Consider the following 144,179-nt stretch of genomic DNA (forward strand, 5'->3'; position numbering starts at 1 on the left):
CAGCCATGAAGGCCCAACGCAGCCAAAAATTAAAAAATAAATAAATAAATTTATTTTTAAAAAAGAATATAAATGTGATTTTTTAAAAAGCTCTTTATGATTAGATGGTAAAAGGAAATGCTCTGAATCCATCTTTTCATGTTTTCTTAGAAGGACCACAGTATTATGAATGGGTCAACTGACATCTTATACGTTGATAGGGTGAGTACTAATCTTGTCTTTATTGACAAACCAGTTTGACTGATAAACATTTTTAATTCTAAGAGTCTCAGTCTCCAAGTATGACAATTTTATTAACCAGTGTACAAGGCTGTTGGGAAAAAAAGACATTTAAAAGACTGTAACGTGTCCAGTTAAAATGAAGACTGAAAATTGGGTACAATTTCTAGATTGATCTTTCTGGCCAGTGTCAAATTAATTATGTCTGTACCTGTTGTAAAAAGTAGCAACCTTAGGTTAATAAACTGCTTTCTTTAAATGTATAGTGTGGATGAGGTATTACAGTATTATGTATTCTTAGGGGAGCAAGATGTGTTGCTTTCAGCATTACTCAAAAAGATAAAAATCATCCTAAGTTATATTCATAGGCAACTCCATTTATTCTTTTCTGTCCAGTGATAAAAGGAGCAAGTTTATTTTTATCTCAGAGCGCTGATTATGTAAAGAGAAAACTTTAGGACAAAATACCTGATCATATGGTCTGTTCAGCCAACATTAACCCATCCTAAGGAAACCAAATGGAAGTTCTCTTAAGGGCTGCACAGTGGAAAGGAGGTGATCAGACAGACTTGAAAATGAGCTTCAAAATGCTTTTCAATATTCTAGCTTAGGTTCTGGACATTTTTCAGTCTTAATACAATCATGTACCTTTGCTGTTTGCCATTATCTATAGTCATCTTTTATTAGCAAATGCAGAAACTGATATCTAAAAGTGTATTTGCTAGCTTAGTTCAAATAATACCTTAGCTGCCAAAGCAGTTACCTAAGACTTTAAAATACTTCAGTAACATTCACTGATTAATTCCCCCAAAGAAAATAGTCACAAGGCACCCACTCTGAAGTTCATCTTTAGCATCCCATTGAGCCCCCTAACCCTTTCAATGTTCTGTACTTCCAGGGCATTCAGTGATCTCACAAGGACCCAGGCAGCCAGGGACAAGGATCTTATAACCTAACTATTGTTCCCAGGGACTCTCCCATTTTAAAAGGCACCCAAGAGAAGGCAAAGTCTAATGAAATTAGACTGAATTACCACTGACAGTATAATCTTAAACCCTGTAGCACCTGGCTGGTAAAAAATGTTTCAAGAATGAAAACTTTTAAGCATCAATTCACTCAAGAGAAATGATAATCCACTCCTCATAATGCAAGTATTATCATACTGGTGATTATAGCCATGTAACATAAAATGACTATGTATTTAAGAATATTTAATATAGGAAAGTGGAACGCATCAACAAGGGAGAGGGGAGTGTTTAGAGGAACATGTATGATAAGTGCGGCGATTCTCAAACTTGAGCTGACAAACAATAACGGGATAATTGTTAAAAATGGAGATTTCCTGACTGTAACCTCAAAGATCCCCATTCAACAGGGGTGGGTTTGGGAATCTGCATCTAAACAAGCTCCCCAGGTGATTCTGATGGAGGTGGTTCAAGGCTCTCAAATTAAGAAACAGGTCTACTGTATTCTCCAGTCCCCAAATGAAAAGGTTCTGCCATGTCCTGGAATTCTAAAGATTAATTGCTATCAATTAATTAATTGATTGATATCAATCGATATCTATTGAATTCATCTGGTGTTATTTAGCTCTTAAAAAGGCTGTATATAATCCTCAATAATTAGGCCTAAGAGGAGGAAATGAACAATCATTTATAACAAATTCTGAAAAAAAAAAAAACGCAAACAGCTCTACTTAAGTAATTGCAGGTTTGGTGATAAAGTATAGGCAGGAGTTCAATGTACTAATATTCTGATAACTGATGACCGTTATTAGTGAGGATTCACACAGGTTTTTAGAGCAAGGGCCTAAGGTATGAATTCAGATATGTTTAGGAAATTCTGGAAGGCCAGTAAGGTAGATCTTTGATGTTAGGATACATCAGGCCAACTCCTGTGCGACGTTTATGACTTGACCAAGAGCCACTCTCCTCTGGGAGGCTCCTTTTACCTTCTAAAACCGGGTTAATTGCAGTTACATGGGCTTCCTAGTATCTGCTGGCACAGGGACCAACCCTACGCGTATCTCTCACTGTCCACCGCCCACACTGGTGCGATTCTTCAAACACCAAAGAACGAATGCTTCAGGGTTTTTGCATACGTGGTCTGTAAGCACCTTTTGGCAGGAAAGGGCTGGTTGCAGGAAAGGGGGCTCTGCAGGAGGCCCCTTTTGTCTTATCACTTACCTTAAACCTGGCAGCCCCATGCTCTACTCAACTCGGGTCCCAGCACACCTTTCAATTTTTTGATCACACAATACCTTGCCTAACCTGTTCTTTCCATGGATCAAAGTAGAAATGAAGAAAACATATATAACAGATGATCAGATCTCTTCCCTAGCTTCCCCTTCAGTAATCTCACGAACAAACCGTGTGAAGCCAACTGTGTGAACAAGACAGCATCTATAAGCCTGCACGACGAGCCTGCACAGAGCGGGATGGGGATGACTCTGATCCCCCCATCTCAATGATTGAGGTTACTTCCCTTTTTCCGTTTAAAAACTTTCCTGACTGAGCAGAATCTTTGGAGGTGGTTTTAGGGGGACACTGAGTCCACAATCTCCCCAGATCGCCAGCGTTCTGATTAAAAAAGCAGCTTTCCTTTCTCGCGACATTTGCCTCTCTCTTGAGTTATTGACTGAGCAGCGAGCAGCCAGACCTGATTTGGTAACAAGTCATTTTTCAAACTGCTAGTTTGTCATTTTTTTAGGTTTCAGCTTAAATAACATCTCTTCAGATAGATTTTCCTTATCACCTTACTCAGGTAGGATTTCCATCCTCAATTACCTGTTGGATTGTCCCATTACCCTGTTTTCTTTATAACACTAACCACAGTTTGTGGCGCCCCCCCCCAGTTTTACGGAGAATTGACATACATCACTTATGAGTTTACGGTGGACAGCACAACGGTTTGATTTACATATTGTTAAATGATACAACAGGTTGCGCTAACATCCATCTTCTCATATAGACACAATAAAAAGAAAAAAAAATTTCTCCTTGTGACGCGCATTCTTAGGATTTACTCTCTTAACTTCCCTATACACCATACAGCAGTATTAGCTATAGTCATCATGATATACACTTACTTGGTCTTTTTAACTGAGATCTTCTGCTCTCCCACGTCTCACGAGGCAGGGAATCTGCGTTACTTACCTGTGAACACTCTGTAGTGACTAGCACAGAACCTCCTCTCATGGACGAGGGCTACGAATGTCTGGTTCACCACTGTGTTCTTAGCACCTAGGACACACCCGGGTATTTAACAAATGTTTACTGAATGAACAAACACATTATCTCCTTAAGAAATACTTATTATAGGGAACTGATCTGAAAACTCAAGGGCTTTCTTTCCTTGGATCCTGTATGTCCAGATTCCTATCATTCAATGCTTAGCTTTTGTATTGCAAAGTATCTCTTTGGTCACTTCCCCAGTTAAGGAAGAGAGAAATTTCTGTAATAACCTAAATGGGAAAAGAATTTGAGAAAGAATAGATATATGTATATGTATCACTGAATCACTTTGCTGTACACGTGAAACTAACACAACATTGTTATTCAACTATACTCCAATATAAAATAAAAATTTTTAAAAAATAAAGAGAGAAATCCCAAGTCCTGTCTCCTTAGTAATTCGGTTTCTAACTCTGATCCTATATAACACAAAATTGGGACTTAAAAAAAAAAGAGGTTCATTTCCCCTGGAATTATAAAAGAATACATGCTTCCTGAAAGAATTCGAGAAGTAGAAAAACGGAAAAAAAACAAACCCAAAACAAAAAACCGTAAAATCTCATAATCAACCAATCCAGAAAAAACCCACCAACTGTCAAATAAAAATGGAATATTGGTTACAAACCCAGTGCCAGCCCCTCTTGTGCCATGGTGCTCTTAAGAGCATTTCCAATTTGTCTGTCTTGTGTTTCTAAATAGTTTATATTTGTAGTTATACTGGGGTAATGAAAATCTGGCAGGTGAGTTGGAGTGAAAGACTTTTTTTTTTAACCCACAACAGCCCACAATGATCTGGTTGGTTAGAATAAATCTTTACAGGATATTCTCTTTATGCACATTGCCTGCTTCAGATAAGCTAATAATATTAAAAGAAACAAAACAAAAATAAAAGACGACAACTTCTCAGATACAGATGCAACTTTATTCATACATAAAAAAAATCACACCTCAGGAATTCTTCTTTTCTAAAAACAGTCTTTTAATTATAAAGTTCAAGATGAAAAGATTGAAAGGGGCAGTGTATAACTTTTTAATTTTGTACATACTCTAGTCACGGTTAAATATTTAAGCTGCAAAAAAATATACCTCTCCTATAATAGGAAATGCACGACCTTTTGTAACTGCAGACTAAAATGACATGATGGTGTCAAAAGCCAAAGTAAAAAAATTTAACAGTCTGAAGTAGAAGACTTGGTACTGATGTTACATGGGTACTATCCTAGCTACTTCCCCCATGTTGGCTATTCCTCTTAGGTATACAACTCAACAGAGACTTTTTTGTGAACAATACTTGTCATTGCCATGGAAAAAGTGAAGAGAAGTGATAAGGGCTCCTGTAAATAGTCTAAAAACTATCTCCCACGATCATACGTTTCTAAGTAATATATAATGTTAACATTATCCACCCTATATAAGAAACAAAAAGTGCCAAGATGTTTCAGGATCAAATAATTTATATGATAACTGTTAATCTATTCTGGAGCATGTAGGCCTCAGTACCATCTAAAGCCCAACCTTACTTCCAAAAAAAATCATTAATTCAAAGAACCATAAAATGTTCAAGTGATAAATGTCAAGTAGCTGTTACATCTCAACAAGATAAAAAATTCTTCGAAAACTGTAGCTTTTCTTTTCTTTCTCTGTTTGGCATAGGGCTTAATTTATGATATTTTTCCCAATACAAAAAAATTTATTGGATGAGACAGCCTTATTATGGGTGTAGCTACCACCGCTCACCTTTTGTCTCCCCTCCCAATTCCCCCACTTGCTAAAGCCATTTATTTACCAGTAACGATGTTATTATTTGAAGGATCAAAATCTACCTGAGATGACAATTTAGACAGCTGAACAAAATCATATAATTTCAGGGACAATGAACTTAAATGTCACCTTCACCAAACAGTAAAGAATGTTAAAATGTCTGCTCCCCTCTTTGAACTTAGTGTTGTTCTTTTTTCTTCTTCATTTTTAAGTTTCAAAAGAGGTCACAGCTCTACAAAATTTGGCCAAGAAGTACAGAAAATTAAAAAGTTCTTAGCAGAAAATGTCAACAATCCCAATTTTCTGCCAAATGGAGAGGAGAATTGATTTACCAGGCCTTTTGCGGCTTTGGAAGAGGGAAGGGAATAAGATGAACACCACCTGTCTATCCTGTTCAGATAGCTACTTCCTTCTTTTATTGTCAATGTTGTTATATTGGGTTTGGTCTCTCCATGGGGCAAAAACCTCTGGCTTGGCCTCACATTTCGTTAAAACTGTCCTCAGGGTGGCATGAGAGAGCATTAGACCTGAGGTACCATGTAAGGTGGTCACTCATGGAAACTATTAATATTTTCTCCCTTTTGTTAAGGTCACAGACATTCCAAGGGTGATGGAAGAAATAGTAAGTACATACTAGAGAAATATCCCTATCTACCTTCAGGTAAGGAAAGCAAAGCAAAAGTAAGTATCCAAAGATGACACTTTTACATTAAAAATACCAAAACTTCTCAAAAATATATATTAGGAATTTACATAAGGATGAGGAATTAGAAAACATTTATTCCTTTCGTCAGGGAAAAAAATCATAACAAAATTAATGAAAGTAATAGATGCTCCTGTACAAAGTTTTCTGTTCAGAAAATATCATCCACTAAAAATGACATCTTTGGTCAAAAGGTAGCTCTGTTCAATCTGCTTAGACTAGACTTTTTCAATTTGCTTAGGAGAAAAATTCATCTTACAAATAGTAACACTCTGAGTAGGTTACGGTTATGGAAGATCATTGTACTTCTATGATCAGGAGAAAAATCTGTCACATAATTTGATTGAACAGTTTATTCAGTTTTCATGAAGCCTACATGAGTCAGGACTCAGAATCCTTTTTCATTAAAACCGTGTGCTTCATCAAAACTAGAGCACAGAACTAGCAGAACAATCGGGATTAATCTGTAAGAAAATATAACTTCCAGAATTTGAATTTAAGCTTTAACTATTAAGAGTTTTGTTTAATATCTTAAGGGGCAGTGCTTAAAGCATCACAAACTTACAATACTACAATACTCCATCTGTGTTTTTTTTTTTAACATCTTTATTGGAGTATAATTGCTTTATGTCGTGTCAGTTTCTGCTGTATAACAAAGTGAATCACCTATACATATACATATATCCCCATATCTCCTCCCTCTTGCGTCTCCCTCCCACCTTCCCTATCCCACCCCTCTGGGTGGCACAAAGCATCGAGCTGATCTCCCTGTGCTATGCAGCTGCTTCCCACTAGCCATCTATTTTACATTTGGTAGTGTATATATGTCAATGCTACTCTCTCACTTTGTCCCAGCTTACATCAGGATGGTTTTGATTACAGTTTCCATTTCCATTTTTGTATTCAGGGATTATGAGTTTGATTTTTTTTAAAAGTTACTTATGACTGATATAAAAGATCTGTCCCCAGTAAATTAGCTAAAGCATGTTAAATATAAATGAATCAAGTCAGATCATCCCAAAGCAGGTTAAAGACTTAGAAAGCTTTGGTGGAGATCACAGAGACCAGGTCTCAGACTTCACACTGGGAACGGTTAATGGTGTTCTCTTGTCCCTCAGATTGCCTTCCCTAGAAATACTTACTGAAGTTGGAAAAATCAAAATAGTTTTTCCTTAGCACATGAAATAATGCAGAGGTCCCTCCTTCCCGAACAGACCAAAAAATCCAAACCACAAATAAAAAGCCCTGATTGCCACAACAAGCAAATTGATAACGAAATGGACAAAACCTCCATACCCTCTATTTTCAAGTAAATGTTGTGTATTCACTGGCTGCAGTTTAGAGGGAAACCCAAACAATTTCAAATTCATGGATTCACTGTGAGGACCCGACACACCACCCAGGGCAAGTTCATAATATCTGATGAGGGGGTCTGAGCTGTGGGAGAGACTCAGTGGATGGTCCTGACCAGATCTTAACTGGGCACTTGTGAGACAGCACAAAAATTAGGGAGTGGCGGGGAGGGGGGGAATCCTCAAAAAAATTATTTGAAGAAAAGCCGACATTTCCTCAGAAGCCAAAGACACATAAAATTCTACTCTATGTAAGACACACTGATTTCATGTTTCCACGTGACTTTAAAGGACGCGTGGTTTGTAAGACTAAAGCAATCCTCTAATCTTAAGAAACTCAAAATAAAGGAAGAAAGATGGACAGACAGAAAAAAAGAGTATTCTTCAACTCTTCTTCATTGCACAGGGAAATCCCCCTGAAGTAAGAATAAGAAAATTCAGTAAGTTGGAAAATATTTCTCACTTTAACCGTATTTTCCCTGAAAGTCACATTTTAATATTGATGTAGGTTTCATACAATTAAAAATCACAAAGATTTTAAGAAGCAACCTTAGCTTTTATGTAATCACCATTACGAACCCTTGTCAGTTCGGGCTATGTATGAGTGATGTAACGGTTTTGAACCTTAACTTACAGAGAACATTTCAAAAGCAATGAACATCTTTTGTGATCTTGTTTAACATAAAAAGACTGCTAGCAAACCTCATTCCTTAATAAAGCATGCATATTTACCCAAGCTTCAAACCACACTTTCCTTTGCCATGTCTCACAAATGAAAAGCTTTTATTTCAGCATTTTGAATAGTAATGCCCTGTTAGGTTATTACGAGGACAAGTCTACTTTCCCAGTATACAACATTTTTTATTCCACAAGGCTGAATTTTCAAACCTCACAGTTTACTTAGAAAATAAAGATCTGCAGGTTTATAATCTACTTTATTATAAAAGGAAATAAATTTTTACACAGTTATATATAACAGTATTTAGAAAAGTTCAAATTTATCAGTATGAAAATATACCTCACTGAAATATACTTACTTATAAAAACATATTGCCTTTGCCATGTGAAAACCTGGTGTTTAGTTCCCTAGATTTCTTTATCAGGGCTTTTTTCTGAGCTTCATCAAACCGATGAACTTTGAGATCCGTATCACGGTTAAATGGTATTCTTTCTTGGGGCTTATTTTTATCTTCAGCAGCCTTATTCTTTAGTTTTTTCTGATGAATGTCCATAAGAGATTCTGGCCTTTTTGATTCCTGGGGAGAGCAAGACAGTAGAAAGAAAAATCTTATATAGATCATTGACAGAATATAATCATGAAACAAAAGAATGAAGTAGTAATGGTAAACATGAAGGAGGGCGATTTACAAACCCAATAGGTTTTTCCAAACCTAAGACAGCATCTCTGAAGAAAATGTGTTATCAGAGGCAAATTCAATTATACCAACTATATGCCACACAATAAAAAAAGAGCAAGACGGAGAGTAAACTAATGTTTAAATAACCCTCATGAAAATCATTGTGTGATTAGTCAGCATTAGAGGCTGAACCAAGAACACAGGTGAGAAAGAAGAGCAATTACTTTCTCACTTGGGAGCCTGGTTAAAGCTTCATGGATGGGCTGGTCCGTGAACCCTGAACGGGTGGAACTGAAGAGACGGGCACTGCCAGGCGGAGGCTAAAGCAAGTGCAAAGCAGAACAACCGCGGCGCAGAGATGACAAGATCCAAGGCCAGTGCAGGAAAAGCTGGCATAGTCTGTGTGCCAAGAGAATTTTTGTCCTTTCAGCTTTATCTCCTTCATTTTCTTTCTTTTTAGCTGGGGTAGGTGCTCACATTTTCTTTTTCTTTTCCTTTTTCTTAAATTGAAGTATAGCTGATTTACAACACATTAGTTTCACATTTTCAAATATATCTAGTAGGATGAGGTTTGAACAAAGTCAACTGGTTTCATAAATTGGAGTCTTTACAGACCTTTTGGTATTGGTTAAACTAAAAGACAGAACAGCCCTGGATTGGAGAAGCAGGGAGTGGGACGCAGGAGTAGATGCAGGTAGTACAGACCAGCAGCCATCAAACTGCGATATATGTATCCCTGGGGGCCACACGGAGTGGATTCCATGGGGTATGAAGGCATGGAGAATTTCAACGTTACCTACTCATCATTCTCAACTTCTTAGCCTCACTTAAAGCTGACTTGCCTGGTAATGCATCTCGTGAGGATGTCTCCCCTCTCCTATTTAACAAAGGAGAGGCCTTTCAGAATCTTATTACAGAATGTTGTCTTGGACAGAAAGTCTCCAGAGCATCAAATAAAAAACCTGAAATACTGTATGAATGAAACTTCTTCTAATCAAGGAACTGTAAACCCAGGAGGCTTTGTGTCCTTTTGTGTCTCAAACATATTTCTCATAAGAGCATAATGTCCTTTCGGAATGGGTAGTTTGGCTCTTGTTGGAATGTTCTGAATTCAGATATACTGCAGAATGGGGCAATGAAAGAAAAGACAATTTTTGCTTAACAACCACATCTCTTCCAGGCCCTGCCTCCTGTCAGAGAATATATTTGAGAGCAAAGACATGAGGAGAGCTCAGTAAAAGCAAAATAACTGGTAAGAAACGATGAAGGTGGCAGCATTTTATTTTATCAGAAGACAAACTCATGGCACCTACCCACCTACGTTACAATTCAGAAGTGTCATAGGAATGATCATAATCACATCTATTTGAACAGAGAAATGGAGTCAGACTGTCTCACAGAAAGTCAGTCTCAATCACCCGTATGATTTGACAATGAGATCTGACTTTATCAATTAAGTTATGTGGTTGCTATTTCCTATACATTGAGCTCTATCTGGATGCTGAATTAGTAAATATTTATTTGAATTAGCATTATTTCCATGTTCTCAATCCCTCTCATTTCATAAATTGGTCATTTCATAAATCTTGGTGAAGTCTTTAGGAAACAAATTGATTTGCAAGTTAAGTGCTTTCGAATTCTTTATTTTTAATGAAAACTGGAGGTGAAAAAAAATCAAATGTTGCTAAGAAAAAATAACCTATCAATACACATAGCAGGGAGAAACAGTTTAGACCTAAAGTTCTGCATTTGGAAAAATCTGGTTAGCAACGATGGTGCTGACATTTTCAACACTGGTGACCTTAGGCAAGTTATTTAAGCCTCAATTTTTCAGCTGTAAGATAATAAATCATAATAGTAATAATGTCTAAATATTTGGATGAGGTAGGAGTTAAGTAATCTAATTAATACAAAGGATTTAGTAATGTGGCGGGGTTCATAAGAATCAGTCAAGGGACTTCCCTGGTGGCGCAGTGGTTAAGAATCCGCCTGCCAATGCAGGGGACATGGGTTCGAGCCCTGGGCCGGGAAGATCCCACATGCCGTGGAGCAACTAAGCACGTGAGCCACAACTATTGAGCCTGTGCTCCAGAGCCCGCGAGCCACAACTACTAAGCCTGTGCGCCTAGAGCCCGTGCTCCGCAACAAGAGAAGCCACCGCAATGAGAAGCCTGCGCACCGCTTTGAAGAGTAGCCCCCGCTCACTGCAACTAGAGGAAGCCTGCGTGCAGCAACAAAGACCCAACGCAGCCACAAAAAAAAAAAAAAAAAAAAAAGAATCATTCAATACATGTTAAGTATTCAATTTACTTAGCATATACTATATTGTAATCCTCACAACATCTCTATAAATTAACTGTTATTATTCCCATTATACAGATTTGGAAAGTGAGAATGAGAAAATAAGCCCTGTTCAGGAGGGCTGGAGAGTCAGGGCACTATAGCCCTTCCTCACTCTCTTTACCCTGTCCCTCAGTATCCAGTAGGGTGGCAATGCTGCCAGCTTGTGACCTTTGGAGAAAAGATGGAAAATGGTCCTCAGCTGAGAAGTTATTAAATGTCTAGCCGTTCTGAATGCAAAAAAAAAGACCAATGTGAAAAAAATCAAAGTTGAGAGAGAGTTGACAGTTGAGAGATCATTAATAATAATTTTTTGTTAATAGATTATAAGGTTTAAGTAAGTAACAAAAATCACACCAAAAGCCAATTCATGTAGAGATCAATTTGCTAAATGACTGGTTTGCTGATTTACCAAATTTAATCGTTTAACAAAAATGTGTAGGTTTTATATTAATTTGCAAAAAGCCAGGGCAATTTATTTTGAATGGGCGAGTTTTTCAGCAGTTTTTGAAAATTCATGCTAAGATTCTAGTTGTTTGGTTTTTATTTTGCCTTCATGGTAATATTTTAAAGAGTGTTCAATTTATCAATACTAAGAGTTATAAGGTGGTTTAGTCTTAAGACTATATTAATATTTTGAAAACTGTATCTCATAAGTAACCAAAATTTCAGCATAAGATTAGAACGCTAATTTTTTGGATGTGTTTTAAAATAAATTGCAGACACTGTTACATGTATCCCTAGTATTTCAGCATGATTTCACTAACCAGAGTTCAATACTTGTTTACAATTTTTTCTTTTAAAGTAAATTTACATACAATGAAATGCGCAAACCTTAATACTACATTCATTGAGTTTTACAATTCAAACTCCTAGCAATTTCTGGAACATATTTCCATCACCTCAGAAAGCTCTGTATGCCCCTTCCTAGTCCATCTCCACAATCCCACTCCAACAACTATTCTGTTTTTTTCCCCACCATAGATTCATTTTGCTTATTGTAGAGCTTCATGTAAATGGAATCATACAGTAGTACTTGGGTAGGAAGTCCTGTGTAAGACTCCCTTCGCTCAGCATAATGACTTTGAGATTAATCCACGTTGTTGCATTTATTTGTAATTTGTTCCTTTTTATTGCCAGGTAGTATTTTATCATGAACACAGTTTGGCTTTTTCTTTCTCTTACTGATGGACAGCTGGGTTGCTTGAAGTATTTAGCTGTTATGAATAAAGCTTCTATGAACATTCCTGTATAAGTCTTTTAGAAGCTATTATGAGTGAAGCACGCTCGAGTCTACAAAAACATGTTTTCATCTGTCTTACATAAACACCCAGGGGTGGAGTTGCAGGGTCATAGGGTAGGTGTTCGTTTAGTTTTATAAGAAATGCCTGTTTGGAAAAAGGCCCAGCTTGTTAATTTTCAGCTATTCTTCCTTTCTAACATAACTCATTACAGCTATAAATTTTGCCTCTAAGTGCCACTTTATATTACACCTCACACATTTTGATATGTTGTATTGAATATTATTTTATCATTCAGTTTAGGTATTCCATTATTATGTCTTCTTTGATGTAAAGCTTAAATTTTGAATTATCTAATTTCCAGTTGTGTAGGGCTTTTAAGTTATTCTGAAGTTTAATTTAAATTCTTCGTGGTGCCTGAATGATGGTGATTCTTTCAATTTTGTTGAGACTTGACTTTGAGCTGGTCAGTTTTCAAAGATGTTCCATTTGGGTTGGGTTTCTGGTCAGTTTCCAACTATGTTTCATGTATGCTTCACTGTTTGTGGTACTGGTCTATATATGCCCAATAAATCATGCTAACTGTGTTTTTAATGCTTATGGAAATTCTCATGAACTAATACGCTAGGAACAGAAGGTAATTTTCCTGAATACCTTTCAGGAACCAAAGGGTTCAATGGTTTACATTTATTCTTTGAGCTGGAACACTAGTGGTTTTTTTTGGTTTTTTTTGTTTTTGTTTTTTTTATGAGTAAGAGACTATTACAAAATAATAATATGCCCAGTGAATACTGACTGTTTAGTTTATAAATTTAAATTGAACCATATTTTAATTTTTATATTTATATAGATTTATATTTTTCTCCCATATTTAAATCATTACATCAAACATTCCAAATCAGCTTACAATTTAAAATGTAAGAATTGGGCTCTCTAGGAGTTAGTAGGGCTCTTACTTTATAATCATGTGCTACCCATCTCTAGGAATTGAATTTCTGATATATGACTTAAGTAAAAAGTGAACTGAAAATGTTATGAGATGCATTAAAAAAGCCTACACTAAAGGACTACACACACACACACACACATATACACATACACACAAGAGTATTTTTCAGAACAGATGTATAGAAAAAGACTGAGATGAAAAGGAAGACTAAGAAAGAGAAACAAGAAAAAGAGAAAAAATGAGAAGAGCATTAAAAGATGGGAAAAAATGAAAGGCCATATATTTTATCCCCTGACTTACATTGTATGCGGATACCTGCTCGGCCAATCTCTTTTCCATTCCTGTCAATATATGTTCTTCATCCTTCTTATTGAATGACTTTCTTGCTTCTGGTGTCTCCTGAGGAACGAACACAGAAAACACATTACTAAACCATATAATTAAGAGAAAATAAAAAAAATACTATTATGTTAACTCAGATTGAGTAATAGGAGACTAAATGAAGCCAGGCCCGTTGAATCTCTTCCCACTAGAAATGTTAATATACTTGATACGGGATCTGTTAGTGTCCTACTCTAACATTTACCTGAAAACAAGAAAAAACCCCAAAACAACTCTAACCAATCAACTAACTGGATTTTATCAAACTCAGAGATGAGAATGACAAACAATAATGAAATGTAGAAGAGAAAATAAGGCTTAAAAAGAAATCTTATATTATCTGTTTTCAAAGCTAGGAAAAGCACTCTTGAGGGAAAAAAAATTAAAAGAAATAAATGGGGTACAGAAAAAGTAAAAATAAAACTATCTTTATTCACAGAGGACATGACTGGCAATGTAGAAAATGCCAACGAATCTATTAAAAAACTCTTGGCATTAGTAAGCATAAGTGTAGCAAAGCTGCAGGATGCTAGGTCAACATACAAAATATACCAGCAATGAACAACTGGAATTTGAAATTTAAAAAGAAATACCATTTACCATAGCACACACACACACGCAAATGAAATACTTAGGTAAATTTCCAATAAATTTTAGTTAGGGAAAAAAAGTATTCTGGAGAATATAGTCCCAGCCAGGAAAGAAGAAGGCCCATATAAAATCAACTGAAAACCACTTTCCACAAAGCATGTTTTTATACTGTTGCTGTTTGCTTAAGAAAGCCAAGGAGGTCCCCACACCATTTTTACCTTAATGATGGACTAAAACAACATTGTACTTAATAAATAAAGTATGTTAAAAAACATACGAGTAGCTCATCTCTTCTTTTTCCATAAAAATTTCCCCAGAAAGATTCTTTTACTTGTAAATATTAAGAGAAAAAATGATGTTCTGATAAGATGGAGGTGAAAACCTGACCAGTTAAGAGTTAGTAAATCTAGTCAAGACTGGGAAAAGAGAACATAACAGATCTTATTCAATTAATTTATGCATAACACTGCCATTTCTTTCTAAAAAGAAATCTTACTTCATTTGGGCATGTTGGTTAAGTGAATGTGCGAACATTAGCGGTATGAGAGATGAATGCTGGGGAATCAAATATAAAAAAGTAAGATGAAGTGGTGGAGAAAATCTACAAAAAGGTAATTTGGAGAGAGATAAAAAAGGAAACTTGACTAAGATCTGTTACAAAAATCAAAAATTAGTCATGACCTTTATATAGGACAGCTCTGTGACACTATATAATTTGTACCACAAATATAAGTATGTGGTATTATATGCTGTAATACAGTGTCACATAAAATTTAAGGGGTATTAGTCATCCCTTTGGGAGTCTGTTGTAAACACAGAACAAAACACTTTCAGCCCTGAAAAGAATGACCAGATCTAAAGAACTCAGTCATAGGGCCTAAAATCACCTGAGTTCAAATTATACTGGCTAGTTTCTGTTTGTTCCGTTTTTCTGTGGTATTTTTCTTTGAGGAAGACTCCCTGCATATCTGGCTGTAGGCTAGACATCTACTCACTTACAATGAGGAACACAAGGACTGAAAAAAGCACAAATAAAAAGTCCACGTAAGCAAGGGGATTAAATGTCTTTTTGGAGACAATCTTAAAGGCTAAATTATAAAAAGCGTCAGTATGTTATTTTTATAGAAGACCAGTTAAGAAAGAGCAGACAGGCCTTCCAACACTAGTCATTCACGGTGTGTGGCTCGCTTCTATACCGTATCTTCTGTTGTCTCTTCTGCCCTCAGGTGTGTTGGTTCACCTCACCTTTCTGTTACAACTCTCAGATTTCCTTGAATCCTCTGGGCAAAGGAGAACTTATGATTTTGCCACATATTCTGCTAAAATGTGGAGATTGCCACATATCATCCACATGTTAAGAATGACACTATTTCACAACCAATTCTCCACTAAAATGAAAGTGCCATACGGAGCTTTTTCTATTACCCGTGACCAAACAGAATACCTGGCAGAGGAGATATTCAATTTACAGTTATAGAATGAAGATGGAAATCCTCATAATTCTAGGTACTGATGAACAAGATAAACAGAGTTAGGGGAGTGAATTTAAGTCAGAACTGATAAAGCTATAATCATAAGATGCCAATTAGTCAAGCATTTAAGATTGGAATGGGACATCTCAAGGAAACTGAAACTTTGGGATGGAGTGAATTTAAGGAGTTAGTGCTGAGGACACTGGTTGGACCCCTAACTTACAATGGAATATTTCATAATAAATGGAGAGATCCAAGAAAAGAAAATCTAACAATAATATTTTATGCATACTTTTGTGGGTATTTTTAAATTATTCAATATATTAATGAAAGGGCTTTTTGCCTATCTTGACAGTAATATGAAGTTTACTGCACTTGAGCTACTGTTATTTTCAGAGAGTCCCTGTGTATCACTTAACTTGCTAGGTTAATCTGTGCCTTGGCTTGTTCAAGGTATTTTAAAAGAAATTTTCATGGATAGTATGATGTATAAAGACCAGGGGATTTGGAGTCAGAAAGGTCTAGAAGGGAATTACTGTTCATGACTTACCAGCATTTAATTCCAGAAAAGGTGACCTCATAGAGGATAGTGTCTCCCTTCATAAAATGAGGTCAGTAAACCTATGTCTCCAGGTTCTCTTGAGATTTAGATGAGACAATTTATTGGGAAATAGTAAGTAAATACACAGGAAGCAACTGGCATCACTTTCTTTTAACTTTCCTTCAGGGGAAATCTTTTCCCTTTGGAATCATAATTTTAAAAACAGTACTCTTAAATAATTCTGCCTCCTATTTTTTCAACATAGAGTCAACATGGACAAAAATACAGGAACAAACAAACCCTCTTACCTTAGCTTTCCTTTCCCTGTCAGCTGGCATATCTGTCCAGACTGATCGATCTCCAGATTTGTCATCAGCTCTTCTCTTGAAAGTTCTAGGCCCAAGACCAAAGTTTTTCAGCTCCGGAGGAAGCTCAGTCATCCAAGAGTCTCTTGTAATTGTTTTAGATGAATCCTTTAAGAGAAATAAAAAGTAAAAAAAAAAAAAAAGTAGCCTTGGAAAATGTGTATATGTGTGCGTGTGTGCACATGTGTGTGTATATGTGTAGAATACTGTATAAGTGACTATGCTTCTCAACTGAGGCTTGAAAGTTATTTAACAGACTTTAAGAGAAAGGATTTAATAGACTATTTTTTTTGGTCATATATGTTATGAATACTTTTATTTAATTTATTGTTCCTTTGACTTAATGTTATCTTTTGCCATACAGAAATTTTTAAGTAGGCAAAATTTCTACCCTTTTCCTTTTATAGCTTCTGAATTACCTAGAGCCTAAATTTTTATACACTTACACATGTACATATACATTTTTTTAATGTCCGTTTTTAAAATTGAGATTTTTTAATATATTTGGTCAATTTCTCAGAGAAAAGTGTACTATGTATTTAAAACTTACATCGTCTCCTTTAGTCAGTTTTTCTTTCATTCTCTGGGCCCTTTTTTCAAACTCTGTCGTAACACTAGAGTTAACTGGTCCTTTGGCAGGCATCGGCCCAATAATGTCCTCCTCTTCACTGCTACCTGTTTCCTTCTGAAATAAGAAAATGATCCTAAATTACTTAAAATTTAACTGTGACTGATAACCTAGAAACAGAACAAAAAGCAAACACTGTGTTGCTGGCTAATCACTGAGCACCTTTCCTGAGCCTTTCTTAAGTGCACCATACAAAAATGACAAATCCAGGGGCTGTGGACTGTCTCACCTCTTCCCTATGTCCACGGCAGAGCTCATTAACTCATCTCAGTCCTCTTCCTGATGGACATAGATGTGGTCTCACAATTTCTCTGTAATATTCCAGAGAATTATTAATGATTCATCAGAGATGACACAAGTTGAAACCATTTTCTTTCCTGGTACAGAAAGAGCTCTTTGGAATAAGATGCACACAAATAAGACATTCTTGGAAGCTGTATCAGCCTTCATGATTTAGGACAGTCCACTGAAACAGAAATGCTGTGCAAAGCCTTACAAAATACTGGCCCGAACGAGTTAATTTGGTTCCCAAAGTATTTCTCTCATTACCCCAAAGACACAATAGTATTGCAATAATTGAATTCAAGTAGTTCTTAGTAAATCATTTTTTTAAGTTAATTTTTTTAAAGAACAGTGATTTTAATTTTTTTTTTTTTTTTGGCTGTGTTGGGTCTTCAATGCTGTGTGTGGGCTTTCTCTAGTTGTAGCTAGCGGGGGGGCTACTCCTCGTTGCGGTGCGTGGGCTTCTCATTGAGGTGGCTTCTCCTGTTGCGGAGCACGGGATCTAGGCATGCGGGCTTCAGTAGTTGCAGCACATGGGCTCAGTAGTTGCGGTGCACACGGGTTCTAGAATGCAGGCGCAGTAGTTGTGGCATATGGGCTTAGTTGCTCTGTGGCATGTGGGATCTTCCTGGACCAGGGCTCGAACCCATGTCCCCTGCATTGGCAGGTGGATTCTTAACCACTGAGCCACCAGGGAAGTCCTATTAGTAAATCATTTTATTAAAGGGTTTTCATGTAAGACTGTGTTAGATGCTATATGCACTTGGGTTTAAAACAGTCCTTGTCAGACACAAAAGACCCCTAATAGCCAAAGCAGTCTTGAGGGAAAAAAACGGAGCTGGAGGAATCAGACTCCCTGACTTCAGACTATAATACAAAGCTACAGTAATCAAGACAATATGGTACTGGCACAAAAACAGAAACATAGAACAAGATAGAAAGCCCAGAGATAAACCCACGCACCTATGGTCAACTAATCTATGACAAAGGAGGCAAGGATATACAATGGAGAAAAGACAGTCTCTTCAATAAATGGTGCTGGGAAAACTGGACAGCTACATGTAAAAGAATGAAATTAGAACACTCTCTAACACCATACACAAAAATAAACTCAAAATGGATTAGAGACCTAAATGTAAGACTGGACACTATAAAACTCATAGAGGAAAACACAGGAAGAACACTCTTTGACATAAATCACAGCAAGATCTTTTTTGAGCCACCTCCTAGAGTCATGGAAATAAAAACAAAAATAAACAAATGGGACCTAATGAAACTTCAAAGCTTTTGCACAGCAAAGGAAACCATAAACAAGACGAAAAGACAACCCTCAGAATGGGGGAAAATATTGGCAAACGAATCAACAGACAAAGGATTAATCTCCAAAATATATAAACAGCTCATGCAGCTCATATTAAAAAAACAAACAACCCAATCCAAAAATGGGGAGAAGACCTAAATAGAAGAAGACCTAAATAGCCTCTTCTTTCTCCAAAGAAGACATACAGATGGCCAAGAAGCACATGAAAAGCTACTCAGCATCACTAATTATTAGAGAAATGCAAATCAAAACTACAATGAAGTATCACCTCACACCAGCTAGAATGGGCATCATCAGAAAATCTACAAACAACAAATGCTGGAGAGGGTGTGGAGAAAAGGGAACCCTCTTGCACTGTTGGTGGGAATGGAAATTGATACAGCCACTATGGAGAACAGTATGGAGGTTCCTTAAAAAACTAAAAATAGAATTACCATATGACCCAGCAATCCCACTACTGGGCATATACCCTGAGAAAACCATAATTCAAAAAGACACATGCACCCCAATGTTCATTGCAGCACTATTTACAATAGCCAGGTCATGGAAGCAACCTAAATGCCCATCGACAGACGAATGGATAAAGAAGACGTGGTACACGTATACAATGGAATATTACTCAGCCATAAAAAGGAACACAATTGGGTCATTTGTAGAGACGTGGCTGGATCTAAAGACTGTCATACAGAGTGAAGTAAGTCAGAAAGAGAAAAACAAATACCGTATGCTAACACATATATATGGAATCTTAAAAAAAAAAAAAAAAAAAGGTCCTGAAGAACCTAGGGGCAGGACAGGAATAAAGACGCAGACGTAGAGAATGGACTTGAGGACACGGGGACGGGGAAGGGTAAGCTGGGACGAAGTGAGAGAGTGGCATGGACATATACACACTACCAACTGTAAAACAGATGGTGGGAAGCAGCGGCATAGCACAGGGAGATGAGCTCGGTGCTTTGTGACCACCTAGAGGGGTGGGATAGAGAGGGTGGGAGGGAGACGCAAGAGGGAGGAGATATGTGGATATGTGTATATGTATAGCTGATTCATTTTGTTATAAAGGAGAAACTAACACACCATTGTAAAGCAATTATACTCCAATAAAGATGTTAAAAATACAAATAACTCAATTTCATTTCCTCACTACAAATAACTCAATTTCATTTCTTTTTATGGCTGAGTAATATTCCATTGTATATATGTGCCACACTCACTACAAATAACTCACTACACCTCACTACAAATAACTCAAATTCATTTCTTTTTATGGCTGAGTAATATTCCATTGTATATATGTGCCACATCTTCTTTATCCATTCATCTGTTGATGGACACTTAGGTTGCTTCCATGTCCTGGCTATTGTAAATAGAGCTGCAGTGAACATTGTGGTATGTGACTCTTTCTGAATTATGGTTTTCTCAGGGTATATGCCCAGTAGTGGGATTGCTGGGTCATATGGTAGTTCCATTTTTAGTTTTTTAAGGAACCTCCATACTGTTCTCCATAATGGCTGTATCAATTTACATTCCCCCCAGCAGTGCAAGAAGGTTCCCTTTTCTCCACACCCTCTCCAGCATTTATTGTTTGTAGATTTTTTGATGATGGCCATTCTGACTGTTGTGAGGTAATACCTCATTGCAGTTTTGATTTGCATTTCTCAAATGATTAGTGATGTTGAACATTCTTTCATGTGTTTGCTGGCAATCTGTATATCTTCTTTGGAGAAATGTCTATTTAGGTCTCCTGCTCATTTTTGGATTGGGTTGTTTGTTTTTTTGATACTGAGCTGCATGAGCTGCTTGTAAATTTTGGAGATTAATCCTTTGTCTGTTGCTTCGTTTGCAAATATTTTCTCCCATTCTGAGGGTTGTCTTTGTCTTCTTTATGGTTTCCTTTGCTGTGCAAAAGCTTTGAAGTTTCATTAGGTCCCATTTGTTTATTTTTGTCTTCATTTCCATTTCTCTAAGAGGTGGGTCAAAAAGGATCTTGCTGTGATTTATATCATAGAGTGTTCTGCCTATGTTTTCCTCTAAGAATTTTATACTGTCTGGCCTTACATTTAGGTCTTTAACTCATTTTGAGTTTGTTTTTGTGTATGGTGTTAGTGAGTGTTCTAATTTCATTCTTTTACATGTAGCTGTCCAGTTTTGCCAACAGCACTTATTGAAGAGGGTGTCTTTTCTCCACTGTATATCCTTGCCACCTGTATCAGAAATAAGGTGACCATATGTGTGTGGGTTTATCTCTGGGTTTTCTCTCCTGTTCCATTGATCTATATTTCTGTTTTTGTGCCAGTACCATACTGTCTTGATTACTGTAGCTTTGTAGTATAGTCTGAAGTCTGGAGCCTGATTCCTCCAGCTCTGTTTTTCTTTCTCAAGATTGTCAAGCATATTATTTAATCTTTCTAGGCCTTGGTTTGTCTTTCAGATAGGGATTGTAACAGCTCCAACCAGTAACTACTCTATTGCTAAGAGAACCCTGTGTTTTATTTGTTTTGTTCATTTTCTTTGGAACCACATGCTTCTCAGGAAACTGGGACCTTCTCTAATTCCTGGGTAAAAATGCTGATAATTCTAAGCCAATCACTTTGGTCTCATTTCTCTTGGCCAACTGATTGGCTTGAGCATGGCATATGATTCAATTTTGGCCAAAGAAATGTGAGGAGAGGTCTACAGGAAACCTGGAAAGGTTTTCCTCTCTCTAAAAAGGGGGCACAGGTTAGGGACACTATGTCTGGACACTGTCATCTGCATGTTAATCTCAGCACTTGGTCAGCCTAAGAGGAATTAACATACTGTAAATGATAGAGAAGACATAAAAAACTGGGCCCTGGATGATCTCATTAGTCTGTTGAATTTACCAACCCTGGAATGACCCTTCCTCTAGACCTCTTCTTAGGTATGAAACACATTTTTCTTATTTGGGGAATACAGATTACAGACCACCCAGGAAATTATATAAACAACCAATTTGTTAACTAACAAGGTTAAGACTACATTTCATTGTGAGTTGGATTTTTTGTTATTAGCAGCTAAAAGCACTCTAGCTGATGGTAAGCAAGCCAACATAAGTATCTAGGGGAAAACCATTTTGGAGAGACTTGGCTAGCAAGTATCAAGGCTCAGGAGTAGGAGCCTGTCATATTTAAGGAGAAAGGAGCTCAGTGTGGTCAGATCAAAATTAGAGAGAAATCAGGGAGCTAATGGAGGACAGATTATAGAGGGCCCTGTAAGGACTTTGGCTTGTATGCAGACAGAGGAGGAGCAAATTGATGGTTCTGAGCATCAATGACATGATCTGACTTTATTTTATCTGGGCCACTCTAGCTGCTGTGTTGAGAAGAGGTAGTGGAGGAACAAAGGCTAAGACATGAAGACCAATGAAAGAGGTGAAATATGATGTTGACTGGGATCAGGGTAGCAGCAGAAGTGGCTGGATTCTGGATGTTTTTGAAGGCGAGAACAACAGAATTTGTTGTCAGACTGATTTCTCTAAGGGCCTGACACACTGTAGGTGTGAGAATGAGTAAATGACTCTGGAGTTCATGAGCTTAACCACTGCATTATATATTTCCTTTAGTAACAACTTCAGTGGAATTGCTGAATTCTCAGTGGAGATGCACAGGAGTATTTGAATTTATTACCACCTGTTCAGTCTGCTAATCTTCAGCATGAATTAATCACTGCAGATTAGCAGACTGAACAGGTGATATAAAATCCTAAGAACTGGGTTTGAGCTTTGACTTTTGATAAGTAGAAATTGTGATTTGGAGTTAAGTTACCCAATTTCTCTGGCTTTTAGCATCTCTAAGATACAGATCATGACTATTTCATAAGGTTTTGGAGAAGCTGAAAATGCATATATGGGAAAAATGCATTACAAATTATAAAGTATTCTGCAAATCTCAGCTTTTGTTAAGGACTGGCCCTCTGTAAGAATATAGGCTTCCTCCTTGACTCCAAAATTACTTGTTCTTTCTTTTCAAAACATCATGTATCCACTAGTTCCCTTGTTATACAATGGTATGAGAGCTGGGTAGGAGAAAGTTAATTTCAATATTTTATAATAATTATTTCACTATTAAAAATTTTCTTAGCTTGTTCTCTTCTGGATCAAATCACAGTGATTCTTTAAACTTTGCATCATGTTCTAGTTTCTAGTACTTTAAAGCTTCCCTTCAAGGATGAGAAGCATGAATAGGTAACACCCTGTCACATGTAATTTGCCTTGTTATTTTTCTAACAGAATCTCAGGTCTATGACAGCTTTTGATTTCATCTACCTAGATACAATCCTAAATTAGTTTGAATATGATTGAGTCAAATGATTGTAGTTATTCCTATGTAAAGTCTTGAGTTTCTTACATCTTATTCTTTAATAGAAAAAGTTCCAAACCTCAGAGTTGAAATACGATGATACTTGTCTTGGATCATCTCTGCCTTTGTCACTTTTCTGTGCAGATTTAAGAAAACCAGGTGGTAATGCAGGACCTATTATAGGCCTGAAAAATAAAATGTACCTTTATCATTCTCCCTGACTTTAAAAAGTCAGCTTTCAGAATAAAAGCTCACACAAATAATAAAAAGCCAGATAATAACAAATGTTGAAAATGAGAATCTTATTCAACATATTATTTTTACTCTATAACCTAGTATTTTTTCACTGAGTATCATATAAATAAAAATCTAATTTTTTGTATTTTAACTTTCTATTTGTTAGTCAACGATTAGATGCGAAACCAGTAATTCTCAATCTTTGTGCCAATGGTGTATACCCACTTCCTAAAAGAACTATGTTAAATAAAAATAATAACTTAAAAAAAAAGTCCTTATTATGTGGACTTTTATGTGGACTAAAGCCTGTGAAGATCTTTTTCATTTTGTGCCTTGGCTTTCAGTTTTGATATTCACCGTCCACTGAAAAATACCTTAGTGGCATTATATTTATAGTCAGAACTACTTAAGTATAAATTGGGTTCTAAGGACATACGTAGCAAATGCATACAACAGATGTTGGTAATTTATGGTTATGTGTGCCAAGGCAGTATAAAAACCTAAACACCGTCCTAACAATCCAATAATGATGTGGAAGCATATAAGAAGGAAAATTGTTCATTTAAGACCTGTATATAAAGGAAAAGGTAGTATGCTAACCACGTTTCAACCAGTGGACTTTTCTGTTTCCTTCAAAAAACCCTGGTTGGTATAAGTCACTCCATTTTCTATCTGAGCAAAATAACACCCAAGGACAACATGAACTAGTAGGTGGCAGAGCTGGAGTTTGAACCCTGGTCTATCTGATGCCAAAGTTCATCTTCTTTCTAGCTGCCCTACTGCCACATTCTGAGAGAACAGACATCCATTCAAAAGAGAAAGCTGCCTAAATTCTAGGCCTTAAAAAGAAAAAGTTTTTTAAAGAAAAGTCTAGAGATTGGTTACTTCTTTACAGCAGTAAGAATATCAGCAGTAATAATATCAGCAGTATTATATCAATTTTCTGCTTTCAATATTTTTCTGCTTTCTGCTTTTCTGCTTTCTGCTTTTCTGCTTTCAATATTTTTCTGCTTTTTTTCTGCTTTCAATATTTTTTTCTGCTTTTTTTCTGCTTTCAATATTTTTTTTCTGCTTTCAATATTTTTTTCTGCTTTTTTTCTGCTTTCAATATTTTTTTCTGCTTTCAATATTTTATTACTGCTTTCAATATCAGCAGTAATAATATCAATTTTCTATATTTTCTGTGTTGTTTAAGAGTCCATTCAATGAAGTTTCAAATACTCTACTTGCTAGATATTTTTGAGCAAAAAGTTTATGGCACTGGTTTTTAAATTCACTTAAGTAAAGGCTTTAAAAAGTCCTACTTTATGTATGGAAAAAACAAAAGAAGAACGATATTTTCTACTCTCTTTCATACTGTTAAGTTTCTCCATTCTTTGTTTTTTTCCAGAGATGTCCCTGTGCAAGTGTTACCAACCAAGATGGCACTGATGCCCTAAGCTGAATTTTCCAGATTGCACTATGTTCAATTAGAGTCTTACAGACAGGTTTCCCGGTAGGACAAAAATAGTACTAGAGTCACAAGGTTTGGGGTCTGATCCTGGCCACTTAATTACCTCTTGCCTTGGTTCATAAAACTGCTATGAACCAAAACAATTTTGCAAATGAAAAATGCGGAAGTGTGGCATTGTTAGATCAAATTAGTTATCGTTTATAAAGTATAAGGAAGTGCTGTATGGGTTTTTTTCTGAGTACAGTTTTTAGCAGATCTACAAATGTAATTACAGCTCAATTCTCTGGCCTCAGGGAATTTGTAAGGATAAAACCATTAACACATAAAATCTTAAAATATAGTAAAGGAACATAACCACAGCACATGCTGTGGACGTGTATGAGGTTTTGCCTCCAATATATGCTTCCACCTGTTTATTTCAAACATACATTTTACTATTGTCAAAATAGAAAGAAATCGCTATGTATCTAATAATCTATTTTCTTGAAAGGAATGTTATTTCCCAGCAGTCAGCAAATTTCCCATAAAAACCCAGACAGGAAATTTTAGGCTCTGAGGGCCACATTTGGTCTTTGTTGCATATTCATCTTTATAGTTTAATGACCCCCTAAAGATCATTCTTAGCTCGGGGCCATACAAAAACAAGCAGTGGACTGCCTATTCCTCTTATTTCTCCTTTCTTTTCTTCAATAAGCATCCCTTTACTTGCTGACGCCATTACAGAAACTGACTACATTCGCAACAAAAAGTGTTTTTTGAGTTGAAGTCAGAGGCAGTTACTCCCCAAAAGTTATATGAAAATTAGAAGCTGACAAGTATGATTATAATTCTGAATATAAAATGTACAACAGCCTTTTCTACTTGTTCTTGCATACTGGGATACAATGTTATGAATCATAAACAATATGGTGTGCAATTTCATATTCAGCAGTTAAATATTTTATAATTCCGAGAAGATAGGAATCAGTATTTACTATATGTTTATTCTGTGCCAGGCACTATATAAGAATCACACATGTATATATATGCATATAAATATGAAATCTCAATCACCACGACAATTCTGTAAGGTACGTGTTGCTATCTTATTCCACAGATGACAAATTTGAGGTTCGGTGAAGTTAACTGTGTAACTTGGTACATAGGGATTTGTCTATTCTTTCAATAAATAATTAAGAAGATGTCTGAATCAGAAGTCAAACACCAGGATTCCAGCCCCAGGTGTACCACTAACTATGTGTGCAACCTTACTTGTTTAAAAAAAAAATGGGGAAGAAGGGTCATGTTTCACCCAGCCTGCCACAGAACGCTCTTGCGAGTATCAAATAAGAGATGTGGAAGTTTTTTATGAATTATAAAAGTGTCATAAACGTGTAAATAATTATTTTCCTTATATGAATTTTAAAATTAGTTATTTTTACTTCAAATTTATTTCAAATGTTATATAAACACATAAGTTAAAAAACAATTTCAGACAACTCTTTAATGAATTAATGGACACTTGAAAAGACTGGCAGGAAGTAGTACACATTACCACCTTGGAGGAGAATCATCCTGCTTTTTAAATCCAGGAGGAAGGGCTGGTCCAAAAAACCCTTCATCATCATCATCATCGTCATCCTGATTTCTCCTCTGTTTTCTGAAAACACAGTAGTGTAATTTTATGCATGTATGTCAAAATTTTCTTCATAGAGAAATTTCCATTTTTAAAAGAACATTAACTTCAACTAGTTGTACAAACACTGAAACAATAAAATAATCTTGTCAAATAAGAAAAAAAATCTACCACAGATCTTATACTAATCTTTTCTTGAAATTCACTTATGGTCTAAAAATAGAGATTGGTTACTTCTTTACAGCAGTAATAATATCAATTTTCTATATTTTCTGTGTTGTTTAGGAGTCCATTCAATGAAGTTTCAAATACTCTACTTGCTAGATATTTTTGAGCAAAAAGTTTATGGCACTGGTTTTTAAATTCACTTAAGTAAAGGCTTTAAGTTGCTACTTCTGTCTCTTACTCATTAAAATGCTTTAAAAAAGACCTTGCTATCCAATAATAAACAAAGATTTGACTTATTTACATCGACCTGTGGTGAGTAAGGCTAGGTCAGAGGGAATCATTCATTTACTTAAACAAAAAGCACATACTGCATACATAATTTTTTTTTAAAGCATATTCTTTTTTTTTGGTTGTGTGGCTTGTGGGATCTTAGTTGCCCAACCAGGATCGAACCTGTGCCCCCTGCATTGGAAGCATGGAGTCCTAAGTACTGGACCACCAGGGAGTTCCCTGCATACATAATTTTAAAAAGAAGATGTATGGTTTATTTAGAATATTTAATCACTTCAATAATACCTTAAGGAAAATTCCTTTATATAAGACTTTTATTGAAATTCTAGATATCTCCAGAGCTATATACTACTACAATAAATTTCTTTCTGAAAGGTAGTTCATGAGGAAATGCCATATGAAGTAATTTCTTCCTGTGCTATATAAATGCAGGTTATGATATCCCCTTACTAGCTCTCTGTTCTAGCCAGCGTACACCAGATTGGAAGATTGGTTTACCATTTAATGTAATAAGTGACTCACCTTGCAGTTGGACCAGTGTCATCTTCTTCAGATTCCTGATTTCCTTCTTCAGACAAAGAACTACTGTCCTCGTCGCTGTCTGATGACTTTGAACTACTGCTTTTATAATTAGGGGGCAGAGCTGGTCCTGCAACTAAAGAAGATGTCTTGTGTATGTCATAAGTAGCCACAACTGTTTCAATGAACTCCCTAGCTGACATTTCACACCTTCTTTTCTGAAATCCTCAGCACTGGCTGGCTATCATTTATTAGGGACTTTAATCTCATTTGTTCCTGTTGTGTACAGTGGGCTTGTCTTTCCAACTCCAGGAAGGCAGAAATCATGTCTTACACAGTGTTAACTACGAGATCCACAAAAGCTTTAACACCCAAACTTATAAATATAGCAATAGCACATAATTTGCCTGTCATCTTGCAATTTTTGCATTGGTTGCAATTTTGCTTGGTGCAACTGCCAAAATGGTTTCATGATTTTGTTTTTTCCTTATGGACAGCGTATGGTAGACAATATTTCTATCACGGAGCTAACCAAACAACAAATTTGCCATTCCACAGTCTAACATGGTAAAAATCAAAATTATCCATTCTGGTTTCTGACTAAGAATCACCACTTAAAAATACCTTTATTGGTATTACCATACTTCTCAGTTAGCTTTCTGTTTGAGATGATTTTCCAAGCAGAAACAAAAGTAGAGGCACTCTAAATTCTCCTGCTTACTAGTAGAGATTCAGAGGAGAATGAGGTCACATTGGGATGCAGATGCCAAGGAAGAGGTAAGGGTGTTCTGTGCCCACTCACCATAGTGAACTGCTTTCACTTCATGACTTAGCAAAATTATAAATTATTGCATGATGTCATTGTATGATGTCACACAGACCCAACTGTCTATGGCGATCCTCAGCAGTGATGCTAAAACTCTACTGACATAGTTCTCAAGCCTGGGTGTTTATCAGACTTGCCAAAATATTTTTAAAAAAGAGATTCCTGGGCCCTTGCCCCAGAGATTCTGACTTAGTTGGCCTGGAGTAGGGCCTGGAAATATGATTTTCCAAAGAGCTTCCCAGGTATGCTATTCCTTCAGTATTAATAACAACAAAAACGTAAAAGAGATTTACATGCATTTCCCTATTTAATTCTGACAACAACCTTATTAGGAAAGCAGTATTACTTCTAGCTTACAGATGAGGAAACTGAGGCAGAGAGACAGTAACTTGCCCAATTTTACACAACTAAATAGTGGAGCTAGGATATGAACCTCTTAACCGTTATATTAAACAACATTCAACAAAGTCAACATCCATCCATTCAACAAATATTTATTGAGTAAGTACTTCTAGAGAAACAACTTAAAAAAGAAACAAATAAAAAAAGGTGACTGTGAATACGTGGGAGGGTAATTTTAAAGACAGAGGTCAGGGAAGGTTCCCCTGAGAAGACATTTGTAGGGAGACTTAAATGATGACAGTGGTCATGCAACAATCTAAGGGAAGAACATTCTAGATAGAGGAATCACTAGTGTGAAAGTCCTATGGAGAGAACAAGCTTGATGTGCTTGAGGGACAAAAAGGCCTGTGTGGCTAGAGCAAAGTAAGCAAAGTGACAAGACAAAATTGGATGGTTCAAAGGGGCCACACTCTATGCTTTGGGGCCAGACTCCAGCTGTGAATTCCAGCTCAGCCACTTCCTAGCTGTGTGATCTGGATATCATTTAACCTTCCTGTGTTACTCTCTTAATCTGTAAAGTGAGGTTAACAGTAGATCCAATCTCATAGGGCTGTTGTGAAGAATACATATTATACCTGAAAAGCATATAACACTATATCTGGCATACAGCAGGCACTCCACAGCATAGGCTGTGGTAATTGAGTTTGGATTTTAGTTATAACACGCAGTCCCTGCAAGGTTTTGAGTCTGGAGAGATATAATCTGAATTAGCTTTCTTATTAAAACAAAAACGAAAACAAAAAACTCAGCTTGTGGTCAATAGGGAATCAGGAGTAGGGGAGATGAGTTAGAAAGCTGATATGAAATGGTTTGATTTGCACCTGCTTTGAAGAAGCAGGATTTGCTAATGGTTTGGATGTGAGAAGTGAGAGCCAAAAAGGAACTGAGGATGTCGTAGGTTTCTGGCCTGATAAGCTAGCCAGGAGGATGGTAATGCTATTCTCTAATATGGAGAAGACTAGGAGGGAAGCATGTTTGGGGGAAGAGCTAAGAGCTTGTTTTTCACACCTTCAGTTTAACATGCCCATTAGAAATTTCAGTGGTATGATCAGTGGTACTTGAGTATATTAATATAAAACTCAGGGGAGAAAGCAGGCTCAGTGTTGGAACCACTGGTCTATTTCTGAAATTTTTTTCCTATTGCTCCTTGTATTACCATAGAACAACTTAAAAAACTGGATGCATTTTTTCTACATTCTCCCATGTATCATTAAATAAAGGAAGGAATTATAGAAAATAAATGCTAAACTGGGGCTTCCCTGGTGGCGCAGTGGTTAAGAATCTGCCTGCCAATGCAGGGGACACGGGTTCGAGTCCTCGTCCGGGAAGATCCCACATGCCACGGAGCAACTAAGCCCGTGCACCACAACTACTGAACCTGCGCTCTAGGTCCCGTGCGTCACAACTGCTGAGCCCGTGCTCTGGAGCCCACATGCCTAGAGCCCGTGCTCCTCAACAAGAGAGGCCACAGCAATGAGAGGCCTGCGCACCGCAATGAAGAGCAGCCCCCACTCGCTGCACTAGAGAAAGCCCACGCCCAGCGACGAAGACCCGAAGCAGACAAAAATAAATAAATTTATATATTTTAAAAAAAGCTAAACTGGTAATACGGCATGCCTAAAAAGAACAATCAGTGAGCAAAAAGAGGAAAACAATAAGAATTAAAAGATAAAATTCATATCTCCAACTGCTGTTTAAGACTGAAGAACAGTTATGTCTTCGTTTGTAAATGTTCCCCAACTATAAGTGGAGATTATACCTGACTTCTGACCGTAATGAATAATGCCTTTACTGATTTCTGGTTTATCTTTGTATGTACTACTAATTCCTAGAGAAAGCACCTTTTAGAATATAGCAAGGGAGCATACAACCTTCCATAAATATCCCTTTCTTCAAAATTCTAGGCAGTTATAGTTTAACATGAAAGTGCCTAGGGGATTACATTTCACTCTTGGCTCTCTCCATCTTCCTCTTGCTCCTAAGTATTAAAGAGAGAAGTTTTTTTTGCTTTTTAGCTCCTTTTTTTTCTTTCTTTTTTTTTTTTGCTGCGCTGGGTCTTTGTTGCTGTGCGCGGGCTTTTCTCTAGTTGTGGCGAGCGGGGGCTACTCCTCGTTGCAGTGGCTTCTCTTGTTGCAGAGTATGGGCTCTAGGCGTGTGGGCTTAAGCAGTTGTGGCACGTGGGCTCAGTAGCTGTGGCTCACGGGCTCTAGAGCGCAGGCTCAGTCGTTGTGGCACACGGGCTTAGTTGCTCTGCGGCACGTGGGATCTTCCCGGACCAGGGCTTGAACCCGTGTCCCCTGCATTGGCAGGTGGACCCTCAACCACTGCACCAACAGGGAAGCCCCCTAGCTTCACTTTTTTTTTAATAGGTATCACTTCGAAACTATATAAAATGTCTCAAAAAATTGTTTTAGGCATTTGTAATGAACTATTCCATCTCTTTCCTAAAGCAGTGATGCGCGTCATTAAGGTAGCTCTTCTACTGCAATGGTAATTTTACAAGTAGATTACAACTTCCATGAAAATAGATTATGTCATATATTCCATATGTTTCCCTTGTAATATCTATCACACAGAATTATGCATACAAAAAGAAGTACTAAGTATAAAGCACATTAAATCTCATTATAGATCAGCGATCGATTATAATAGGAAACACTGACTCTGAACCCCAATTAAACAAACGTTATTCCCTCCAAAGCAGTTCCATTCTTCTCATTAGCAGACTTAAACTGCAAAAAAATTATACTGTTATACTTTGAATTTCAACAATAAAGATTTGTGGAAATTTATTTTGCTCTCTTGTTATATACATATTTTTAAAATAATCTTGATTTTGCCTGTTGACTGGCAAAGTCTAAAATATTTACTATCTGGTTCAGGAAAAGCTTGCTGATCCTGTGACCGGATTAAGTCATGGAAATGTCAATAAGGAGCATCCAACTGTCTTTTTTTTTTTTTTTTTTTTTGCGGTACGTGGGCCTCTCACTGTTGTGGCCTCTCCCGTTGCGGAGCACAGGCTCCAGCCGCGCAGGCTCAGCGGCCATGGCTCACGGGCCCAGCTACTCCGTGGCATGTGGGATCTTCCCGGACCGGGGCACGAACCCGTGTTCCCTGCATCGGCAGGCGGACTCTCAACCACTGCACCACCAGGGAAGCCCCAACTGTCTTTTGATGGGAGTAGGTAGTGACGTCAGTGGTGCAGTGGTTAAGAATCTGCCTGCCAATGCAGGGGACAAGGGTTCAAGCCCTGGTCCGGGAAGATCCCACATGCCGTGGAGCAACTAAGCCCGTGCGCCACAACTACTGAGCCTGCGCTCTAGAGCCTGTGCGCCACAACTACTGAGCCTGTGCTCTAGAGCCCGTGTGCCGCAAATACTAAACCCACGTGCCACAACTACTGAAACCCGTGCGCCTAGAGACCATGCTCCGCAACAAGAGAAGCCACTGCAATGAGAAGCCCGCGCACCGCAATGAAGAGTAGCCCCCCCGGCTCAGCAATGAGGACCCAACACAGCCAAAAATAAATAAATAAATTAATTTTAAAAAACCCCAAACAAACGTGATGGTTGGGCTGAGGCTAAAAGATGAGATTGAGTTAGCAGGGCAAAGGGAGTGTGGATTGGAGGAAGAGTGGCCCAGGCAGAGGGAAAAGCATCTGCAAAGAATTAAAGCCTAAGGGCCTGGCACATCTAGAAATGTGTTCAGAGTGGCTGGAACCAAGAGAAGAGAGGAGGGATCACCAGGAGGAAATGTGGCTGTGAGGTCAAACGAGGTCAGGACTGAAAAGGGTGCCTTGAATTTAGCAAAAGGGTGCTGAGACGATTGGTGGGTGGTCTTCATTTACTTCCACAGTGAAATTGGTGAGAGTGGTCTCCGTGGATTGGCAAGAACAGAAGCCAGAATGCAGTGGGTTAAGGAGAAAATGGGGAGGATCCAGAGTTGGTCAGAGAGAAAGAGGAGTAGCTACTGGGGGATGTGGAGTAGTCTTCATGAAGATGGGAACGATTTGAATGTTCTGGTTAAATGCTAAGGGCAAGGAGTGCCCAGGACTAGTGAGGGAAGGGGTTCCGAGTAAAAATGGAAGGATTAGCCTTGGAAGGAGGTAGTTCCCCTCTTGCATTATAATCAAAGGGAAGACGAAAGAGTTGGGCAGAGGTTTGGGAAAGTTTTTAGGTACTGTGCCAAGAAAAGTGAGCAAGTTCTCTTAAGATGGCATCTACTTTTTCTGTGAAGTAGATGGAGAGAGAGTGTAAAGAAGAAAGAGAAGGTTTTAAAAAGCCATGGTTGATCATGGGGGAGGAGACCTGCGTGGGGAAACGTCTGAGGATGGCTGGGCAGAACTGTGGACCCAGCCAGGGAGAAGACTATAGTTTTTAGCAGCATTAGCCTGTGGAGGGGTGAGGCTTCTTCTAGCAGCACTTGGAAGCCTGGGTGTGGGCTCATCAGGGGTGAACGACTGGACTGATCCAGGGCTGAGTTTTTGCTAGATGGGTTTAACAGAATACTAAATGGGATAAGGCAGCTGAAAACACTGGCAAGAGACGGCATGAATGGACGGACCATGGAGGCTAAGTTGAGCGGGGACAGAAGTAATTAAAGGAAATTTAAGGCCAAAACAGACTGAGGCAGAGATCACATGGCTCAATGAGACTAAAAACAAAAAAATAAAATAAAAAAATTGTAATGAGAGTAACTGAGTAAGAATGATGGATGAATAAGGGGTTCTGGCTGAGAATAAGATCTGAATTTAAATTTTCTGAGATGGGGAAATTCTCTGGCGGTCCAGTGGTTAGAACTCCATGATCTCACTGCCAAGGGCCCGGGTTCAATCCCTGCTCAGGGGACTAAGATCCTATAAGCTGCACAGTACGGCCCCAAAAAAAAAAAAAAAAAAAATTTTCAGAGGTGGAATAGGATCCAGTGTGTGACTGCAAATGTGGCTGGGATGAGTGGCGTGAAGGTTGCCGCAGATGAGGAGAATAAAGTCAGAGTCAAAAGAGCCCAGGCTCCACTCAGCTTACACAAAGCAGTGTCTGGAGTATGCAGACTGGTCTTGAGAAAACATCTGCACCCCCGTGTTTTTAACATGATCTCAGAGGACATTTCCCAGCACTCAATTTTCCAGAGTATTCAAATAAAATTAAATTGGTCCATCTCAGACCTGTGTGCTACATAAAAAGTTTGGTTAACCCCACTTTTCTTCAACCTTAGTTGAATGGAACCTTCCTTGCTAAAATAAAAGCCTAACTTTTTAACAGCTATAGCAGAAACAAGACTTGGAAAGAAATCTCTAGATGGAAACACGGCCTCTGGGTAGTCGAAGAATGCAAATTAGATTCAGAAATGGAAGAGTTATTCTTCCAGCTTTGCTCTTTGCCAACTTCAGTCAGTCCCAGGCTACAAATTAGTACAAACATGAAAGGAGATGGATACTCATCACGGAGGAGTCTGAGAAGCATTTATTTGGCAAATACGAGGTGCCTGCTATGTGTTAAGGCTAGAAGACTATAGTGCAATGGCGGAGACAGATATGTCAGCGAGTTATTCGAAAACAGTGTATTAAATATGTGACGTAAGTAAGTAGGCAAAAAACCCGTGGGTAAAGAGGAGGGCGTGACAACGCTTGGGAGAGTGTGGAAAGCCTTCACTGAGGTGACACTGAAGTTAGGGCTTGAAGGATGAGGTGGGAGTTTGTCAGGTACGTCAAGAAGAGTAGGGCGAGGGCCGAAGGAGCCTAGAGAATTGAAGAACTGCGCAGAAACTCGGATTGGTTTGAGCTCTGAGCCGTGTGTGTCAGGACAGGACGAGAGGCTAGGAAGGCAGGTCGGGGGCTAGGGCGCAGAGGTTCGGAGTACGGGCTTCGCTCTAAGTCGGGCTCCACCACTTACCTAACTGTGTGGTATGCGCAACAGCCTGGGCCTCAGTGTCCCCATTTGCAACACGAAATAATAATCTTTACCTTATACAGCGGCCAAGAGTATTAAATCATTGAATGTGCATCGATCGTTTAGCACAGCGTCCAGCCCATCGAGAACTAAATGCGAATACTTCTTGGTGATAATGATTACCAGGCCAAAGCTCGTTTCTACAGGCCCCACGGCCACGCTTGGGAAGGAACGTTAGCTCGGGTGGGGCCGCGCCCACTCGCCACTCCTCCGCCCTCCCGGGCCTCGGGACCAGTACTCTGAGAACTGGGCCTGGCCAGAGACGGGGTGGGAGGGCCTGGCGGGCAGGGGACATGCCGCCGCTTACCGGGGCTGGGGTCCCGCTCCTCGTCCTCCGCTGACCCGCTGGCCTTGAAGCCGGGCGGCAGTGCCGGCCCGATAAGATCCCTCGCCATCCGCGGTGGCAGACACTGGTCTCGCACACAGGTGTATCCACGCCGAGTCAAACCCCCCCCCCGAGGTAGCCCGCCATACGCGGAAAATGAGGGAAGCTTTTCCGGCCCCGACCAATGACGTGGCAGCCTGTGATTGGCTGGCCTGTCTCATTAGTGGTAACGGAAGTGACGCCTAAGGCTTGCTCCACACTTCGCACGCTGGCTTCCCTACTAGGTGGATGGCATGGGTGAGCCGGCAAGTGGTTGCGTGACTCGCACGGGGTGGGTTTCAGCTCCCGAGGTGACCCCCACTTTGGAGCCTCTGAGCGACGGTGCCTCGCTGCCGGACAACTGGATGTTCTGGGCGATGCTGCCGGCTCCGCCACCACCGCCTTCGTCGCTTCCCGCAGGAGGGTCCGAGCTTTCCTCAAAGGCGCAGCCCCCCGCGGAGGCCCAGAGCCTCCCCGAGGCGCCTCCCCCCTTTGACGCCCAGATTCTTCCCGGGGCACAGCCCCCTTTCGACGCCCAGTCCCCCCTTGATTCTCAGCGTCAACTCAATGGCCAGCCTTCCTGGAATTTCCAGGCTTCAACATCATGGTACTGGACACAGTCTCCTGGTGTTCTTCCTTGGCATCGGCAGCCCCACAACACTCCGGGTAGGTTGTTACTCCTCTCTGTACCACCCCTTACCTTTCCTTTTCCCTTCTTCCCACTCCTTTTCCACCCTTGTTGCTCTCTCCCCTTCTGATACTGCCTTTGCACTCTTGGAGTCTGGTCATTAATGTCTCACAGTTCGTTCCAGTTATGTTTTTCCTGCCTGTTCATTCAGTTTAACAATTATTTATTGAATTCCAACTATGAACCAGGCAGGGGAGATATAGCAGTGAACAAAACGTACAAATATCCTTATTTTGAGCTTAAATCTCCTGGTGTAGGAAGACAGACAATAAACAAAAGAAAGCAGTGTGTATTAGAAGGCAGTGAGTGCTATGGAGAGAGAGCAGAGTGACAGGCAGTGCGGTTTTAAATGTCAGTGTCAGTCGTACGTAAGATGACATTGGAGCAAAGACTTCAGGGAGGTGAGGGATCAGAGCAGAGCATGTATCTGGGGGATAGCGGTACAGGCAGAGGGACCTGCAAGTGCAAAGGCAGAAGCTGTAGATCAGAATGGAACCCAGTGAGGCAAGAAAGGACTGAGCCTGGGGTGGAGCCGTAGGCAATAGAGGAAGAGGGCCTTGTAGATCGTGGGACTTCTACTGTTATGATATGTTTAGTTCAGGGGAGTGGCATGCTTTGATTTATGTTTTCAAAGGGTTAATATGGCTACTGATTGGAAATGACGGAAAGGGAGATGAGTTAAGAAGGTATTGCAGTTAACCTGGTGAGAGATACTGGGGACTTGGACCAAGGTGGAGCTCAGGAGGTGATGAGAAGTAGTTGGATTCTAGATATATCTTGAAAGTAGGGTAGGGTCAGCAAAATTTGTTGAGGAATTGGATGTGGGATGGGATGTAAAGAGGAGACGAGAATAACTTAAAGTTTTTTGCCAAGCAAGTGGAAGGATGAGGGAGTAGATTTGGAAAGGAGACCAGGAGTTGAGTTTAGAATATGATTTGTGTCAAGTAGAGATACTGAACTGGCTGTTAGCTATTAGTTTGTACTTTCAGGGGAGGTTTGTGGCTAGAGCTGTAAATCGGGGTGTCATTAGCATAGAGATCATATTTAAAGCCATGCAATTGTTCGCTTAGAACAATTCAATTTACATTAAGTTGAATCCAAATCAGTGTTTACTGTATGCCTAATGCTGGGGATATGAATGTGCCTAAGACAGTCCCAAGCGAGGTGAGATGGGTTCATAAATATAAATCACAGTGCAGTGTGACTGGTGATAGAGGCATATAAAGGAGATTTCAGAGTATGGAGAAAGTTGGGGAAAACTTTTGGAAGAAGTGTATTGGGAGATGTTTAATATTCTGGAAGAGATACTTTTTAGGTGGAAGCAAAGAGGTGTCAGTGCAAGGTGAGTTCTGAAGGTTGCAGTGTTCTGGTGTGACTGAAGCATAGTATGTGGAAGGTACAGGGAAGAGCAGGGTGAAAAAACAAAGTGGGATCTCATCGAAGGACTCAAGGAAGCTACTTGCTTCCAGGGTCTTGAGCAGGGTTGTGATGACTGGAGGATTATTTTTGTGGTGTCAGTGTGCAGGGTCTGTTGGAAGAGAGGACTTAGGAACTGGAAGCCAGTCTGGAAGGCTGTCACAGTGATCTGGGTGAAAGATCAAGGTTTCAGAGTTGGGTCATCGCAATAAGAAAGGAAAAATATTTGAGAAGAAATGTATTTCACAAGGGTCTGTTTTCCTGATGTAAAATTGATGCTGAAAGAGGTCCATTCGGCTCCAGCACCATTTACATTTCTTTTTTCTGTTTAAAAACATATATATTTATTTATTTGTTTGGCTGCGCTGGGCCTTAGTTGCGGCACATGGGATCTTCATTGCGGCGTGTGGGATCTTTAGTTGCAGCATGTGGGCTCTTAGTTGCGGCACGTGGGATCTAGTTCCCTGACCAGGGATTGAACCCAGGCCCCCTGCATTGGGAGCACAGAGTCAACTACTAGACCACCAGGGAAGTCCCCAGTTTATGTTTCTAATGTTTGAAATAACTACAAGGAATTTTACCAGGTTAGCTTGTCCATTCCTTTACTTAGACATCCAAAGCATCTATGGACATGTAATCTTACCAATATGTATTAATTTGAAAAATGTTTATTTGGTAAACTAGTCTTAATCTTTGTTAATTTGTTTGAATTACTATTCTGCCTAGAAGTAGTTTACCACTGTTTTTCTCAAGTATTTATGACATTCTGTAGCAAAATTTTAAATAATTGTATAGTTGCAAACATTTCTGGGTCTCATTTTGTTTTTCAGTTAAACATTCTTATCTTCCACGAAAACATGATGCAAAGGTCAATGACTTCAACATGTCTCCCAGGAGAAAACAGAAAAAAAGGGTATTTTTTAAGATGTTCTTGAATGTGACACTTTGGTCCCTATGTCACTGTTTCATATCTTGTGTTTCAATCATAACTGTCTCAGTGTTTTGCATTCATTATTGACACAGCAGAGCCTTGCATAAAAGGATCTTTAAGGGTCTTGGCTGTAAGTAAAAACTTCAAGCAAAATCTTTTTGAGAAATAAATGGAGAAATTGTAGAAAAAGAAAACATTTAATCCATTTCAGTATAGTATCAGGAGTAAATATAATGGGGAATTATGATTACAGATAAATGTAAATGTTATTAAACTTCAATGAAGTAAACAAAAGTGTAATATGTATATTATACATAATATATATTATATATTTAATTTATTTATTTTACTAGCATATTGGGAGGAGAAGGATGAAATTAAAAGTTTTTGTTTTTTTTAATGAGGAACAACCCTTCATTATGTTCAGAAACTGAGTCTTAAAATAGGCTTCTTTTATTCTGATGTAGCTTATAATCTGGTCTTTCAACTTTTAAGATGTGTAAATAATTTTATTAGTTTAGAATAAATTGAGTAAATCTACAGCATGAGATTAGTACCCTTCATTTCGGCATCAAAACTATGTAACTAATATTAACAAAATATTGTGAAAGTATGTTTATTAACATAATCTCAACATTGAACAATTGGGGCCCTATATAGCCTATCATTGTAATAATCATTTTTGTTTTATGTTTAAACATAAAAGTAGTAAATTGGGAATTAAAAAAAACTAATATTTACCTAAATAGTTCTTTTTTTCTCATTCTGTAGTTAAAATATACACACACGCACGCACGCACTTGTTTTTCCTAAAAGAAGAAATACTGTTTTTACCCTGAATATTTATTTTTAGGTCATTTTGACATATGGTCTATTAAGTTTTAATTAGATTACCAATTTTAAATCTACTCACAATTTATATTAGCTTTACTCAGATTTAAAATTTTTTAACAAGCCTGGCTTTTCCTAATGTATTTGTTAAAAATAAAAACAGAATCATCCCTTCATTAAAAATGTATTCAGAAGTGTTTGCCACCTGTAAGGGTTGTGTGAAGAATCAAAATATGTACTGTATTTTTACTGATGATTAGAGTTCTCACCAAAAGCCTAATGCCTCTTCATTTTTGTTTGCAGAAAAGAAAGGAACCAGTTTTTCACTATTTTTGTGATACCTGTGATCGTGGTTTTAAAAATCAAGAGAAGTATGATAAACACATGTCCGAACATATGAAAGTAGGTTTTCTTAGTTGTCCTGATATTTATTTAGCAAAATGGGGGTATTTGGTAGAAATTCTGAGCTTCCTTCCCTTAAAAGTTTATAGTTTTCATAGAAATGTTGTTAGATGACTTGCCAAATTGGGACAGTAACTCTGGGATTTGCAGTTTGAGGGTGGGAAGCCCACTGCTTCAGGAAGTGTGAGATGACAGTAAAAGAGAAGGGAGGTCTGGCAGCTGTTTGTATGTATGCGCCTCGTCTGCTCTGTGAGAGGCTGGGCCTCTCCTCCGGTTGCTCCGTGCGCCTTTGTGAGTTCTTTCTCCTTTAAGGCTGCCCTTGACTAACCACACAGTGTAATTTGCCTTGGCCCAGCACCGTCTACGGGTGGTTTACACCGTATTAAGTACTTTTAACCAGGATATTTGAGAAGTAAAAAAGTTAAAAAGAAAGTTCTTAGTTTGGAAAGGTTCTCTTTCAGTTTGTAGGCGTGCCCCTTAACTTTAGGAATTAAGAACATTTTACAACATTGCTGATGTCGTGCATTCACTCAAGTGGAGAAGTAAATGATACGCATTACCGTACTGTATACTTAGAGAGTGCAACTCTGTTTGGAGTGATTTTTGTTTTAGGTATTCAGTGATAACACCACATAGATGGGATGCTATGTAATATGACCAGAATATGTCTGTATATATAGTAGTAAGGTAAATTTTTTATGGAAAACATTGAGTAGCCTTTCTTAAAAATTCTTACAGTGCCCTGAGGTAGATTGCTCTTTTAGTGCACATGAGAAGATTGTCCAATTCCATTGGAGAAATGTAAGTTCTTTTTTTGTTTGCTTGTTACATGCTCTTTTTATTTCATTGATTTATTATCTTCATAGCTCTCTATTTACATAGCCTACTAACGAGTAACATTCACAGAACAGTGTACTTTGTAAGGCATTTTTACATCTACTCTTCAATTTTATCCTTGTAAGCCACTGTGTAAAGTAAATAAATCTTGGCCCTATTTAACAGATTGGTAAAATGATTTGCCCAGGGTCTCAGAGCTGACCCCTGCACTTGAATTTCATGATGGCAAATTCTGTTTTACTATACCATGCTGTTTCAAATTGTTTTGTATATTCATTATTTCTCTAGCTAACTTTCTTAACTTTGGTTGGTAGGTAATTCATTTGGGTATTTAATATCAATCAAGTATTCGGTGACATTTACTTTGTAACCAAAATGATATTATGACTTTTTTCCTATCAGTAGTACTAATCTAAAGACAAGAGAAAAATTCTTTTTCCTTTAAAGGAAAAGTCATAATAAGGATAGATAAAGTTTGCTTACTTAGTTTTAAAATTGTCTCTGCTAGTAAATTTACTTTTGGGCACACAGTCTCCATTATCCCCCATAACATTTGAGATTTAGTCAAAAGCATACAATACGCTTCTTGATATTCAGCAGACATTTTCCCCTTAGACGCATGCTCCTGGTATGAAGAAAATCAAGTTAGACACTCCAGAGGAGATTGCAAGATGGAGGGAAGAAAGAAGAAAGTGAGTAAAGAGTTAAGAACTAGTCAAACAATTTTCTTTTACTGTGGCAAGGCTGAGGACTTGAAAATAATGACCGTTCTGGCCCTACGGAACAATTTGAAAAAGGAAATTTCGTCTTTTGTTATTTATTTATTGAAATTTTTGAATTTTATTTTATTTATTTTTTAAAATATTTAATTTATTTTTTTATACAGCAGGTTATTAGTCCTCAATGAATTTTATTTATGTTTTTATACAGCAGGTTCTTATTAGTCATCAGTTTTATGCACATCAGTGTATACATGTCAATCCCAATCACCCAATTCATCACACCACCACCCCCACCACCCCCCCCGTGGCTTTCCCCCCTGGTGTCTGTACGTTTGTCCTCTACATCTGTGTCTCAACTTCTGCCCTGCAAACCAGTTCATCTGTACCACTTTTCTAGGTTCCACATACATGCGTTAACGTACGGTATTTGTTTTTCTCTTTCTGACTGACAGTCTCTAGATCCATCCACGTCTCAACAAATGACCCAATTTCGTTCCTTTTTATGGCTGAGTAATATTCCATTGTATATATGTACCACATCTTCTCTATCCATTCATCTGTCGATGGGCATTTAGGTTGCTTCCATGACCTGGCTATTGTAAATAGTGCTGCAGTAAACATTGGGGTACATGTGTCTCTTTGAATTATGGTTTTCTCAGGGTATATGCCCAGTAGTGGGATTGCTGGGTCATATGGTAATTCTATTTTTAGTTGTTTAAGGAACCTCCATACTGTTCTCCATAGTGGCTGTATCAATTTACATTCCCACCAACAATGCAAGAGGGTTCCCTTTTCTTCACACCCTCTCCAGCATTTGTTGTTTGTGGATTTTCTGATGATGCCCATTCTAACTGGTGTGAGGTGATATCTCATGGTAGTTTTCAGTTGCATTTCTCTAATAATTAGTGATGTTGAGCAACTTTTCATGTGCTTCTTGGCCATCTGTATGTCTTCTTTGGAGAAATGTCTATTTAGGTCTACTCCCCATTTTTGAATTGGGTTGTTTGTTTTTTTAATATTGAGCTGCATGAGCTGTTTATATATTTTAGAGATTAATCCATTGTTCGTTGATTCGTTTGCAGATATTTTCTCCCATTCTGAGGGTTGTCTTTTCGTCTTGTTTATGGTTTCCTTTGCTGTGCAAAAGCTTTGAAGTTTCATTAGGTCCCATTTGTTTATTTTTGTTTTTATTTCCATGACTCTAGGAGGTGGCTCAAAAAAGATCTTGCTGTGATTTATGTCAAAGAGTGTTCTTCCTATGTTTTCCTCCAGGAGTTTTACAGTGTCTGGTCTTGCATTTAGGTCTCTAATCCATTTTGAGTTTATTTTTGTGTATGGTGTTAGGGAGTGTTCTAATTTCATTCTTTTACATGTAGCTGTCCAGTTTTCCCAGCACCACTTATTGAAGAGACTGTCTTTTCTCCATTGTATATCCTTGCCTCCTTTGTCATAGATTAGTTGACCATAGGTGTGTGGGTTTACCTCTGGGCTTTCTATCTTGTTCTATGTTTCTGTTTTTGTGCCAGTACCATATTGTCTTGATTACTGTAGCTTTATAGTATAGTCTGAAGTCAGGGAGTCTGATTCCTCCAGCTCCATTTTTTCCCCTCAACACTTTGGCTATTTGGGGTCTTTTGTGTCTCCATACAAATTTTAAGATTTTTTGTTCTAGTTTTGTAAAAAATACCATTGGTAATTTGATAGGGATTGCATTGAATCTGTAGATTGCTTTGGGTAGTACAGTCATTTTCACAATATTGATTCTTCCAATCCCAGAACATGGTATATCTCTCCATCTGTTGGTATCATCTTTAATTTCTTTCATCAGTGTCTTATAGTTTTCTGCATACAGGTCTTTTGCCTCCCTAGGTAGGTTTATTCCTAGGTATTTTATCCATTTTGTTGCAGTGGTAAATGGGAGTGTTTCCTTAATTTCTCTTTCAGATTTTTCATCATTAGTGTATAGGAATGGAAGACATTTCTGTGCATTAATTTTGTATCCTGCAACTTTACCAAATTCATTGATTAGCTCTAGTAGTTTTCTGGTGGCATATTTACGATTCTCTATGTATAGTATCATGTCATCTGCAAACAGTGACAGTTTTACTTCTTCTTTTCCAATTTGTATTCCTTTTATTTCTTTTTCTTGTCTGATTGCCATGGCTAGGACTTCCAAAACTATGTTGAATAATAGTGGTGAGAGTGGACATCCTTGTCTTGTTCCTGATCTTGTTCCTGAGGAAATGCTTTCAGTTTTTCACCATTGAGAATGATGTTTACTGTGGGTTTGTCACATATGGCCTTTATTATGTTGAGGTAGGTTCCCTCTATGCCCACTTTCTGGAGAGTTTTTATCATAAATGGGTGTTGAATTTTTTCAAAAGCTTTTTCTGCATCTATTGAGATGATCATATGGTTTTTCTTCTTCAATTTGTTAATATGGTGTAACACATGGATTGATTTGCGTATATTGAAGAATCCTTGCATCCCTGGGGTAAATCCCACTTGATCATGGTGTATGATCCTTTTAATGTGTTGTTGGATTCTGTTTGCTAGTATTTTGTTGAGGATTTTTGCATCTATATTCATCAGTGATATTGGTCTGTAATTTTCTTTTTTTGGAGTATCTTTGTCTGGTTTTGGTATCAGGGTGATGGTGGCCTCAAATTATGAGTTTGGGAGTGTTCCTCCCTCTGCTATATTTTGGAAGAGTTTGAGAAGGGTGGGGGATAGCTCTTCTCTAAATGTCTGATAGAATTTGCCTGTGAAGCCATCTGGTCCCGGACTTTTGTTTGTTGGAAGATTTTTAATCACAGTTTCAATTTCATTACTTGTGATTGGTCTGTTCATATTTTCTATTTCTTCCTGGTTCAGTCTTGGAAGGTTATACCTTTCTAAGAATTTGTCCATTTCTTCCAGGTTGTCCATTTATTGGCATAGAGTTGCTTGTAGTGGTCTCTTAGGATGCTTTGTATTTCTGCAGTGTCTGTTGTAACTTCTCCTTTTTCGTTTCTAATTTTAATGAGTCCTCTCCCTCTTTTTCTTGATGAGTCTGGCTAATGGTTTATCCATTTTGTTTATCTTCTCAAAGAACCAACTTTTAGTTTTATTGATCTTTGCCACTGTTGTGTTTGTTTCTATTTCATTTATTTCTACTCTGATCTTTATGATTTCTTTCCTTCTGCTAACTTTGGGTTTTGTTTGTTCTTCTTTCTCTAGTTCCTTTAGGTGTAAGGTTAGATTGTTTATTTGAGATGTTTCTTGTTTCTGGAGGTGGGCTTGTATTGCTATAAACTTTGCTCTTAGAACTGCTTTTGCTGCATCCCATAGGTTTTGGATTGTCGTGTTTTCATTGTCATTTGTCTCTAGGTATTTTTTGATTTCCTCTTTGATTTCTTCAGTGATCTCTTGGTTATTAAGTAGTGTATTATTTAGCCTCCATGTGTTTGTAATTTTTACATTTTTTTCGCTGTAATTGATTTCTAATCTCATAGCCTTGTGGTCTGAAAAGATGCTTGATATGATTTCAATTTTCTTAAATTTACTGAGGCTTGATTTGTGACCCAAGATGTGATCTATCCTGGAGAATGTTCCGTGTGCACTTGAGAAGAAAGTGTAATCTGCTGTTTTGGGAAGGCATGTCCTATAAATATCAATTAAATCTCTCTGGTCTATTGTGTCATCTGAAGCTTGTGTTTCCTTATTAATTTTCTGTCTGGATCATCTGTCCATTGGTGTAAGTGAGGTGTTAAAGTCCCCCACTATTATTGTGTTACTGTCAATTTCCTCTTTTATAGCTGTTAGCAGTTGCCTTACGTATTGAGATGCTCCTATGTTGGGTGCATGTATATTTATAATTGTTATATCTTCTTCTTGGAATGATCCCTTGATCATTATGTAGTGTCCTTCCTTGTTTCTTGTAACATTCTTTATTTTAAAATCTATTTTATGTGGTGTGAGTATTGCTACTCCAGCTTTCTTTTGATTTCCATTTGCATGGAATATCTTTTTTTTTTTTTTTTAGGAAAAAATATGGAACGCTTCACGAATTTGCGTGTCATCCTTGCGCAGGGGCCATGCTAATCTTCTCTGTATCGTTCCAATTTTAGTATATGTGCTGCCGAAGCGAGCACTGGAATATCTTTTTCCATCCCCTCACTTTCAGTCTGTGTGTCCCTAGGTCTGAAGTGGGTCTCTTGTAGACAGCATATATATGGGTCTTATTTTTGTATCCAACCTGTGTCTTTTGGTTGGAGCCTGTGTCTTTTGGTTGGAGCATTCAATCCATTCATGTTTAAGGTAATTATCGATATGTATGTTCCTATGACCATTTTCTTAATTGTTTTGGGTTTGTTTTTGTAGGTCCTTTTTCTTCTCTTGTGTTTCCTGCCTAGAGAAGTTCTTTAGCATTTGTTTTAAAGCTGGTTTGGTGGTTCTGAATTCTCTGAGCTTTTGCTTGTCTGTAAAGGTTTTAATATCTCTGCTGAATCTAAATGAGATCCTTGCTGGGTAGAGTAATCTTGGTTGTAGGTTCTTCCCTTTCATCACTTTAAGTATATCATGCCACTCCCATCTGGCTTGTAGAGTTTCTGCTAAGTCAGCTGTTAACGTTATGCGAGTTCCCTTGTATGTTATTTGTTGTTTTTCCCTTGCTGCTTTCAATAATTTTTCTTTGTCTTTAATTTTTGCCAATTTGATTGCTTTGTGTCTTGGCGTGTTTCTCCTTTGGTTTATCCTATATGGGACTCACTGTGCTTCCTGGTCTTGGGTGGCTATTTCCTTTCCCATGTTAGGGAGGTTTTCGACTCTAATCTCTTCAAATATTTCCTCTGGTCCTTTCTCTCTCTCTTCTCCTTCTGGGACCCCTATAATTCGAATGTTGTTGCGTTTAATGTTGTCCCAGTGGTCTCTTAGGCTGTCTTCATTTCTTTTCATTCTTTTTTATTTATTCTGTTCCACAACAGTGAATTCCACCATTCTGTCTTCCAGGTCACTTATCCGTTCTTCTGCCTCAGTTATTCTGCTATTGATTCCTTCTAGTGTAGTTTTCATTTCAGTTATTGTAATGTTCATCTCTGTTTGTTTGTTCTTTAATTCTTGGTCTTTGTTAAACATTTCTTGCATCTTCTCGATCTTTGCCTCCATTCTTTTTCTGAGGTCCTGGATCATCTTCACTATCATGATTCTGAATTCCTTTTCTGGAAGGTTGCCTATCTCCACTTCACTTAGTTGTTTTTCTGGGGTTTCTTCTTGTTCCTTCATCTGGTACATAGCCCTCTGCCTTTTCATCTTGTCTGTCTTTCTGTGAATGTGGTTTTTGTTCTACAGGCTGCAGGATTGTAGTTCTTCTTGCTTCTGCTGTCTGCCCTCTGGTGGATGAGGCTATCTGAGAGGCTTGTGCAGGTTCCCTGATTGGAGGGACTGGTGGTGGGTAGAGCTGGATGTTGCTCTGGTGGGCAGAGCTCAGCAAAACTTTAATCTGCTTGACTGCTGATGGGTGGGGCTGGGTTCCCTCCCTGTTGGTTGTTTGGCCTGAGGCGACCCAACACTGGAGCCTACCTGGGCTCTTTGGTGGGGCTAATGGCAGACTCTGGGAGGGCTCATGCCAAGGAGTACTTCCCGGAACTTCTGCTGCCAGTGTCCTTGTCCCCATGGTGAGCCACAGCCACCCCCCGCCTCTGCAGGAGACTCTCCAACACTAGCAGGTAGGTCTAGTGCAGTCTCCTATGGGGTCACTGCTCCTTCCCCTGGGTCCCGATGCTCACACTACCATGTGTGTTCCCTCCAAGAGTGGAGTCTCTGTTTCCCCCAGTACTGTCGAAGTCCTGCTGTCATATCCCACTAGCCTTCAAAGTCTGATTCTCTAGGAATTCCTCCTCCTGTTGCTGGACCCCCAGGTTGGGAAGCCTCACGTGCGGCTCAGAACCTTCACTGCAGTGGGTGGACTTCTGTGGTATAAGTGTTCTCCGGTTTGTGAGTCACCCACCCAGCAGTTATGGGATTTGATTTTATTGTGATTGCGCCCCTCCTACCGTCTCACTGTGGCTTCTCCTTTGTCTTTGGATGTAGGGTATCTTTTTTGGTGAGTTCCAGTGTCCTCCTGTCGATGATTGTCCAGCAGCTAGTTGTGATTCTGGTGTTCTCGCAAGAAGGAGTGAGAGCACATCCCTTCTGCTCCACCATCTTGGTTCAGGCTCACCCATGGAAATTTGGTCTTTTATAATGTTGCAAATATTCAATGGAAAATGACCAGTCCTAATTTTGTCATTCTTCAGAATTGGTATATAGTGACTTAGGGAGTATCATTACTTGACGTATAATAAACACACAGTATTTATTATTGCAGTTTTGATTCCTTGCATTCCCTTATAACGTTGGTAGTAGGGAATAGGACTGTAAACTATATTATATGAGGCTATTTGAATGTAGCTTTTGGTAGACCTAATAGGAACTCTTCATAAATGATGTCATAATGGGACCTTGCTCTTTGAGGGGAGCCACTACATGCCCCATCTGTTAAATATTCAATACTGAGGCAGTGATGGGTGAGTGCTATTTTTTAAAAAAATGTATAATACTTTGTTATGTTTATTGTTTTGATTACTTTAAAAAAGTTGTTGAATGATTGGAGTGTGCTAGGCAGAGGGAGTACAGCAGTGACAAGATACACACATGCCTGTCCTTATCCATAAAAAGACGAGAAATGTTTTCCTGTAATTAAAGTCTAAGAAATTTGAGTCTTACCATGTGACTTGTAGCTTTATACTTATAAGGGAAGAAAGCTTAGAAGATGTCTAGCTAGAATCTACCAATGAAAAATCCCATGAGGATGCTGTTGTCTCAGTATAGGACCAGGATACCTCATCCTGAAACAGAAGACCAAGTCAGAGCTATTAGGATGGTCAGCAGCACTTTTAAGTCAATAGCTGTTTTTCTGGAATTGAAAAATGAGGAGAGCCTCAGATAGGAAGAGTTAGCTTCACAGGTCAAGAAGGATACTTAAAAACTTTTAACCAGCAGGTTAAAGTTGTACTTCATTCAACTTAAAGTTTTCAGCTTAAAGCCCCTGTATGTGTGTATGTGAAGAGCTGTGTGAAATGTTGCACTGTTATGTGAGAGAGTTAGCTACTGCCCTTTAAAGCCTGAAAGGTAATTCTGAGGAAAACCAGCATAAACGTAAAGATTTAGAACCAACCAAGAACAAATAGAATTCAGCAAATGTGTATACAACTATCCTTTATTAATACTGTGTAAAGAGTTAGATGAGGGTGAAGGACAATCAGAGGAAATTAATTCTTAAGCAAGTAAACCTGGGTCCAGCCAGTCAGCAGTCAACATGGACTCAATGGATTTAATAGAATTTTAAGAGCATCCTTGGCTAACAAATGTAATAATCTAGGGTAAGAATCTAGGCCACCAGGAGTAGGGTATACTAGAATGCCTTTTCCTCTTTATCTCCCGGCAGAATCTTATTTATCTTGTAAGACCTGTTGGGTTTTGTTTGTTTGTTTTGCGGTATGCTGGCCTCTCACTGTTGTGGCCTCTCCCGTTGCGGACTCCAGATGAGCAGGCTCAGCAGCCATGGCTCATGGGCCCAGCCGCTCCACAGCACGTGGGATCCTCCTGGACCCGGGCATGAACCCGTGTCCCCTGCATCAGCAGGCGGACTCTCAACCACTGCGCCACCAGGGAAGCCCCCTGTTTTGTTTTTTTTAACATGTATTTATTTACTTATTTTGGCTACGCTGGATCTTAGTCGCGGCATGCGGACTACTTCTTACTTGCTGCACGCATGTGGGACCAGGGATTGAACCCAGGTCCCCAGCATTGGGAATGCAGAGTCTTACCCACTGGACCACCAGGGAAGTCCTAAGACCTGTCTTAAGTGTCACCTGATTTGTCATTCTCTTCTTCTTCTTCATTTCCTCTATCTCAATGCTGTCAGAGTGCTAGTCTGTAACAAGATAAGGAACTTGTACCAGAATATAAATCTATACCTTACTTTCTTCATTGAGAAAGTCTTCGTAAGAAGAACATGTCAGCTGAACTAAATATATTTTGTTTAGGGACATAGCTGATTTATACCCTGACATAAGTGTGTGGATTGGCTGCCAGTCCACGGACCAACCTCCCCTAAAGCATTATTCACTACTTCCTGTGTGAATACATAGCTTATTAATACAAACACAATAGCGTTTGTTGCATTATATTATAGGTGGCCCTAGTCTTAGACCTCTTTGATTCTGCTGCACTTTGCGTAGTACCTGGGATTTAGTATGTGGAGAATAAATATTTGTGGACTGAATTACCGTTAAATGGTGCAGTGTGGGAAGAACCAGTCTTGGCATTGATAAGGAGCCTTAGCCAATTGCATGGTCAAACTTAGAAGTCACAGGAGTTGGGACCATGACGTGATTTGGCTTAGTGAAGAATTCGAAGGAGTTTATGTAAAGCTCCTTGCCTCCTCTAGGTGGCTTCTTTACAGGTACAATTTTTTTCTTCTCACGATTCCACTTCACTCTAGTTTTTTGTTTTCTGTTTGTTTTGCTTATTTGTTTTTTATCTGTTGGGTGTATCTTCTTCTTACTATTTTGCACAGAGGAATAGTCAAACAAGAAGAGTTAGCTCCCCTTCCTGATACTTAGTTTTTAAAGAGCTGGTGATGACAGTATTGAAGATTATATCCTGCTAGATGGACTGGAAATTGCCTACCTGCAAAGGTTTTTCCCTGGTACTTTGCCCTGACTTTGGTCAGTTGGAAGTTGTTGCAGCTCAGTGGTGCCAGCCCCTGTTGTATATGTTTAATTCTTTTGAGGAGAATGATGATGGCTATTAGTCAGCAATGATTATAAAGCAACTGAGAAATTAACTAAGTAAGGTGTTGAATCTCTCAAGTTTTGAGTTCACTTAAGGCAATAGGGAAGTTCTGAAATGAGTTCCTGATTAACCAACTTTGGTTCTTTTATATCTAACGAGTGTTTAAATTAAGTCATTATATAAACTGGGAAAATTGGACCCACTATTAAATTAATGGTAGCCAGCTTCAGTGATTCTGTTCTACTATGTCTCTAGCTGTTCTACTCTCCCACAGTCCTCCACTCTACCCTCCTTCTCAGCATATAAGAGGAAGGACCTCATCTAGTCTGGAGGAGTGGGGTGTTCCTTGACAAAGGGCAGTTGAGCTGAACTTAGACCTAATTAGGAAGAAAGGGGAGGTAGGGGCTAGTGCACAGACAGATTGGCATGAGTATAGGAACTTGAATATAGGTAAGAGATGATAGAAGCTTTTGAAAGATGGCAGTTGTGGGGACAGAACTAGGTGGATATAGAACATAAAAATGGGCACTGTTTGGTAGTTGGACATTTGTGAGGTTGAGGAGGAAAGAGGTTTTGAGGAGATGTCCAAGTTCCTCTGTGAAAGCACCTTTGTGAAAGGTGGTGCCTGTTGCTCAGACAGGGAATCCCAGAAGAGAATCACATTTGGAGGTGTTGATTTAGGACATCGTTGAGTATGAGGAGATTCTGAGATGTCTATTTGAAGATGTTGTGTAAGCATTGGGACTCAGACCAGACTGGCTGGAGATAGATATTTTAAAATCATGAAACCATGAATGCAGAAGATATACCCCACAGAGAGAGGATAGAGTGGAGAGGGAAGATAGCCTAAAAGGGAGTTAAAACCAACAAGCCTGCTGAGCAAGAGCCAGAGAAGTAGAAGAAAACTCAGAATATGACCTGTCGTGGAAGCCAGTAGAAGGGAGGATTTCAAGAAGGAAGATGTGATTATCAGTGCAGATTGCTGTGGAAAGGTCAAATAAAACAAGAACAAAAAGTGACTGGTTTTGTGACTTGTAGGGCCCCCTTGACGTGGATTCCAGATGATTGCTCCTTGGCCCTTCTTCTTGGAGTTTCCTGCCATCTGTCTCCACAGCTCTCTGCAGCTCTGACAGCCTCCCCCATGATTCTTTTTTTTTAAAAAAATATTTATTTGGCTGCGTTGGGTCTTAGTTGCGGCAGCCGGATCTTCGTTGCGGCACATGGGATCTTTTGTTGTGGAGTGCAGGCTCTTTGTTGCTGCATGCGGGCTTGTCTCTAGTTGTGGTGCACGGGCTTTAGAGGGCACAGCCTCAGTAGTTGCGGCGTGTGGGCTCTCTAGTTGTGGCGTGTGGGCTCTAAAGTGCTCAGGCTCAGTAGTTGCGGTGTGCAGGGTTAGTTGCCCCACGGCATGCGGGATCTTAGTTCCCCAACCAGGGATCGAACCCACATCCCCTGCATTGGAAGGCGGACTCTTAACCCCTGGACCACCAGGGAAGTCCCTCCCCCGTGATTCTTAACAAGGCGGATTGCAGTTGCCTTTACCACCCTGCCCTTGGCATATATATAGATGGTCCAACAGAAGTGTGTATCCTTTGAATTCTGCTGACTTTGAGACTCACAGCTTACAGCAAAGAGTTTTCATCTGGCACCTTTTTACCTTCCAATTTCCAGTGTCCTTTACCTCCATGCAGTTTCTGCCACTTACTTTCACGGCCACCCTGTGGATCTTCTGGACTTTCTGCCCCGGAAATCTTGAAGTTGGGCTTACTCCTCTTTGGTCATAACTTGCATTTCATCCAACTGTCTCACTGTCACCTGTACCTGGTCCCGGACTAGTTGAAGCCTCCCACCTCTTACCCCCTTTACCTTCTTTTTCTCTCATCCCCCTTCTGTCTTTGCTTCTCTGCCAAGTTTAAGTCACTTCCACCACTCTCAGAAGCTCAGCTCCCCCATTCCGTTGCCCTTCGTTACACCCACCTGGCAAAATCTCAGCCCTGGCTCAGTTGCTAAGTTGTTCAAGAAAACCACACAGCTGAAGTACACTCTGCAGAGGAACGCTCAGCAGTGTTGATCACACTTAAGGAATTGACTTTGACCAACGAGGTTAGGCTATTCTCTTTGTGTTTGTTCTTTTTTCATGCAAATTGAGATGCTAGTATGCATGTATTTCTTAGTTGCACAGATGACTATTTAGAATAAAATTTAAAAATAAATTTGTTAAACTGATTTTATTTTAGCCAGGTAAAATGCCAGTGAAAACAACACCTTAGAACTGACAGTCAGGGTACTGTAATGTGGGCTTAACATATCTTTCCTGATTAATCCCACATTACTTATATGAGTTCTTTGTCCCAGCCAGACTTGGTTTTTTTCTTTTTCATATCCCAAACAAGTTTTTTGAACTTTTAACCTCTGTTTTGATCATGCTGCTTCCAGAAAATCCTCCCTTCCCTATCCTTGAAGTTCTGCTCACTGCTTTAGTCCAGCTGAAATCCTGCCAGACTAAAATTTGGGGAGTATTTTTCCTTATCTGCCTAGAGGGGTATCTTGTTCCTCTTTGAATGTGGTATCCCCTCTGCCTCCTTAGCGTATGTGCCCCTCATTATGGTACTATTGATGAACTTTTTTGCTTATGTGTCTTTTTTAAAAAAATAAATTACAAGCTTTAGAAATGTAAGAACCATGGTTTGTGTGACTGTTTATATCCCATGGTGCCATAGGTAGAAGGGATGTTTATAAATGTCGATATATGTAAATGGGGCTTGAAAATATTTTTATTATGGGTGTTACTCTATTTTGGTATATACAAGTAAGTGGTTGGAGAAATCTTGCTGAGATTCATATTTTTAATTTATGTTTTAAACTATACTTTTGTCATTGTTAAAGAAATTGGGCAGTGTTGATCAGATTAATAACTGTAGTTGGAATTCAGTAATATAACTAATGGTACTTAAACTGCTGTGGGTTTGAACAATAAATTCTCACCACATAGGACAGATCATCACCAAGACAAACCAAATTGATCTGTATTTGAATGCATTACTTTCTACAGTAGCTTTCCCCATTTGAACGTGAACTCTGCCACCTTGTGGTTTTGTGCAACAAGTGCTTTAAAGGAAAAAATTCCACTGGCTAGAGAAACTTAAGGAATATTAACATTTGAAGATGCAAACTAGCTTAGGTAGCACGTGTTTCTCTAAAGTCCCTGGTAGAAGACTAGTTTGGTTTTGTAATGTAATCGAGAACTCTCAGCCACCTTTGAATTTATGTTGATGTACATTATAGCTTTGAATAACTTCCTGACAAGAGTTTAGCTTCAAATTAGAGGTAAACATTCAGTATTTGAAAAGGCAAAGATTGTTTTATATATGGCCAAGGTTACTGAAAAGAGATAGGAGTAGACTCTTGCCTTTAAGACCCTCACTCTAATGGGAGACGTGGGAAGAATATCCGTAGGTGGCCGTGAGAGCACAGGCAACTGAAGCATTAATTTTTGCTGTGTGGGGATAACAGTGTCTGGTCAAGGGATAGCTGGCGTCTTTGGAAGGCAGGGCAATCAGTTCGTTTTGCAGGACTTCTTGTGAGAGGGGTCGTGCCACCCCTTCCCTCCCCCTCCAATTTATTTGAAGGTGAAGTTTATTCTTTTTTAATGCGTAGTTCTGACAAACATCCATAGTTGTGTTTAATTAAAAACTTTAAGGCTTTCCACCAGTAACCTGCAAAAAAAGAAATCCTAGCCGAAAAAAACCGGTAGTTATTTTTTCTTAATTCCTGTCGGGTACAAATGCTGTATGATTTGGCATTAGGAAAAATGAGTGGTAGAGGTTCGTTTCCCAAACCTCTTATTTTAGAGATGTTGAAACCTACTTCACGGCAGATTTGGAGTCCACTAGGTGGAGTAGTTGTGTTATTTATTTTAATACTGCAGTTACTGTGGCTCTGAGGAAACGCTTTACAGCTGTGTCCCCAGTTCTTTCAGAATTCCAGCAGAGGGGCTGTGCTCCTAAAGAATGCTACATCTTTTTGAAGTTTGGAAAGACTTTGAAATAAAAATGCAGTAGTGTTGAAGTAGCTGTGATTCAGGGAGAATAAAGAGGGATTGTGTTTTTCTACAGAAGAGGCTTAAGGGAAAAGCCAAGGAGTGGGTGGTGATTTGAGTATAAGGAAAGAGAAGGGTAACCAGAATGAGATGTGCTAAGATAATGGTTGGTTCCATGTTGCTAATTTATTGACTCTGGGGCTTAAGGATTGTCACTGGAGGCTTAAAGGCTTAGGCAAGGGGAAGACAAAGGGGGGGTAAGAAATGAAAGAGGGAGAAGAGAGCAAGATAGAGAGCATACGGTTTCAGGGCCACTTCCTTTTGGGGTGTTGGGAAAAGATGGAAGTAGGGAGAAAAGTGATTTTAGCAGATAAAAATAGAGAAACCAACTGTGAAAATACCACTTGTCACAGTCTTTATAGCTTTATAACATCCATTCTCTACCAGGAGATATTGGACTAAATTTTATTGGTATGTAATTGTACAATGTAACACAATTTGTGATTTTTCTCAACAGTTTTCTCTGGATTTGTGTAATTTAGAAACCTGAACTGTGTCCTTTATCAAAGATCCAGACTTTTCCTTATTCTTGTATCTCACTAGTATGTTGCTGGAAGGGGCTTCTGATTATTGTTGTATGTATAACTAGGTCTTGTGTTTCTGGTTTCCCATTTGGGGGGATAATTTGCTCTCTGGTACCCTTGTTTTCCCTAGTTTTTAGTCTCTAGGTTCTATGTAAATAAGAATGGTATAACTTTTGCAAGAAAATTTTATTAATTTAAGCACTGATATATAGAATCTTATAACTTTGGAAGGGATATAAAAATCCCCTACCTTTAGGAAAGTGACACTTCAGTCAGCCAGAAAGAAGAAGTGAGCTGTTTTAAAAGACTTCCACCAAAGGAGTTTCCACAACATTCTTGATGTCTCATTCAAGGAATTCTTTATTATATCTCACCTAAAATCCACTTCCTGTAACAAACTGTTTATATTCCTTATCATTGAGAAACATTTACATAGCTCCTTGCTTATACATGAAACACTGTAGGACCAAGTCTTTATGTTTAGCATATGACCCAACATGTTAAGGGTTGCTCTGTAACACTCAGAAGAAAAACGTTAAAGAAACACATTTTGTGTTTCTTTAACATTTTTAAGAATAAGAATAAGTGAATTTCAGAGGTGTGAAGAGTGTTGATTAGCTGTGAGTTACACGTCTAGACACTGTGGTGCCTGTGAAAGTCATCACCTTTTCCTCATCATTTCTGCTTCGGTGTAGTTTGTCTTCAGGTTGAGAACAGCTGGCTGCCATCTTCTCTGTAAGATCATTTTTTGTCACTTCTCTCCCTCTTTTAAAGGCTGCAAATAGTTCTAGTTCCTTTCATCTTTCTTCAGAGGTTTTATTTTTTCATCCTGTTAATCATCTTTGAGTCTCTTTTGAATCCCCTCCAAGTTTTACTTTTCCTTAACATTCCTTTTCAGTTTAGAAGTACAAAGCTGGATGCAGTGCCCTGAGAGTTTCTGATCACCTTTGAGTGTCATGAGAGGATGATTTCACACTTGTACCTGTGCCAGAGTCCATTTCATATCGCCTTAGATTATGTTTGCTTTCCAAAACTGTACTCATGTGGTGCTGACTGCCTGTCAGATTTTTATCTCCTGTGACCTTGATCTTTTCCTCTTATGTTTATTTATAACTTGTACATTAATCATCTTTTATTTGTGGAGTTTATTTTTCTTGGCTGGATAGATTGCTTTGCACTGTCCTCACTGAAATTCATTGCCTTTCTTTTTCTGATTACTTCACCACTTACTCAATGTCATTTCTATTCTTATCTTCCAGTGTGCCCAGCCCATGGGCTTCTATTGTCTGTGCTATCCCAGTCAGTGATGCAGATGTTAAAAAAAGAAGGGGGTAGAGACAGTGTCCTCGAAATGATGGCAGAACATGATGTGTTGATGTTTCTCAAAATTTACTCTAATGAGCAGCCAGGCTGAGTGGTAGAGGGCTGTCTGTGTTCCCCTCCTTTCATGCTTTTTATGCTCCTAGTATCTGTTCCTCTCACCACCGAAGTTTGGTGCCCCCATCACCACACAGCTGTGCTAAGGAACAAAGAAAGCTTTGTCAGAGCAATTCGTCTTGCACGCTGCTGTCAGATTTAATTCTTTTCACTGCCTTGTTCATATCTTTCCCTGTTCATAACTTTCAGTGGCTCCCCAACGCCACTGAATTAAAAATAGCTTTCTCGTCTGGCATTCGAGGCACATTTTGGCCCCAGCCTCCCTTTCTGGTCTGATTGCCTGTAACTGTTTCTTTAAGAATGAACCACTTGCCATTCTCTCACACATTCTGAGGCCTTGGTTTGTCTGCATTGTTTGCTTAGAACACTCTGACCAAAAAAAGAAAAAAAAAAAGGTCCCTGGCAGTCCAGTGGTTAAGACTCTGTGCTTCCACTGCATGGGGCATGGGTTCGATCCCTGGTTGATCCCACAGGCCATGTGGCGTGGCCAAAAAAAAAAACAAAGCACATGCTGACGCTTTTCCTTCAGATTTTTGTCTCTTAACACCATTTAAGACCAGTGTCTTTCATGTTCCTTTCTTTGTGGATTTCTCCATCTAGATAGGATCTTTCCTTCCCAACCTCCCTTATACTCCTTGGGATGCTTAATATTTTGTCTTGTTATAACTAGTCTTTAGAAATAACCATGCTTTTCTTAACCTTCCTGGTAGACTGTAGCTTTTTTTTTAAGAACTGTCTCTTCCTCATCTTGGTAACTTTGGATATACCTCCTAGTATGTATTTGCATAAGTAGATGCATAAGAAAATACCTTTTTGTTTATAGTATTTATGGGTATGTGCCAAATAAATGAACTCTATATATGAGTTTCAGCACATTATGTGATATATTTGATTTAAATTCTATTGTAAGCTTCTTACTTGGTAACAGACTGGTAGCAGAGTTTGGACTGGCAGCTGGTATATACTTTGAGTAGCATTGTTACAGTCTACTTTTTCACCCTTAAAAAAATTCCAGAAGGAATTAAAAGTTTATATCAATTTACTGCATTAGTCATTAAACAAAAGTTGTTAAATGCAACAATTGCTTGATTGCATAATTAAAATTTACTCTAAAAGCCCTTTTATAATGGACTTTTATTGTTCTCTAGAAATTACCCAACTCTGGCTAATATCGAAAGGAAGAAAAAGTTAAAAATTGAAAAGGAAAAGAGAGGAGCAGTGTTGACAACGACACAGTATGGGTAAGTTCCTTAAAATTGCTTGCACCCTCAGTGCTTATTTTAAATGAATGTATGTACTTATAAATAATAAAAAAGCATACACCCAAATCCTAAAAGCTCTGTACTTTCAATTCTGAAATATTTGCTTTTGTAACTTTTTTATTTAAAAATTTTAAAATTATATTTAAAAATAAGTAGTACCCTACATTTATGTGGTTTTCAAAACGATTTACAGTAACAAGTCTCTTCTGTCTTTGTATCCTAGCTAAACAGTTCTCCTTCCCAGAGGCAACGCATTTTATCTTTCTAGAGATATTTCATCTTTATATAGAACATAGATAATGGTCTTTTTTTTTCCTTTTTTTTTTTTTTTTTGCGGTACGCGGGCCTCTCACTGCTGTGGCCTCTCCCGTTGCGGAGCACAGGCTCTGGATGCGCAGTCTCAGCAGCCATGGCTCATGGGCCCAGCCGCTCCGCGGCACGTGGGATCCTCCCGGACCGGGGCATGAACCTGCGTCCCCTGCATTGGCAGGTGGACTCTCAACCACTGCGCCACCAGGGAAGCCCTTCCTTTTTTGATACTATTGTACGTCTTGCCTTTTTTAGCCAAATAATATACTTGGAGATTGTCCTATATTGACATATAAACAAGACTCCTCATTCTCTGAGGGTGTGTAAGAAGCATAAGAATATCCCAAAGGGTCTTTTTTTTTCTTAAACAAAAAAATTCTCTATTGACAGACATTTAAGTTTTCACCGATCTTTTACTAATAAAAAGTTGCCATTATTGCCCTGTACATATATTTTACACATGTGCAGATATTTCTGAGCATGGATACCTAGAAGTGGTTTTGCTGAGTCAAAAGACATGTGCATTTATAATATTGATAGGTGACTGCCAAATACCTATCATAGAAGCTATTGTAGTTTACTCTCCCACCAGCAGTGTACGAGACATCCCATTTTCCCCAGTGCCTCACATTCATAGAATTTTTTCCATTTTGTTTTGTATTGAGTGTACAACTGAATGAATTTATATACGTTCACATACCTACATACCCATGTAACTTCCACACATTAATAATACATAGAACGTCTTACCTTACAAAGGTTTCTTTCGTAGGCTATCCTTAGTTCCATGCCTCCCCACAAAGGTAACCTCTTTTCTGATTTCTATCATCATAAATTTATTTTACCTGTTCTTAGAACCTTGTATAAGTGGAATCATATAGTATTGATGTGTCTTCTTTAGCGTATAGTTTCTGTGGCTCAAAATTATCTTGTGAGATTCATCCATATTGTTGTGTATAGCTGTAAATCCATTCTTGTTGCTATATAGAACTTAATTGTGAGAATATATATTCATTCTATTATTGATCATTTGGATTTTTTCCAATTTGGGCTATTATGAATAAAGCTACTATGAACATTCTTTTAAGTGTCTTCTGTGGACATAAGTACTTGTTTCTTGTTTACATTGGCCATACACACACACACACACACACACACACACACACACACACACACACACACACTAGGTCATACTAGATATTTAGTTATAATAGATGTAGTCAAACAGTTTTCCAAAACACTTGTACTAATTTATACTCCTACTGACTCTGCATCTAATTGCTGTGTGTCCTGGTCAATGCATAGTATTGTTATACCTTTTCTTCATGTTATACCATTTCCCTCGTGACTAATGATGTTGGACATCTTTTTATATGCTTATCCGTCATGTCGATATTCTCTTGTGAAGTGCCAGTTCAAGTGTTTGACCATTTTTTTTAAAGCGTTTTTTTAATTATGTGTAACATAGACAAAATTATTTGTCAATAAATTTTTGAGGAATTTCACGTGTTCTGATTCTTTCCACTGCCAATCACCTTAGTTCCTCCAAACTCATAATCTTCAAGATAAAATAGCCCTTTCAAAAAGAAGTTGTTATGTTAGCCCACAATTCTTTTAGTTGGGCTTCTTTGATCTCCAGGGGAATATGGACACGCTTCAAAATTCCACACCTGTAATCTTTGGGATCCAGTTTCCTCAAGCGATTTACTTTAGGACCATGTTTAGGGTCAGGAGATGGATCTGCTTGTTTCTTAATTTGACATCCTCTAAAAATGTGTTAGGTTCAAATCGTATTCACTCCTAAGCCATCACACCCTAGAACAGTACAGATCATTGGGATATGCCAATACCTTTTTAAAATCCAGACACTGGGGCTTCCCTGGTGGCGCAGTGGTTGAGAGTCCGCCTGCCGATGCAGGGGACACGGGTTCGTGCCCCGGTCCAGGAAGATCCCACATGCCGCGGAGCGGCTGGGCCCGTGAGCCATGGCCGCTGAGCCTGCGCATCCGGAGCCTGTGCTCCGCAACGGGAGGGGCCGCAACAGTGAGAGGCCCGCGTACCGCAAAAAAAAAAAAAAAAAATCCAGACACTGTGTTCAAGATACAAGCTTAAAAAAAGAAGCCATCTTTGTTTCATGTCAACATTAAAATTAGAGTACTAAATCAATACAGCTGATAATTTAAAAGCTTAAGATATGAGGGAAATTATCAGCTCTGTAGTCCTGGAAGCAATCTTTATGTTTATCAGTACACCCCATCACTTGATTCTCTTTTAGGTATCATGTGCCTTCTTACCTGTATCAAAACTCATACTGAACAGTGAGTTCTGGGTTGCAAAAGAGGATTTATTTTTGCCCCTGTCTAGAAGTCTTTGTCGAGAAATCAAACAAACACAAGTGCTATTGACCACCTTTTAATTGGGTTGCTTTTCTTGATTCGTAGTGGTTATTTATTTAGATACAAATACTTTTTTGCGTAGAGTATAGGTAGTGCAGATATATATAGTCTTGCAATTTGTGGCTTGCCTTTTTACCCTTAATAGGTGTCTTTTTTTTTTTTTCTCCATATGATAGTCTTAACTGCTCAGATATCTGGGGTCAGCTGGGGGTTATCTGGTGATCTTGACAAGCCTTAGTCACAGCTGGTGGTTTGTTAGCTGATGGTTGGGGTGCCTATATAGTTACTATTTGTGGTACTCCTCATTCTTTTTTTTTTTTTTTTTTGCGGTACGCGGGCCTCTCACTGCTGTGGCCTCTCCCATTGCGGAGCACAGGCTCCGGACGCGCGGGCTCAGCGGCCATGGCTCACAGGCCCAGCCGCTCTGCGGTACGTGGGATCTTCCCAGACCGGGGCACGAACCCGTGTCCCCTGCTTCGGCAGGCGGGCTCTCAACCACTGCGCCACCAGGGAAGCCTGGTACTCCTCATTCTTTAGCATAGATCCATCTTTCCATCTGATACCATTTTCCTTTTGCCTGAAAGACTTACTATAACATTTCTTGTAGTGAGGGTCTGCTGGAGATGACTTCTTTCAGCTCTGTGTGTCTGAAAAGATCTTTATTTTACCTTCCTATTGGAAAGATATTTTTGCTAGATAAGTAATTCTAGGTTAACAGTTTTCTAAAAATTTTGTAGTATTTTAAAGATATTGCCCCATTGTTTTCTTATTTGCATTGTTTCCAAGAGAAATCTGCTGTCATTTTGTTCCTCTATATAAAATACCTTTTATCTCTGACTGCTTTTAAGATTTTCTCTTTTTCACTAGCTTTGAGCAATTTGATCATTATGTGCCTTGGTATTATTTTCTTACTTTGTTTTATTGTCCATTGAGAGTATATGTAATGAACCTTTTTTTAAAATGGTCTTTGTTTTCCTATGCATAGTTTACATAAGTATGTGCTCACATAAGTATTTGTTTCCTCCTAAGAGTAGTAATTGCTGTGGTTTGAGAGGGCGCTTGATTTGAGCTAGCTGTGAAATTGTGCTTGGTCTATGATCTTTAAGTTTATTCTCCTGTAATGTGAAGAGAATAATACCTGTCTAATCTATTTTAAGGAGTTACCATGAAGTTTAAACAAGAACCATGAAGTTTAAACAAGAAACACGGTAGCATATTTGTAAAAGCGTCAGAAACTTTAAGGCTACTTACAATTAAGGAGATAAGAGTTAATGCACTTTGTAAAGTCTAAGGAGCATTTTATCTTAATGTATAATAGGAATGAAAGAATGCTGCCAATTAAATTCACTTGCTGTTGATTGTACAACATAGCCCAATTTCAGAGGGATTACATTATGGGAGGAAATGTGCAATTTGGAATTGATAAAGTATGGTATATTGTGGTATGTTATCCTTTTAAAGTTCTACTTTGGAAGCCATTGAATTTATTTTATTCTGGTCTCTTTAATGTACTAGGTGACAGGTGATTGACAGCTAAATTTCTTTTGCATTCAGTAATCTTTTTCAAAATTTTCTTGAAAGGTCAGTGCCTTTTATATTAATTGCATTTTTCTTACTCCAGCAAGATGAAGGGGATGGCCAGACATTCACAGGTGGCAAAAATCAGAAGTCCTGGCAAACGTCACAAATGGAAAAATGGTCGTGCTGGACAGAGAGCAGCCATGGGATCAGGGAATCCCTTGTGTGGTTCGAAGCCTGAAAGTACACCCGAGGCAAATTCAGACCCTCTGGGTGTTTTGGTAAACACCGATTCCGGTAAGCTAAATAAGAAAACTAGCCGTGTTTTTAAGAGTATAGCCAGTGATGCAGAAATTGATTCTTCACATCCTTGTTTGGGGAGAGTTTAATGGCAAAAAATGTAAAAAGGTAGAATGATGCTTTTGTTCTTAATAGGAGTGTTTTGTCAAAAATCTCGTTAAAGACATTTTTTCTGAATCTTGGGAATGAATGCATGAGGCAGGCAGAATGTGGGAGAAAGATTATATTTATTGGATAATTTCCTTAGTATCATATAATCTTGGAAATTTTCTTAAGATTATTTTGAATGTATAGATGTTGTGGATTCAGATTTGCACCATTATGTGAATTTTCCCACCTAGAAAGCAGGAATTCCAATGGAAGCCAGTATTTATGCTGCTCAGCATGAACATGGTCTCTTTGGGTAAATAATATGAATTCCATATATTTAAATAATACTGTTCTTCCTCAGAGCATAGAATATATTTATGTGTGTTTATTGTTTTTTCTTAAATTCCTTCTAGAATTTAGGAGATAAGTTTACTCTTGCTTATAAGTTGAGAAATTAAAGGACCAAAATGTTGCTGTCACAGAAAGATACCGCTAAGGCTTCATTTCTCTCCTGAAAAATAAAAATGTTTATGTAAATATTTTACCACCTTTCCTTCTAATAACGATGTGAGGCTTTATCCAGTTGCTAGTGATTCTTCTTTTGCAAAGGGGTGTTGCTGATGTTACATTGCAGGTTTGCTAGCAGGCTCTGCTCAACTTGGGGGAAAGCGGCTTTACGACAATCACAGATTATGTTATAAATTTATTTATTTTTGGCTGTGTTGAGTCTTCGTTGCTGCCTGCAGGCTTTCTCTAGTTGCAACGAGTGGGGGCTACTCTTCATTGCGGTGTGTGGGCTTCTCGTTACAGTGGCTTCTCTTTGTTGCAGAGCACGGGCTCTAGGTGCGCGGGCTTCAGTAGTTGTGGCTTGTGGGCTCTAGAGCGCAGGCTCAGTAGTTGTGGCGCACAGGCTTAGTTGCTCCGCGGCATGTGGAATCTTCCCAGACCAGGGATCAAACCCATGTCCCCTGCACTGGCAGGCGATTCTTAACCACTGCCACCAGGGAAGTCCCGTGGCAGATTACTGAATTTATGGATGGGAAGAAACAGGGGTATAACTACTTCATTGACTAAATCAGGATGGAAAAAGATCTTGGCATAAGGGAATGTTGGGCTAAGAGTGACAAGATAAAATTTAGTAGGAATAATAATAATAAATTATTTTAACACCAACTAACACTTACTGAGTTAAGGTATTGGGTTGGCCAAAAAGTTCGTTTGGGTTTTTCCGTAAGATGTTACGGAAAAACCCAAACGAACTTTTTGGCCAACCCAATACTTACTGTGCTCTAAATGCTTTGTATATATTAGCTCTTTTCCTCCTGACAACATTTTACGTATGTACAGATGCTACTTCCATTTTCGAACCAAGGAACTTAGAGTGAGTAATTTACCTTAGTCATGCTGCTAATTAATGGCAGAGCCAGAATTAGAATTTAGGTGTCTGACTCCTAGTATACTATACTACCTCTACACGTGAAGTCTGAATTTGGCCAAAAAAAATATTGTAGGAGTCTAGGATAGTTGAGATGTGGGAGAGAGGTTTAAAAAGGCATCTTATCCTTGCTGCTAGCAAGGCAAAGACAGAAGACATTGGGCCAGGGCTGAATTTACTCTTGGGCACTGATTTTTTTTCCTTCAAAAAATGTTGGAGAGAGCGCACATACTTCTTCAAACTTACAGTTTGTGACCTTGATGATGAAATACAATCTGTACCTAAATATAAACTTCCATGTCATTAAAATACTTGAAACACAAATGTGAAGACTACTGTTACAAGCAGTGTTACTAATTTGAAAATTACATAATTCTTCCCTTTATGCAATTTTCTAAATGAACATTTGAAGGATTCTGTAGCACTGAATACTCTGTTTTTGCATTGTTAGCTTTGGTTGGGTGATTCTGTTTTCTCATTTTTAAAGAAGTGTTTCAGTGTATCAATCTGGTGAAACACTAACAAAAAGATGAGTATATCTTGCCTCTATTTGTATGTAGGTCTTCAAGAGACACCTTAGACCTGAGAAACAATAGTTAAATGCCTTTCATCCTCATGGTAGAAGGCATTCAGGCAGATCTACGAGCAGTTGAATGAGAGATAGCAAGTAATTTTGTTTTGGCTTAATGTTGAAACTCTTAGCTATTCTGAGGGTCAGAGATGAAAATGTAAGTCTTGAATATAAAAATCCTAAAAGTAAGCTGTAAATTTATAATATTGTTCTTTGAGGAAATCAGAATACCAACAATCAAATTATGGTAGCTTAATTTTGTAGGAAAGATTCCATTTAAATTTATGTTATTCTTTACCTGGGATTTCTTCTGGACTTTCACATTTTCCAAATCAATGTTTCAGAGTGTTGGTTTTTCAACTTTCCACTCCAGGTATAGCTACAGAAAACTGTATGTACCATTTTTTCACGTGCTCTAGGTATATATCTCAGATTCTCGACTTTCCAATTTATCAGTTTTACCTTGTTTGGAAGCAGCTTCCTTCACATGGGCCAGAGCCAGTCAACCTTCATTAAGATCTAGTTGTGCTTGTTATTCAGGTTGTCGGTGGCAGGGTAGCATTGTGACAGCGTGGCCCTGTTCATGCTCAAATGTCACAGTTGACACTTTTCAGCACTAAGCTCACTTTAAAAATGAAGATCCCAATTTCTTTTATTTTTTGCCTTTTTTGGGCTTAGAACCTTATCTAGACAGCAGCATTCACATTTAGACAAGATAGTAGCTCTTGAGAATCTCTGTAAGCCTCATGTCACGTTTAGAAAATCAGTGCCCGAGCCCACCTTTTTTTGATGGTAGTTGGTAGTATGTGAACCCTCATTAATTGTGCAGATGCTTTGTTTATTTATTTTTAAAGATGGAGAATTTTTAAATTAAATTAAATTTATTTATTTATTTTTGGCTGCATTGGGTCCCCGCTGCTGCACGTGGGCTTTCTCTAGTTGTGGTGAGCAGGGGCTACTCTTCGTTGCGGTGCACAGGCTTCTCATTGCGGTGGCTTCTCTTGTTGCAGAGCACAGGCTCCAGGCGCACGGGCTCAGTAGTTGTGGCACACGGGCCCAGCTGCTCCACGGCATGTGGGATCCTCCCGGACCAGGGATTGAACCCATGTCCCTTGCATTGGCAGGTGGACTCTTAACCACTGTGCCACCAGGGAAGTCCCTGTGCAGATGCTTTAAATTGGGAATTGACATTGTTTCAAAAGGAAAGCCTGTCATTTGGAGTCTCTCAGCTTATGGGTTTTGAGTATGGCCTGTTGTCACTAGATTTCCTTGGTGGTGCTCTGCTCTTGTTTAAATACAGCATGTTCTATGGCTTTCCTGGCCCGTGGTTTTAACAAGTATTGTCTGGGCTAGAAGGAAAGGAGCTGGTCAGTAATGTGTCCTGAGCATCACTGACTAAAGTGCCTCAGTGTCCACAAAACAGGAAGGATCCAGTTTGTTAGTCATTCATTATAACAAATATAGCTATTGTCATAGAACACTGGGACATCAGTCTAATAACTATGCATCGAGGTAAGCTAGATGGCTTCTGTTGTTAAAAAGGTAGACATTCAAGTAAGAAAGTACGCTGGCCTGGCACATCAGAAATCATGAATGCCCATTGTTAAATACCTGGTTTTGAGGTTTGGAAACTATAAACCAAAGTTCCCATTTTTTTAGAGTGACTTTTTCAATATATAGCTTTTTCTTTGTGAGAATTTATAAATCTTCTTGGGGTTACAGCATATAATTGTGCTTTGTTCCACAAAGGCAATAGGAAATAGTTGGGGGAGAGGAGGGTGGCACAAATAAAGAAATAAGTTGTAGAAAGAAGCCAGATGAGAAGCTTTTTCTAATGTTTAGAGTTGGGTAAGACATTCAAAGGGCAGTTTGTTTTTTGTTATTTTCATTTCAATAGGGATTTACTGAGGTCCTACAGTTTGCCTGCCCAGCCCTATAATTCAGTGAAGTCTTTCCCTGCCTTCAAGAAACTCATAGTCTAGTGATAATTTTTAGATTAAAAATTTTTTTTTGGTCATTGGGAACATGATGTGTATGTATGAGAGAGAGAGGTGAGATTTCCCCTAAGAAAAGTGTCACTATTTTCTTTTTTTAACAGTAAAAGAAATTATTGGAGTTGGTATTTATAATGCTTTTAAAGTTTGATTTTATAATCTTCATTGCTATTATTTTTGTACTGGTGTTTTTATTATTTTAATTTTAAAATTTTTTCTTAATTTTTATTCAGTTATAGAAACTTTTATTATCCTAAATTAGACCATCAAAATTTTTAACACACGTTAATATTAAATTGTATAAGACCTTAAAATATTACTCAGGGATCTTTTTCATTATTTTATTTTTATTTTTTATGGTTTCTGTTTTTTTTTTTAATTTTTATTGGAATATAGTTGACTTACAGTGTTGTGTTAGTTTCAAGTGGACAGCAAAGTGAATCAGTTATACATATACATACATCCACTCTTTTTTAGATTCTTTTCCCTTATAGATCATTACAGAGTATTGAGTAGACTTCCCTGTGCTATACAGTAGGTCCTATTAGTTATCTATTTTATATATAGTAGTGTATATATGTCAATCCCAATCTCCCAATTTATCCCTCCCCCCTTTACCCCCCTGTAACCATAAGTTTGTTTTCTACATCTGAAACTCTATTTCTGTTTTGTAAATAAGCTCATTTGTACTCTTTAAAAATTCCACATATAAGCGATACCATATGATATTTGTCTTTCTCTGTCTGTCTTACTTCACTCAGTATGACAATCTCTAGGTCCATCCATGTTACTGCAAATATACTGGTATTTTTAGTTTAGAGAGATGTTTTGGCTGCTTTTATTAAAATGTGGGTGAAGTTTCTTGAGTATTATTTTATCAGCTCTGCCTATGGTATAGTCATTCCAAGATGGCTGCTAGAAATACCTACATTAGAACTGCCAAGTAGATCTGAGCGTCTGTGTGAACAGCCTTCTGTTTTTGAGATGAAGAGTCACCATAGAGGATGTTTTGATAGTGCCAAAAGTGTCATTACATGTGGTGGGTCCCCAAAACATAACTGAGGGGGACGAAATAGGAAAAGAGGTGTTCATTTGTATGAACTCCTAGCTCTTTCCCTTGGGAAGGCAGTTAAGTGTAGTGAGCTTTGTGACACTCCTCGTAATGAGTACACCAACCACTCATGTTGTGGTTTTAATGTATGTCTAAAATTCTTTGCTTCAAGAGGTGGAGATTAATTTCCCTCCCCTTGAATGTGGGCTGGACTTAGTGACTTGTTTTTAGGAATAGAATAATGAAAGAGCAGAATAGTAACGTGGTGGAGACTACCGAGTGATCATGGTTAATATCACCAGTAATAGGTTGAGGTGTACCCCCTGATATATGATGAGAAGGTCACTACCTAAAATCCACAACCTCAGTCTAATCATTAGAAAACATCAGACAGACCCAGCTGAGGGGTATTCTACAATAACTGACCGGTAGTCTTTAAAACAGTCAAGTTCATGAAAGGCAAGGAAATACTGAGAATTTGTCACAGGTTTGGAGAAGACACAGATCAAGGTGTCATGGTGATTGAACGTGATGTGATATGGTGGATTGAATCCTAGAACAGAAAAAGGACATTAGTGGAAAAACTGGTGAAATTACATTACAGTCTGTAGTTTAGGTAGTAGTACTATTCCAATGTTAATTTGTTAGCTATGGTAAATGTACTGTGGTTTGTAAGATGTTAATATTAGGGGAAGCTAGGTGAAGGGTATATGGAAATTCTTGGTACTATCTTTGCAACACTTGTGTAAATCTAAAATTGTTTCAAAATATAAAGTTTAGAAAAAAAGGGAGGCAGGAAAGGGGTGATATGTAGGCCAGTTAAAGCTGTGTGGTCCACTTCTTGAATTGAATTGTGAGGAAACACTTTCTTCCAGGTTTTATTTTCCTATGTTTTCTTTTTCTATTCATTTCTGATTATAAAAATAATGCAGAAAATGTGAGGAAAAAACTGAAAAGCATAAAATAAAAAACAACCTACTTTCTTAACTTACAGACAGCCACTGCTCACGTTTTGTTTTATATCCTTCAGTGTTTTTCTTATACACATGTATGTGATTTTTTAAGAAAAATGGAATCATTTTATTGAAAAGAAAAAAGAATAAGCTCTGAATCCAGACAAAATCAGGTTTCTTTTGTGGTACCACCTCGGCATAGCTCTGTCATTCTGTACCAGTTAGCCTTTTTGAACTTGTCCTTAACTCATTCATGCAAGAGTTTGTTCTTCAAATATTTCTTGAGCACTTATGTACTGTTCTAGGCTCTGAGGATACAGTACTGAACAAAGCCAAACCCCTTCTCTCCTGTACCTTATGTTCTGCTTGGGGCAGCTGCAGTAGATAGGGGTTGATATCCTTCATAACGATGAGTAAAGCTAAGGAAAAGGATGGAGAATGGCAATTGGAGAAAGGGGTGTGCTATTTTATATAATCAGCAATGGCATCTGTATGATAAGGCGACATTAAGAAATCTGAGTAAAATTAGGGGCTGAGACCTGAGGGGAGAGTTTTCCAAGCAGAGAAAGCAACAAGTGCGAACACCCCATGGTGAGAGCATGCTTGTGTATTCAGGGAACAGCAAGATTGGAGTGGAGTAAGCCAGGAAGAAAGTGGTGAAGGATCAGATCAAGTAGGGTCTTGTAGGCAGCAAAGGACTTGGGACTTTACTCCGAGGTTGAGCAGAGAGGTGATGTGATGTGTTAAGGTGGAGAATGGACTGCAGAGGTGGGCGGGTCATATCAGGGTGTCCTTTTAGGAGGCTGCTAGAACTGTCCAGGTAAGAAATGTTGACTGGGACTGGGGTTATAGAAGTGAAGTAATGAGGAGGAGTACGATTCTGGATATATCTTCAAAATAGAGCTGACCGTATTTGTGGCTAGATTGGATATGGTATGTGAAAAGGAGAAGAGTCAAGGGTGATTGCTAGGTTTTGGCGTAACCATGAAGAAGAGCTGGCGTTTATTGAGATGGAGACTACTGGCAGGCATGTTTGGAGGAGAAATCAAGCGCTTGTTTTTGGACGTGTTAACCTTTGAGGTGCCTATTTGATACCCAAGCAGAGATGTTGAATAACAGTTAGGTTATTCTGGAGTTTAGGGGATAATTGAAGGCTGGAGGTATACATTTGTGATTTACCAGGATCTAGATAGTACTTTGAGATAAAATGAGATCATAAGAGGAGGAGGAGGCATAAAGAGAAAAGGTTGCTGAGTATTGGACCCAGGGACATTCAAGAATTTTGAAGTTGGTCAATGAAGAGAATTTAGTAGGGAGACTGGGAAAGGAGAGCCAAGTGAAAGGGTTCTGGAAGCCAAGTGAAGGAAATGTTTTTAAAAGTAAAACATGACTACAGTTGGCCCTTGAACAATTTGGGAGGTTAGGGGCACCAGCCCTCCACGTGGTCGAAAATTCAAGTGTAACCTGTAGTCTGCCTTCCATGTAATGCAGTTCTTCTGTATCCACAGTTCCCAATCCATGGATTCAACCAACTGCAGATCAGTTTCAATAGTATTTACTATCGAAAGATATCTGTGCATAAGTGGACCCATGAACTTCAAGCCCGTGTTGTTCAAGGGTCACTTGGACTGTCAGATGTCATCACTAAGTTAAATAAGATGAGCACCAACAAGTATTCCTCTTTGGCAACACAGAGGAATCCAGTGAACTTGGAAGAAAAAGGTTCACTGGTGTGGTGGGCCTGAAAGGCAGATTGGAGTAGATTCTGGAGCGTGTCAGATAGCTGTAGGACATTTCAGGCCCAGGTGTTCCCTGGTGAATTATACAAATAGTTATTTGGGGTTTTGCTCTGAAAGCGAACAGAGAAATGGGCTATAGCTGGAAGACATTTATTAACATTCTAGACCAGAGAGACATTTTGGTAGGATGACTTAATTTTAAGAAGAGGACTTTATATATCTGTAGGAGATATTCTAGCCCACTAGTTAAGAAGTGGGATTTGGAATCAGATAGCTAGAATTTAAATTTGACCCATGTGTTCTATAGATTTGTTACCTAAAGGATCATCCAGTTCAGATTCTCTGAATTTTGGTTTCATCACCTGTAATTAATAATGAAGGCAGGGCTTCCCTGGTGGCGTACTGGTTAAAAATATGCCTGCCAAGGCAGGGGACACGGGTTTGAGCCCTGGTCCGGGAAGATCCCACATGCCGTGGAGCAACTAAGCCCGTGCGCCACAACTACTGAGCCTACGCTCTGGAGCCTACAAGCCACAACTACTGAAGCTCACGCTCCGAGAGCCCGTGCTCTGCAACAAGAGAAGCCACCGTGATGAGAAGCCCACGCACTGCAACAAAGAGTAGCCCCAGCTCGCCACAACTAAAGAAAGCTCACGTGCAGCAACAAAGACCCAATGCAACCAAAAAAATAAAAATAGTGAAGGTGATACTTCATAAGGATTAAATGAGCTCATGCTTTTAAAGAGCATTATATAGTCAACTGTATTGTACTTTTTGGTGCCTCTCTTTGGGTCTTAGAAGGAAATACTACACTTTGGTACATCATCATTCAAACAATGAGATGACCAGTGTCTGTACTAATATTGTTGCAGATTCTGTTTTATCCACTAGTAACTTATTTATATATATATATAACTGCATATTTTCCTTTCCCTTTATTAATTCAGGAGAAAAGGTAATAAGTTAGTTAAAAATCGACAAGGAGCAGTGTTTGGAGGGGCTGCTGCTGGGCAGTGTGGATTGGGGGAGGAGAGAGGATTTAACTTCATCCACCAGAAGGTGGTAATTCCATACTCACATAAAAGTTTCCTCCTGTTTCCTACTGGCATGTTTTGGTTTCCCTTAGACTGACTTGGTAAACGTTAAGTACTGTCTTGAAACATTTCATATTGGTTGTGGGTTGAGTTGGTTCACTACACAGACAGGTTACTTACTGTCTTCATTCTTCAGTCAGGCATTACTGACTTGTTTAGAATAGATGTAATACATTTTGAGAGCTGCCAAAAATAAATGTAATAGGTGGTGTCCGGGGGCTATAGCTAGGCTTACTGGGCTCTGATCAAACACTTTACCTTTGGCAGGCTCTTAGTACTTGGTAATTCTCATAGTTGGCTTGTTTACTTAAGTTCTTAGAAGTTCTAAATAATAAAAATTTTGGGCGGATTCAGTTCAGCGGAACTCTTTGTGCCTTCAGCTATAGAATGGTTGAAATGTTATATGTGCCCTCTAACCCCGTCGTAAAAACAACAAAAAGAGTGGATATTTTATATTTTACTTATTCTAAATCTAATTTTCATAGTCTGTGATCCTAATCCAGTGAAGTCAAATAAGTTTATGGCCTTCCTGCTACCTTAATAAAATTAATTAATAGCCTAAATAAAATAAAATAATAACAAAGACTGTCTGGTTAATTTAGAGAAGGCCCAAGTTCCATAACCTGTGAAGCATGGTAAGAAACTGAGTCGTGTATAGCTTCCATTTGCCCCTCTGTTTTCTCTTTGGGGTAGATAGCTTATCTGACCATAAAGATTTAAACCAAGGGGAAATTTTTCGAGTCTCCTGGATTTCATTTTTGGGAAGATTGAGGAAATGATCAGAAATTACTTTCTTTTCACTAACACATGAGGGAGTGGGGGGCTGTCAGCTTTCTTTCTTATGGTTGTAGATATTTTTGGTATACAGTTTTACTCTTAGGTCTTTCTATTCCAGAGTCCGATAAAGAGGAGAAACCACAAAATGCTGTCATACCTAAGGAAGTGACACCAGCCCTGTGCTCCCTAATGAGCAGCTATGGCAGCCTCTCGGGGTCGGAGAGTGAGCCAGAAGGTAAGTTATGGGCTCAGTTGTTACAGTTAGGTTTGTTTCGTTGCTTTTTGCCTTTGATGTACACTACGCATCAGTAGCATCCTTTCATATGTATGTGTCTGAGGACAAGATGTGTCATGCACATTCTTTGATCCTCAAGTTCCTTCTTCGTTTGATTCAGAAGTTAACATGGGATGAAATGAAGTGGGAGAAATGGGGAAATGTATTGCTCCTCTAGGAGAAAAGGGCAAACAATAATAAAAGAATAGGAAGGGGAAGAGATAATATCCACTAGTGAAATCAAAGAATATTCTAAAAGATATAGTGAAGAAGGTTAATTACTTCTCTCTACTCTCAAGAACCCTTGTCTTAACATGTTTTGCACCTTTAGTAGGTGGAGCGAGGTCCTTTGTGACGAAGAGGATAATAACATTCCTTACATGTATATGGGGCATTGCTCTTTATAGAGCTCATTTACCTAAATTATCTCATTTGGAGAACACAGTAACCCTATACTTGCGTTGCATTCGCCTGTGTATGTACTTTAAAGGTTGAGAGACACGGAATCCTTTAGATAGTCTTTCTGAGAAGTTAACCTTGTTCAGGATACATGTCTTAACCTTTAAAGATGATAATAAACCAGCTCAATCACTAGCGTCTCTTTTAGGGCCACCTAAAAGAGCTGCAGGTAGGCTTGGCAGTATGGCAGTTCTTAACCCAAGGTTCATATCAGTAATCCAGCATTTGTTTAGTGAATAAGCATGTGTCCTACTGTGCCTGTGTACCTGGCTCTGCATGGTCGTTTTATCTAGGCTTCACCAACCAACCATGAGAGAATTCATGAGTGTGTGTCTCAGATATGTAATCACAGTAGGGGCTGTACTCAAGAATAGAGGGTCTTAAAAGTGAATATGTAGGATGAAGGGAAGGTTTGAATGTAATTGGATGAAGATGGCAGGACTTTTAATGTTGGCTAGGCTAGAGAAAATCAATGTTTGTGTAGTTGAGATGTTGAAGGAAGAGTTGGGCTTTAATACGAAAGTTAAGGTTTAGATCTATCTATAACAGGAATTTTTTTCCCCTTTTTTCCTTTTACTATGGTAGCTGGCTAAAAGCTAGTTGAATTTTGAAATATAAACTACTTTGGCTTTATCAGAATATTCCTTAGCAGATGGTTGCCTCTTCTTATTTTTTTTTTAATCTTAAGAAAAACAGTATTTATTTCTTTACTCTTGTTTCCATTATACTGATATGAAGATGAAGTTATTCTTTAAACACGTATTACATTTCCTGCTTATCATTTGTATTTATGACAGGTGATAGCAAAGAAAGCTATTACCAGATTACTGAATCCCATAAAAACAAGCTGTTCTAATGCTTTCTTCTCTCATTCTTAAGATAAAACATTTTATACTCATGTCTTCATTTTGAGGCTGCCACTATTTTTTAAATTAGAAGGAAGAAAGGAAACTGGAAGGGATCTTTGAGGTTTCAACCCTCCATTTTATAGACCCTTAAGCTTCGAGAGGGTAGGTTTGCAAAGCTAGTATATGGCAAAGCTGATGTAAAGCTTAGGTTTAGGGACTTAAATGTCTAAAGAAGCCAACTATATTGCCTTCCATCACAGTCTTTCTTTGTGTGGCATTTGCTATCTTCCTGCACAGTAATGCATAGCTTTTCTTTTCTAGTACATAACAGAAGATGTTGTCTGTTAAAAGATATATTTGATTTTGTATGAATTCGTTTTGACTAATTGCTTAAAATGTCCTGCCTTAAGGAAAATGTCCTTGCTTCACATTCCTAAGCCTTAAGAATTATTTTATGTAATTTGAATTTAGCTTTATTAAGCCATCCAGGTCACTAGCAAATTTCTAACTTTCAGTGTTAATTCTGGGCTATAGGATAGGATAGGATATTGACATAGAGGGACTTCAGAGTAAATAAACCAAGGAAATAAAGTGAGCCTTCTCTGAACCATGAAACAGTGTCTAGAAGGCTTCTTATTTAAGTAAGTTCTAAATGGAGATAAGCAGTCTGATTCTCACAGATTTTAACGACCGTATTTTCATATTTAAGACCTGTCTTAACTTAGGAATTAACATAGAAGTGTGTAGAGGATCTTAAACATGAATAGTGCTTTTCCAGAATGAATTTTAAGCAAGGAAAGGGTCCTTCCAGAAAGACTGAGCAAAAGAAGAGGCTATATACTTGGTTCTGGGGCTTTCAGAATCGTTAAGATACAGATAAGAAAGAAAATTTCAGTGAGCAGTATTTCCAAACGTTTTATCTATCCTGGGTCTTGCATGTTAGTTTTTTGTTTTTGTTTGCGCCATATGAGAAGTTAAGCACAGTTCTGCAACTCCCCAAAATTGTTATGTTTCTTCAAACAGGTTTGGCTATGATTGAGGGACATAAGAGAAAATAGTGCCCTAGTTTTTCTTTTTTGCCTTTAATTATTATTCCCATAGTTTTGAACTCTGCAAACCACTTGTGAATTCTTAGCTCCATTGTTTTATGGTTATATTTCTCTTCTTTTCCTCTTTTCCCCATTAGTTTGAAGGCACATTAAAATCACTATCAGGGCAAATTCTTATATAGTGCTTACTCTGTTTCGGGCACTGTTTAATGTGCTTTACTCATTTAATTATTGCAGTAACCTCATGAAGTAGGTGCCATTACTTATGAGGAAATTTAGGCAGAGATAAGTAGCTGCTCCAAGGTCACACAGCTAGGAAGTCTTGGATCTAGAATTTGAACCTAACAGTTTGTAACAGAGTCTGTGCTTCTAACACTTACCCTGTACTTCCTTTCAAATGTAATTTCCACATTCAGTACTATGTAATGCTTGAATGTTGAGGGTTTTGAGGCATATGATTAGCCTGTTACACTCTTGTCCAGGCAATTGAACTCAGTTCCCAACGTCTAGGATAGAACTCTTTATATCACATTAGCCTATAATTCATGGTAATCAAAAATATAGAAAAACCATTTGGGGCTGAGAGGAGGGAATTCCTATCTTAATACTTGTGAATTTTCAACTGATTATATGGTGGTGGTTGTTTTTTTTCTCAATGTGGTGAAATACACCAATTGATTTTCAAATGTCAAACTAACTCTGTATTCCTGGGATAAAGTCTACTCGGAATTGGTGTATTACCTGTTTAATACATTACTGGATTTGATTTGCCAATATTTTATTAAGGATTTTTGCATCCGTGTTCTTGAGGAATATTAGTCTGTGTTTTTCTTCTCTTATAGGCTTTGTCTGGATTTGGGATGAGTTGGGATCTGTTTCCTCCTCCTCTTTTAAGGATTTGTGTAGAATTGCTGCAATTTTTTCTTGTTTGTAGGATTCAGTAGTGAAGCCATCTGTACCTGGCATTTTCTCTGGGGGAAGATTCTAAATTAATCAAATTTCCTTAATAGGTATAGCACTATTCAGATTTTCTACTTTTTCCTTGAGCCAATTTTGGTAATTTATATTTTTCAAAAGAATTTGTTTCAATTTGACCAATTGTCAAGTTTATTGGCATAAAGTTGTTTGTGATATTTTCTTGTGATATATGTAGGATTTATAGTGATGTTCCTTCTTTGATTCCTTATACTATTAATTGGGTTTTTTTTCCCCCTTTTTTCTTGATCAGATCATCTTGCTAGGTGTTTATTAATTTTATAAATCTTTTCAAGGAACTGCCTTCTGGCTTTGTTGATTTTTTTCTGTTGTCTATTTCTAATTGATTTTCACACTTTCACTCTTTCTTTCCTCCTCACTTTCTACCTTGTCACAGTAGAAACTGAGATAAGTGATTTTAAATTTTTTTCATTTCTAATGTAAGCATTCAGAGCTATACATTTGCCTCCATGCATTGCTTTAGCTGCATCCCGCAAATTTGACACATTTTGTTTTCATTTTTATTTATATCAAAATATTTTTTAATTTCTCTTGTGATAAGTCCTTTAACTCTGGTTATTTAGAAGTCTGTTGTTCAGCTCCAATTTTTTGGAGGGTTTTTAACGATAGTTTTCTGTTATTGATTTTATTTACTTCTGTTATGGTCAGAGAACATATTCTATATGCTTTCAGTTTTTCAATTTATTGAGATTCGTTTTATACCCCAACACATATATACCCCAAAACATGTTTATGTGAACTTGACAAGACTGTGTGTTGTGTTAGCAGGCATGAAAACAACATGAATCTCCTGGTACGTCTCCATCAGAGCTCCTAGGTGACCAGGAGTGAGCAGTCATATTTTGAAAGGAATCTTTTTCTGAGCAGTAGGTCTCATCAATAGGCTTGATATAGTCAGTAAACCATGTCATAAACATGTGCTGTGTCATGCAGGCTTCGTTGTTGCATTTATAGAGCACAGGCAGAGTAGATTTAGTGTAATTCTTAAGGACCCTAGGATATTCAGAATGGTAAAGGAGCATTGGCTTCAACTTTAAGTCACCAGCTGCATTAGCCCCTTACAAGAGAGTCAGTTTGTCCTTTGAAGCTTTAAAGGCAAGCATTGTCTTCTCCTCTCTAGCTATGAAAATTCTAGATGGCATCTTCTTCCAATACAAGGCTGTTTCGTCTACATAGAAACTCTGTTGTTTAGTGTAGTCGCCTTTGTTAATTGTCTTAGCTAGGTCTTCTGGATAATTTGCTGCAGCTTTACATCAGCACTTGCTGCTTCACCTCGCACTTTTATGTCATGATGACGGCTTCTTTTAAATCTGTTAGTTTCAGACCTTTCTTCTGCAGCTTCCTCACTTCTCTCGGCCTTCATAGAATTGAAGAGAGTTAGGGCCTTGCTCTGGATTATAGGCTTTTGCCTTAAGGGAATGTTGTGGCTGGTTTGATCTTCTGTCCAGACCACTACAGCTTTCTGCATATCAGCAGTAAGGCTGTTTCCCTTCCTTATCATTTGTGTGTTCACTGGAGTAGCACTTTTAATTTCCTTCAAAAACTTTTCCTTTGCTTTCACAACTTGGCTAACTGGTACAAGAGGCCTAGCTTCTGGCCTGTCTCAGCTTTTGACTTAAAAGTGAAAAACGTAAAAAAAAAAAAAAAAAAAAGTGAAAAACGTGAGACACTTCCTTTCACTTGAACACTCAGAGGCCATTGTAGCACAGTTATTAACTGGCATAATTTCAGTATTGTGTCTCAGGGAATAGGGAGGCCTGCGGAGAAGGAGAGAAATGAGAGAATGGCAGGTAGGTAAAGCAGTCAGAACATACATATTTATGAATTAAGTTTATTGTCTTATATGGGCATGGTTTGTGGTGACCCAAAACAATTACAATAGTAACATCAAAGATCACTGATTACAGATGACTATAACAGATTTAATAACAGTGAAAGTTTGAAATATTGAATCACCAAAATGTGACAGAGAGACATGAAGTTTGAAATATTGAATTACCAAAATGTGACAGAGAGACATGAAGTGAGCAATTGATGTTGAAAAAATGGTGCTGATAGACTTGCTCAATGTTGCCACAAACCTTCAATTTGTACAGAACGCTCTATCTGTGAACAACATTAAATCGAAGCACAGTAAAGTGAAGTATTCCTGTAATTTTAAGAATTTTATAGCAATATACTTAGATTTTCCTCTTCCCTTCCTTTGTGCTATTGTTATCTTAGATTTTAATTCTATAGATGTTATAAATCCTACATACATTGTTATTATTATTTTTGCTTTAAATAGTCAATTATCTTTAAAATTTTTTTCAAATGAGAAAAAAGGTCTTTTGTATTTATCCACATATTGACTTTCTGGCACTCTTCATTCCTTTGTGTAGATCCAAGTTTCCATCTGGTATCATTTCTTTCATAGGGATCGTTTTCTGTAGTTCTTTGTGGTAATCTCAATTATTGGCAGTCATAGCTCACAATTTGAAAAATTTTGTATAATACATTGTACATGCTCAGTTTTAACTAATAAGTAGCCAGTATTATGGCTGGGGAAGGGGAATATTATGGGGTGTGTTTTTTTGTTATCTGTGTAAGTTTTCCCTGTTTTTTAATTTGTTTTTTATTTTTGTGTTTGTATTTCATCACATTAGAAGTTCCCATCAAGACTGAAGCAGACATTCTGGCAGAAGACCAGGTTCTTCATAGCAGTACTCCTAAGAAACCAAGTCAAGATGTTAAAGCAACTGTTAGAAATTTCTCAGAAGCCAAGTATGAGAGCCAAAAGAAAAGTTTTAAAAACACAAATCCTAAGAGGAAAAAAAATTATCGCAATTATCAAACATTATTTGAACCAAGAACACACCATCCATATCTCCTGGAAATGGTAAGTGATTTTTCTTTATGTTCTTCTTGTGTTCTTCTTGTGTCTTGAAGATAGAGCTCCTGGGCTGGTGTGTGTGTATTTTAAGGTTACCAGAGACATATGCTCCTTGGAGAGTTATCTATGTATCTTAATTCTGAAGCTGCATTTGAAATATAGCTGATATTTGGTAAATGTAGAATAATTACAATTTTCAAAACTGCTTAAAATAAAGGAATCTAGGTTTAAGTGGTTGGTAAAGAAATAGGTATTGAAGTGTACTGACCTTTATAAAGTTTTCCTATTGAGAGCACAGCTAAATACAGTGCAGGCTGAAGGGAGAGAAAGGGTTTTATGTTTATTCTGTGCATTATTGGCTTTATTCTCAGCATGATGTGCTCAAAAATTTATGATCTTTCTTCAAATTGTAAGAAGCAATGCCTCTTTTGATTCTAAGTGATGGACACGAAGCTGTTCAAAGATCCAAGACTTTCATTTCTAAGAGTGATAGAAATACTCTGAAATTTTCAGTGGAATTGTAAAACTATCTATTGGCATTCTGTGCAAAGTCTGATTTTGCCTGGTGAGATATATGCTTCTGCTGTAGCTGAAGTGTTCTGTGACTACACTCTATGACATGTTGTAATACATGTAGACACAGTTGCTTCTTAATAAAAATTGATCTGAAATGTACTCTGTTTTGTAAATTTTGGTGCTATATAAAGTAAATTGCATTTTTTTAATGTTTACCTTATAAGTGGTATATTAAATCATCTTTCTACTGAAAGGTCCTGTGTGGGTGTTTCTGAACTACATTAATGACATCAGAAGTAAAATGAGTAGTTACATTAAATCTTTTTGGCAAATCACATATAATTCCTTGGTTATGTATTCTAGATACCAGGGATTTTCAGCTTTCTTTTAATTACAGTAAACACAAAAATGGGAAGTTCTGAAAGACCAGCAGTGTTAGGATTTTTTACTGCTAGTTTCATTATTACTATATTTACCATATCTCCTTACCACTTTCTGTACTGTTTATAGATTTGGGTTTAGGAGGATCCTGTTTGACATGATTTTTAGATTTAAAGAATTGTAGACTTTTAAACCTATTTTTCCTGTCCTTTGCTTGATAGTCCTAGAGAGGATCTCAAATGTGAACATTTGTGCTTAAGCTAGATAGTTTTGGTTAAAAGGAAATATTCTTGCATTGCGTTTTAGGAAAATAATTAGTAAATATAATACACATCTTTATTGTTCTGTGTTCTTTATATAGAGAAGGCACACATGCTATTTTAGATGGTGTTTCTTGGATATATTTTATTTACCAGCTAATCTTTTTATTTATCATTTTTTAGCTTTTAGCTCCAGACATTCGACATGAAAGAAATGTGATTTTGCAGTGTGTTCGGTACATCATTAAAAAAGACTTTTTTGGACTTAATACTGCTTCTGCAAAAACTAAAGATGAATAGGTGTCTGGTGTTTTAGTACACATATCTGAAGCATGTAAAATAGCAACATCTTCAAGTTTGTGGAGGAAAACCTTTTCTTTTTTTTAAACTGGATTAGTAATTAAATTGTAAGCCTCATGGGCTATTATGTAGGATTTTCAAGTCTTTCCTTTGATTCTATACAAATAAATACATAACTGATTTTTAAGACTGTGTCTGTATTGTTGGGATCATACATAATATTTGCTGGCAGAATTCTACTTTTTATTTGTGTTTATTGCTGTCATGTAAGGAAGTCTGCCCTTGGGCCAGTTAAGAATTGAAGGTACTGGTTTAGGGGTAAAGAAAAAAATTTTTTTAAATTTTAATTCAGCTGAGCAGAGCTATAGATTGGGGAGAGAAATACAGTCATTTTGTTTTTAATATGGGAGAGGAAGAGTCATTCTTTAACTTCAGCAAAGGGGGATGTTTTAGAAATAAACAAAAAGAGCAAATTAATACAATGAGAAGGTCTTGCAATTTTAATTTTCACTGTTTATTTCAAAGGACATGTTGAAATTCACCTATTGGCATTTAAGTAGCACAAATATTGATCATTTGAAACATTATAGATCTGGCCTCTATGTGTGTTTCAATTCAGTTGAAGTGCTACTTTTTGGTATGGTTCAGAATTGGACCTTTTAAAAAATTTTTCCTTTGAAAAAGTATGTAAAGTATAGTACTTGATGAGGTTCAATTAGTTTCTTATAGCATAAACAGTAGTTTGTGAAATCATGGTACCTGAGTTTTAAATAATTAAAATTTGTCCTGTTAAGATAGTAATTGAACCTTCTAAAAATGTTTTATTTTATTTTATTTTATTTTTTGCGGTACGCGGGCCTCTCTCACTGTTGTGGCCTCTCCCGTTGCGGAGCCCAGGCTCCGGACGTGCAGGCGCGGCCATGGCTCACGGGCCCAGCCGCTCCATGGCATGTGGGATTCTCCTGGACCGGGGCACGAACCCGTGTCCCCTGCATCGGCAGGCGGACTCTCAATCACTGTGCCACCAGGGAAGCCCTAAAAATGTTTTAAATAAATAGCTGCTAAGATCTTTTTATCTCCTATAATACCAGAGGTTCTGGTCTTATGTTCTAGTCATTTGTGCTAGCTAGTGCTAGAGCTCTACTCTTTTGATGTACACCCAAAGGAACTGGATTTTTATAAATTAGTCTCTTGTTGTAGTTGGCAAATTAATTTTATCTGACATTGTTATTATTGAAATCCATGAATCTTGCATTCAAGAAATAAGGCAAGAAAACTGGTAAGCAGGTCTCTGCCCTCTTGTTCCTCTGCATCTGTAAGATGCCATCCCAAATCCTGGAACACCAGGCACGAAACACCGTGACATCACAGACCTGAGATTAAGATTCATACTGAAGTCAGTGTTTCCCAACCTGGTAACCACCATACAGACCTTTTTATTCTGCTTTACTCTATTCCTCCAGTGAGCCCCATATTTTGGAAAATTATCTGTCCAGTTCATTAATTAATTCAGTTCTTATACTACTTCAATGGATTAAAGATAGAAAAATGAATGAGGCCTTGCATTATTCAAAGATGTGACTCTTAACCCAATTCATCTCATCAGGATGGATGAAGTAACCAATGTTACAAACTGACTTAATATTCAAATTTTGACTGGTCTGCAGTTTTATCACAGGTTAGCATGCAAATTCCATAGGCTTTTAAATATATAAAGGAATTCACAGACTCCTAGGCTACTTTTAGAGAACCACTCTGTCTCCAGGGGTGCTGACAATCACTGCTTTAAGGTATATTGTGCAATGTTTTATTTTCAATCTTTCTTGTTTTCTAATGGATGTACTTAAAACTGAAAATGCTCCTCTGAGTACTGCGTTGGCTGTGTCTGACAGTCTTAAGCTGTGGTGACTGTTGTTTATTTCTAGTGGGTAATTTCAGATTCAGTTGCCTTTATATTTAAACCAGGAATTACTTAATGTGTTTAAAATTTCCAAGCAGATAGAGTGTAACCTGTATGGTTTCTACTTTATGGAATGCATAGTCAATATCTGTAAATATTCTATGAGTTATGGGGGGGGAGGGGTGACTTGCCTGTTCTTTTTTGGATTTAACTGGTTAATTGTCAGACCTTCTACATTCTTACTGTCCATTTAATGAATTGATTTCTGAGATGTGAAAGCATTATGTGACTGTTGGTGAGCTGTGCCTTTTATAACTGAGATATTCTCTTTTGTCCTTAATACTTTCTGCATTGGCTCCTATTTTCCCCAATTAATGTAGTCAAAACAGCTTTAGGGAAGTTCAGTCTAAGAGTCTCTGGGAAGTTTAATCCATTCACGTTAATTGAAATTGTTGAAATGTTTGGACTATTCCTACCATCGTATTTTGTATTTTCTGAATATCGTGCTTGTTTTTATTTTACCATTTTATTGGCTTGATTGATTGTTGGTTTTTTTCTCCTTGTTTTTCCTCTTAGTGCTTTGGAAATAATTCAACCTATTGTTGTTCCTTTAAGGGTTACCTTTTTTCTCTATATTTACAGTTAATCAGTAGTCATATTTTCCACCCATCTCCCAGTTAAGTCAGTTACCTTAGCATTCTGTCACTTCCCCACCTGGACCTCTTCTCCTCGTGTAATCATGTGAGATTTCTTTTAGGTTAATCTCTGTTACCTTGGTCTGTGTGTGGTTTGTGTCTTGATATTATGCATCATTATTTAGACAGCTATAAGATTCACTGTTTCCTTCTCACTGCTTTTTCTTTCCTGCCAGGGTTAGTTTTTTGGTTTACTGCAGCATATCATCAAGTAATTAAATGTTGAATCCTCATTTCAATTAAAAACAAAGTTTAGGGTGTTAGTTTCAAAATCATTTCCCTTCAGAATTTTGAAGCTATAACATGATTGCTAGCATCCAGTATTGCTTCTTAAAAGTCAGACACCAATCTGATTCTCTCTCTTTATTTATTGGTAAAAACTTATTTTTCCCCCTCATGAAAAACTTTCAGGGTTTTCTTTTTATGCTTGGAGTCCTAAAATTTCACCAGTAATGCACCCAGGTATGTGGGATATAATATATGTCATTCATTCTGCTTACCTAATGGTCCTTTCACTCTGAAGAATTGTACCATTCTTAGACTAAGGGCAATTTCTAAAATGATTTCTTTATTTTCTTTCCATTTTGTCTTTTTTTTTCCTAGACTTCTTATCAAGTGAATATGGGACCTCCTGACTTGATCCTGTCACTGGATTTATATAATTTGTCTTGGTCTTTTTGTTCTATTCTGAAAGATTTCTTCAAATGTTATCCTCCAGATCACTAATTCCCTCTTCAAGCATGTCCATTACATCATTTAGCTTTTCTGTTTAGTTTTTAAGTTTAGTAATTTGTTTTTAAATAGTCAAGATTGCTTTCGTGTTCTAACAGCTTTTTTCAAAGGTGTAGTACCCTTACATTTCTAAAGATATCAATTAGAATTTTCATGTTATTTTCTATTCCTTGAATTATTTGTTTTCCCCATTGATTGTCAGTTGTTCTGTTTGTTCAATTTACTAATTATCTTTATCACTATTTGTTGTCCTTAAAGGATCACTCTTACATATGAAAGAGATTCACTTGATTAATGGGTTGGTAGTGGGTATGGATTTTTCCCACATTTGTAGAAGCCTTCTTTGCTCCCATAGATGTTTACCTTGACTGAGAAAAGGGAGCTTGTTCACGCAGAATTTTTAGAATACACGGATGGGGAGTGGGCAAAAGATCTAGGCTGTTGTCTGAGCCTTACTCCCATCTCTTTGCCAAAATACAAAGGGTTTTAATCTGAGGTTTAATCCCGGGCAGAACTATCTCCCACTCCCACCAACCACTTGGTTTTGGAGGTGGGCAAGGTTAGCACTTGACTATTGCAGCTAGAGGCCTCCAGCTTTCTGTCACTTGTGGACTCAGCTTAGAGTATCCCTGTAATTGCTTTTACCTTTCCTATTGCTGTCTCTGGGGCTGGTTTGGGCTGAGGCCTTCCTCTCTTGTTTCTTGTCAGCCTGATCAGTTTTACAGTGATTCTCAAACTTTGGTTCATCAGAATCACTCGGAGGGCTTGTTAAAACCAGATTGCAGGGCTCTGCCCCCAAAGGTTATGAGTAAGGGGAGTTGGGATGTGTCCTGAGAATTTGCATTTCTAACAAGCTTGAGGTGATGCTGATGAGGTTTGTCTGGGGGGACCACATTTTGAAAACCATTTTATAGGAGTTTCTCAAAACCACTGGTTTCCTGATATCCTCCTTTATCTTGTATTTCTTCCCTGTTGTAAATCTTCAGTTATTTTTATAAATATCATTTCAAGGAATTTGGAGCATATGGAGAGAGTAGTCAATTGTTTTTTTTTTTTTTTTTTTTAATTAATTTATTTATTTTTGGCTGTGTTGGGTCTTTGTTGCTGTGTGCGGGCGTTCTCTAGTTGCAACGAGGGGGAGTTACCCGTCGCTGTGGTGCGCGGACTTCTCATGGTGGTGGCTTCTCTTGTTGCAGAGCACGGGCTCTAGGTGCACGGGCTTCAGTAGTTGTAGCATGCAGGCTCAGTAGTTGTGGTGCACGGGCTTAGTTGCTCCATGGCATGTGGAATCTTCCCAGACCAGGGCTCGAACCCACATCCCCTGCATTGGCAGGCGGATTCTTAACCACTGCGCCACCAGGGAAGCCCCGATTGTTTTAATCCAGACTTTTAATTGAATCTCTTTATTCATTATAGTCCTCAGTTTTTTGGGTAAACATCTTTGTTTAATTTTTTTTTCTCCTTTTTGTGGCTTTTTTAAAAAGCATTTTATTTTGGAGAATTTCAGCACATGTAAAAGCATATGAAGCGTAAAAAGAGAATAATGTAATGATACCCTTCTTCCCAACCCTCGTGCAGCTTCAGCACTTTATCAGTTTGTTGCCAATCATGTTTTCATTTACACCTCACCCATTCCAACCCACCCTACCCTACCCCACTCCACATGAGATTATTTTGAAGCAAATGCTAAGGCATCTTATTATTTTATCCCTATATATTTTAGCATACATCTCTAGAAGATAGGAACTTAAAAAAAGATACCTATCATTACAAATTAATTCCTTGAGCTCATCAACTGTCCAATCAGAAAAATTAAGTTTTTATAACTTTTTATGATAACATAGTTAAGATCATTCTGTATATTTCATGTTGTGCCTTGTTCTGTATATCAAAAGTGCCATGTTGGAAAACTATATTTTGGACATATTTAAAAGCTCAACCTATTTTTGTATTTACTATCACTAACACCTTCCTCTTTTCCATTAAAAAACAGACATTTAAATTCTCAAGTGGACAACATATCAATATTTTAATTTAAATGTGAAAATGGTGGTGCTCTGTGCAGTAGAGCTCTCCAGTGCTGCTGGGTGCTAGGTGGTCAGGGAGTCCTGAGGGAGAGGGGAGGGAGGAGAGAGCCCCACTGATGGAACAGCCCAGGGTGGTTCTTCTTCTGATGGTTTTCTAACACACCCTGAATTAGCATTTGAAAGTTGCCTTATTCACTTCCTTTGTCCAGCGACTGTTTGCCTCTTTTACAAGGCTGGGAATAAGCCACTTCATTTGTGGTGGAAGCGGAGTTTGGAGGGCAGGCTTGCTCCAGAGCAGTCTCCTGTTAGCATACCTGGAGGCAGCTTGGGAGTGGCTTAGGGAACAGATTATTATTTCTTCCTCAAAACTGGAAGATCAGCTAGGTGGTTTGTGACCACCTAGAGGGGAGGGATAGGGAGGGTGGGAGGGTGGGAGGGAGGGAGACGCAAGAGGGAGGAGAGATGGGAACATATATATATGTGTAACTGATTCACTTTGTTATAAAGCAGAAACTAACACACCATTGTAAAGCAATTATACTCCAATAAAGATGTTAAAAAAAAAAAACTGGAAGAGGAGAACATCAGTAAGTGTGAATAAACGGAGTAATAAAGAAGACAGATACTCAGAATGTACAGAGAAAAGACCCCAAATTGAAATTCTGTTCTTACAGCTGTTGCCATAGACTGTGCCCTGCAGTGCAGTGCATCCTGTGAAACACCAGTTGTGGCTCATGCTTGGAACACTTTCTGGGTCTTATAAAGAGAGCAAGTGTCTTCTATCGATCTTCTGTACCCAGCCGACTTAAACAAGTCTTTGTACACACCCTGGAGAAACTATGATGTCTTCGCTTCAGGACCTTCCGCCCATTGTGTGAAGGTTTCCACATTCCAGTTTCTGGCAGCGTCATCTCTGGTTATTAGCAGCGAATGCCATCGTTTCCTGGGTCACGTATTTGCAGTTTAGTGTCTATATGTTGTTCTGATTATTTTTATGTTTTTATTTAATTTGTGAAGCTGAACTATAGGCTTTATTTGGATTCTACTCGTTTTCCAAGAATGTCCTTTTTGATGGTTCAGTCCAGGATACCACGTTGCATTTAGTCGCTGAATCTCTTAGTTATCTTGTTTTTAGTTGTTGTTGTTTTTCAATGTCAAAAGTAATATGCTCATTGCAAAAATTCAAATAATCCAGTAGTATATAAGATAAAAAAGTGAGGTTTGTTCTGTCCTGTTCCCTTCTCATATTCCCCAGAGAACCACTGTTAACTGTTTGGTGTGTATTTCCAGACATTTAAAACACATATAAGTATCTAAATATGCTTGTATAAACTTTGTGTTTAAATGGAAAAATCATAGATAATGCTTTGCAAATTTTTTCACTTGACAGTATGTCACAAACATTTGTGCATGTGTATATAAATATATGCATATATATGCATGTATGTATACATATGCTTTCACTTTTTAAATCATTCCCCAATGGGGAAATTTGTTTCCAGTTTTTCTCTGAGGTTAATGATACTACCGTGAACACTACTGAATTTACAGTGATACACACTCTGTGTGGGTGGGTGTGTGTGTGCACCTCTGGATACTTCTGTGGAAAAGAACGTTCGGATCAAAAATCAAATGACCTTTAAAAGGCTTTATCAAATTACATTCTTATTAAAAATGTTTTAAAAAGGATTGAAACTTGAAATAAGAGAAGTGGATTACTTTATGCCCTTTCAGTGTCATACTAGAGCAGTGGTTCTCAAAGTGTGGTCCAGGGACCTCTGGGGGTGTCTAAGACACTTTCGTGGAGGCTATGAAATTGAAACTATTTTCCTAATCCTAAGACATTATTTGCCTTTTTCACTCTCATTTCTTTTATGAAAGTACAGTGGAGATTTCCTAAAGGCTACACAGTGTGTGATGCTGTCATCACTATGTGCTTGGCTATTCTTGTGTTTCCTAGAATTTTCTAAGGTGGTGGGTTGAGGATATGTATATGAGTTTTTACAGATTAACTCAGGTGGTTCTCAGGACTTTTACTGTATTTTTACTAGCTATCTTTGGTTATCCCTGCTATATAGTCTCTGTAACCGCTGTAATTACTGTCATCAATAAGTTGTTATTTTAAATCCCAGAGATTTGCAAAGCTTTAAAATGATGCCACTCAGCTCACTAATATATTTTGTATTGGAAAAATGTTATTTATGTTAATATGTAAATGGTTTATTGTTTTTAAGTGAATTAATATGTTTAAATTTTGTTTTAATGTCTAATGCTATGAATATCAGTAGATACAACTCACATAAATAAAAGCTCTTGGATAATTTTTAAGAGTGTGACAGAGTCCTGAGACATGTTTGGGAAACCACTGTACTAGAGTATTGTCTAACAAACAATGCTAGATGCTGACGTTTAACTGCCACTTTTTTTGGGCTGCGTTGGGTTTTTGTTGCTGCACGTGGGCTTTCTCTAGTTGTGGTGAGCGGGGGCTACTCTTCGTTTTGGTGGCTTCTCTTGTTGCGGAGCACGGGCTCTAGGTGCGCGGGCTTCAGTAGTTGCAGCACACGGGCTCGGTAGTTGTGGTGCACGGGCTTAGTTGCTCCACGGCATGTGGGATCTTCCTGGACCAGGGCTCGAACCCGTGTCCCCTGCATTGGCAGGTGGATTCCTAACCACTGTGCCACCGGGGAAGTCCTAACTGCCACTTTTTGTTTGTGATTGAGTATGGCCCAGATTCCGTAAAGCCAGATGTTAACTTGTACATTATTGATAAGCTGCAAGTGATCTCTATTTGATGGAGTGACATGCTATTTTTCTCTAGCAGAAAGGATGTTACGGTTGTTTAGCCTTGTAGGACATTAACCACTTTAGCATCTAACTTTGTGACCTTATTCCCACATTCTTTTCTGGTATCCTCTTTTGTCACCCTTCAGGGTCCTTTGGTAGTAAGTTAAACCTTTGTTTTTACCTGTGCTTTACTGTGTTATGTTTCCAACTTTTTGAAATTTTATTCTTTGACACGTACATGGGAATTTACCAGTGTATTACAAACCTTTTTACTAGTTTTGCTGATACGTGAAATGTGTCAGTATGTAAGACTTAAAGACTTCAAAGTTTAAAAAAAAAGTAAACATTTCGTCCTAGTTCAGTTGGGGCTTACCATTCAGGTGCGTGAGAAGGATGTGAGACTGTAAGAAGGACTGGGTGGCGTGCGGGCTTCTGTCTCCATACCCCTCGTGGCACTGGTTGGGGAGGTACATGTGCCTTTCCTTGGAACCCTCCTACCCCTAGAGGCGGTCCTCTCACTGCGGTAGTGGAGTGGTCCCCAGTGTTGGGCCTTTCAAATATAACATAGGTTATACTTCGATGACCTTTTTGAGGGACAAGAACATCCAACAAACAGCAGATACAGTAATTTTGTTAGTCTGTCAGGTGAGAGAATGGCTTTTTTTCCCCTGACGTTAGTGAAGCTAAGCCTTTTTTTGGCCATTGTATTCTGTGAATTACCTGTTCTAGTACTTTATTTTCCTGTTGGTTGCTTGTACATTTTCGTTTTGATTTGTACAGACACTTCGTTATGGATCTCAATCTTTTGTTAATATTTCAATCTCTTGCTAGTATTTTAATTTAGGGAAGTTTGATCTATTGCTTTTTCTTTGATGGCTTTGGGGCTTCGTGTCATACAAAAATATATTTTTTTCTTGTAATATATGTTTGTGATATTATATTTTGGTCTTTATTTTCTGTGTAGTATGAGATAGGAATTTGTTACTTAAAAAAAATTCCCTATTCTGTAGAACTACAGAGGAGGAACTTAAGACTTTTTTTTTTTTGCTCTCATCCCCTTATTCTTACAGTTAAAATGGTTTACCTTCTTGATACTGCCTTCTACGTTTTGTGCTCTACAGAAGGGTTTCTGTTTTTCTTTTCTTTGAAGATGATACTGTATAATAGGAAACAATCTATTATTATTAATTTTACAGTTAGAGATTTCTTTTTAATATCTTCAAAGGCAGAGTTATTTAATCAAGGCTACCTTTTTTCCTTCCTATGCTCTTTTCTCCATTTTCTTAAAACTACTGACATTTCTTCCTTTTTGTTTTTTGGCTGCATGGCATGTGGGATCTTAGTTCCCTGACCAGAGATCAAACCCACGTCCCCTGCAGTGGAAGTGCAGAGTCTTAACCACTGGACTGCCAGGGAAGTCCCACTTCTTTGTTTTATTGGAATGGTAGCAGCAGCCAGTTCACAAATTCTGTTTTTACACAATCAGAGATTGCTGACCCTAACCACTGAACTATCTGAAGATAACCAGTACTTGGGGCCTTTTTTTATGTTACAGTAACCACTCATTTTTCTGTCCCTTCTCATGGGACTGTGACCTTCTTATATCTTGAGGGAAGTAAGTCATATATCATTGTCTTGCTTGAGAGTTTCTGAGACATATAAAATTACCTACAGTACACCAGTCGATATTATTTGCAGATGAACTGCATAAATCCCAGGATATGGAAGAATTTTAAGATTCTTGAAAATTCTGTTGCTTGAAAATAAATCTAGGATGACATTTATGGTTTCAGCTCTGGAAATACTTTCTGGTTTTTGTTTTTAGACAATATTGTCTCAATTCTTTCCATATTTATTTTTATGTTTATTTAAAACAATGCCAAATCACTATGATAGAAATCTATTTTCTTGCAGAAGCAGGGGGGAAAAAAAGCTCTGAATTAGATGCATATTTGTGTTACAAAGCTGAGCACTTTTCTTTTGAATATTTTGGAACTTGGGGACATGTTCAAGAACAGGTTTTTTGGCCACAACTAAAATAACAAGGTTTGAATTTGGTAAGCACTTATTAGATCTCATATGGTTTTTGGTGGATATGATATATGAGACTGCGAGAAGGAGACATTCATCAAAATAAGAAATCTCTGAAAGGTACTGTTTTAAAATCAAAGAGCTGAGAAGATAGAAGATTATCAGTCAAATTATATACTGAGGGACTTTCCTTGTGGCACAGTGGTTAAGAATCCGCCTGCCAGTGGAGGGGACACGGGTTCAAGCCCTGGTCCGGGAAGATCCAACATGCTGCGGAGCAGCTAAGCCCGCGCGCCACAACTATTGAGCCTGTGCTCAAGAGCCTGCGAGCCACAACTACTGAGCCCACGGCCGTTACTACTGAAGCCCGCGCGCCTAGAGTCCGTGCTCCTCAACAAGAGAAGCCACCGCAATGAGAAGTCCCTGCACTGCAAAGGAGAGTAGCCCCTGCTCGCCACAACTAGAGAAAGCCTGCGCACAGCAACGAAGACCCAGAGTAGCCAAAAATAAATAAATAAATAAATTTATTAAAGAAAAATATTATGTACTGAGTCTGGTTTGTAGAGTTTGTGGTGCTTATTGTCTTTAATTACCTAGCAAGGAAAAATGACGTTTGAAAATTAATTGCTCACCGTGTCAGATACTGTATTAATTTGATGTAGACCAGCGGCTCCCACACCAGGCTGATCATCTGAATACAGGTTCCCACCCTGAGATTCTGATTTTTGTAGATATGGTGGTATAGCCCAGGAATGTTTTAACAAGTTCCTCAGGTGATCAGTATGGTCTGACAGGTTTGGAAACCTCTGATGTAGACCATTGTGTGTGCATTAGAAGCCCCTGCAGGATGTCTTGCTTGTTCAAATACAGATTGCTGGGTCTACCTCCCAAGTTTCTGATTCAAAGGTCTTTGGTGGGTCCTGAGGATTTGCAATTCTGTTAAGTTCCCAGGAGCTGCTGCTATTGCTGCTACTGGCCCAGGGACCACACTTTGAGTACTGCTGACATAGACAATCCCCAAGGCTCCCCAGTCCCCGACTGGTCAAACTCAACAAGGAAACAACAAACTGTATTCTATGGCGAGGTTCTCAGTTTCTGTGGCTCAAGTTTTGCATTTCTTTTTCATGTTCTACTTGGTCATTTTTACCCTTTGTAGTGAGCATTAACTGATGAGCCTCTGTCCCTAAGGAAAGTTTTGAGTGGGAAGAAGATGATGTTTGCTGGCTAGGGTGGCTTGGTAGTGGAATGGAAATAGCCCAGGCATTGTGTAAAGCTGGGCTAAAGTCCCCATTCTTTGACCCTGGTTTTATTGTGACCTTGGGCAGGTCACCTGATCTCTCTGCTCTCCAGCCATAGAGCTCCAGCCATACTTCCTCCTTCCAGGAGGCCTTTACTCCTCTCCCTGCGTGGAAAGCTCTTCCCTTTCTTCTAACATCTTGGTATTGCTTGTTTCAGCTTGGACCTCTGCTCAGTCCTCACTTCCTCAGGAAAGCCTTCCCTGACCTCCCCAAGTAGGTGAGGTCCTCCTTTTTTACACACTCACACCATGTACCTGCCTTCCTCAGCATTGCCAAAGTTGCGGTTTTATATTTACTTGTGTGATCATTTGATTTGTCTCTCTTCGCTAGACTGTAAGCTCTGGGACTTAAACTATAAAAAAAAATTATCAGTTTGTGTTTCCTATTGTGTTTGAGCTGCAAATACTGTGCCTGACGCATAAGGAGTTGAATGATGGCAATGAATGGGGTCACGTTATACAGAAAGTCAAAGGCAGGGAGGCATTCCAAAACTGGCTGCTTTCCTGCCTGTGGATTTCTAGAAGACACCCTGTTATTCTTATAATAAGTTCTTTATTTTGCACAAATGTACTCAGTTTTAGTTATTTGCCAGAGCCCTGACAGTATGACTACTATTTATTGTTTGCTTCCTATATAAGTCAGGCATCAGCTATGATCTCACATTTGACATTGATCTAGGAGGTCAAGAATCTTAGTCTACTAATACCTAGGGCATTACTTTCTCCTGAGATTCTAAGAACCAATGTGTACTGTAAAGATATTTATAGATAGAAGATAGATTTCCTTAGCACTATATTAAGGAAAAACAGCAGAAAGCAATTTTATGCTCAAACTAGATCTCTAAGGTGGTCTTTGAGGTTGAGGATGGGTGGTACCAAGGGAGAGTAAGGTAATTTCCAGCTACAGTAGTCCCCTCTTTTCCACTGTTTCACTTTCTGCAGTTTCAGTTACCTGTGGTCAACCACAGTCCAAAAATATTAAATGAAAAGTTCCAGAAATAAATAATTCATAAATTTTAAATTGTGCACTGCTCTGAGTAGCGCTGTCTCATGCTGTCTCACTTTGTCCTGCCCAGGACAAGAATCTCACATCATCACAAGAAGAAGGGTAAGTACAGTACAATAAGATACTTTAAGAGAAAGACCAAATTCACATAAGTTTTATTACAGTTATTGTTATAATTGTTATATTTTATTATTCGTTATTGTTGTTAATCCTCTTACTGTGCCTAATTCATAAATTAAACTTTATCATAGGTATGCATATATAGGAAAAAACATAGTATTTACGGGGTTTTGTACTATCCACGGTTTCAGGTGTCCACTGGGGATCTTGGAACACATCCCCCGTGGATAAGCGGGGACTACTTTACTTGCAAATACGACTGTCCTCTCTATATAGTTAAATCTCATAATGGGTAACATCCAGACAGTGCATTCACTTTACAGGGACAGGATGGTTTACTGGCCAGAACAAGACTTGACTAACAATATTTATATATCCAACTTCTATGTCAATGAGAAAAGGGATCAATATCCTGTAATTTAGAGAAATCTAGATTCAGAGAGACGTAATGGCACTAAATAAGAAAGGGGAACCCTGGCCCAAAGACTCAACTATTCTAGGTCCTGTAGATAGATCTCTGGTGTGGAAATGTAAGCAATTCAATTATCCAACTAACTGTCCTTGCTCTATGTTTATATGCAAGCTTCAGATAAATGTTGGGAGACAGTTCTCCTAGGGTCTCTTGGGTTTCCTTTTTTCTGGACTGTCTTTTCAAGAATCTTTCTATAGCAATCAGCCTTGAAAATAGATGTTGTCTCTCTAGAGCATAGGGCCGACATGCTCACGGCACATTATAAAAGATTCAGAGACTGATTTGATTTTATTTGCTGACATAGTCAATTCTGTATCTTTCAAACTGAGGACCAGTCCCTGCCCTTGGAGCATGAATTAGTAGAGATAAATAAAGACCTCTTGGAAAAGAGCAACCAGCACCTGTGTTCTTTTTTTTTTTTCTTTTTTTATAAATTTATTTATTTTTGGCTGCGTTGGGACTTCGTTGCTGCGCGCGGGCTTTCTCTAGCTATGGCAAGCGGGGGCTACTCTTCGTTACGGTGCGCGGGCTTCTCATTGCGGTGGCCTCTTGTTGCGGGGCATGGGATCTAGGCACCTGGGCTTCACTAGTTGTGGTTCGTTGGCTCAGTGGTTGTGGCTCACGGGCTTAGTTGCTCCCCGGCATGTGGGATCTTCCCAGGCCAGGGCTCAAACCCGTGTTGCCTGCCTTGGCAGGTGGATTCTTAACCACTGAGCCACCAGGGAAGTCCAGCACCTGTGCTCTTAAAGAAGTGTTGATATGAAATCAGGCTGAATGAGTTCCTTTATTGGACTTGTATCAGAGTCCAATCAGGAGACAGAAACCACAGCAGGTGTTTTAATAGGGAACTTAATATAAAGAATTGTTTATATTAGGGAAGAAAAACAGGTATTAGGGAAGAAAAAAGGTAAAGATGGGACACAGGTGTCGCAGAGGTAAGAATTATAGGAAATAGTGATCACCCCGAGGCTTGGGGTAACACAAGTAAGAGGCTGGGATTTTCTGAAACTTAGAACCTTGGAGCAGGGCCCGGACTCAGACCTCTGGGCTGGAGGACATCCTACTTTGTTGGTCCTGGTTCCTCAAAAGCTTAAAGTGGGGGCTTCCCTGGTGGCGCAGTGGTTGAGAGTCTGCCTACCGATGCAAGGGACCTGGGTTCGTGCCCCGGTCCGGGAGGATCCCACATGCTGCGGAGCGGCTGGGCCCGTGAGCCATGGCCGCTGAGCCTGCGCGTCCAGAGCCTGTGCTCCGCCACGGTAGAGGCCACAGCAGTGAGAGGCCCGCGTACCAAAAAAAAAAAACCAAAAAGCTTAAAGGGGAGACTGTGGAGCTGGCACTCATACCTCTGGTGAGGGGGTGCTGGTGTCCATGCTAGTGTCTCTGAGAAGGGAGCGGAGGTGCTGCTCATGCTGGTTCTGGAAGTGTTGGAAGGAACTGCTGCCCCTGGAACCATGGTGCGGTCGTGGTCAGGCTCGGGAACTGGAAGGAAACAGCTTCATAGTCTCCCTCGAGTGCCCCCTATTGACAGAACCAAACAGGGAGCCAGCTGGTGAAGGGAGCACAGCTACAGACTGGTGGCCCAGCATCATAGAGCACAGGAGACAAATAACCAGCACAGGATTTTTTGCGGTACGCGGGCCTCTCACTGTTGTGGCCTCACCCATTGCGGAGCACAGGCTCAGCGGCCATGGTTCACGGGCCCAGCCGCTCCGTGGCATGTGGGATTTTCCCGGACCGGGGCACGAACCCGTGTCCCCTGCATCGGTAGGCAGACTCTCAACCACTGCGCCACCAGGGAGGCCCCAGCGCAGGATTTTTAAAAGCCTGTTGGACTAGAGGTTAGGAGGCAGGAGGAGGGAATTCGTTTCCTGGGGGCAACTGGGCAATTGTCCGAGGAGTCTCCAGCATTATCTTGAACTTAATATCTTTCTTTAGGTCAGGGAAGGGAGTAGCCAAGGACAGCTGACTTGGCAATCCTGTGTTATTACTTGGTAGCATGGGCAATTACCTGGCCTATTTTGTGGGCTACATTAGGTGGAGGCAGGAAGAAACATGTTCATATGATCCAGGGAGACAGGCTCACTGGCAACTTTATTAGATTACATATGATTTTATGGGCTTGTCATAGAGCTTGTGCAAATTCCCATGTCTGACCCACACCCTGATAATGACTGATATCTTTTAAGAGATAGAACACCGCAGAGGTTCGGTTATATCTCACCCATAACTTGTGGTCCACATGACTTCATTTTATATGAGCTGATTTATAAAACGGGAAGTGGGACTTCCCTGGTAGCCCAGTGGGTAAGACTCCATGCTCCCAGTGCAGGGGGCCCAGGTTCGATCCCTGGTTGGGGAACTAGATCCCACACGCATGCTGCAACTAAGAGTCTGCATGCCGCACCTAAAGATCCCATGGGCCACAACTAAGACTGGGTGCAACCTAAATAAATAAATATTAAAAAAAAAAAACCCAACAACTGTGAAGCATGATGCAAATGAGAAGTGCTATTTATTATTTGTATCCTTTCTGGTCCTTAACTGAGTTCCAGGAAAGTGATGGGTTTCTGTATCCAAGGGAGGATTTCAGAGAAGATAAAGAGAACAGGGAACAAAAGATCAGGTCAGAACTTACAAAATTAACAGAGTAGTTTTATACTTTTAAGATTTGGTGTTTACAAATAATAGCTCTCCTGACTGTTCTTTTAGAAGCCAGAATTTGGACCCAGGTAAGTTGGACAAGTATCTCAATAGAAAACACTAGTTCATGAATTGTGGCTGTTTTAAAATAGCAGTGACCATGTAGGTATTTGAAAGTTTTATGATAGACATTTTTCCAGAATCCATTTATTTATTTATTTATTTTACATCTTTATTGGAGTATAATTGCTTTACAATGGTGTGTTAGTCTCTGCTTTATAACAGTGAATCAGTTATACATATACATATGTTCCCATATCTCCTCCCTCTTGCGGCTCCCTCCCACCCTCCCTATCCCACCCCTCTAGGTGGTCACAAAGCACCGAGCTGATCTCCCTGTGCTATGTGGCTGCTTCCCACTAGCTATCTATTTTACGTTTGGTAGTGTATATATGTCCATGCCACTCTCTCACTTCGTCCCAGCTTACCCTTCCCCCTCCCCATGTCCTCAAGTCCATTCTCTTCATCTGTGTCTTTATTCCTGTCCTGCCACTAGGTTCATCAGAGCCAGTTTTTTTTTTAGATTCCATATATATGTGTTAGCATAAGGTATTTGTTTTTCTCTTTCTGACTTACTTCACTCTGCATAAAGAATCCATTTATTTTAATTGAATGAAATTTATTAATAGTCTGGTACCAGGAATTGGACAAAACGTCACCCCATACCAGGCTTTCATGGTGGATAACTGTACGTTCTAAGGTGTTGCAGGAATTGATCTGGATCTAGGTAAACAGCACTGTTGTATGAGATGCTGTTACATCAGCTGTTTTTTGTTTGTTTTACATCAGCTTTTATTATACTTAACCAGTGTATTTTGTTTGGATTGTGAATGTGGAAAGCCTATTTCATTCTAATTATTGCATGTGACTTTTAGTTTAATGGTTATCATAAGTAAGAATTTAATCGGTATCTGGGTAAATATATATATGTAATAACTTTACTACTCAAACAGTGGGGAAACTTTTTTTTCCAAAAATAGAGGATGCACATGTTTCTGAAATGCCTTTACTATGTTTCTAAATTTAAAAAGAAGGAGGGCCGGGGAGAGAAAGACACCACCTGGGGTCAAGCAGGTTACCTGGAACTCTTGACCAGTTGACTGGAATTGCTCTCTGCTTTCCTAAAACATAGCTTGGGTCGCCAAGCATCAGAACCATTTACTAAGCACCTCTCTGCTGTGGCACTATTCTGGGCCCTGGACTGTCTTGGGAGACGAACAAGGTCACTGCTATTTATGTTAATACCGTACAATAAGTATGTGTGCCTGTCAATACATAAATGACCTGTGAACACTGCAGAGAGAGAAGGGGACCTGGTGCATTCTGGGGAGGCCCTTCATCAGAGACTGCCTGGGGGTGATGGCAAAGTGGTTTGGAGTGCAAAGGAGAGCCTTGATCAAACAGGCAAGGTAGGAGGGATGTTTCAGAAAGGACGAAGGGAAGAGCCCCTGTTGCTGGGCCATGTGTGGGGAGCCCAGTCCGGCGAGAGGAAGGAAGGAGTGAGGAGAAGCTGGATCGTGTGCCTCGGCCTGAAGGGAAGCTTCACAACTATGGGACACAGCTAACCCTCTTGGGAATGAGAGACTGAGTGTGCAAATGGACGGTGGCCAGGCCACAGATGAACACAGAACTCTGACCCGCAGCCTGAAGCAGCCTGCCCGGGAAACCCACCTGTGGTCTACGCTTAAACTACCCAGGAAGCCAGCCAGGCTTGTAGGGAGTCAGTCTGCTATCTCTAGTAACAACCCAGGAGGCTAAATAGCTTCTGAAGCAATCAGCCCACATGACCGGGACTTGATTAATAACTGACAGCTGCCCTATTTCGTCTCCACGCCCAACAAAGAACCAATCAGAGAAAGCCAAATATTCACCCCCTCCACAATCACATACGATGCTCTGCCTCTAGTCAGCCTGACTCCAGCTTCCCCAGGCCAACAGCTTCAATCAGGGCAGACCTCCTGCAGCTGTCCGGTGCCTATGAAACTTTCCCACTTCCCTGCCTGCCTTTGAGTCTCTGCCCAAGTGCTCGTGACAGTGGCTGACTTCTTTGCTATAGCAAGCTCTGAACAAAGAGCTTTTGTTTTTCTCATTTGCTTGGTCTTCATTTATTCCACAGGAGAATTGCTGCTGCTGGTTCTGATTTGTCTGCTGTATAGCTTCCCCCTTGCATTTCTGTTTCTACTTTAACGAGCACTGTTTGGCCTTTGCTCAGAATTTTGCCCAGAGAAATATCAGAAAAAGATAGGTTCACAGCAATGCGATGGGTATCTGCTTTTTGAGGGTCACTAGGAAATGGTGTTGAGTGTTTCCTTTTAGGTAGAGTGGAAAGAACAGGGGCTTCAGTGGAACAGGCAGTGGGTGGGAGAGAGTGCTGTCCCGATGTAGTCTGAATAGCTTTTTAATTTTAAGGGGACATTGCTAAGGGGATATTCAGCTCTTCTTGGATCAGTCATTAGTAGTGGACCTACCCTGCACTCAGGAAGTATTACAGCCTAGTCCTCTTTATAAAAGTTTTTATTATCCTGAGAATGGCTCAGGAAGAAAGATATTATTATTGTTCAACAGTATCTAATTGTTGGGAACTGTCTATCAGCTGCTTGGAAGTTAATGTTTTACTGAATGTCCCCTCCAAAAATCACGTTTTCTTAAAGGTTTGGGACAATACTTAGTTCAGCTGCTTTCTAATTTGCTGAGTCTTGGCCATTACATCTAATGGGAAATCATAATATACTGACTGTAAGATAAATTCCCCAGTTTGTTTTTTGTTTTTTGTTTTTAACATCTTTATTGGAGTATAATTGCTTTACAATGGTATGTTAGTTTCAGCTTCACAACAAAATGAATCAGTTATATATATACATATATTCCCATATCTCTTCCCGCTTGCGTCTCCCTCCCTCCCACCCTCCCTATCCCACCCCTCCAGGCGGTCACAAAGCACCGAGCTGATCTCCCTGTGCTATGCGGCTGCTTCCCACTAGCTAACTACCTTACGTTTGGTAGTGTATATATGTCCATGCCTCTTTATCGCTTTGTCACCGTTTACCCTTCCCCCTCCCCATAGCCTCAAGTCCATTCTCTAGTAAGTCTGTGTCTTTATTCCTGTTTCACCCCTAGGTTTTTCATGACATTTTTTTTTTTTAAATTCCATATATATGTGTTAGCATACGGTATTTGTCTCTCTCTTTCTGACTTACTTCACTCTGTATGACAGACTCTAGGTCTATCCACCTCATTACAAATAGTTCAATTTCGTCTCTTTTTATGGCTGAGTAATATTCCATTGTATATATGTGCCACATCTTCTTTATCCATTCATCCGATGATGGACACTTAGGTTGTTTCCATCTCTGGGCTATTGTAAATAGAGCTGCAATGAACATTTTGGTACATGACTCTTTTTGAATTATGGTTTTCTCAGGGTATATGCCCAGTAGTGGGATTGCTGGGTCATATGGTAGTTCTATTTGTAGCTTTTTAAGGAACCTCCATACTGTTCTCCACAGTGGCTGTATCAATTTACATTCCCACCAACAGTGTAAGAGGGTTTCCTTTTCTCCACACCCTCTCCAGCATTTATTGTTTCTAGATTTTTTGATGATGGCCATTCTGACTGGTGTGAGATGATATCTCATTGTAGTTTTGATTTGCATTTCTCTAATGATTAGTGATGTTGAGCATTCTTTCATGTGTTTGTTGGCACTCTGTATATCTTCTTTGGAGAAATGTCTATTTAGGTCTTCTGCCCATTTTTGGATTGGGTTGTTTGTTTTTTTGTTATTAAGCTGCATGAGCTGCTTATAAATTTTGGAGATTAATCCTTTGTCAGTTGCTTCATTTGCAAATATTTTCTCCCATTCTGAGGGTTGTCTTTTGGTCTTCTTTATGGTTTCCTTTGCTGCGCAAAAGCTTTTAAGTTTCATTAGGTCCCATTTGTTTACTTTTGTTTTTATTTCCATTTCTCTAGGAGGTGGGTCAAAAAGGACCTTGCTGTGATTTATGTCATAGAGTGTTCTGCCTATGTTTTCCTCTAAGAGTTTGATAGTTTCTGGCCTTACATTTAGGTCTTTAATCCATTTTGAGCTTATTTTTGTGTATGGTGTTAGGGAGTGATCTAATCTCATACTTTCACATGTAGCTGTCCAGTTTTCCCAGCACCACTTATTGAATAGGCTGTCCTTTCTCCACTGTACATTTCTGCCTCCTTTGTCAAAGATAAGGTGACCATATGTGCGTGGGTTTATCTCTGGGCTTTCTATCCTGTTCCATTGATCTATCTTTCTGTTTCTGTGCCAGTACCATACCGTCTTGATAACTGTAGCTTTGTAGTATAGTCTGAAGTCTGGGAGCCTGATTCCTCCAGTTCCTTCTTTCGTTCTCAAGATTGCTTTGGCTATTCGGGGTCTTTTGTATTTCCATACAAATTGCAAAATTTTTTGTTCTAGTTCTGTGAAAAATGCCAGTGGTAGTTTGATAGGGATTGCATTGAATCTATAGATTGCTTTGGGTAGTAGAGTCATTTTCACAATGTTGATTCTTCCAATCCAAGAACATGGTATATCTCTCCATCTATTTGTATCATCTTTAATTTCTTTCATCAGTGTCTTATAATTTTCTGCATACAGATCTTTTGTCTCCTTAGGTAGGTTTATTCCTAGATATTTTATCCCAGTTTGTTTTTGATTTTTTTTTTTTTTTACAACTCTAACATGTGCATTGCTAAAAGCTATGGTCCCAGCCTGCAGATGTTTGAGTCAAAGCTGCCTCTCTTCTTGGCAACAGTAAGTTAACTGGCAACACAGGTTCTGTGAACAGCGAGTGGTATTACTCTGAGGCTGATGAGAAATCTTTTTGCCTTCCTTATGCCCTATCATCACAGAAGTATTTTATGTGCCATGGTTGTGGAGCCAGCTATGATTACGGCCTGGACAAATGAAGTGGGAAATTAAAATTCGACGTGGAATCCTGATCTGCAACATCCAGGTTCCCCAGGTTGCATACGAAGGCTTCTCTGTTGCCCCAGCCTGACTCTGCAGCATTACCTTCCTCTAGGAACCCCCATTCCAGGCATGCTGGTCTGTGCTGTACCCCTACCACATGTCTTGTATGTACCTGCTTCCGGAGTTTTGCTCCTGTTACCTCACAACTGGGCTCTCCCCACCACCTACACTTACCAAAGGTTCCTCATTTTTTTTTTTTTTTTTCGGTACGCAGGCCTCTCACTGTTGTGGCCTCTCCCGTTGCGGAGCACAGGCTCTGGATAGGCAGGCTCAGCGGCCATGGCTCACGGGCCCAGCCGCTCCGTGGCATGTGGGATCCTCCGGGTCACGAACCCGTGTCCCCTGCATCGGCAGGCGGACTCTCAACCACTGCGCCACCAGGGAATCCCCCTCCTCATTTTTAAAAGCCCAGCTCACACCCTACCTCCTCCTTCACATTTCTGTGATTGCCCTTATCAGAAGTGACCTTTTTCCTCTTAATTCTTACAGCGGTTGCTGTCCATATCACTCAGAGTGCCCTTCAGTGCAGTCCTCTGTCTTCATTCGTTCATTTGGCCGACAGATATTTACTGAATGCCCACACTAAATTCCAAGTTTTGTTCAAGGCAGGGGAGACAGCCGTGAACAAAACAGCAGAAATGTTTTCTGGTAGGAAAGACAGATAACGAGCAAGGCAAATACGTAAAGTACATAGTAAATCAAGTGTCACTAAGTGCTGAGGAGAAAATGTAAATCCGGAAAAGGCAGGTTACTGAAATTTCAGCTGGGTGGACAGAGAAGGTGCCGTTGAGATGATAATTTCTAAAGGACCTGAAGGAGGTGAGGGAGCAAGCCATGAACATGTTCCCTCCATCTGGAAAGCTCTTCCCTCCCCACTCAGTGCAGAGGCCCTGAGGTGGGAGCATATCTAGAGGATTTGAAGAATGACAGGAGAGAGGTGTGGCTGGAGCCCAGTGCACTGGGGTAGGGGTACAATTAGTGGGATGGGGTAGGGCCTTGTACATCATCGTTGGAACTTGTGCTTTTATTCTGTGTGAGACGGGAGGTGTTTTGAAGAGTTAAGGGACGTGATCTGATTTGTTTTTAAAGAATCTCTCTAGCTGTAGTGTTGAGAACGAGCTCTGCGGGATGGGAGAGCTTGTCGGCATTTCAGTCATCCAGGTGAGAGATGATAGTGACCAGGGCCAGAGCAATGGGGAGAAGTGGTCAAGTTCTTTATGTAGTTTCATGATAGAGCCAGTTGGGTTTCCTGAGGGATTGGGTGTAGAATGAGAGAGAAAATGGAATCAAGGGTGATTCCAGGATTTTTGATGGGAGCAACCAGAGAATGTTTCGGCCATTAATGGAAATGGGAAGACTGCAGAAGTTGCAGAAGTTGCAGAAGTTGCTGGTTTGGGGGAACGGAAGTGGTGGACTCTCTGGGGCTCAGTTTTAAACACGTTAAGTTTGAGATGCTCAGTAGACATCCGTGTGTAGATATCAAGTAGGCGGTAGCTTCAGAAGGGCAGAATGTCTTAAGCCTCATGAATCTTCGTGCCTTGTTTGTTGATTCCGTGAACCAGGTAATCAACAGTGAACAATAATTCTGAATAGAGGTTGGGGGAGAAGTTACGAGATTTCTAACCCTAGACTGTGAGAGAGGGAAAACATTACTTTTGGATGACAATGAAGAAAGCGGTATTTCTGAAAATGGCTAGATGATGAGGAAGAAGGGACCAGGGGTACACCTCTGTCAGCATCTATGAAGTCTTAAATCACGAAATGTTTATTTTCATTGGTTTAGGAAGAGCCCCAAACATCTTCACTCTCTGCTGAATATTCCATCTGGCCTCAGAATGCATTGTTGCTGATGGCATTATCATTATTATTATTATCAGTGACCGTCCCCTATTTTATGCAATATGTATAATTGTAGAGGCAGGTTGATATTAAGAGTTCAGATTCTGGGACAAAATGCCTGCAATTTGAATCCTGCTTCTACTATTTATATGTTGTAAGATTTTTAGCAAAAAACTGAAACCTTCCTGTGTTTCAGTTTTCTAATCAGTAAATGGTAATAATATTAGCACCTATCTCATTGGGTCATTGTGAGAATTGTTAATATATTAAAGTGTTTAGAATTGTATGGCATATAAGTGAATCCTATATGCGATATTAGTTTTTTATACCAAGCACTGTCTTATATACTGGGTGCCATGATGAGCACTGAACTTGACATAGTCCCTGGCCATGGAGCTATTGATGAAAATTGAGACAGATTATCTCCCAGGTATAGAAGAAAATGAGTTTCGAAAGCTCACTCAACTCAGAACTGCTGGTAGGAAATCCAGAAATGAATCACAAATAGTTTTAACCTTCCATACAAGGTCCAACTTGATGTGCACCTAGCACTTAAGTGGCAAAGCAAGCTAACTGAAAGTCTCAGAGGGCCATACTTTCAATATTTGGGCAACTGCCTTGTGGAACAGGAAACGACAATGCTGGGCAAGTTTTCTAGGTGCCAGGCCATGGGGTACCTGGCCTTGCACAAGTCTAGAGTCTGGTCCTCCAGAAAAATGAGGAAAGCTCGTCTCTGCCCCAGAGCTGAGCAGACAGATAGGGGTGAGTACGAATACAGTCTGACAAAGTTCTCCGTGTCTTGTGCCATCAGAGCAGAAGAAGGGAAGGTGTGGGGAGAAAGCAGTGTGTCTGTGAGGGGCGGGGGAGGACACTGGGAGACAGTGAAGTGGTTCCATGTTCTAGGTTGTAGTTGCTCAGAGACTGAAATTGTGGCCCACTGAGACTCTTAGTTGCTTTGCCACTTAGGTGCTGGCTGGAAACCAGGACTATTCCCCTGGGATCGACTGATTGATTGCTTACTAAATGAATGAATGAATCAAGTAAGCAACCACTTAAACATTTACTGAGCGTGGCTCATGTGTCAGGAAAGATACCACGCTGTGACGATATTTTTACCTGGCTGAGGAAAGAGTTTCTTCTTGCCAAGAGCTGTGCCAGAAGCTGGGGAGACAACAGAATGAGACCCAAGACTGTGCCAGGTTGACTGCAGCTTACAGTCAACCATGGAGAGGGAAGCAGGGAAATTCATCCAGCCTTATGACTGATGGGATGGGCCCACAGAACAAGCGCCTAACCCAGCTTCGGGAGTTCAAGGGTCCTTGCCCTGAGTCATGGGACGAGAAGGCGATGCTAGGTTCGGGATAGAGGTGAAGGGCAGAGTTATATAACCTAAAAAAGCCCCGAGGAAGCTCTGTTATCCCAGTGGCCTCCTGAGCTCAGATCCAATTTTAGAAATTGAACCTAGTGTTAGGCCATGAAGATTAACACACCCCAACTGGTCAGCAGGGGCAGATGCTGTTACCCAAAAGAGCTTTGAGGTTAACTTTATGCCGTAGGCTGGGTCTGTGTTGGCCAGAGCTCTCCTTGGGAGAGTGGAATTTAATTGGCACTTATTTTCGATGCCCTTATAAAGGGTGACTCCTGGGCCCACTGAAATGGAAACCATTCGTGCTCCTAAATGACTGACAAGCAGGAGACCTGAATTGCACCCACCGCTTTGGCTAATGTAGACGGCCGGCAAGTAAAATGTATTTGGGGCTTTTTTCCAGGATCAAATGTATCAAATGGTGGATGAAATGGGAGAGCTGCCCAGTGAGAGTCAGCCTTAGATGCATGGGAACAGGAATAGCGGTTCCTTGTGTCAACAAGGAGGCTTTGTGTGTGTGTGTATGTGTGTGTGTGTGTGTGTGTGTGTGTGTGTGTGTGTCTGTGTGTAACTAAAGAAATGCAGCTCACTTACTGGTCTGGCTAAACCTCAAAAATTTGTGTTTTTTCCCTCCTCCCAGGAACATTTTGTTCATGCTGCTGGTTAAGAAGCGGGCAGCTTTCACACAGAAGTACAGCAGGAAGTATTTAAGTTAGATAAAAGGAAGGACTACTTGGCCGAATGAGTGAGTGCAGGACTGGGTTCCCAGGGGGATTATGGAATCTGATTTGTATTCATGGACTTTCCTATTAAATAACTTAAATAATAAGGGTGGCAAGGCATAAGCCTACCTCACCATTTTTTTAAAGGCCTGTGCTTTGGTACTCAGGAAATGAACCCATAGGGCTTTATGGGGCTGAGCTGGCCTTAGAGTCAGGGTCAGATGTGGGAAGAAGGGTGGGGAGGGTACAGAGAGAGGTGGAACAAAGGGATCAGGGCAGGAAAGCATGAGGGGCCAGTGGGACAGAGACAGTAGGGTGATTGGAATGTACTCTCTGAAGAGGGAGCACGGGAGGATAATATTAACAGGCTCTCTGCAGGCTCAGGTTATGTGAGGGCTGGATTATGGAAAGCTGGGAGGGCTTGGCCAGGGAATTTAGATTTTACTCAACAGGCAATTAGGAGCCTTTTTTTTTTTTTTTTCAGGTTTTTGAGCAGGAAACGGAAATGATGGAAATTTTGCTTCAGGGATCATGGTCTTTTAGAGGTTGAAGGGAACTTAGAGTCACGTAGTTCAGTGTTTCTCAGACTCTAGTGGCATCAGAATCATTTGGTGGTGGTGGGTGTGCATGTTAAAATTCAGACCCTGCTCCTAGAAGTCCTCATTCAGAAGCTCCAGGTGGGGCTGGGAATCTGCAGTTAAACAAAGGCACTGGTGATCTTGGTGTCACTGGTGTAAGACCTACACTGGGAGGTCACTGCTGGCCTCCTGGGAGACGCTGTCCAAGGGGTCCAAGCAGGGAGGCCTCGGGGGAACTCACAGGGAGCCACGGAGAAAACGAGTCAGCCCTAAAACACATTCAGGCCCAGAAAGCAGGACGCTGACTTTTTTTGTTGTCTTTTTGGCTGCTTTGGGTCTTCGTTGCTGCGCGTGGGTTTTCTCTAGTTGCGGCGAGCGGGGACTACCCTTCGTTGTGGTGCGCGGGCTTCTCATTGCAGTGGCTTTCCTTGTTGTGGAGCACGGGCTCTCGGAGCACGGGGTCTAGGCGCGCAGGCTTCAGTAGTTGCATCACGCAGGCTCAGTAGTCGCGACACACCGGCCTAGGGCGCACAGGATTCAGTAGTTGTGGCACGTGGGCTCCGTAGTTCAGGTGTGTGGGCTCTAGGGTGCGCGGGCTTCAGTAGTTGTGGCACACGGGCTTACTTGCTCCGCAGCATGTGGGATCTTCCCGGACCAGGGCTTGAACCCGTGTCCCCTGCATTGGCAGGCAGCTTCTCAACCACTGCGCCGCCACCGGGGAAGCCCCAGAAAGCTGACTTTGGACAGTACCGATCCAGTAGCAAGTTTTGGTCCCCCTTTCCCTTGCCCTCCCTGCACTCCACCGATCCAGTAGCAAGTTTTGGTCCCCCTTCCCCTTGCCCTCCCTGCACTCCAATCTTGGAGGGCCTTGGAGCCTGGAAGGGAGGAAGGCCAAAGAAAGAAGTGAGAAGTGGGTCACACCCTCATTCCTGGACAGCAGACCCTGGCCCCGGGTCTGTTGGTAAATACTGAACCAGCACACCGCTATTCTTTAAGCAGCACACCAGCTCTCTAAGGTAAAAAGCCCTGCCTTGGAGTATCTGCCTATTTCCGTGGTGTAAATACTCTCCAGCACGGCCATCTCAGGCTACCCATGTGATGCCACGGAACGCAGGGTTAGAAAGAGAAGCTAAAATTCGATCTGGTGAGCTGCTAGGAGCCTGACCCAGCTCCCCACCGTTCCTAGCCTGAAGTCATGCCCAAGATGGGTGGTGGGGGAGAACTATCTATCCAGAATGAAGATTGAGTTGCTGAACGGTATATTGTCCTGGACTGTGCTTTGTTATTTAAAGTGACCATAGAGCTCTGTGTTACCGCTCAAGTTCTCATCCAGTGGCAGGGGAAAAACGGAACCAATTTCAGTTCGGGGATAGTAAGAGACCGAGGAAAGCTGCATTCTGGTTATATCCTAAGGATGGTGCCTGTCCAATGTATGGGTTACGTGGGGAACTTTTATCTTTAAAACTGGTAAGGTACTTTTAAAAGAGAATTATCACGTGGACATACAAAACTGAAAGGTATACGTGAAATCTCCGCCCTCAGATTGAGAAGCACAGATGTAGGACAGTCTGTAGTTGATGAGGTTTGTTTTGAAGAGTTTTCTTTACTGTTCCAAAACAGATGCCCCCCGAAGGAAGGCAGCAGCTGTCTCACTGACTGAAAAACAAACAAGTGAAAGTGTTCGAGGATGCAAAGATCGCACAGGAAGGACCCCCCGCCCCCAAAGACGCGCATAAGACCTACCTCACAGGTATACTATTAAGATTAACTGTGCAAACATACTGGCACGTGTCTAACACACAGAGCAGGTTTTCAGTCGGTAGGTTGTGGTTTTCCTTCAGCGACTTCATGAAGTTCCAATGGTGCTGGATGATGTCGACTCCCTCTTCGGGAGCTTCATCCGTGTTCATATGTAAGAACCGTTTCTGTTTCCACTCTTGCTGATGAGTGTCACAATGGAAGCCTTAGAGAGCCTCGGTTAGGGGAAGAGCGGGAACCTTCTAAGACCCTTTGGCCGGTGGGGAGAGAGGAGGGAGTAAACGGGAACCAGAACCAGCTTTTAAGCGGGCTCCCACGTGTTCGGCGCTCGCGAAAACAACTTCTGTGTAGTTTAAGTCGCCACGAGGCCACCGGGACCGCAGCTCTCCCACCCCGGCTGCCCGAATAACTGGCCCTTTGTGCTTCCTCATCCACGGGGCCGGTTGTAAGGCAGAAACTGTGCCCGGAGAGATGCTGCTTCCAGCCGAGACCGGGCTGGGAAACCGCGGGGACCTTCCCTCAATCACGCCTGCTGGCAATGAGGGACTTTCTCCGGTTTTTTTTAAGTACGTTCACAGACCACCACCGCCTACTTTCAGTGACACGAATCCTGCCTTTTACCGTTCAGTCAACAGAACCTGGACTGTTCCAGGCTTCCAGGCAGCCCTGCCTCCTGTTTCTCGAGAGGAAAGGGCAAGTTTCTGGGGACTGGACGGGGCCTGCGTACGGCCCCGCACAGTGCGGAGGAGAGAGGGACACACCCCGGGCGCTGGGGACACCCGGGCTTGGCGGCCCAGGGGACGCGGCCCGTGCGTTTCCTCAGGCGTGCGGGTCTGCCCAGCTGCACCGAGGCGGGTCTGCTGCGCTGCGAGCGGCTGCCCCGCGGCTGGTCAGTGGCCGCCAGGGACCCGGCGCCCAGCCCACTCCGGCCTCTGTGGAGCCGCTTTTACGTCCTTCCAAAGGGGTGTCAGTCCTTCGGTGGTCTGCCCATTTCTTGTGAGAAATTATGAATAATGACTCATCAATCTACAATCTACACCGGTGTATACGTGGTGTCTAAAAATCAGGAGACTGGATGAGGTCATAAAAGACGCGAACGTGGAAGAAAAAGAGATTCGAGCGCCCTCCTCATAGCGCGGAAGAATAGAGGGCGGGCCGGAAGGCATCTCCGCATGCGCAGAAGCAGGTCTGACAAAGGTTGACGGAAGAGGTGGGGCGGGAGGACGCTGAGGCTAAAGACATAATTTGTCTAGATTTGCGCTGGTTATCGTCGTTTCCCATATGGTCTAGCGGTTAGGATTCCTGGTTTTCACCCAGGCGGCCCGGGTTCGACTCCCGGTGTGGGAACTTCTGACCTTTTTGGACAAAAGAAAAGCAATTCAAACCCCCCTTAACTAGAGGGTGGGGAGACTAGATTAGTGCTTTTAGAAAACGCTGTAACCCCATTTCAGAGCAGCCAGGAGAGAATGAAGCTGGAGGGAAGCAAGGTCTGCCCTCGAGCGGGCGTCGGCACAGAGCAGACGCAAACCCGGTCCACTGGCAGAAGCAGGAGGAAAGGAAATAACTCGGAACAGTGGCAAGTTAGGTTTTGAAATAAGTCTTTAAATCTGAGGAGCAGGGAGCCAGCCGGTCCCGTGCTAAGATATATGTTTCAGCTGGTTTTTCTGCGTAATTTCTCCTTGTACTGTGAATATGGAACTAATGACCAAAAAGTGCTCTTCTGTGAAAGAAAAATAAAAGCCATGGTGTAGGACATTATAGGGCTTTTAAGTTGCCTAAAGCCATTCCTTTGAGAAGGACAGCAAGATTTCCAGAAAAGACATACTATTAAGGGCAGAGTAGTTCAGGGTACAATAGATTGTGTTTGTGATTCAAAGAGCTCACTAAACCAGTTATTGCGGGAGGAAGGGGGGAGGCGGTGAGGGAGGAAAAGAGAAAATTAGGTTATTACAAATATTGAGGAGTGAGGCAATGGCAAAAACAGCACTTTCTTCTCATGCCCTAACATATTTATTTGACACATTCTGTTGAAAAAACTTCAAGAATTCATGATAGGCTCAATAAGCTCTCTAGAGTTAGAAATCTTAGTACTGATGTGTGACGAGACAGTTTCCAACTGTTACCCAAATAAGTGCATCCTCTGCTGTAATCGTTTAGCTTGCTTACCTCTCCAACCATTTGCCATTAGGAAAAGTCTCCAGGCATTTAGAAGCCACACTTCTTTCCCACTGGTGTTGAACGCTTTGAAGCTTCCCCAATTTGTTCCCAGACTGCCTTTAACCCTGAGAAACAGCTGTGAAAAAGACTTGGCATCCACATGACTTCGTTTGAAATTTGCTCTCTTTTTAAAGTCCTTTGGGATTTTAAGGGACACAAAAATGCCATCCTTCATGAGAAAAATACTAGGCTAAATATATGCTTATTCAAAATTCCTAAATAAAGAGCTTGGAGGAGAAATTGATCATCAGCAGGTGATCTGCATTTATTGAATCGAGTAGGACAGAATTGATAAGAAAATAAAAAACATAATAATAAGAAGTAATATTTATTGAGCATGTACTATGAACTAGGATAAATGTTTTACATGCCTTTTTCAATTTAATCCTTATTTTGTTATCAGATATTATTATTATGTCTGTATCAGCCAGGGGCCCAGTAGGAAACTGATGACATTCTTAACAGAGTTTAATAAAGGGACTATTTAGAGTTTATTTAGGGTCTAGGAAAACAACAAGGAACAATGCAGTCCTCAGGGCTCCTGGGCCTAAAATGAGTAAGAGGGGGTAGTTGGCTGATGGAGAGGCTGCCACTGAGGGGCTGTGGTTTTGGTTTTTGTTTGTCTTAAAACTTGCTTTCGTATGGCAGGTGAGTTCCATTCACATGAAGGCTGTTAAATCTACTCATCCTATGAATCGTTCATTTCCATAAAATAGATTCGTGGCCTCACGGATTTGACAAAAGCTGCCTTTGGATGCATAGGATAATTAAGAGATGCAGAGCATGGTAGATACTTCTATAGACATGTACTTAACTAAATGAAAAGAGCTTAAGTTTGTGGGGAGATGGTTGCTTGAGTTATATTTGGCATTTTACAGCCTTGTATTTTTGCAGAACATTTCGCAGTAATTTTCATTAATCATCTTCCTAATCAGTCTTCAGATTCACAGAACTATTTGAGCTGCAAATGCCCTCTGCAGTCATTTAATGGAGCTCCTCATTTTACCCAGGAAGCATTGGGCCCCGGATTTTATGCCTCTGATTGCCTAGGACTGGATTTTAGATTGTGTTCTAGATTATTAGATGGTGTTTTAGATTGTCACCCCAAATTGAATCTTTCATGGTGTCCTGGCTGAAACCACTCCCTCCTGCACCACCGGGTGCTGAAAAGATGAATTTTTAAAATTCTGTCATATCTTGATTTTGGTCAGTGTTCACAGTCGTAACAATTTTCCTGTTTGAAGTTTTGAGTTAAAAAAAAATTTTTTTTAATTCCCCATACAGACATTTCTAGAAAGTGATGATCTTTATTTGGGATATTTGAACTAGTCATAGGCTCTCAGTATGCTTTTATTTTTATATATGGTCATAAACTTTGGGGGAGTCTGCATAGATATTGCTTTATGCCCACCCACACGGGTATATAGAGTCACATAGACTTGTACGTATGCTCCCTGAGAGATACATGTTGCATGCAAAAAATTTCCTAAATAATTGCAACATTAACACTTCATATTAATACAGGAAAGGGAAGGCAAATATGAATTGTTTAACTGACCCACGTTATAGAGCTGAACAACTTGGAAAAACACTTAATACTTGGAAAATCACTGGAACAAATAATCAAAAAAATCAATCTGCAAACATGAAGAAGACCACAGCGTACTGGGTAATCATCCCACATAGCTTTGTGAAAAACGAAGCTGATCAGATGAATTTAATTTCCTTTTGTCACAGAGCGACAGGCATGGTGGATGGGGTAGCAGTCAAGAGAATCTATCCTGACTTAAGAAACCTTGGGATTTTGTACTTTGTTGGGTGCTCATGAAGAAAATGTAGGTAAGACTATTGCTGTCTGGCAGGGATGCATTACCGAAGTCTGGGGCTCAGCTTCACGCAGACAGGCAGCTTACCCTCATTCTACGCAGCAATGACCTTGTCCTCCTTCTTAAGTCTCTTCTGCCTGGATTCCTTTTTTTAAAAACATGTTATTCAGAATCTCTGTGCAAATTACATCATCTCTCTGTTCCTCAGTTTCCTAGACTATAAAATAGGGGTAGTAATTGGACCTACCTTATAAGGTTGTGAAGATTAGATAAGATAATGCATATAAAGTGCTTGGCCCAGTTTGGGGCCAGTGACAATTTGTTGCCATCACCACCATTATCATCATTGTCATCATTATCACGTCTAGTTCCTCTTCCTCTACTTCTAATGACAGTGTTAAATCTGATCATTTCTACCTCTTCAGTGATGCGAGGTACGTTCTTATCTATTTCTCCTGCCACTGTGCCGGGCAGATCATCTGTTCCCTGGACTATTGCAGTAGATACCAAACTGGTTTCTCTGACCCCCATCTCACCCATCTTTTCTATCTCACATCCTACTGCCTGTCACAGCGTGGAGCTGAGCGTGCCGCTCCCCTGCACCTTCAGGGCTTTGGCCTGCCATGTGCTCCCAACTTACCTTTACAACCTGATTCTACCGCTTCCCTCTGTGCACCCCAGGTTTCAGTTAATTTCTCACTTTGCCCTGTATCTGGCCTTTGCTCAATTTTTCCTCTACTGAAATGCTCCTGTGTCCGTTCTCTAAGTATCTGCATCCTTTAAGGCTTAATTCAAATGTCCAGTCCTTCACAGAGCATCCCTTACCTCTCCTGCTGGGAGACTCCTGTTACCTCTCCTGCTGGGAGACTCCTGATGGGAATATCTTCTGATTCCCCTTAGCATCTTGTATACCTCTCTTCTGATACTAATTCCTCTCTAACTTCAGGTCTTAACTTAGACGTCATTTCCTCCAGAAGTCTCTCCTGCTTCTCTGACAGTGGGGGAGATGCTTTGGTCTGCGTGTTTCTTTCTCACTGCATTTACCACACTTGCGATGGCCCCCCGCTAGAGCGCATGCTCCAAGGCCAGTGCCCTGCATGAAGTAAATACTTAATAAACCTGTGCTGAGGGAATGTGTGAGCCGGACAAGGACTGTATTGTCTCAAGGAACATCTTAGGTTCCAAGTTACAGAAAGCCACTGGAACTAGTTCAGGCCGGAGGGAGAATGATTGGCTTATATAACCAAACTGTGGAAAGTGGAGTGATGTGGCTGGCCTCAGGGACAACCAGAACCAGTGTCCGTCTCTCTGTCTCTCCGGGTGTCAGATTTATTCTCATCTATTATGGACCAGCTGTTTCCACATGGCAGGGATCTGAGCACAACCGGCTCCATACTTATTTCTCACAGCTCCTTCAACTAAGAGGGAAGGTCTTTCTTTTCTTAGTTTTTGTTGGAAAGTGCTGGGGAGGAAGGTGGCCTTGCCTGGGCCCTGTACCCTCTTGAGGGTCAATGCACGTGGGGTATTGTGATTGGCAGCCCTCATTAGAACCGCATGGTGGGGAGGAAGGAGGAACAGGCATTAAAATTAAGCCAGAGAAATTAAATAGTGGTGATAGTTGCATAACTTTGTGAGTATACTAAGACCCCCGAATGTAAAAGCCTGGATTTTATGGTATATGAATTATCTCAATTAAAAAAAAAAGAAAAAAATTAAGCCAGAGATAAAATCTTGCTGGCAAAATAAGCTTTTTTTTTTTTTTTTTGCAGTACGCGGGCCTCTCACTGTTGTGGCCTCTCCCGTTGCAGAGCACAAGCTCCGGACGCGCAGGCTCAGCGGCCATGGCTCACGGGCCCAGCCGCTCCGCGGCATATGGGATCTTCGCGGACCGGGGCACAGAACCCGCGTCCCTTGCATCGGCAGGCGGACTCTCAACCACTGCGCCACCAGGGAAGCCCAAAATAAGTATTTTTATATTCCTTTTATTTGAGCTACTCATTCAGCAAACATTTATAGGCACCGATTATGGGCCAGCACCCATCTAGATTTACATTTTAGTTGGGGAATCTTCCACATACACAAAAACACATGAATAAGGTAAGAAGTCTGGACTTCATTCTAAATGTTATGGGAAAGCTCTGGAGGTTTAAGCATAGAGAGGGTTCCACCGCCAGGATGAGACTCCCTGGATTTGAGGGGCTTTGAGTATCTTCTGGCCAGTTTCTCTGTTTGTGGTCAGCGTGAACCACACTTTTATGGGAAGATGAGAATGTTGAACAGGTCTTTGAAATGGCTTCCATAACCTCATTTTCAGAATTTGGCAACTTTGTCATAAAAAAGTTTCCTTGTGGACCAACCTAGATCACATTACACTCTGTTTTCAGCCTATTGGCCTGGAGTTAGCCAAACTGCAAAGTTTGGAGGCACAGCCCTCAAGACTGCCCTCACTTTGGACACCATCCTCAAGTTTGGGGCATTGCCAAAACCACCCCCATGTTTGATGATGTGCTGGAAGGACCCACAAAACTCAGTGAAAGCTGTAGTGCTCACAGTTAAGGTTTATTATGGGGAAAGGATACAGGCTGAAATCAGCCGAAGGGAGAGACACACCGGGCAGAGTCTGGGACAGCTTTCTGTCATCCTCTCCTCTCTCCCCATGGAGTCAGGATGCGTTATCCCACCCCCATCCTGTACTGAGGTGTGACAATAGGCATGGAGTATTGCCAACTAGGGATGCTCACCTGAGTTTTTATTGGGGCTTCATTATGTAGGCATGATTGCTTGCTTGATCACCCACGTGGCTGAGCTCATCCTCTAGGCTGCCTGATAACACGTGACCCAAAGCTCCCATCCTAAGTCACATAGTTGGTCTTTCTGGATACCCTAAAGCTATCAAGTAGGACCAGACCCCGCCCTAAACAAAGACACTCCTTTCAGGTAGGAGTGTCTTTGATAGATTACTTCCCAGAAGCCAAGGGCAAATGCCAGCCCTCTCTTTGGCCAAGGCCAAATTCTTTACTATGAACCTTTTTTTTTTTCCCAGTTTTCTTCTCAATGGAAATGAAGGAGACAGGACTGGTTATGGCCGCAAACTGACAAAACATAGGAAAGTGTTCAGGGCCGCAGCTTATGACGGCTCTGACTTCTCTCCCACCTTTTCTCCAGACTTCCTAAGGGGAAGTTTAAAAAAAGAGGGGCGAGGAGGGGCTATGGGGATTAGCAGTTTTCTCTGAGGCCTACGTATCTTTGGCTGGCCGTCCCACGGCATGCTCTCATCTTAAAATGGAAACAGCAGACCCTAGAGGAGTGTTTGATGCTAGGATCTCTGTCTCATCAGAACCACAGTGAATCTGAGGCTTGTCACCTGCATTAGGATTTCCACAGGGAGCTCAAAAGCAAAATTGCCGAATCGTGTGCAGAAAATGGAGGCCCGTCAGGATTTTGTCTGGATCTTGCAGCGTCTGACAGTGGACCTGGGGAGTTCACCTTGTTATTATCAGGGAACCTCATGCCCCACCCTTGGTGAGTTTTAGCTCTGTAGATCCAACACCTGCAGCAGTCCGATTGCATCGCCTTTGACCCTGACTCCCTTGTGTATAAACCTAGCAAGTCTATTTGCCAAAGGCAGAGAACCCCATCATCTATTTCTTGCCTCTGGGTACCTGTGTTGAGTGCTGTTTTCCATTCTAAGCTCTAATACAGGAGATTGGGGAGGGAGGGGGAGGGTACAGAGGAAGACAGGACATTTTGTAAGCATCGAATATGTTCACTGAGTCTGCGGGAGCAGTGAACCTGCCAGTTATCAGAAGCTGGAGTAATTTTCCATAACCTGTGCTCGTTAATGTCCTGATCGGGGTTAATGGATTCAAGGGAGGCAGAGAGAGTGCTGCACTAAGGGAAGTAAAGGAGGAATAATCAGAATTTGGCAACAGCTCAGCAGTGGGGTGTGAAGGGAAGGGATGATTTGTTGACAACCCCAAGATGATAAGCATCCCCAGAGAGACAGAGAAGTGGGGCAGAGAGAATGAGATTTGTCTCCTCTGACAACTTTGAGGCACTGCCGGGACATCTAAATGGAGCAAATGAAGAGCGCAGGCAATCCAGGCTGGAATACCTGTGAAAGCACACGTCTCTGGGGCAATTGTCATTTTCAGGCAGATAAGAGGGTTTCTAACTGAACGGTGCCTGGCTCTTGCAATCAGTGGCGTGGTCGAGAGAGAGTGTGTGCTTGGGAAGATGTGAGCGATTCTGTCGCGTATTGAGCCTGTAGTGACAGACACACGCTTTTGTACATATACCTCTAGCCCTGCAGTGACACATCTCAAGAGCACTGGATGTGCACTGCGCAGCTCCGAGGGCCTCCAGTTCCATTGCAGTCGTCGTAGATTTTGATAATTTTCTGGCAGATGGCAGAAAATTATCTGCCATCTTGTAAAGGGTCTTGAGAAAGGCGTGACTTTTTCCAATCTGAGCAAAGATACTATATAAGCTTTCAGGGGCCCTGGGGTGTTTGTTAGTCTTTTTAAAATTATTATTATTAATAAGTCTTGGTTAATAAAGCCTGCAAAATTTCTAGTCCCTGCTGATCTTGTTACATTATGTGAAGAATCGGTCGAAGACCCTGAGCTACTAATTATTTTATTTTATAAATTGAGCACTTTAATATCGGCACATTGTTTCTTGTATATGTTTTGTGTGTGATTGTGGGACACACTGGAAATCTGGGTTGGTACGAATTTCATGGAAAACGGTTTCGCATGTAATACACATCAAGAACCGTAAGCATGTTTCTTCCTTTTATCTAGTTATTATATTTTCAGAAATCTACAACAAGGGAAGAATCAGAGAAGAGCAAAGATATAGATTGATGAACAAGGATGCTTTTATCCTTACAGCGTCATCTATCATTAAAAAATACTTGAAATGATAAAAAGGTCCTGTAATAGGAGAATGAATGAACAAATGGTACATCCATATGGCGGAATATTGTAGAGTCGATTATTTAGAGCCAAGATTATCTAATGACACAGAAAAAAGCAGAATCCCAAACTCTATGTATAGTTTGAGTCCAACTTTGTATAGAAGACAATACACACATACCTAAAAACAGGAAGGAAATATACCAAAAAGTTAACAGTGGCTATTTCTGGGTGGTGCAGTTACATTTAATCTTTTTCCTTGTACTTATTTCAAGTTTCCAAATTATTTTTGACATGAGTATAGTCAGGAACTTCCCCCCCGCCCCCAAGTCAATCCATGTAGTTTGGGAGTTTAGGTTGAGTGCTGTTAGATGCCCTACAGTGTGCTCTCAGCTACCCCCAGCACAAGGGCATTTCAGAGCCATCCAACCTCTTGTGAGCCTCTACGTGGTGCTCTCACCCTGTAGACATGGGCTCTGGGCTGACCCCTGCAGTGGGCAGGGTTGACACTGAAGGGACAAGGCTCCAGGCCCACTAACCTCCCATTCATGCCCTCATCCAGGGTGATGTGGCTGGTCCATCTTCTCATCGGAAAACAAAATCTGGATGCCCTGGGTCTTGCACAGGAAATGCCATTTTAGCCGTAAGTGACATTTCTTTTAGTGAACCAAAACTGTCTGTGAACCGTTCACTGAAAGCTCTTCTCTAGCATTTAAAGACTTTTTAAGCACACAACCTAGGTCCCATTAGTCTTCTCCATGTGGTAACTTCCCTCTTGTCAGAGTGCTTCCTTTCCTTATTGCTGTTTTGCAAATGAAAATCAGAGTGGCTTTAAAAAAAATTTTTTTTAGTTGGAGTTTTGATCTGCTGGGTGTGGAAATCCCTGATAGATTTCTCACAGTGAGATTCTATAGCAAGAATCACAATAATTTGAATTCTTATTTGAGGGTTAGCAGAAACAACAGGTACTTTAACAAGCTGGGAAGAGGCCTGTGTCAGATATGACAAATAAAATAGTAAAAAGAGAAAATAGAATTCATTTCTATTAGGCTCAGCAATAATAAAAGCATAGTAACTTGGATATTTAGAGAGAACTCTCTATCTTTTAAACATGATCTTCTGAAGATGTGGTATAAATATACATAGACATATGTATGTAGAAAGTCATTCTGCTTCCAAGAAAGTTAGACCCCCCGCAAGACTTCATAAATCTCCAGTCTCCAATGACTTTTTTTTTTAATAAATTTATTTTATTTATTTTTATTTTTGGCTGCGTTGGGGCTTCGTTGCTGCGCGCGGGCTTTCTCCAGTTGCGGTGAGCAGAGGTTCCTCTTCGTTGCGGTGCACAGACTTCTCATCGCAGTGGCTTCTCTTGTTGCGGAGCACAGGCTCTAGGTGCGCCGGCTTCAGTAGTTGTGGCACACGGGCTTATTTGCTCCGTGGCATGTGGGATCTTCCCGGACCAGGGCTCGAACCCGTGTCCCCTGCATTGGCAGGCAGATTCTTAACCACTGCACCACCGGGGAAGCCCTCCAATGACTCTTGTCCTCAGGTTGAGTTCCCCAAAGGGCAGAGACCTGTAGGAAGGGGGACATAGCAAGTGTGACTACAGCTCTCGGATAAACGACCATTAAAATTTAAATGTTTTGCAGCTTTTTGTGAGTGTACAATTATTTCAAAATAGAAAGTTAAAAGAAATTAAGTGAGAATGAGAAACATTAGGAGCCTAAGCACTGTAGCTTCATTATAATAACTTTTGCCACCATCCCTAGGAACACGACGTAAAGGTGAAGTTAGATGCTGGTGAGTGGAGGGTAACTGGCTTGGGAGTAGGGGGTACAGGGGATACAGAGAGACTAGAAGAGACAATCTAGGGTTCCCCTGTTCCCCCACCGCTACTGGACAGAGGAAGCAGCAGTTGTATTTCTGTGAATATTTTGGGAGGCGGTGTGATGGGGGAGAGAGGCAAGGCTAAAGTTGGTTGTGCGGGGTTTTTTTGTTTTGCTTTGTTTTGGTTGGGTTGTTTAATTTTAGATGACTAGGTGTAGATATGCGCCCCTGGCATTGCTGTTGAATTCCAGTGTAGACACCCGAGGTCCTCTGTCCTTTCCTTCACCACCAACTGCTTGCTTGGTCTGCCCAGGGCTGAGTTAGGTCAAACAAGGTCAACAATTTCTGGAGATGTTCTGAGGGATGAAGTGTGCAGCCAATGTAAGATTCTTTTTTAAGGTGGTATCATGCATTCATTCTCCAACTTCTGCTTAGGCCACAAGCCACTGGTGAATAAAATGATCTCAGTGATCAGATGCAGTGCACATGGGGCAATATTCCTTCACTGGTTCTGTTTGCCCTGGACGCTGAAGCTAGAGCCAACCTTTTCTGGCGAGATTCCCGACTGGCCCCCCCAGTTTTTTGGCCCCAAATTTTAAAAAGCCAGCAGGTCTGGTCAAAGAACCTTGGCTGCTTCCATGAGCCTTTTTGAGCACAAAAACTGATTCCATGCAGTTAGCGGTTGCCCAGCGCACAGCTCTGAATGGAGTCCTTCCCAAATCCTTCCCACTTCGCCTCATAGCCCGAGCTCATGCTCCCTTTCTGGCAAGGACACCGTGCACGATTCCCTGTATATAGAGAGCTGGCTCCATTTCCTAGCAATTCTATGAGGTTCTCTCTTCTTTGATGGTAAAAATGGAGCAGTCTGAACATCTCCAAAGTATGGGATCTAAAACAAAAAGCACCAGGGGCACTGGTGACAAGAAACAGAGTCCCCCTTTTCAGCAGAAGCTTTTAGAATAAATCTGGCACCGAAGGTTTGGTCACAGTGATTGCTTCAGTTTGGGGCCTGCGAGGACACAAATATTTCGAATTTCTTGTCAAAACTTGGCTGACAGCGTAAGCTTTCTTTATTTTGTTATCTGTAATCATATGTAAACAGCTACTAGTTTTATAGAGGAATAAAGCTGGGGGTGAATCAAACAGCCCTGGGGCAAAGCTTCAACTTGACATAGACTTGGAATCGATTTTACTGCCAACGTGTGACGTGGGGCGGGGGGGGGGGGGGGGGAATTCTGTATTTTCTTCAAATCCCAGTTCTTCATCTAAAAACCAATAGCAAATGCAATGCCTATGTGATAAGGTCAATGAAAGAATGACCAAAGAAACTAACATAAAGGTGTTCAATAAGCACTACAAAACCCTTCCCCTACCCTCTCTCATCCTACTGCTCTCCATCCCCTTTTCTTGTCTCTAGAGCTGTGACTTTCAAATTGTTTTAACATCTGGAACTTTTAAAACATTCAAATAAACATGTATGTAGAAGTCAGGCATAGAAAACAGATAAAACCCCCAGGCTGCTATGAAGGAAGCGCCAGGTTCCTCCTGTCTTTCTCTCCTCGGAAGAAGTTTTCTGCAATTTAAGTGCGTGGGGATGGATGGCCTGTCTCCTTTACTGGGAGACCCTGCAGGGGGGAGCACAGGAAGAGGATTGGATCGCTGGGCCCTGCGACGCTTCTCCCCTTCCACTGCCCCTCCCCCTCCCAGGTCCGGGCACCTGAAATCTTCCCAGGGAGGGCTCCGGTGTGACTGGGGTTGAAATTAATGCATTCGGGGCTGGAGTTCTTTTCCCTTTGGCGGTTTCTCTGATGAACTCACTTTCTGGAAGGAAGGCATGGCTAGCTGCCGGAGGGCTCTTAGCAAGCCAGAGACTTGACTGATTCAGCCGCGGGATGGGAGCTGTGTGAGCTCCTGTTTGGTGTCCGTGTGTCAGAAAGCAGGGGAGGTGCTTGGTGTGCACGATCCTTTACTTGGCTCTGTGTGTTTACCAGATGTGTGTTGGCGCCTGGAAAAGACTGATGGAATTAGCCCTGCTGGTGCAAGAAGCGGGGTTAAAGGGTAAATCACAGAACACTTGGCTGTGACCTGGGAATCCGGGCCCCAGTAGGGCCTGCTACTGCTGCTTGTGCCTCTGCCTCCGGAGGTGAGGTGGCCTCGGCATGAGGCTGGCCTTAGAGGGCCTGCAGCTAGGCAGGTCCCCTACCCCGCAAGGGCCATGAAGTTCCAGCGGGTGCATCTGCACCCCACCCCACGTGACTGGCCCTGGCCCCGCCTCCTTCTCCTGTTGGCTCGCGATTTCCTTTCCTACAGGAACATTCCGGGCCTTGAGAGAAGTGGCACATTCCTCCCTTCTAGGGAGGAGGAACACCCAAGGGCTGCGAAAAGGGCTTCTCTCCCTTTCTGTGGCTCTGATTATAGATTGCTGAGTCTGAAGGGTGAGGACAGCCTGGAGTCCTGCCCTGAGCTGGGAGTCGGAATGTACAGTAGTGCTTTCAAGATCTTAGTCATCAGTAAACAGAGCTATTATGCTCTGGGTCTGATGTGTTCTCTCTTCTGCTGGGCGGCCTGTGGTTGCCATGGATATGGCTTTGTCTTTGGAGGCCTATAACCAAGGAGGATTTAAGTAAATCCTCATGGGTCAATATTTCCATAAAACCAAAAAAAAGAAAAGAAAAAAGGCGGGAGGGGGAAGAAAAAAGGAAAACTTTCTTAAAAGACTCTAAGATACCCTTAAACAGTTCTGAAATCATCACCAAAGCAACAATAATACCCTCAGGCTTGCCAGAACCCATGGGGGCACACATTTTTTTAAAAAGTATTCAGAATTACAAAGATGAAGTTCACTTCATGGCTCTGATTGCAGCATGTGAAAATGATGGTATTTCCCAGTTGAGTGTTTTGAACAATATAAAGTTACTTTTTTTTTTTTCGGCTAGTGCTTATTTTTCAGAATGCCTCTTGATTTGCCGTTTCTAAGATGTGTCATATTCCAGCATATAAACGAACCTGTGTTTAAAGCAAACAGTAGTTATTTCCATCTGACACGAGAGATTCGGTGACATTTGGTGATGACTATGGAAGATGGGTAGATTGAATTAAGCAGGCTTTAAAAAAAAAAAAAAGAAAGAAGAAAGACTGAGTCCTGCACAGTATCCAAAGAGCTCTGGCGTCTTTGTTTGAAAACACATGCACACTCCCGGGATTCCTCATAAGTCACTCGGAAGAAAGCTACTGTCACCTGGTAAAGCAGAGGTCCGGGAGCTGGGGAGTAGCCACAGCCCCGTCATGCTTTGCTTCTTTGCTCCAAGAGCCTCATCCTTTTTAATGGGCTGCCCTTTGTGTGTGTTTCTTTGTGTTTCCAGAAACCACACGGCCTCAGTCAGGGAAGCAAGCTGTGGACTTTGGGCTGAGGACCCCGGCCAAGGTGCCCACAGCTGGGAAAGGGCTGCTGCCGTAGCAGCGTCCTTGCTGCCACCACCGGTGGCTCCTCCCCTCATGGCAACAGCCCAGGGGCTTGTCATCCCTCCTACCTGCTTCCCTGTTTATTGTCATTGGCAGCAAGACACTTGCAATAAAGAAGCTGCATCTGAACTGCAATTACCCAGCTTCCTTTTCCACTGAAGTGGGGCAAAAAGTGATGTTAATTTCCTTTCTGTGTGCTTGAGTTTTCACGTGTTTGTACTTAGACACTGGATCAATCCACAGTCTCCTTGTTTGCCTGCCTCAGGAGTTCTCCCCAATCCTCGTCTGTGATGTCACCTGGCAACCGCTGGAACTTCCTGAGTGGAAGATTAGGACCCTCTTGTTCTGACTCCAAGTGACTGAATGCATAGTCCTTGGTGATGGTTAGGAACAGAGAGGACAGTGACGCTGCTGGTGGGTTGCCACCAGGGTCAGTGCTGGCTTGTCTGGACGAGGAAGGGAAGCTCGTGCCTGAGCTGCCTCTGGCGGGTCCTGGGAGGAACGACATGCTCCCAGGCCAGCTTGCCCCCATCCTGCCAAGAACCGCCTGGGAGGCTGTGGTGGTGACCAGCGAACAGAGACCCAGCTCTTCGGTTTGATGAGGCCAGTTGTGGGGTGAGTCTGGGAGCCCTAAGAAAACTCTGGGGTATGAGGAGGAGTCCCTAGATAAACAGCTGCTAAGTTCTCTGAACCACCATATTAGACCCTCAAGGGATTTTTTTTTTTTTTTTTTTGCGGTATGCGGGCCTCTCACTGTTGTGGCCTCTCCCATCACGGAGCTCAGGCTCCGGACAAGCAGGCTCAGCGGCCATGGCTCACGGGCCCAGCCGCTCTGCGGCATGTGGGATCTTCCCGGACGGGGGCACGAACCCGTGTCCCCTGCATCGGCAGTCAGACTCTCAACCACTGTGCCACCAGGGAAACCCCCTCAAGAGAATTTTGACCCCTATGCTTCCATACAGTTCCTCCAGGGCCACCACCAAATGGGAGAGATTTCATGGAAAACCTGAGGCTACACTTGGTATCAGGCTGAGAACGATCATTTTGATCTGGACTAAAAGGTTTCTGATTTTCCAAGTTGGTAAGCGAAATAGAGTGATGTCTGAGATTTGGATTTGAGGGTGACTCTGAAAGGACCCAGGGAGGTTATGAAGCTTTAAATGACACCAGTTCCAAAATATCACGAGGAAAAAAAGGAAGAGGCAGCTAAAAGAACCAACGTGGTGGTGAGGGAAGGCTGTTAGAGCTTTAATTTGAAATGAACACAAACAAAAGATGGAAGGAGGGGCATGTAATGAAGGGTGTCACAAAAGAATAGCAGGAATCTGTATATTAGTGTCAGGAAAGCCGAAGTCCAGAATATGCTAAGACTTGTGAAACAGCAGCTGACCTGGGAATAATGCTGCATAGTGTGCAAAGCATTTTCATGTAAATGGTCACACGGAATAATCCTTGGGGGGCGGGGTGGGTAGGAGTCATTATCCTCAGAGTGTGTGGGGACGTCTCAGAGGCGAAGCTGGGATTTGCGCCCAGATCATTTGAGGCCAGATGCTGCGTCTTTCCACTACCCCACATCACTCTCTGTTACCCTGTTCAAAAGTGTATATAGAGGAAGATGGGGTGGTGTACCTCAGGCAGGTGATAGAAAGCAAAACCAGCTGGTCCTATATTTTCTTCAGTGCATCACAAAGCAAAACAGTCTTCAAAGGCTAGAAAAAATTTCTCAAGATGGATGAGACCCTCAAGGAGATTTGAGTTGTCCAAGCCTTAGGCCTAATCATTGTAGGTGGCTGTTTCCAAAGGGACCTGAATTTCCCCTGCATGGCCCTTACTCCAGAAATTACTTGCTCAGTATCTGTGTTCCCCACTAGACTTAGGTTCTTGAAGGCAGGGACCATGGTCATCTTGTCTATCATGGTATGGCCATTGACTGCCCAGACAATGAGGGAGTGACCATAGCCCTGTGAGCAGTCATTTCTGGGAAATTATGGGAGGTATGCTACAGAGGGAGGCAGAAGTCATCATGGTTTACAAAAATGAGAAAGGTAGATTCTAGAGTCTACTTACCAATTAGCTGACATTAGTCTCGAGGTATTTATATTCATTTCAAAGATAAAACTGAGGCCCAAAGGCATAAAGCAAGTCACGTGAACCCATCTCATTCATCCCAGAGACCTGATCAGAACCTTTGTTTTGGGTCCCTCAAGGCTGAGGTGTGGCTATCCGGTCCACAGTGTGTCATAAATGCAGAGAAACAGGATTTCAAGGCAAGAATCTTCTTCCTTTAGGCTTTAGATCTTACTTTCATGGTGGGTTTTTCCATTAAGTATTTAGTCTTAGAAGAGGAAGTTTTACTTTCTGCTTGTGCTGGAAGGTACATATTTTGGAGAAGTTGGAAGCAGATACATTTAACACCAAGCTTTAGCAAAGCTTTCAATTGTCAATCCCTTCATCATCAGCATAGTTACCACACGTCCAAGTGTAAACACAGGCAGAGTCTTCTCTAAAGGACGTTGAGATAGTGAGGGACTGGGTACAATTGAAATAGACGTTCAGAGATTTCTTCAGCTCCTCTCTCCACGGGAAGGACATTGATTAAGGGTGGGCCTCCCATTTCCTCCTTTCCTGACCTCCAGGCCCACTTTCCCACTCCACGTGTGGACTTTGAGAGCTGGAAGGACCCTGAGCTAAACCCACGTCATGTTCTCCTCCTCACTCATGTCACTGTAGTCAAGAAAGGTCTTCTGTCTGCCCCTCAACAAACTTGGCATGTTCCCACCCCCAGGCATTGGCATCTGCTCTTCCCTCTTCCAGAATTCCTCCCCACATCATTATCCCCACGACTGGCTTGGTGTCATTCAAGCCTCAGCTCAATCAGTCTCCTCTGGGAGAGGCCTGCCTGACCCACTCCCCATTGTATTTTCTTTTTTTTCATTTTTTTTTTTTTTTTTTGTGGTACGCGGGCTTCTCACTGTTGTGGCCTCTCCCGTTGCAGAGCACAGGCTCCAGACGCACAGGCTCAGCGGCCATGGCTCACGGACCCAGCCGCTCCGCAGTATGTGGGATCTTCCCGGACCGGGGCACGAACCCGTGTCCCTTGCACTGGCAGGCGGACTCTCAACCACTGCGCCACCAGGGAAGCCCCCCCCATTGTATTTTCTTAATAGCACTTTCATCACAATATGAACCTACTTTTCCTTCTCCTTGTCCTAGCTCCCCTTTTCCTCTCTCTCCTTCTCGGTTCCTCCTGTTTTCCTTCCTCATCTACTAAAATGGGAGCTCTCTGATGGATCCTCAGTGTCTAGGATGGCAGCTGAGCAGGTGCTCTATACACATATGTTGCGTGAACAAATTGATTCACTTACCTTCTTTCTTGGCTACTTCCGTTGAGAACACTTTAGGACACTAGGATCATCTATTTTCAACAAATGGTGAAAGGGGGAAGGTCAGTGGAGACCATTGGAAAGCACTTTGATATTGGCAAAGAGTATTCATGTTTCAGGGCTCTCTGATAACCTGAAAACAATCCACAGTGGCAGGCTTAGATCACAAGTTCTGGAGGCATCCTTAAGTCGAAGGAACTGTGCTCTGTCTTTGTGCAGTAAATGAAACCTCCGGGAAAGCTGAGAAAAAGGAATGGGGTGAGTTCCCTCTGGGAATGTAAAAAGCACTGCTGACTGGAGATAAGCCTGCTCAGGGTCTCTCAAAATATCCTTTATTTAGATTGTGTGGCACCACCTGATTGGTGCCCACGGACGACATCAAGGTTGGAACGAGCTAAGACAAGGCCAGGGATAGGCAGCAGTGAGGAGCTTGAGTGGCAGAGAAAAACATGTCCCAGGAGGTACCGGCTCAAATCTAGCATTTCTGCCGATTTTATTGAATGGCGTGGGCGCACCGCCTCTTTACCTCGGTTTGGCAAAATGGGGATGGTATTGCTGACTTTCTTAGTGGGGAAGGTAGGAAAGATTGAGGCTATCAGGTCATCTTTTGGAGCAAGGCCCCAAATGACAGTCAATTAAACAAGATAGAAAGTGTTCTCTCTCATGGAAACTTCTGAGCCTAAGCATGAATGGCCGGCGTGGCAGTGGTGGAGTCATTGACCCAATTGCCTTCCATTTTCTTGTTCTGCCATCTTTGGAATACCGCCCTCATCTGCATGGTGGACACTACCTAATCCATATTTAAGCAAGAAAAGAGAGAGAAGGGGAAGGCACTCACCTTCCAAGCTCACACATACCTTCCATTCACATCCCGTTGGCCAGGGCTTTGTCTCATGGCTAAACCTCAGTGCAAAGGAGTCTGGGACATGTGGGCTTTAACCAGGGTGGCAACATCCCAACTAACATTCTACAGACATGAGGAAAAGCAGTATCAGGAGATAGTTAGCATCTCTGCCATAGGTGACTGGAGGAAATGTGGCAAAATGCCTTGTAAGTGCAATGTTCGTTCTCCTTTGCAACTGCCCCAGGGCAGGAGAATCAAATGGGGATTGAGAGGTTCTCTGCCAGGTCTTTGCAGAGCAAGGAACCGCTTGGATTTTGATAAACAAATCAATGGAAATTTATTCCTAGAAAGAGTATGAAGCCCAGTGATAATAAGCAAGGCGTGTTAGTGCTTAGAACAGAACTGGAGCAATTTTGAAATGTTCATGAGAACGTAGTGGCTATCCCGTAATTTGCCTAAGCAGTCAGAATACTGCTTCCTGCATCCTCCATCAGCCACTTAGAATTAACCATAAAGCAGGTCCATTGTGGAGGCTACATCTAGAACTACTGGGATGTAAGCTCTACAGGTAATAAATTTGTGGCAGGCACTTATTCATCCAGTGCACAATTACTAGAAGCTTCCCCAAAGCGTCATGCTGTACTATGGGGGTGGGGCAACTCTGCTCTTGAGAATGAGAGAGATTCTCAAGAGTTCAATAACAAAACACTGGCCCCTGAGTTCATCCATTAAGTCAACAAATATTTACTGAACACGTAGCATGAGTCAGACTCATTGTGAAAGGGCTGGGACATATTGCTGAGAAGCTAGTCCAGGTCCCTGCCCTCAAAGTGCACATCCTAGTGTGAAAAAAAAAAAAGACAGGAAAGAAGTAAGCAAGGCTGTGAATAGGCAGGATACTACGTAGTGATAAATATCATGAAGGAACCAAACAGAGTGATGACAGAGAAATTGGGCAGTGAATAGGAAGCTCAGCGAGGGCCATTCTGAGGTGACGACATTTAAGCTAAAACCTAAAGAATAGGAAGCCAGTCGTACAACCAGCCAGGTGAAGAGAGGGGGAAAAAGAGCTTGGGGTTTGAGTGGACCAGCAAGGAGACCAGTGTGGCTGGAGTGTACTGAGTGAGGGCAGAGGGACGAAAGATGGGACGGAGAGGAGAGGGCTGGTCCCAGAGAGTTTCTGGAAAGCGGGGATCATGAGCTGGTCCTTGAATGACAGATGAGGTTTGAGTCTGAGCGAGGGGGAAACATTTTCAAAATAGGATGAGCTATGAAGGGCTTGAGCAGTGTAAGTGCAGGCTCAAGGTAGTAGGAAAGAAGGGTTCCTATTGGGAGTAGTGAGGGAAGGCTGGAAAGGGAAGCTGGGGTAAGTTCCAGAAGGTCTTAAAGGTCAAGGAGGTTGAATTCTCAAAGATAATGTTCAGCCATTTGAGCAGGAACAAAACATGATCAAATAAGTTTTCGGAAAGATTTTCTTGGGGCTACACCAAGGCTTCTCGATCTTGGTACTGTTGACGTTTGGGGCTGGACCGTGCTTTGTGGTGAAGGGCCTTCCTGGGCATTGTAGGATGTGTAGCGGCGTCCCTGGTCTCTAGAGACCAGTCGAACCCCCCTCCAGGCACGACAACCAAAAAACGTCTCCAGATATTACCGAATGTCCCCTGGGGGGCAAAATTGCTCCTGGTTGAGAACCAATGCTTTAACAAAATTGGTTTAGGTTATTTTTATATTTGTTTTTAAATCAGATTTTTTGGTCTTGAAGTATCTTGGTTATTGACTTTGTTTCTTTCACTGTAATTGTGTGGACATAGGAACTGGAAACTTAAGTAGTAGGAAGGCCACCTTAGTTCTAGTTCCTGAATTCTATTTGAAAATTTAAGAAAAGCTCACACGATGTTTATACAAATAAGTTTTAATTCTAAAACGAGGCTTTGAAAGTCCTAAGGGGTGTGTCTTCCACACCTCACGTTGATATTTTTGCTGTTCTTACAACAGGTACCTCTCTTTCCTGATAAGGCGGCACCCTAAAGCAGCCCCTGAATTTGGGACGCGAGAGAGGAAAAGGCCCTTTTCCAAAGAGGAGATGTGTATATTCATCTGAAAAATAAACATTAAGGAGGATTGTTGTGAAATTTGCTTTTCTTCAGGCCCCTAAGTTTAAATTAGCTTTGTGAGAACTCTTTGGGATTAAAAAACACCCCGAATTAAAACACTATATTCTTTCATTGCTTCCCTTCTCCCCGAGATGATATTTGAAAGATATGCAAGAGAATATGAAGAAATCCAGAAATGTTTTAAAAATATATCTTCCTATGTCTTTAAAATCATGTACTGGGTTGAATAGTGTCCTCCCCAGATTCATGTCCACTTGGAATCTCAGATTTGGAAATAGTCTTCGCAGGTGCGATTAGTTCAGATGAGAGCATACTGGATTAAAGTGGATCCTAACCCCAGTGAACGGTGTCCTTGTTAAAAAAAATTAATTAGTTTATTTTTGTCTGTGTTGGGTCCTCGTTGCTGCACGCGGGCTTTCTTTTAGTCGCAGTGAGCGAGGGCTGCTCTTCGTTGCGGTGCGCGGGTTTCTCATTGCGGCGGCTCCTCTTGTTGCGGAGCATGGGCTCTAGGTGCGTGGGCTTCAGTAGTTGTGGCGCATGGACTCAGTAGTTGTGTCTCGTGGGCTCCAGAGCGCAGGCTCAGTAGTTGTGGTGCATGGGCTTAGTTGCTCCGCGGCATGTGGGATCTTCCCGGACCAGGGCTCGAATCCGTGTCATCTGCATTGGCAGGCAGATTCTTAACCACTGCGCCACAAGGGAAGAACCTGAACTGTGTCCTTAAAGGAGAGGCGAGAACACAGAGACACACTGAGAAGAAGGCCACGTGGAGATGGAGGCAGAGATTGGAGTGATGCATCTACAAGACAACACGAAGGATGGCTGGTCCAGAAGCTATGCGGAGGCAGGGAAGTATCCTCCCCAAAAGCTTTGGAAGAGAGTACGTTGATTTTGGACTTCTAGCCTCCAGAACTGTGAGAAAATAAATTTCTATTGTTTTAAATTATCCAGTTTGTGGCAATTTGTAGTCATCGCAGCCCTAGGAAACTAATTCAAATGGTAATTTTATTATTGCTTTTAGTTTTTTAGTAACACTGGAGCTTGCTAGCTCCTGCCTGGAACTCCTTGTTCTTCAGAACTGGCATCAATCTGCAGCAAAAAGTTGGTCTCTGCCCCGTGCTTTGCCATCACCAGAGTGGCTTCAAACATGACCACTTAAACTTTAGTTCCCACTGCATCCAAAAAACACCGCCAAGAATTCTGTGCACCAAACAATTTTCCTACTGGAAGCCCACACGTGGAAGCGATGCTTCCTTTGGACCAAATTCCAAGACTAGAGGGCTGGGCGGTGCTCTGCAGCGGTGGGTAATGGCTCCCAGTCTCCTAAATAAAGGTTAGCGACTTCACCAGAGATGTCACAACCTAAATTAAAAGGGAAAGGGGGAGGCTTCTGGTCAGATCCCAGAGGAAAACAGGGGGAGGTGAGTCAATGGATAATGGGTGTGGGAATAGGAGGGAGGACAAAAGAGTGAGGGATGAGGGGAGCAGCAGGGGGAGGGGAGAGAAAGAGAAGCAGGACAGCTGAATCCTTTCAGAGGACAGGGAAATGATCTTAATTTACCATAGGCCAAAACAAAAAAGGAAGATTACACAACATCGTTAATGACAGTGTTTCTGTCACTCACTCTGATGGTAGTAATTACGTCTATTATGCAGATTTGGTGGTTAAGGTGCTGTCCTTCCAGCCTACTCCTGAGGGGATTAATGCGGGAGGTTCAGCATCATCAAAGAGAGACCATGAGGTCTGGAAGCTCTCATTTGTAATCTGACAAATACACAAAGTTTCTTATAAAATCATCTCCTCAAATTAACTAAAACAGGTAGCCATTTTCTCGTCCTCTAAGCCATGTCCTTACTATGTCCTGTGTTTATTTTTCTGCTGTTAGAGGAGGCTAGACATTTGCTGGGCTTGTTTTTAGCCAAAGCAAAACAAAACAAAACAACAACAACAAAGAAAAAGAAAAAAGGTTTGCACACACATTTTTAGAGAAGAAGTGACTGTATTGCTTGTCTAGAGAACAACTCAGAAATTCATCTAAATTTTAGGTGAGGGATGGGGGTGGTGGTGTGGAGGTGTTGTGTGAATGATTCCCAGGGCAGCCAGGGAGCAAACACTGCCTGCTGTTGGCACTGGAAACTTACACTTTATTCAAAAACATTTATTTAGCACCTACTGTGTGTCAAGCACTGGTATAGGGGCTTTGGATATATAAATGATTTTTTTAAAGGGGGTCTACTCTTTACTAGAAAGACTGCTGAGTAAATCATTCATTCATTCATTCATTCATTCATCAAACAGTTACTGAGTGTCATCCATGTGCTAGAGACTGTTCTAGCACTTAGGGTACAAGGGTACACCGAGCTGATGAAGGTCCTGCCTTCTCTAGGTGAGATCGCTGAGGCACGTTTCCAGTGGATGGACGAGGCATGCATTCAGCCTGGAGTTGCCGAGGAAGCTTTCTCAGCACAACTATCTGTAAAAGCTGGGATGGTGCCGAGGAGGACTGCTGACTGTTCCTTTATTATTGTTTTAAATTTTATTTATTTTGGCTGCACCGGGTCTTAGTTGTGGCATGAGGGATCTTTAGTTGTGGCATGAGGGATCTTTAGTTGTGGCATGCAGACTCTTAGTTGCGGCATGCACATGGGATCTAGTTCTCTAAACAGGGATCGAACCCAGGTCCCCCATGTTGGGAGCTTGGCGTCTTCCCCACTGAGAAGTCCTGTGACTGTTCTTTTAATTGTGGCTTTAAAGTTATGTGAAGTTTATGTGTGGTGATCATCACCAGTGCACTTTCTATTAATTAATTAATTTATTTTTGCTGTGTTGGGTCTTCGTTTCTGTGCGAGGGCTTTCTCTAGTTGCGGCGAGCGGGGGCCACTCTTCATCGCGGTGCGCGGGCCTCTCACTATGGCGGCCTCTCTTGTTGCAGAGCACAGGCTCCGGACGCGCAGGCTCAGTAGTTGTGGCTCACGGGCCCAGTTGCTGCGCGGCAAGTGGGATCCTCCCAGACCAGGGCTCGAACCTGTGTGCCCTGCATTAGCAGGCGGATTCTCAACCACTGCGCCACCAGGGAAGCCCACCACTGCACTTTCTAATAACTCAAAAGTGACCTGGCCCAGGAAACCCAGCCTCTCAACAAAGGACATTTTAAAATGGTGTTTTCTGCTCAGTCTATGCATTTCTGCTCTGCATACTCATCCACCCTCCAAGTGTCGGTTCCTTCCTGCTCTCTGATGACCCCAAATGCATGAGCCCTGAGCTCTAAGTCTTGTGTCTACCTCTGGCTGGATGTGTCCACTTCCCAACCTCGGTGACCGGGGTCTCCCAGACACCTTGCCCAGCCTGGAGCCCAAGGACAAACTTTTCCCTCCCCTTATGCTAAATCCTTCTCTGAGCTGTGTCCTCGTCTCCACTGCTGTCCACAGGACCAGGGCAGAAGCCTGTCCTTACCTATTTGGCCTCTGTATCTGCCCAGGACTTGAGGGGCCAGGGGAGGCCCCTGGGTGTTTCCCCAGCATCCTCTGGGTCGTCCCCCCAACAGTAGTACACCTGGTACCTGGCACATGGCACCTGGCGTGGGCAGAGAGAGAAAGGGGCTCCTTTCCCTGGCCACTCCCTGGAGGTTTTCTTCTCAAGCTCTCAGACCACCTTTACTACGAAGCTCGGGTGGGTTCCCCCAGCTCAGAGGGTTTCTAATTCTTCAGCTGTGGGGATCCATTGGCGACTCCCTCTGAGGACTCAACAGAAAATAGTTTGCCGGCAGCTGAGCTCAGCAGCTGAGTTCAGGATGGGAGAGCAGGGGGAAGGGAGGAAGGGGGCATCCACTGTACAAACTCCCTCCTGGCCTGAAAGGTCTCTGGCTCCTGGCAGGGGTTCAGGCCACTCTGTCATCTCTGCAGAGTCCCCTTTCCTGCTCTGGGACTCTCTTTTTTGACCACAGTGCCACTGTTTTCTGGGCAGCCAGCAGCCTGGGAGGCGGAAGCCTGGATGCTTGGCCAGTGCACGCTCTGGTGGTGTGAGAGGCACCGTGCTTGCCTTGCTTCTCCTGCCAAATGAATCATGTTCACCTAAAACTCGGAGGTGGCGCCTTCTGTGCCGCGGCTACACCCAGAACCAGGCTGGGGGGCTTCTGAGCTGGGCGCTCTGTTTACACCCATCCTCCGCTGGGCCTCACTCAGGGCCCCGCCTCCTGTCTCACCATCACCATGCAACGCAGACATCTGAGGGCCATCACTAATTCACTAGGTGTCCTCCTGCAGCCTGGGCATGCATTTTTAATGACCTTTTTTCTCTAGACTCAGGTGACACAGGCCTGCTGCCTTCTCTGTCCTCACGGAACACAGCTGAAGTCAGCTGCGAGCTCTTATTCCGCACGGTGGGACTCTCTCCGGCCACCTCCCGGAGAAACAGTACTTGCTACCTATTTGAAACCTATTCTAAATATTTCAGACTTTTTAAATGGCCGTGGAATTAATTTTAGATTTAGTGCCTTTATCAAATTGCTAGAAGAGTCCTTGTAGATGAATAAATCTAGGCACCCAATTTGAGATTCAGAAACACTGAATCAGTTTCCCAAGGTCACACAGCAAGTTTGTAGCAGGGTCAAAAGGAAAACCCAGGTCTTCTGAGTCTCAAACATAGGCCCCTTCATCATACTATGAGGTCTTTAAAATGATAAACTTAAATTCAGACAGAATTAAGTCATGAAACCAATCTCTAAAATGACCAAATATTCAAGAGAATAGTTAAGTACAGTCATTCACCTAAGGGTGAGAAATAGTTACTGTTATTCAGTTCCTTTGTTCCGTTAGACCTGTAGAGATGAAGCGATTACACTCTCAAAGTGGAAACCCAGAGCGCAGGAAGAAGAATGAGACAAAATATAAAATAATGTCTCAAAGAAAAGAGAAACTGGAATAGAAATGGTAAGTCACGGGAGCTTGGCTGCAGAAAGCCATCAGGAGTGTGAAACAGAGCAGGACCCTGTGGTCCTTGCCCCCCATGTCCTCAGCCTGCCTTTTGTCTGAGAAAAAGTTTAGCCAAAGAATAAGTTTAATCAGACAAGTGAGGAAGTGCAGAAACAAAGGAAAACAGTCAAACGAGACCAAATAATACTAGTTTAGTCGCGAAGCAAAGTCAAGGACCTTTAGTTCCTCCTCAAGGGCTGTAGATAATATTCTGAGCCCTATGCTGTGAGCTGTTGTAGATACTGAAAGCCCAGGTGGAAGAAGTTAACTACATGATGGCCAGACTGTAGCCATGACATAAGCTGCCATGATTCTGAGAACTGGCCTCAGAGAAATGGGAACAAACCAACCCTGGAAGTGAGGACTAACTGTATTTAAAACAATCAAGATGATGCTGGTCAGACCACCGCATGACCAACATCAAGGTGATTGTCAGAGCTGACTGTGCTGTTTCTGCATGGAGCCCCCTCGCTCTGTCTACGAAAGCTCTTGCCCCCTGATTGTCAGCTGGGGGGAGTCGGCCTTTGGACAGGCATCTGCTCCGCCCCCCATCCCCCCGTTTGTCAGCATCCGAAATAAAGCAAACTTTCCTTTATAGCAACCTTGCCTCTTTATTGGCTTTTGAGTGGAGAGCAACCAGACCCCACTTTCGGTAACAAGTGGACATGCAGGGAGGCCGCAAAGCGTATTAGAAAAGGTGGGGACTCTGGACTCTGCCAGGCAGTTTTGCATCCCAGCTTTAGCGTTCACTGAGTGTGATTTGGGGGCAACTAATTTCTCAGAGCTTCACTTTCCTCCTCTGTGATGTGAAGCTGACATCTGTATTGGAATGTTGATGTGGTGATAAAGTGAGAAAATGTATACACATAAGTACCCAGTGGTGCCTTGTATGCAGTAGGTGCTCAGTAAGGGGTAAGATTTATGACTACATGAAACTTGAATTAGAGGGGAGACCCTGGCCCCTCTGAGGCCAGCTCTGAGCAAGGTTTTGAAAGAGGACTGGAAAATCTCTGTCTCTGGCACCTAGTGTCCAGTAACCCAATTCTCCTGCCCAGAATTCCAACCGGGCAGGCCCCAGGGCTGCAGAGGGACCCAGCTGGACCAGGTGACTTGGCTTTGTCTTTCCTGGTGAGTGTTGAAAACCCTTCTTTTCTGTCCTCATGCCTTCTAACATGGTGGTTTTTAACTGGGAGCCGATTTTGCCTCTCAGGAAACATTTGGCAATGTCTGGAGACATTTTTAATCTCACAGCTGTGGGTGGGTTGGGGATAGGATCTAGTGCGTAGAGACCAGGGATGCTACTAAACATCCTACAATGCCCATAACAGACCTCTCACAGAAAAGAATTATCCAGTCCCAGGTCAATAGTGAGGAAGTTGAGAAACCCTGTTCTACTACATCAAACTGTGTCTTAATTTTTTCAGATGAATGTTCAGGTCTGTATTGTGGATGAAATGCCAAGCTTCACAGAAGATGGGAGACAAACAATATTGTAACAAATTCAATAAAGACTTTAAAAAATGGCCCACATCAAAAAAATCTTTAAAAAAGAAAAAGGGGGGGACTTCCCTGGCGGTCCAGTGGTTGACTTCGCCTTCTAGTGCAGGGGGTGTGGGTTCGATCCCTGGTCGGGGAGCTAAGATCCCACATGCCTCAAAGCCAAAAAACCAAAACATAAAACAGAAGCAACATTGTAAAAAATGCAATAAAGACTTTAAAAAATCGTCCACATCAAAAAAAATCTTAAAAAAAAAAAGAAGATGGGAGACAGGGCTCTGAGTCTGGGGGCTTCTTTACTTAGTCTGTATCATATGATGACTTATTTTTAACCTCTGTTGCCACTGATGGGGGCCTAGGCTAGGCTGCGGATTTCACCCTTCAATAGACATCTCTTGTTTCCTTTCCACCTCCCTCTGGTAGCAAGTAGCATCCTGATTTTCCTTGAGAAATTCACTATCCTGCACTCACTGTCTTTGTGGTTTGGGTGGAGCTGACAGGGAATGTGACTGCTGTACTGTCCTCCGTGGTTGGTTCAGCAATGGACACAGGCCAGTTAGAGGCAGGGGAGACAACATTCCAGAACTTCTGGGAACTTTGGGGAAAGAGACTTTTTTTTCTGGGTGCCCTGAGAGCAGAGGATACAAGCCTCAAGACGTAAAAAGGCATCTTTCTACCAGGATCACATATGAGAAGAAGTATTCAGTGAAGTACTCACCAAGAAACTCAAGAGATGTGAGACATTCTTGTTATCATCAAATGTGAGAATAAAGTGGACAGTCTAGGGCTTCCCTGGTGGCGCAGTGGTTGAGAGTCCACCTGCCGATGCAGGGGACACGGGTTCGTGCCCCGATCCGGGAAGGTCCCACATGCCGCGGAGCGGCTGGGCCCGTGAGCCATGGCCGCTGAGCCTGCGCATCCGGAGCCTGTGCTCCGCAACGGGAGAGGCCACAGTAGTGGGAGGCCCGTGTACCGCAAAAGTGAACGGTCTATTTTGTGCCTTTGAAAACAAATTTGCCAGAAACACTGACACGGAAACAGAATCTTTCCTCTCCTTCTACTGCTTATTCCTCAACTAGAGTTAGAATCCTTTGTGACGCCACAATTAGTCACCACTGGAGAGAATTATAATGTTGCAAACAGAAGACTAGGATTTCAGGTGAGATGTAAATGGGAGCAAGTGACCATTTTAAAGTTTTTTTTGTTTCTTTGTTTTTTGCATTTGTTAATGATATTTCCCCTTGATCTGGTCAGTTAGCTGTCCTAGGCATATTTTTCTTTGTATTCCTAGCTCCTGACCCAGTGTCCGACACCAGTTGATGTTTAAGAGGTCTTCAGTGTGAATTATTTTATCTGAGCCCTAGATGGCCATCAGGTGCCAGGGCAAGTGTGATGGTATGGCACGTGAGAAAGTAGATGACAGATCCCAGATGCGGCCCTTGGAGTGGGCACAAAGGTGGAGCAGAGATGGAGTGTGAGCTGATTTTGAAGGGAAGAGCTTGTTTGTGGAGATAGCAGCTTGTCCCAGTGTCCCAGTGAAATGGCTTTTCTGCTGCCCCCATCTCCTGGTGAAGCTCCCCGTCCTTGGCCACATGCTGGACAGAAGCATCCTTCTTTCAGAGCTCTCCGGGGGAAAGTGGAATTTAATGGCAGGTCTTCGAAACGTTTGAGATGGGGAAAAGAGCATTTCAGTGCTCTGAGCTGTTTTTATTCGTGCACGAGGTAGGGTCTTGACTGTGCCTTTGATGGAAACCATTGCTTTTTTAGGGAGATCCACCTGACTGGGCTGTTAAGTTGAGAAGCCAGAGCAGTCGGTTAGTTGCTGCTCTGTATAACGATATATAAAGGCTGTCTTTGTGGTGGGCAGAGGTGTATCTCTGCAGCCCATGTTTCCTTGGGGACAGGGCTTCCTTTCCACCTGTGGACCCACCCTGTGCTGTGCATGCACAGGGTGCTGTGTGTGTTAGGTCTGGCTCAGTTGCCTGCAGGACACAAGGAGCTGAGACCCCAAGACCACAGGAAGGGCATGCTGACATCACCTTGGCCTTATGCCGGAGAAGGGGCCATAACAAAGAGTTGGACTGGGTTTGGCAAACATGCACTGGTCCTCCGAATCTAGAATAATCTAGACTTTAAAACATATTAAAATGGAAAACACAGCTGTTGACATATGTAGTTGTCATGGGAGGGGGGGTATTCCTTTGAGATAATTCATCCAGATATGCCTTATGATTTGTGCAATTTTCTCTAGGTATATTGTATATCAACAAAAAGTTTATAAAATTAGGAAAAGAGCTGTCCATTCCTTTGGTAATTTTTTGCTAATTTAGGGAGATAGAGACACACCCTTCATTTCAACCACTACATGAGTATTACTTAGACTGATATAGTCTTAGCGTGGAGTGGAGGTGTCCACTGAAGGGAGTGGGCTTTCCCACTGTCATCACCAGGGAAGAGGTAGTTTTGGGCCCGGAAATAGGAAATTTACTAGGCAGGCCTTCTGTGAGGTGGAAGAAACTCACCCGTTTTTCTAGACCTTATGGTACTGGGCGCTGAGACATTTTGGTAATCCAGGTTGGTGGCTTTTAGCTAGACAGGAAAGAATCTTGTAGAGGAATGCTTTTCAACCCTTAAAAAACTTATGCCCTATCTGATAAACATAAAAATGTCATTGAAGTGAGAGGAGTGGTTTGAAGGATACCCAGAGACAGGAAGATTGAGGTATGTCTTGTAGTTGAGCATAGGGTGGCTTCAATTGCAGTGCAGCTTGGTGCAGACCCCTGGAGTAATCTAGAAAGGGCACGCTGGTGTGTTCTCCCATTCACACTGTCAGTCTCCTTGTATGGTAACCATCCGCTTTTTGTCAGTCTCCTTTCCCAGATGGCAAGCTTCCGGAGGTCAGGCATCAAGTCTATAGCTTTTAACACGTCACTTGGGCTTGATAAGTGCTCAGTTGTATCTGATGAACAAATGCTTGAACCTCTGTGCTCACCTGTCCTGTGATGTGTTTCCCCGTCTAAGCAGTTTTCCCCTAGAGACTCACTTTTTATCCCCAAGGCCAGTGCAGGGCCTGGCACAAATTTGGGGCTCCATAGACATTTGGGGGACTAATAAAGTGCTAAAGTCTGATCAGCGATAGACCTGCAAGAAGAAAGCTGTAAGAAGAGCCTCAAGCAAAGTGAAGTGGGAGCATTTCGTGTAGAGTACATCTGCTTATGGAAACTTAAGCACACAGGACCTTTTTCATAAGCCTAAGTAGTCATTCACAAGCACCTACCTCAAGGCTGAAACACTGAGTCTGAAAGAGAAGGATTAGTGGGGAAAGAATAACAAATTCTTTTAGGATGAATTCATTTCTCTTCTGCCAGAACTGACTCACTCTTGGGGGGCTAGGGAGAACTTGGGCCCTGGAGTGAAGATGGAATGGGATGCTAATTTTACTACTTGATTTTATTTCTCTTTTAGGCCATTTTGCTGTTGCCAATTTTTCTCTTTGCTCCCAGGGGTGTTAAAATAGCAACAGTTGTTGATATATTTAAGGCTTTAGGACCCTTTCAGAGTGTCATACCATCCTAATTTCCCCCAGAGAAACAGGATATTCCTGGAGGCACGCAGAGTTTGGTGGCCTTGTAACCACAGTAGCTTCTATTTATGCAGAATTTATGTGTGCCAGGAGCCAGCTAAACGTGACATTGAAAGCCTCGCATTTGATATCTCAATTTCCCCTTTGACAGGTGGAGAAACTGAGGCTGGGGGAGTTTAGGAATCTTGCAGAAGGTCCTAAAGCCAGTAGGTGGCAGACCTGGGGCTTGAACATAGACTGCAAACTTGTAAGGCTTCCTTGTTGATTGCCTCCCCGGGAAGAGAGGGGGCTGTGATTTGGCTGAGTTCCCAAAGGGGGGAGGATGTGGATTCTGAATCAGAGCATAGAATGTTTTTAGAAGATCCTGGTGGCCTGTGAAATCCCATTCACTTCCCTGACTTGCTATGTGCTTGCCGTCACTTCCATGTCTTTAGGACAGTCCGGCCCTTTGACATTGCGTTGGCTGCCACTGAGACACAGAGCTCTAGAGATCCCAATGTGGAGTTGCAGACAGTTGCTACAATCCCGTCCTTCTAACTCTTCCCGTGGCTGGAGTTTCAGATCCTTTTGGCCTTTCCTGTCTCTTGTCCCAGTGCCATGGCACATGGGCTCCAGTGGACTTCAGGTGGGTCCAGCAGTGCTTCGCCTATATGCACACCAGTCACCTCTCACGTCCCCACGCAGGGCATCCCTGCTGATGCTTCCATGAGACCTGCCTGGTGCCCACACACAAGGGCAAGCTGGAAGCGTGGGGGAGTCAGTGCCCTTTGCGGCTCACCTTCGACCAGTGGGAGGCAAGAGCTGATAAATAAACTCTCCCCCCTCCCCACACTAACATGCGCGGACTTTAGATGCTGTTTGCATGATTTCTCTTTGAGGACAGGGACAAACTCTATAGCTTTTTGCATAATACCTGGGGTCTAATGAGTATTAAAGAAATATATTTGAATGAATGCCACATATATAGCCATCTTGCACTTAGTGACTGGTAGGCAACTCAGTGACTAGCGTCCTTAAATTGACCCTCCCCTCTTCTCCCTCGATCTTACTTCCTATAATCCTTAGAAGATTATACTCCCTAACAAAGTTTTGAAGCATCTGAACCCTCTGCCTCAGAATCTACTTTCTGGGGAATCCTAGCTGAGACAGGTGGCGAGGTCTGAATAATCTCATATTCATTCAGAGTCTTTGGGGACAGCCAGCACACCTGGTGTGCACATGTGCTTTGTGGTTTCGAGTTAAGGACAAGACACACGGAGATGGAGTGGAAAGCTGTGGGTCTGTGACCTGAGGCTGGGAGGTCAGTTGTAGAGCGTTACCTACATCTTACTTCAAATAGCTTTCCATTTCCTCTTCCCCACAACAAACTCACCTGTAAGTGGCCTCCCCACATGACTAAGAAGTATAGGAGTACCAAAGTTTAGCCCCGCCCACTTGGCCTCTTCTTAGGGAGCTTTGTGCCGCTTTAGGGAAGAAAGGTATGTACCATTTGTCTTCATGCCTATCTGATTGAAACCTGACTCCTGGTCCCCGGGTGAACCAGGAGTGGCTTCCCTCTGCACGGGGAGCACAGACACACGACATACAAGTGAGACATGAGAAAGCTGCAGTGGTGTCTGCAGTCCTCCTGAGACCCAGTGGAAAGAAAGATGAGAACTTCCAGCCAAAGAGCAGATTTAGGGTCACAGTTTCCTACCACCCAAGGCCAAGCAGGTGGTCATCGGGCTGCAGAGAAGGGATCTGATATTATTCTAGCAGCCAGTGGGTTCCGGGGACACTGGGTCCTTGGCCATCCAGCCAGGGGAGGAATGGTACTTTTCCAGCAGTGTGTGTCCTTTTGCTGCTGGCTGCCCCAGAGAGACTGCTGGGAGACCCTCTCTAAAAATGGGGCCGTTTGAGGGTAACCCTGATTCTTATGGAGAGGCGAGAAACTCAGTACCAGCAACACCTAAATCAGTACAGCTAAAAGCCATTCACGTGCTTACACACATAGCAATTGCGAAAGACATGGAAGTGAATGTAACTGGTGTGAGCTGCTGCACAAGCCTGGGGCACAGGATCCAAGACCCCAGGGCCTTATTTATTTGTTTGTTTTTAATGGTTTATAACATGTTTTATGTGTACAATGTTATATTTCAACTTCTGCATACATTAGAGCGTGCTCATCATCAAAAGTTTAGTTTCCATCTGTCATCATACAATTGACCCCCTTTACCAATTCCCCCCCCCACTCCCCTTCCTCTATGTGTTTGTTTTTGTTTGGCATAATTTGGACATTTATTTTGTTTTTTTGCTTGTTTGTTTGTTTTGTTTTGTTTTCAATTCCACATATGAGTGAAGTCATACAGTATTTGTCTTTCTCTGTCTGACTTATTTCACTCAGCGTAATATTCTCAAGGTCCATCATGTTGTTGCAAATGGCAAGATTTAATTTTTTTTAGGGCTGAGTAGTATTCCAGTTTGAGGTAGTTTATTTTTGTGTCTGGTGTGAGATAGTGGTCTAGTTTCATTCTTTTGCATGTGGCTGTACAGTTTTCTCAACACCATTTATTGAAGAGACTATCCTTTCTCCATTGTATTTTCTTTGCTCCTTTGTCATAAATCAGTTGTCCATGTATGTATGGGTTTATTTCTGGGCTCTCAATTCTGTTACATTGATTGTATGTCTGTTTTTCTGACAATGCCATGCTGTTTTGATTACTATAGATTTGTAACATAATTTGGATCAGGGAATGTGATACCTCCAGCTTTGTTCTTTTTCCTCAGGGTTGTTTTTGCTATTTGGGGTCTTTGGTGGTTCCATATATATTTTAGGATTTTGTTGTTGTTGTTGTTGTTCTATTTCTGTGAAAAATGTCATTGGTACTTTGATAGGGATTGTATTAAATCTGTAGATAGCTTTAGGTAATACGGACATTTTAACTATGTTAATTCTTCCAATACATGAGCAGAGAATATCTTTTCATTTCTTTGTGTCTTCAATTTATTTCAGCAATGTTTTATAGTTTCCAGTGTACAGCTCTTTCACCTCCTTGGTTAAATTTATTCCTAGGTATTTTATTTTTTGTGTTGCATTTGCAAATGGGATTATTTTCTTAATTTCTTTCTCTGCTAGTTCATTGTTAGTATACAGAAGTGCAACAGACTTTTGTATATTGATTTTGTACCCTGCAACCTACTATATTTGTTTACTATTTCTAATAGTTGTTTTGGTGAAGTCTTTAGGGTTTTCTACATATAAAATCATGTCATCAGCAAATAGTGACAGTTTGACTTCTTCCTTTCCAATTTGGTGCCTTATTTATTTTTCTTGCCTCGTTGCTCTGGCCAGGACTTCCCAGGTCCTTATTAAAAAAGACCAGAGGGATCCAGTCCTGCTTCTGCAGGCTGAGCGAGCAGGAAGCAAGCCTGATCAGACCACTCCCACAGTTGCTCATCGCTTAACTAAGAAGACACCCCAGATATGATTCTCGGGGGGGAATGATGATTCCCCTTAAGGTGACTCAGAGCTCTCCCCAGGGATGGGATGGCTGCTATAATTTATAAATATCCCTCTCAGCAGGTACCTATGTAACCTCTGCCTCAAAAAGTACCATGTTGCCTTAAAAAGAACCATATTCAGCAGAAAAGTAGACAGAACACTTCTACAGAAATGACTTAAGTTGGAAAACAAAGTCCCTGTTTCTTATCACTTGTATCAAACATTTAAAACCATTGTGACAAAGGTCATTGAAGTGTCTGTTCACAACATTTCTCTGGTGTTTGTGTTTGCAAAGAGCCCTTTGCTAGCCTACTTATAAGGAGCAAGGTCACTGTCCTGGGATTCTTGAAAACGTGCAGAGGAGAAGAAACTGCTCTTTCCATGCGGCAGGGAAAGTCTCAGGTCTCGTTTCTTCTTCTCCAGTTTATCTTACTGAGCTTTTCTACCTTGAAACCCTTTTTTCCTCAGCACTAGCAGTGTGACAGGGTGAGTTTAGTTTTCGTTGGCAACATTCTTGTGGACTGAGGCTTTTTAGCAGTTATTTTCAAGACTGTGCTCAAGACCAACGAAACTGAAGATATCTGAGGACGCCAGTTCTGGTCTTCATTAGAGAGTCTAGAGATCCTGGCTAGCACATATTTATTCTTGAGGCCACAACTATCCAGCTGGAACTGGAGAGAATCTCTCTTGTCTTATTGTCAAGGCTGGATGGAATGAGACTTTGTACTGAGCCCCCAGTAGAAAGGGCGTTGACCCTTCTCAAAGCCCCCTCTGCTCCTCTGTGTCCAAGAAATCCCCCTAAGGAAGTGGGAGAAAAGCCAGGGTCAGTCTTAACTTGATTATGTGTTATACGGATATTTCAAGGCTGGCTTCTCTAGCAACGTACATCCACCCAGCTGGGCTCCACATGTAGAAAAGAAGGGTGCTTTTATAAAATACCCAATGCAAGATGTTGACCTCTTGGAATCCTTTGGCCAGACTATTTCAAAGAGTGGGTCTTGTCAAAGGTCATTTAAAAATAGAAAAAGGTAAATAGAAGTTAATCAAAAAGGGCTGAAACGACATCCTCTAGCCAACTCCAGGTGATAGACAAGGCCAGGATTGTGGGAGGTGAAATGTCCCGCCTACACCTCTGACTCACCCCACCCTGAGAGGCAGCTGTTCATCTGAATCCTGAATCTGGGGGTTGGGGGTACCTTACGCACACCCACTCTGCTCAAGCTCTGACATTTTGAGCACCAGCCCAGGCTCTTGTCAGCTGTTCCCCCCGAACCATGAACCACACACCATCGGTTTTGGGGATTTTCGCTGAAGTCAAGTTGCCCATAGACTGCCCTTCAACACTTATTCCTGAGGCTGTTTTGCCAGCCCTCCTCCAGCACCCAGTCAACTTCAGAAGCAGGCATCCGGCTATGAGTTACAAGATGCTTTGCAAATTACTTTAAATTCAATGCAACAATCGTTTGTCAAACACCTATTACGTGTCAGAGACTAGAGTCTAAAAATATAGATACTCTGTAGACTGCGGAGCCTCAGAGCGGTGTTGGAAACAAACAAAACAAAACAAACCACAGCAACAAAAGCCACAGTCCAGCCAACAAAAATGTAATTTCAAGCAAATATGTGTATGTGACTCATGACATCCCTAAGTGGGATTCTGGCCCTTATCTTAAAACACCTGTGTTCTCTTCTCCACGTTCTTCATACCCCACAGGTGTCCCATGCCTCTCCCAAACTCCCCGGCTTCCCCTGACCAGCCTTCAGGCTGCTCCGCTCAACCCTGTTCCTGCTCTCAGCTCTTTGTCACAAAACCCCAAAGGGCCAGCTGAGTAGAGGCAAAGCTTGAGCATGAGAACCCAGAGCTCTCTTTAGCGGAGATGGGACAGGCTTGAGCTGAAACAGGATGTTCTGAGTTTTGGTCCTGCCCCACAAAAATGAAAGCCACCTAGCTCTTGTCTTAAAGATCACTGTAACTGGGGACATGAGCACCAAAACAAGAAATTCCGTTCGAGAAGTGAGTTGCTTTGGGATCCTGGAGAGACGGAAGATGGCCGAGGGAGGAGAGCCGCTAGCTAAGGCTTAAAGGAGGAACCTCTGCGAATGTGGGGCAAGTTGCTTAATTTCTCTATGCCTCAGTTTCCTCCTCGGCAACCTGGGGATCACACGTGAGACGGCTGCTGTAAGGCTTGCGTGAAGTGAAGCCTTGGCTAGGGCTCGCTGCGGCGTGCAGCAGTGCCCGATAAACATCTAATTAGTACACCGATATGTTGGATAAGCACATTCCTGGGGTGTCATCACAAAGCAGCTTTGTTTTCTCTCCCACTGCCCGGGGCATCTGGAGGAAAAGTCTCAAGACTCTTCTGGTCCCTCTGAGGCAGTGCAAAGCTGTAGTCATTTCACTCAGACAGCAGAACGTGCACGCGCTCAGACACCGGCTAACATTTAACCCTCCATCTCTGTGCAGAGGGGCGGGCGGGGCAGGGCTGAGGTCAGCTTTCTCTCTCTTTCTAGCTCACCTCCTTCCATACTCACCAGGTTGTTCCTGACCTTGCTGGGACTGGGGTGCAGGACGTGGGGAGGGGGACAGCGCCGACGTGTCTGGCACTCAGTGCCGGGAACTGGCTCTGGGCTGGCAGCAGCCTAGAGCTGACTTGTTCTCCCCCGGTGCCCCCTCCCCACATCCACTCATCACGAGGGACTTTTGCCTGCAGTGGCCTTGACTGGGGCAGAAGCAGCTCTAGTCTGTTCTTCCCGGGCCCTGGGATTCCAGAGGTTCACCTCTGGCAGCTCCAACCCGCCCACAGCTGCTTCTTGCCCAACCCAGAGCCGGTCCCTGGGAAGCTTTCAGGCGCCTTTGCTGCAGCGAAGTCTGGGAGGGCAGGCCTTTCCCAATGTGGGCGCCTCGGCCCGGCTGTCGGCCCCTCCCCAGCTTCCTGCACCCTGGAGAGATGGTGTGTGGCCACTAGACGCCCGCTCATGGGGAGTCAGCCTACTCCACTCCTGGCCTCAGACTGTAAGGGGTTCTCATCCTTCTCCGAGTGGGCTCCTGCCCTCTTGAACCGAGGCAAAGGTGGACCCGACCTCCATTCATCCTCCAGGCAGGGTGGGACTCGCCAACAAGCGGATTCTTCCGTGCCCTTTTCACAAGCCCTCTCTTCCCACAGCGCTCTCCTGCCCTCCTTTGTGTGTGTGTGTGTGGTGAGCAGTCTGGGTCTCCTGGCGGTTCTCTGCCACTCACCCTTGCCAAGGGCTCCAGAATGATTCGCCTCACAGCTCAGTTTGGTGTGTTTATCTGTTCTCTCCGTATTTCAGCTGGGGCTCCGCAGCGGTTGGTGACCATGATGGTCACGGGGGTGGGGGGTTAGGAGTGGGCAGTCTGCCGGATGGTGGCACGTGTTGGGAAGGATGGAGATGAGACGGCAAAGGTGGGCAGGGGCTGCTTTGTCTGGATGGCTTATGACTGTGACTCCCGTCTGCTCAGGTCCTGCGTTGGGTGCAGGAAAAAGGGTGCAGAAGGCGAGGCCCCCATCTCCTTCTGAGAATAACAAACCTGTGTTTACTGCTATACAAATACAAAGCGTCCTTAATATGCGTCTTTTCTTTTAAAACTCACAACAACTCAGTGAGATCCTCGTATAGTCTTTCCATTTTCACAGATAGGACACACGTGCAGGAAGCTGAGTGCCCAGGGTCACACACCAGGAGGTTAACAGATTCAAGCTTAGTGATTGGCCTTCTGTTGTGCTTTTTTCATTACACCACAACACCTGGAGTCAGCGAAGGGGTGGAGGGAAAGGGCATCGTTCTGAAAGTGGCTGCTGGACAGGTAGCCACCTGTGCCCTGCCCGGCTGGCTGTGCTCACAGCTGCAGCGGACATTCTGTCCTCCACACGCACCTGCCAAACAGAGCTGGCCGACTTGGGCAAACACGGGCTATGACTTCTCTCTCCCTGCTTCACACTTGACACCTGAAAGATCCAGCTAGTCCTGGCCAGGCTCTC

The 144,179-nt window shown here is 41.3% G+C and overlaps 2 protein-coding genes and 3 non-coding genes across 6 annotated transcripts; 2 read left to right on the plus strand and 3 right to left on the minus strand.

Moving 5' to 3' along the window:
• Positions 1–285: 285 nt before the first annotated feature.
• On the minus strand, positions 286–35,005 carry GPALPP1 (GPALPP motifs containing 1). 2 transcript variants are annotated; one of them, XM_059995481.1, is made up of 9 exons: positions 34,823–35,005; positions 27,343–27,475; positions 26,284–26,385; positions 23,136–23,241; positions 17,057–17,191; positions 16,450–16,614; positions 13,457–13,555; positions 8,306–8,524; positions 286–3,461 (listed from the first exon to the last, which is right to left on the minus strand). In XM_059995481.1, exons 1-8 carry the CDS (start codon positions 34,908–34,910, stop codon positions 8,306–8,308), a joined length of 1,047 nt encoding a protein of 348 aa, XP_059851464.1. In that variant the 5' UTR covers positions 34,911–35,005; the 3' UTR covers positions 286–3,461. The 2 variants fall into 2 exon arrangements, with proteins under 2 accessions (XP_059851464.1, XP_059851463.1); XM_059995480.1 differs by lacking the exon at positions 286–3,461 and adding an exon at positions 4,589–7,684.
• A 103-nt stretch (positions 35,006–35,108) lies between these two features.
• On the plus strand, positions 35,109–79,539 carry NUFIP1 (nuclear FMR1 interacting protein 1). Its single transcript, XM_059995948.1, has 10 exons — positions 35,109–35,545; positions 37,814–37,896; positions 39,049–39,147; positions 39,886–39,948; positions 40,600–40,676; positions 56,732–56,824; positions 61,172–61,365; positions 71,191–71,307; positions 77,344–77,576; positions 78,911–79,539. The coding sequence occupies exons 1-10, from the start codon at positions 35,134–35,136 to the stop codon at positions 79,025–79,027; spliced, it is 1,488 nt and encodes a 495-aa protein (XP_059851931.1). The 5' UTR covers positions 35,109–35,133; the 3' UTR covers positions 79,028–79,539.
• LOC132413972 (U6 spliceosomal RNA) lies at positions 44,733–44,839 on the minus strand. Its single transcript, XR_009516856.1, has one exon. It is a non-coding gene; the product is annotated as a U6 spliceosomal RNA (small nuclear RNA).
• Positions 59,434–59,554, minus strand: LOC132414006 (small nucleolar RNA SNORA40). The gene has a single exon (XR_009516884.1). It is a non-coding gene; the product is annotated as a small nucleolar RNA SNORA40 (small nucleolar RNA).
• Positions 79,540–107,329: 27,790 nt separating the features above from the next.
• TRNAE-UUC (transfer RNA glutamic acid (anticodon UUC)) lies at positions 107,330–107,401 on the plus strand. Its single transcript has one exon. It is a non-coding gene; the product is annotated as a tRNA-Glu (tRNA).
• The last annotated feature ends 36,778 nt before the right edge of the window (positions 107,402–144,179 follow it).

This window comes from Delphinus delphis, chromosome 18 (assembly GCF_949987515.2).
Source record: "Delphinus delphis chromosome 18, mDelDel1.2, whole genome shotgun sequence".
Taxonomy (NCBI): Eukaryota; Metazoa; Chordata; class Mammalia; order Artiodactyla; family Delphinidae; genus Delphinus; species Delphinus delphis.

Coding starts and splice junctions, on each gene's coding strand:
- GPALPP1 (XM_059995481.1), bottom strand. CDS start 34,910: ATGGCGAGGGATCTTATCGGGCCGGCACTGCCGCCCGGCTTCAAGGCC. Junction 27,476..34,822: donor GGAGCGGGACCCCAGCCCCG/GTAAGCGGCGGC, acceptor CATCTTCTTTAG/TTGCAGGACCAGCTCTGCCC. Junction 8,525..13,456: donor AGCAGGTATCCGCATACAAT/GTAAGTCAGGGG, acceptor TGCTCTCCCCAG/GAATCAAAAAGGCCAGAATC.
- NUFIP1 (XM_059995948.1), top strand. CDS start 35,134: ATGGGTGAGCCGGCAAGTGGTTGCGTGACTCGCACGGGGTGGGTTTCA. Junction 37,897..39,048: donor GGAGAAAACAGAAAAAAAGG/GTATTTTTTAAG, acceptor TTTTGTTTGCAG/AAAAGAAAGGAACCAGTTTT. Junction 61,366..71,190: donor TTTGGTAAACACCGATTCCG/GTAAGCTAAATA, acceptor TTTCTATTCCAG/AGTCCGATAAAGAGGAGAAA.